The sequence below is a fragment of the Caloenas nicobarica genome, chromosome 22, assembly GCF_036013445.1.
Source record: "Caloenas nicobarica isolate bCalNic1 chromosome 22, bCalNic1.hap1, whole genome shotgun sequence".
Classification (NCBI taxonomy): Eukaryota; Metazoa; Chordata; class Aves; order Columbiformes; family Columbidae; genus Caloenas; species Caloenas nicobarica.
Window position 1 is genome coordinate 5481248 of NC_088266.1, and position 116757 is coordinate 5598004.

At 44.5% G+C, this 116757-nt stretch overlaps 5 protein-coding genes across 5 annotated transcripts; 2 read left to right on the plus strand and 3 right to left on the minus strand.

The window, feature by feature from the left end:
- The first annotated feature begins 18431 nt into the window (after positions 1–18431).
- Positions 18432–45055, plus strand: TTLL10 (tubulin tyrosine ligase like 10). Its single transcript, XM_065650296.1, has 14 exons — positions 18432–18499; positions 32272–32345; positions 32630–32695; positions 34489–34581; positions 34863–35028; positions 35495–35613; positions 35697–35817; positions 36450–36535; positions 36723–36894; positions 38008–38179; positions 39748–39888; positions 40396–40512; positions 43664–43757; positions 44715–45055. Exons 1-14 carry the CDS (start codon positions 18432–18434, stop codon positions 45053–45055), a joined length of 1830 nt encoding a protein of 609 aa, XP_065506368.1.
- Positions 45056–48535: 3480 nt separating this feature from the next.
- On the minus strand, positions 48536–52872 carry TNFRSF18 (TNF receptor superfamily member 18). Its single transcript, XM_065650187.1, has 6 exons — positions 52665–52872; positions 50683–50817; positions 50059–50146; positions 49526–49614; positions 48923–49063; positions 48536–48688 (listed from the first exon to the last, which is right to left on the minus strand). Exons 1-6 carry the CDS (start codon positions 52837–52839, stop codon positions 48537–48539), a joined length of 780 nt encoding a protein of 259 aa, XP_065506259.1. The 5' UTR covers positions 52840–52872; the 3' UTR covers position 48536.
- Positions 52873–61214: 8342 nt separating this feature from the next.
- TNFRSF4 (TNF receptor superfamily member 4) lies at positions 61215–66302 on the minus strand. Its single transcript, XM_065650238.1, is given in 8 exon segments — positions 61215–61282; positions 61904–62029; positions 62371–62600; positions 63053–63119; positions 63549–63650; positions 63929–64051; positions 65679–65884; positions 65968–66302. Coding segments are annotated over 8 exon segments (1257 nt in total).
- A 379-nt stretch (positions 66303–66681) lies between these two features.
- On the minus strand, positions 66682–77175 carry SDF4 (stromal cell derived factor 4). The gene is made up of 7 exons (XM_065649950.1): positions 77004–77175; positions 76298–76664; positions 72872–73008; positions 72284–72397; positions 70675–70833; positions 69487–69662; positions 66682–68930 (listed from the first exon to the last, which is right to left on the minus strand). Exons 2-7 carry the CDS (start codon positions 76603–76605, stop codon positions 68754–68756), a joined length of 1071 nt encoding a protein of 356 aa, XP_065506022.1. The 5' UTR covers positions 76606–76664; positions 77004–77175; the 3' UTR covers positions 66682–68753.
- A 587-nt stretch (positions 77176–77762) lies between these two features.
- Positions 77763–83460, plus strand: B3GALT6 (beta-1,3-galactosyltransferase 6). The gene has a single exon (XM_065649952.1). The coding sequence runs from the start codon at positions 78045–78047 to the stop codon at positions 79077–79079; it is 1035 nt and encodes a 344-aa protein (XP_065506024.1). The 5' UTR covers positions 77763–78044; the 3' UTR covers positions 79080–83460.
- Positions 83461–116757: the final 33297 nt, after the last annotated feature.

Consider the following 116757-nt stretch of genomic DNA (forward strand, 5'->3'; position numbering starts at 1 on the left):
GCTGTGGGTTCACTGTTAACCGCCCATCCCACCCTCCGGCCAGTTTAATATCGGGCTTGTGCCTTTTCCATCCTGTGTCTAAGGATTTAATGCTGCGGCAGAGGATGCGAGAATAAATCGGACTGTCGGTCCTCTCTGAGCAGAGGCAGATAGTTTATTAGGGCAAAAGCAATTTTCATTAGCCTGCTTCTGCATGGAGCTGGTGTAGAAAGGCGTATTCCCCATCCCTAGCACCATCCTGGTGCTGTGGCTGATCATCCTCAGGGACTTGGTTTCCTTCAGGATGAACCATTTGCGTCTCTGGATTTCTGAATTCAACTCTTTGGGCTTCTATCCCTCAAAGCTGGGAGGCCTGCAGGGCATTCCCCATCCCGTGGTGCATGTGACAACATCCCCAGCTGATATATCCTGAAAAAAAAGAAACACAAAAAAAAAGGAAAATGAAAAAAAAAATAATTTCCAGTAAATGCTTACTTGGACTGGTCTAAAGTCATGTTCTGCATGGAGAATTGGATAACGTACAAAACAAAAATCCAGCCCTCAAACACTGCCTAACTTTTTTACAGCGTTCTTCTTTCATCATTTGCATCCTTTGGCTTCCATCTGTCATTTGTTTTGCTGCTTCTGCTTCCCCAAAGGTGCCTCATCTCAAAGGAATGAAATGTTTTGAGCCGATGCCCGGAGGCCCCGTGTTCACTTGTTTTATGGCCCTTTTCTCCAAGCTTATCCCTCCTGTTTGCTGCAAATAGAAATCCCTTTTTCATCTAGAGTAGCCATTTGAATCAGCAACTTGAAAACATCACCATCAATCAAGTTCACGTTCAGTCTGATTTTCAAGCGTCCAAGTGATTTAGAAGCTCGAGTCCTATTTGTAAAAGCGATCAAAGCCCATATGCCGGGTTTTAAGGCATTTCAGAGTTTACGTCCATTGATTTGAAGGAGGATTCAGTTCCTAAACACACGCTGTAATGATTTCATGCCTTAGGGCCGACATTCTAAGGTATGAACCTTTCCAGCATCTCCTGACATCGTGGATGCTGTGAAAAAAAAAAAGAAGATAGGAGTCCCAAGATGCATTTTTCAACATTAGAGACTAAATTCAGGAACAGTTTTTAACCCTTTCAGCAGCATGAAAAGAAAATGGAGCATAAATTGGTAATTTATGTCATTTTTTTATTTCATAAATTGGTATTTTTCACTTTTCTTAAGGAATTAAAGTGCTGTAAGATACCATATCGTTGGGACAACAGGTTAAAAACTGGTTTTCTTTACAGGTAGCATACACAAGCTTTTTCACTGGATATGCAATTTTAAGTGCTGGATGAACAGGAAAATGAGAATACTTTTTTTAAGGAAATATACTGATAAACTGAGCTATTGGGCCGATTTCCCCACTTAGTGAAAATTATCAGCAATTGGTTAAAAAGAATCCGAGCCTACTGAGTTACGATTTATTGGTCCTACTTCCACACTTTGTTTCTTTGAAGAAAATGGGGAATCAGGTGAAGCGGTGAAAGAGAAATCTCCGTATTTCATGATGTTTTAATAATCCTGCAGCGTGACCCTTAAGGAAATGATTGCTGTACAAATAAAACATCATAATCCCAGGGCATTGCAAGGAGAAGAGCCAGAGAAAAATACAGTCCCCTTGGCGACCCCGTTTACAGCTCCCGTCGCAATGGGAATTCTTCTCTCGGCAAACTCATTCATCAGCAGCATTATTACTGATTTCTACATTGCCATCAGCTCACGTACAAAAGTACAGCAAGCAAAATGTGCCTAACAAGTGGTAGATTCTGTGCTTGAAAGGGTCAGGTCGGCTGGTGCCGTGAGAGATTGCAAACCAACAAAGCAGGAAAATGGTGAGAGAGCCAGGGAAGGAATGACAAAAAGGACGGGGTGACCTTGGGACGTCACCTGCTCCATTCCCCTGCCCCTCAACAGCAAATTTGCTGTGCAGCAAAGGGCAGGATCTCGGCACATCTTTTGTAAATTGGGTACATGGACCGGGAGGATGTTTGTAAGCACTAAAAATGCTTACAGTGCTGAAAATCGTGAAATTATTTGAGCAAAACTGCCAGAATCTGATTTTGTCCGGCTGGGTGGCAAATATTTCCTTTTCCTCCCACTCTTCGTTCTTTTTATTGCGGTTATTTTCATTATAACGATCCCCCGCTCTTTAAATGCAACTCGCTGGGTCTCGACTCCGAATTTTAAAACCTCTTGCATTCAATCAGCTTGATAGTTGCTGCCATTGGTTGCCGGTTTTCAAAAAGGAGTCAGCCGGGAGGAGCAGCAGCACGGAGCTTGTCTAACGAACCAGGCTCAGCAAGGCCAGGCCCAGGTTATCTGGGCACGGTTTTATTTGGGAATGACTCATCCCGGGACCTTCCCGCTTGGCCAACACCCTTTCCTACCAAGTGCTCTGGTGGGAGGGATGACTCAGGGTGTACTGGGTGAACTGGGTTCTGCTGGGAACGGTGCTGGGTGCCCTTTCTGCAGGGGCCACCTCGGAGGGTGCCAAGAGAGACGGCGACGTGTTCTAACTCGCTGGCTTCTTATAAGTGAGGTACCTTTTAGATGGAGACGATTGCTTTGTTCGGAGTTGGAATGGAAACCAGGAAATTCAGAGTCAATTCAGAATGTTTTCCTGATCTGGACCTCCCAAATATCTGTTGGGTCACACCAAATTGTTAGCACTCCCACCAGGCTCAGTGGAAAAAAAATTATGTATATCTATTTATATACACACACACATATAAGCTGCTGTGATGCATGTTCGTGTGGTCGAGGCTGTGAATTTAATGGTTTGTTTTAAAAGGGAAAGAAAACAGATAAAAGTTCATCTCACGGCTGATGTAAGGTGCAGCCCTTCTCCCCTCCTCCTCTCCCTGCCCAGTAATCACATTATTCACTGGGATGGAAAAAAGAGTTGGTGTTCATTTCCTCCATGCCCACACCTTGCAACCCGGCACAAGTTACTGCCGTTTCTGGTCCTTCTGAGACCAATTATTGCAGGTGAATCGGCCCCAGGAGGGGGACGTGGGGACTGGGGTGTTGGGCAGCTTTTGGAGACTGGCAAGATGCGACAATCTGGACTGAGGCTTTGCAAACTTTGCAAAAATAAACCATGCATGGTTTTAAAAAATGTCTAGAAAAGCAAAAGTGGCTGCCATGGGGAGAGAGAGATGTCAGTGTATCCTTCTCGCTGGTTTTGTCTGTCTTTTCTCTGAGCTTGGACAGTGCGGGCACCGCTTGCGCTGTCTGTGCTCTCCGTGTCTGTATCGCAACTTCTTTTTTGAGGAAACGGCCCCTTTTTTAGCTTTGTTCATGTAATTACAGTGCAGCACGGGACAGACTGGGAGAGAAGGGCCATAATTAGGATTTTTTTTTCAAAAAGACATTTCCCGTGCTGACTACTGATCTCCTACCAGTCCTGCCATTTGCTGGCGTGAGGTAATGCTAATATCTTCTCGTCCTTTGCATATATTTATACTGTACGAGGCAGTAATGTGACTGTGTATAAGCCTGGCACGTCCTTTGCAGTTGCACGCTTACCATCGCCCACATCCTCGCCACCTGCGATTTGAATGAGTAATCCCTGACATTTGTTTTCAAGCAGGTAGCTCTGACACACCCCGACTCCGGCATTCAAATACAGGAGGAACATATATACATACGGGAAGGGCCACGGACATCACCTCATCTCATGGAGCTGAACAGCAGCATCGCTCCGTCAGGCAAACGAGAAAACGACACGGCATGAACGTGTCTCATCTCCTGTAGACCGAAGGGATATGTGCCACTGGAAAAGTGGATTTCTCAGGAAAAAGGTCTTCCCCAATCTTTTTTTTTTTTTTAATATATTAAAGGCAGGTTCAGATTGAAACTCACATCAGACTCCTGACAAACTTTATGAAGTTTCATCACCTGCCACAAAACAGCATCTGGGCCTGATGTCCTTGAACATTCATAACTTAAAGCCCCTGCCTGTGCCACCTGAATAGTAAAGGTATTTGGTAACTTTGGGTGAAGCCGTGTGGGTTCTTTGGAACAGTTTGGACACACAAGCGACCGCGCTGGAAAGGAAAGCTGAGCTATTCCGTACCACAGGACGGTCTCACAGCTGTGAGATGCTCTCAGGTTTAACAGATGTGCGTTTCTTAGAGCAAAATGCCACCCTGGAATACAGTGACCCATGCCCGACCCTTACAGAAATTGCCTCTGCTGCATGCTCATAAAGTAATATCGTTTAGAGATTGGAAAAGCTCATTAAACAATCTATTTTTCACAGGTGCTCTTTGGTTCCTGTGTGTGTTACCCATAACTTGATTTTTTTTATACCTTTCTGCTACATGCCGTCCCATTGCTGTGTTGAAGACTATTTCAAAGGCCCTGTTCTGTGTTCCCTTTCTGCCTGCAAGACATGGCTGTTCCATGGGGTTTGTCCACTCATTGTCTACTCTAGTTGGTGTGTCCCTGCTCTTACTGCGATCTGCAGCTCGCGTGCTTTCAGGAGTGAAAATTATGCCCATTGTTCTAGTTTTTGTGGGTGTTTGTGCGGTAATTCACTGACTTGATCTGCAGCAAACCTGTTTTGAACTGCAGATCTAAGGTGGGAGATTGTTCAAAAGGTAAGGTGTGTCTCGCTGATTAGCCGAGTTGAAGTCACCTGACCGTGAACAAATAGTTCCTGACCTGAATTTTATGTTAGTTTTATTTACTTAATATAGAAACGTTGAAATTGGGCTGCAGTGAACTGTGTCTTTAACCATTTCCTTTCCTGTGTCGTTTTGTACTTTTGCAGAGGATCAAACTTAAGAGTCGGTGCTGGATCTAACTTGAGGGTCGCAGTTAAGCCCCGGATCACGCTGTGGATTTGGTGGTTTTGCTCTTGGGTCGTTTTCCCTCCGCGGAGTCATCAGCTTCCAAGGCGCAGGTTTTGGAGCAGCAGGTACATCTAAAGCTGTTACAACACGTAAAGGAAGTGCGATGGGAGGGGTGGAGGGAGGAAGAAACCTGCTCACGGAGGTGAACCGTGAACTGGTGATTCACAGACCTGCGTGCCATTAATTCTGCACGACGAGCTGCGCTTTGGAGGCGACACTTCCAGAACTAAAGTGCTGACTCTCCCGTTCGTCCTCCCTCCTGGCACGAGCCGGTGGTGAAGTCAGGGCTGTGTTTGCGCCGTCACGCGATGCGATTACGGAAGATCTGCTGCCTGAACCGGCGAGCGCGTATTAGATTTGAAACCACCCCGATATGGGCAGAGATGTCGTCAACGCCACTGGGTTGCCTGATAGGTTGCTGATTACATATTAAGCAGGTCTAAAGGGAAAGGAAATAGTGTATGTCCTAATAAAAAGATATCGTCTGTGGGTGGGGCGAAGAAAACTGGATTAATGTTTAGAGGTTCTTTGCTGGACCGTAACAGGTGGAAAAGCGGTGTTGCTGCTAATTCTTGGTAGGCAAATAGCATGTGAGCCATTCTTGTGATCTTAGCTAACTGGCTTTTCTCTCAGTCTCCCTTTCTTTACCTATATTATGTGCCAATGTGTTTGGAAAGGTCGGTCAGTCATTCCAGCAAAATACCATGGTATCCTCCGCTATTGCCTTTATTTAGACCGGTACTGTGGGTACGTCCACACAGCCTTTTGCAGGTTCACAAGTCCTGGCCCTGCTAACCCGGCAGCCCTGTTGCAGCACTAGCTTAGTGCAGAACTTGACCAGATGACGTGGCCGGGCTGTGGTCTGGTACCAGCCTAACTACACTTACCCAGCAGCTCTGCTGAACTCAGGTTCCGTTCCAGCAGCTCTGAGCACAAAGAACTGGCCGCCAAAGCATCTCAGAATCTAAAACCCAGCACGAATCAGGGCTGCACGGCTTTGAAAGACAATGCGTCTGTTCAACTGCAGGAAAGGGCTTTGTGATTAGATTAGATCTTTTTCTGGGGTCTGTCTGTAAAACTTAAAATCTAGGGGCTGGTGGCATTTGCAAATTTGTGCTGCTAAAATAAGCACAATCGTGTTTTGTGAAATTGCGCGTTAAATGAGCTCTGCTGGATTGATCATCTCTAGGGCTATGCAATAACGCAAGAAGACAGTATTATTGCCGCGGCCTTCGTTGGCATCGCATTCAGACCCTGCCATGTTCCACAAATGGATTGACTATCAGAGCTTCCCGGGGCAGCTCAAAACCTCCCTTCGTTTTAGAAACCCTCATTTTAAGAACAAAGGTCTGTGTAAGGATGAACTGTGAAGAGGGAAACAACACGAAATGAAACTGCAAAAGGAAAAACCTGTATCAGGGCTGCCGTTCAGAGCCATTGACATGGTACCATCCCCAGCAATGTGGTCCTGGCTCCATTTACCTGCCTGGGACACGGGAGCAGTTGCTGGGCCTGTCTGAATGTACCAGAGATTAGCAGGGAAGGAAAACACCTGCTTCCACTTAACTGATCTGAAAGGAAATAAAGGGCAAGAAAAGCGACGGCCTGAACAACACAGGATTGGATGAAAACTAATATGTAGCTCCAGATTGGCGTTTGGCAGCCACAACCCTCAATTTAAAGCAGCTGAGAGCCCCAACTCTTTAGATCTAAAATCTTCCTGCTATGAAGATGAAAGGCTTTGTTCCACACATCCCTCCTCCCTTTTTTTTTTTTGTTTTTTTTTCCCTTTTTCTTTTCACTCAACTGTGTCCGAATGGGGAGGAGGCAGATGGGAGGTTGGGCAAACCCAGATGCCAAACTGCTGCCCTTTAGCACAGGCAGCGAGGGGTGGCAGACAAGTCCAGAAGGAAAAGGGGGAAACTTTCTGATCATTGTTTAGGAGCTCGGTGACCCCCTTTAATTTTACCTCGGAGGAAGATGGGGCTGGCTGGGACTGGCTGGTGACCACAGAATGGGCTTCAGTTCTGACATGGGGTGGAAATTCTGGTGGTAGGAAGGGAATGTGGTGTTTGCACTGACTTCAGGGAGGGCTGTTGCTCAGCATCTCCGCAAGCAAGGTCTCAAGGAAGGCTCGTTGAACTGGATTCTCAAAACTCATGTGCTGAATCCAAGGCCATTTAAAAGACGAGCGGAAAAGCTAGACCATCGTCATCTGAGGCTCGGTTTCATTGCCTCGTTCTGAGCCGTGTTTCATTCAGAAACTGGACTTAGCATCATTTTCAATACGCCGTCATTAGGCTCTTTTTTATTTCCTGTGTTTGCTTTGATTGCAGCAGGAACAGTTCTTCTCGCAGTGACCAGAGATTCACAAGGCTGCAAACCAGGCCCCTTCCAGGGTGTTGTGCATGGATTAATGTGCCAGCTGGTGGCGTCTCCTGGGGCTCTCTTCAATGCCATGTTGCTGTGGGGTTTGTGTATCTAATATTTTACCTTTTGCTTGTTCGACAGCTTGTGCCCTGTGCAAACATAACTTAAGTCTGGCAGATTGGATGGCTGGCCTTAAGCTTGCAGATTTGCAAAGAGAGGGGCAAAGAGAAGGTAAGGCTTGTAAAATTCTAAAACTTTCTTTCGGTGCTCAAATAAACACAGATTAGTCCGACTTACCTGCTCACCGCTTGTGTCATGTGCGGTGAAGAAACAGTGAAACGCACCTGTGACCTTACACACACCGGCAAAACGTGTTTTAGCTGGGGACTGATAGCGTGCAAACCATCCCTGCAGGTTATTGTACCGCTCCGGACGCTGCAACGAGCAAGAGGCTTCTCCCCTCCTCCTCTGCTCGCTGAACTTGTTAAGACATGGGAGGTTAGTCCTGCTCTGACTCCCGTTCCTGACCTGACAGGTGCTGCCTTGAGCTGAACTTTGCTCTCGCAAACACAAGTTGGGTTTCACGTATCAGCCAACCCTTGGGTGGACTCGCCCATCTGCACAGAATTTAGTCATCCTGGCACCGGGTGCTGCTGCTGGGCTTGTCCCAGGACCATTGTTGAGCGCGGGGTCTCGCTACACAAATAAACGAGGGCGAAGGATTCCGCACGTTTAATCTCACGCCTTTGACTCGATAGGTTGTGCAACGAGTTGCTGAGTGCGGGTAAGAAGAGGAAAGAGGTCGAGGTGATGCAGGAAGCGATAGGAATGGCTATAGCCCTGGGATGAAAGAAATAAACACCTTTATGGGCCTGCACTGGTGTGACCCCCCTGCAGAGCCACCCCAGGAACAAAGAAATGTGATGTTGGGCCAGAAACACAACGCGGTTTGTAGCCCGTTCTGAAGAACTGCTCAATAGCAGCTTAGTGAAAAAAAAAGACAGATGAGCCACCACAAAGAATGGCTGTGAAATTATTTGTTGATAGGAGATGTTTGGTTTCGACGTGAAATGCTACATTCGAACGGTGTGGCCAGGAGCGTTTGCATCATTTCTTTCTTTTTCCATTCAAAAGCCACCAGCGTTCTCCTATTGCCATGTTCAGTGTTTTCTTTTGATCATTTGTTTCCTACCAGGACGTTGGTGTCATTGACATCCGGTGGTGCAGTTATGTTAACTGGGACTGGGTTGGTTTTTCTTTTTTTCCTTCTTCACGGTTTATCAGCCCAGTTTTTAATTCAATGCCAGCCTGTGCCCTGATTTTTGTATTGTAAAAATAGAATTAGCTGCGCTGCTGGGTACTAACTAGTCACTAACTGCCCCATGACACGGCGTTTAACAATACTAGTTCTTCTAACCCAAATCTCTTGTATATTTGTATTTCTTGGGTTAAATCCTGCAGTTTTTGCCCAACTGCCATTTGGAAAAGATTTTTGTTTGCTTTAGCTTATCTGCGTTTACCTGAGGAAGGGTTATTAATGTGGGGATTTGGCGTTGATGGCCCAGATATAGCTGAATTGTTTTGATAACCACAAAAATGAACATTTCAGTATCAAGTGTAGTAAGTCACACATTAATCTTTTCAAAGATGAAAAATACATAATAAGGTCTTCTCTGCTGTACTTCAGGGAGCTTTACAAAGTGCAGAGCCAATGCCTTCAGCATAAGTACATCATTGCACCAGTAGGTATTGTATGGCTTAGGCTTCTGCTGCATTGTATATAACACATTAAAAAAATAAGCAGCTGACGTCCAAACAGGTTAAAATCTCAAATAAACATCCTAAGTGTTCAGGTGGCCTGGCCTAATCTGAGTGCAGGCTGTTTCTATATTGCAACACTGGCTGGTGTTGCAGCATATGCCGACAGATTGATGCTGGTTTTATTCATTTGGGTGTTGAATCGCTGTCAAGACACAGCGGGAAAGATCAACGAGAGCTCATCTTTTAAGAAACGTAGGACACTGGCACCAGGATTTTACCACCGACGCTGTGGCCAGTGTCACTCCAGCATCACACCTGCCAGGGCGTTGGGCACAGAAATCCTGGATTTGGAAAGCTGCTTATCAACTTTGATTTCGAAATTCTTTTGAGGGTACACCAATGCAGATTCAGTTATTTCAGGCATAAGCTTCTCCAAAGTACTGTGGGCTAGACTCGTCCCAGGGAATAATTTGTGTCTTGAAGCAACAGCTCTAGCAAGTCGGAGATGAAAAGGAAAAAGCCAGCTTGCTCCGAAGCACAGCTGATGGGATAATTGAACTGCAAACTGTGTAACACCCCTGCAGGAGAAACCAGCCTGTTGCAGCTGAAGGTTTCCAAGGCTTCTCTTCAGTTAGTTATGGGGATAACTTGCGTCTGAGGGGAATTCTCCTGCCAGTTGGGCTAATGAACATGATAATTTGTTGTTTCATTAGCTGCATCTTTCATGGGAAATATGAGCGCGCTTCCTTCATAACAAGGAGAAAACATTTCGCTTGTTTTTCCTTTTTCATGACACTGATTAGAATTTTCTGAAAACTTCCTTGAAAGGGGATGAAAAGAGTATTTAGAAAGCCACAGTTCCAATTTTGCTGTCTTTTACTTTAAATGCACTGTTACTAAGCGTGCTCAGAGCTGAGCATCGCTCCTGGCTGAACCCCTTTTCCACACCCTTCAGTACTTTCAAAACTAGGGTATGTCATTGAAGAGACTCCCCTTATTAACACCCAAGAAGCATCTTGTACAGGGAAAGAAGAGCATGGGTCATGATAGTAAGTGATGTAGCTGAAATAAGGGACTTCTTTTTCAGTCTTCCCAATGTCCGCATCAGAAATGGAATTTCTGCCTGACTGATCTAGGGGTAAATACTGAAATATCTGGGCTGAAATGTCCTGTAATCATCGTAATCTCTATCACAGTGCCCGTGAATGGACGTTGGAATCCAGTCGTAGGCCTTTGCTCTTATTAGGTTGTGTATCAGGACACCTGAGGTCTGGCTGGGCTTTTTATTCGTTTATGAAACTATTTTTGTGTGTCAAGACTGGACGGTGATGGGATTCAAGCTTCTGCCAACTTTTTGAAAAAAAAACCCCAGCTTTTGTGGATTTACCAACAAATTGTACACGTGTCCTTTGGCAAGGCCTTGCCTCTGTTTGTGCTTTAGATTCTCGCCGTAGATGCTGCATCTTTTGTTTGGAAAAGCGATCACTGACCCATCAATGTCCCTCCAGGTTAGATGACCTAGGAGAGTTCCAGTTAAAATGATCTTGGCTTCAACGGGGTTCATATTCAGGTTGGCCGAACGACTGGTTGGCTTTTGAAATATCAGCTGGGCAGGGCGGTGGTCGTGGCAGTGGGCAGGTGGCAACTGGTTTGCAATAGAAAAAGGTCTGGAGGTTGATTTTTAAAGTGAGAGACGAACGTCCCTTCATCCAGAACTGGTTGCCCATGGACCTCCGCTCTTACGCAAACCTCAAGCAGGAGCGGGAGAGGAACAGCGGGATAAATCTGAGCCCGTGCTGGGTAAATAATTCATTCTTTGTTGGAGCCGGGGGCCCGGCAAGCCCCCGGAGAGGCCGCGTTCCCAGTGAGCAGCGATGGGTTTTGCCCCGGCCGCTCCCGAAAGCCGAGGACACACCTGTGAGGAGGTGAAGGGCAGGAGATTGGCTGGAGGTGAGGAATGCACCTGCGCGGGGAGGGCTGACGGGCTACATGTAAGACGAGCCTTAGACACCCGCCGTCTCTTCTCAATTCCAGCTTAAACAAGCAACATCGCTCTGGGCTGCGAAGAAAACCACGCGCGTTTTAATCCTTTGCTTTCTTTTTTTTTTTTTTTTAAATTTTAGTTTTATTTCAGTAACCTAACACCATTTAGAAGTGTGTTGTTTTTTCAGGTACAGTTATATTTTTGCCTTCATTTGTTTCACTGCGAAAGCCTCTCGCTCCAAGTTCGTCTTTTCCAGGACGCGGCAAGATGGGAAGATGAAAACCCTTGTGCGCGCTCTCCTGATGATCGTTCCGTCCTTTTTGTTGCCCACTCGGCCGATGATCTTGGTTTGGGAGAAGGTGGTTGTGCTTCCAGCACTGAAGTTGCTTGCGTGTGTGTGTTTTCATGGTCCTGGTAAGCTATAGCGTCCAGGTACTGTGGTAAAAAGTGATTTAATTAGCATGAAGAATGACCTCTTTAATGCCTTTTGTAACTTCTTCATCGATATCCTCCTCCTAACTTAACTTTCTATAGGACTCTGTCCTCTTTTCTCTTCCTCCTCCTTTCCCCAGGTAGATTAAAGAGGGTTTTGTTGTACGTATCAGGTTTTGTCTGCTCAGAGTTATGGGGGAAGGGAGAACAGCGCATGAATTCAAACGTTCATTTTACAACCAGCCAAACCAGTCAGGGCAGGTAAAAGCAGAACCAAGACGGTGAATAGGAGGGAGCCGGTGGGGGAAAGCGAGTTTCACCGAGATGTCATGGTGAGCTTGGAAAAAAAAAAAAAAAAAAAAAAAAAAAGGCGTTTTTGGAAAAGGTTTGTTGTGACTCAAAAAAAAATAAAGTATAAAATTTAAGAGAGCTCTCTCAAAAGAGAATCCTTGCATTTCCAAGAGGATCCAGCTTCGGTGCTAACAGCAGAGACTTTTTCTAAACGCAAGTATGTTATTGTCTCCTTCTCGGTTCCTGTGTAATGATCGCCATTTTTCAATTAGTTTTTAAATTAACTGGCATTTAAATGCATTTTATTGCAATTGCAAAATGCCTAATCCTCTAGTTCTAGTTTCTCTACTGCTTTGGAGCCAAGATCGATTCCTCAGATAGGGTCCTGGCGGTGAAGGGAACAGGTTTGGACTTTTTCAACCACCGCTTTTGTTTAAACTAAGTGTAAGTCAAGGAAAGATCTTCTTCTGCTTTACTCATCGGCTTCCGCTCACGGCGTGGAGAAGCCATTTTGGGTTCGTTTTGTTTATTCTTTTCTTACCTCAGGCTTTTTGCGTGTGTGCGTGCATGACAAAATGAGGATAATTAAGCCTCCTCTCCAGTCTCGTGCTCGTTGCGGTGCGGAGCTCCCCGTGCCAGCCCCGACCGGCCTCTACTTGCGCCGACTGGTCGGACACCAAAGAGACAGAAGACAAACCAAAGCGGTTTACTTCATTTTTATTTTCTTGAAGCGCGAAGTCTAGTTGCGGGCTGGAAGCAGCGGCTGAGCCGCTTTCTCAGGCTGGAAGATCGAGGTACCGAAAAAAGCCCCTTGTTGTGTTCTATAATTTGGTTGGCAGCCGGGAGGTGATGCCGTTGATGTGCTAATTGGGGAAGAGCCGTGAGAGGTGTTTTGTGAGCGAGGTTTTGCGCCCAGGTGGAGGAAGAGGCATCAGGCGGCTTTGTAGACACTGAGGAAGTCAGCAGAAAACGTTTGCTCGCTCCTTCCCTCCACCCCTTCAGGAAAACAACCTTCTAGAAAGTTCTGCCAGGCACAAAGCTCGAAATAATCGCAGCTTTCGGCCAAAATCTTTGCAGAGTGTCTTAACTTTTCGGAAATAAGGAGGCAAAGCTTGCCCTGATCTAAATGCTGCTGGATTTATTTAGTTTCAAGAAGGTCTTTAATAGCTCTTTTCTGAAAAAAATTGCCAGGGATGCATGAAATACTGGAAGTTTATTTACCCCCTCAGGTTAATTCTTGATTTTTTTTTTGCTGATATTTTCTTCTTGTAGTTGCAAGCATCTAAATTCAGCTTACAACTTTTTAATTGAAAAAAAATGTTTTAAAGATTATTTTGCTTTATTCTAGGCTGCTTTGTAACAGAAGATTAGTTTACACTTGTTTGAATCTCAAAGAGCAGCATTAATCACCAAAACCAGTGTTGTGCTGTCTGGGTGAAACACCAAAACGCTCAAGCCGGATAAAAGGTTTTATTGGCAGAACTAGACATTTCGTTTTGACTTTTTAAGTTCAGGAAGGGTCTCGGTCTTTTAAAATTTCCGCTGATACCTTTTAAAATTTGAACTTCTTTTGCAGCTTGGCAATGCGAGCGTGCGAGGCGCCTGCACAGAGCGGGAGGCGTTAGTGCCGAGCCTTCAGAAAGCACCTTTGCTTTGCAGGTGTCCAAACTGCTCTCCAAATCAATGAATTTAACTATTGAATTATTGTTCTAAATTATTACCCAATGAGAATTCAGGCTGTTAAAAGGACACTGGTACAAGGGCAACTAAATTCAGGCAACCAAAATGTTACAGAACTATAGGAAACCGTATAAATGCCAGATATAGTGATGCTGTTTGGTGTTTCAAAAGGAGCAGGGGCTAAATTCTTCTACTGGTTTTACTGGGCAGTACTGGTCTGGAGCCTGACCCTGTTTTAAACAAACTGAAATGCTGGTCCATGCAGTGAGTGAGTGTGAGTCCTGGGGACACTGTTTTCCTGATATATGTGGCTGTGTAAAAATTGAGTAGTATTTCTTTATTTCAGAAAAATAAGAAACGTCTTCCTGGAAACAATGCTTTTAATTTAATCAGGCTCTAAATGAATGAAAGGACACCTTAAAATATACACCAATTAATTACAGTGTTTGAAAAGTGTTTCAATACGATGTTCTTAAAACTTTAAAAATTCTCCTAGGCTTCCCTTTTTTTTGCGATGGTTTACGCATGTGGGTTTTCTTGGTGTCCTTAGTCTGAAAAACAGAGGAAGGCTGAAGGGATAATTTTCTGCATTTCTACTGAAAAGCTACATAACGAGATTTAAAATTACAAAAATTCACACTGGACATAGAATACAAGTGCAATCAGATGTTCATTGATAGACATTTTGTTTGCAAAACAAGTTAATTAGAATGTTCTCACTGTATTTTGGGCAGGGGAAAGTGGATCGAGGAAATGACATTTTACAGTTGGGATGCACATTTCACTTTAATTAGGTTTTTTGGTTTTTATTTTTTTTAATGGCTCTGTCATTAAAGTCGGATAAATCAGTTTTAGGGTCTTTGGTTTAATCTCAGGTTGTGGCAGAAGTAATCACGAATCAATAAGCACCCTGAACTCTCCAACAGAACTTAGTTTGCGTCGATGCTTTTAAGCTTTCAAATAAGCCCGGCCTTTCAAACCCCAGGTCCAGCTTTTATCTGATGAAGCTCCAAAGGCTTGAGTTTCACATCCTTTGTTCTTTTTCACCGTCGTTGACTATTGATTAAGGCTCAGCCCTACAGGTTAACTAAGGAGTTATTTTTTTCCCCCATTCTTTTCCAGACCTGCAGCTACCTGGGTAAAAAAATGGGCATTTCTGGAGTCCCACTTGCAGGAGAATTGATCCCAAATTGCTTTAAGGTTGCTGGGACTTTGTCCTTGCACTTGAGAGGGGACAGGAGGAGGCTAATAAGGAAGTAGAAGAGGGGAGGAGGAAGAAAGGTAATATAGGTATAAAGCTAATTACTAGTGCTGTTAAAAAAAAAAAAGGGGGGGGGCGGGGTTCATTTAAGTTCCTTGTTTTCCACTCCTCTTCAGTCATTCTTTCCTTTTTTCTCAAGGCCCGAACATCGGTAATAATGGTGATGATTAACTAAATGAAGTCGGTAACCTGGGCGACCATGAGGGTGGTTTTATATTTCATGGGTACCGACCAGCCGCAGAAAGCTCGACACCGAGGGCTGGGGAGACGAGATGGGGCGCGTGGGGGGCTTTGGCGGTGGGTTGGGGGGGTTTTTTTTGCATTGCGTTTTGTGGGTTTGGGTTGTTTTACTTTGCATTTCGTGCCTTGAGGTCTCACGACGGTAAGGTTATAACCACCTTCTTCCACGTTTCCCTTCTTCTCCTGCCTTTTTCACTCCTTTTCTTCTTGACTTGCCACTTTTGAAAGATTCTGCGGGTGATGAAGTGCAGTTCCCCTGGTTGCAGGCCTACCCATCACTCTTTGGGGAGAAGAAAGGAGGTGATAGGAAGGATTTATTTCTCAATGTATTAGCTCTATGCTGGATTAATTGGCTTGGAGGTTTTTTTGAATGTAACTTAGGCTTGTCCTGCTTCTGCCATAACAACTTAGTGTTATTCTCTCCAGACAAAGCATTTAATTGCTTTTAATTGTGTGCTATCACCAGGCTTGACTTGTGTGTATTAAAAGCAAGAGCGATCTTCTACGGAACCAGAAATTCTCCTAAATCTCAGGCCTCTGAATTGCAGATTTCACTGGCAATGGTAATGTAAGCAGCAAGCTGGTTGGATACTTTGCTTTGTTATTTTTCTTTTTTTCTCTCTTTTTCTTTTTGGTAAATATTAATTATTCGTGTGCTTGCTAGGTATTAAATAAGCCCTACTCAAACCAGACATAGTAATTGAGCTGAAATTGTTTATTAGCCCAATGGGCAATAAGCGTGCAATGGGTTTCTAACAAACTATTTTTATTTGCTGAATGAACACGTGGGATTTAGTATTAAAAAAGCAAAAGATCTAGAATGACTATTGGGGTGTGAAATGAGGATTCATCGGGGAAATGTGTGTGTTAAAAGTCAATGCTTCCATTTGACTCATCTTCATGCGGGCTGAGCTGGTTAATAGGGTCCATAATTTATTTTTCTGGCGTCCGGTGCATTTCGGGGGGGTTTTGTGCCTTTGGTTTGTCACTGCAATGGCAGGTGGCTACGGTGGGTTGATTATTGGGTCGTGGCTTTGTCTCTGAGTGACCTTCTCAGGGAACACCAAGCAAAACCTTCCTCCGTTTATTAAATTCTTGGCAGCTCCTGTAGTTAAGAAAAAGAATTGGGAAAGTTCTTTCCTGCGTACAATGTTGCACATGCTAAAGTGAAGAGCAAAGGGCATTTCTCAAAATAGTACATAAAATTACGCTTAAGCACTGAAGATAACTTTTATAAAATAATTTCCCTAACTCATGCTAGTTGCTGTTAGGCTTTTAAAGTACTAAACCCATGATTAAAAAAAAGTTAATTTTCTGGTGTCAGTTGTAGGATGATAAGAGCTATATAAACCCTTTATTTGGTATTGGAGATCTTAGCAGAGATCAAGGTTTGCTGTTGGTCTTTTACCTGCTAATATAAAGACAAAATTGCCACATTTTTGCGTGTAGCGTGAGTCTCCCCTGAATTCATTACCTGTAGTTGACTTTTGAAACTTCTTGGTTTCTATATAAAGTATCTCCTGTGGTCCTAAGGGGAAAAGGAGTTAAACAGCTGTGGGACTGTGCGGAAGATGACAAAAGGCTCTTTTTGTTCTCATTTACTGAGAGCAGTTAGGCAAACCAAGCAGATTATTATTATTTGAATGGAATAGCTTTAGAAGAGTTCCAGAAAGAGCCCCATGGAGGCCTTAGGTCTTCTTGGAAACTATTTTGCAGTTTTTTGACTGTTACGATGTTAGATTCTTTTGTGTGGTTTGGTTTAGTCTGGGTTTTTTTTGGGGTTTCGTGGGTTTTGTGGTTTGGTTTTTGGGGTGGGTTTTTTTTGTTGTTTTGGTTTATTTTTTTTTGGCAAAAGACATAATTTCATTGCCAAGTGCTGATGGATGGGCCCCAAGCGATGCAAAGTTTTGAAAAGAAAATTCAGCAGCCATTGTCGGGTTCAATAATGATTAACACAGCAGCAAGGTAGGGTTGTGTACTAGAACTGCATTATGCAGCTAAGAAATATGTGCTTTTGTAATCGCTGTGGCATGCTACCATTTCCCAGCTTAGAAATGAAACCTCTGCAGAGCTGGGGGGTTCTTTGTTTGGTTTTGGTGTGTTTTTTGTTTGTTTTGTTGATGTTTTCGTTGGTTTTTAGCTCCACATGCAGGTTCTCCCAGTTGACTAAATCTTCGGGTATTTAGCTTTTATAGAAGTCAATGCAGTATACACTAACCATACTCTCTCGACACACTGTAAACCAGTAAATAAATCCGTAATTTTCACTAGAGACAGATTTGAAGGACGTTTCCAAGGCCATGGTCAATGCAAGGGCTTTCAGGAGCCCTGACGCACCAGAATTTTGAGGGATGGTTCTGTCGAGGGTCAGATGCGGAGGAAGGACGGGGTGACTCAGGGCTGTGTCATATCAGAGTATTGTCTTCTCGTAGTCGTACCTGTGAGTCAAACCCTGCCCTTGGCAGATGCACCTGCCATGGTGACTTGGTTTTGTATCGTCACCAGCCGTGGGGATGGAATCTTCACCCACATTAAATATTCTGATTTCTGGTGTGGAGATTGCAGGTGGCCATCCAGCAACTGCAGAGGAAGTCCAGACGGGACAAGATGAATAAATTGTAAAAAATGTCAGTGGAGGAGATGGTATATTAAGAAAAGGATTTTAATTAAAACCACTTTTCCTGTTCCTATAAGGAGATGTAAGAAATCGAGTAATGCACTGAGGCCTTTCACCTTTCTGCAGTGAATTTAATGCAGTCTGGTACTCTTTTTTTTTTCCCCCCCCTTTCTCTCAGCGTGTGTGAAGGGAATTGGTCGATCCAATTTCATTTCTTTCAGAACAGGTGTGTTTGTAGCCACACACGCCTTCATAGATTCCTTAGCCTTTTGTTCGCGATCACAAAAGGCAAGGTAGAAATGAAGGAGCTTTAAATGAAGCCGGACAATGGTGTTCTGGTTGGGGAATTGCCTGAACGCGCAGCTGAGGGTTTGTGACCGCTGGGTAGTGCTGGTGAAAAATGACCATTGTCCCCTTCGTGTACCTTGTGGGCTTTTGGTGATGAACCCATCTAACGTACTCACCTTGCTTTACGGAAGAAACTTCGACCTTCCAAGACGGATTAGTAGAAGGAAGGGCATTTCTAGTGAGAGCTCAAGCTTAGAGCTAATTTGACCTCAACATCTTTTTTTCTCCGTCACAAAATGTGTCAAAGTCAGGAGGGTGAAAGCGTTCTCAAAAGTCCCTCAAAAATTCCTCCTTTCTTATCCCTTTTGACGTTCCTTTTTGCCTACACCTATTGTAGAAAGAACCAATGCTTTCCTTTCCTATTGTAATCTCTCTCTATTTTAGGTGTTCTCTGCTTCTGGTGAGCAGGAGGGATATAAGAGATGATATAATACTCTTCCTTTGGTACCGATGAACCAGTTTTGTGCATTCTGGACACAGAAAGAGGTCTCCTGTTGAATCTCTTGGCAAGATTTGGATTTTATACCTTTTAAGCATTAGTTTGTGGCGTTTATGTACATGGTTTTTGGCTCGAAAGTGCATCTAGGACAGTGCAACAGCTCCGAAATTGTTGAAAGGTTCCAATGGTAAGAAAGTGGTGCAGGGGAAGATGCGCTGAGAGCCAGTAGTGCTGCTGGATGCCTTAGGGAAATTATTGGCTAGCTTAGAGCATTTTTCTAGGACAGTTTTTCTCTCATGCTTGTAAAATCAGGAGGTGTCACCTTCTAGCTGGGCCACAGATGAAAATACTTTGCACCAGGCTGAAATGTTCCCGCACCATTGGAAAACAGCGGGATGATGCCAATGAAGTTGGGTCGGTTCCCTGCACATCAGAAATTAAATGGCGATCACCTTGAATTGCCCTTATGGCATCTGAGATGGCCTCAGAAATACTGGATCAAAGGAAATTTGGGTTGTAAACTAAAACTGTGCTTGTAAGTCTGGTGTTTCTGGCCTGGGATTCTGCACTGCCGGATGGACTTTTCTATCTATCAGCGCTCTAGTTTCACTTGTTTTATGTCTGACGAGGGTAATTTTTCAGAACGTTGTTGCTTCCACCTCTCCCATATGAATAGCATTTGATCACTATTGAAATCACCAAGGAGGGACAGCTACAGGTGATATTCTTCCCCTCCTCTCTGCCTTTTTAAATTTTTTTCCACTGTAGATAGTTGGTTTTTCTAGCTTGTGGTGTATCTGCCGTTTGTAGACCATGATCCTGAGATGCCATTACCATCTTACTGGGCAGCATTGGATGTTTTCTGTCTTTCTAATACTGCCTGGTAATGATGATTATGGTGTTTCGTGTACAACGTGGAAAAGTTCAACAGCAAATTTGGGAGCAGAGGGTAGTGACCAGTAGAGAAATCCATGCTTGATTATCCAATCTCCCCAAGCATAAGTAAATTTAAAATATAATGGCTTGGGTTCCAGAGTAAAGGATAAAAGCAAACACAAGAAAATCTTGTCCTTATTCTAGAATGATAAAATAATGTTAAAATAGAAAGTGGGACAGAGCACGTTTGATGCTGCAACAATAGAATATATTCAAATGAAACTGTTAAGCTTTGTAGCAGTAAGATGAATGTAGGTACTTTTCTTCAAACGCATTCTTTTTATTTGTTTTTAAACAATGGTAACATTCCTGAGAATGAAAGTAAACACTTTGTTGAAATGGAACATTCGAGTTTTCTTGTTCATAATTTTCTCTCAGAATCAAGATGTTCTTTTCATCTAAATACAATTTAAGAACTAGGCTGCCGAAATCAAAAGTGGGTTTACTCTCTCAGCTTTGCTATTGTTCTTACTCTTTCCTTTCCACAGCAGTTCTTCTGGACTTCTCCAGGAGAATGTTCTAATAGCAAAGCCGTTATTTTCCAACTTTGAACTTTTATATGATGTATAAATTTTTTTTCCCCAATCATTTTTTTACATCACTTTTTCTGGGAGGAGAGAGAGAACGAGACTTAACTCCCATTCCCTTTGATTGTTTTCTTTACTTTAGTGGACTAATATTATGATACATTTTTAGATATGATGGGCTTGATTCTTGTTCTATTCTATGAGGTTCCCTTCTCTAAATCAATTATACGAGTTAAAGTCAGTTTGAAAGAACCAGCTCAGTCTGAAGGGACTTAGTGGAAGTGAGAATGTTGTCTTAAATGGTTCGTGGAGGCTTTTTGTTCTTTACTGATAATTAAAACAATATGGGAAGTTACGCTCCAGTTATCACATGTTTAGGGAACTGTAAATGATTATTTCTGAAGGGCTGTCACTGAGAACGGGTGTTGTTACTGTTAAATGTCTTTATCTGACACACGGCAGGTGTTTCACCATACCTGGCAGGTGTTAAGCACCAAAATGCAACAATATCCTGCTCCATACCCCCGGGATCTCTCACCGATATTAATATACAGGGGGTTTAATTATTGCATGGAGAAGGTTGGTTGTTTCCTTGAACCCTGTTCTGAACTGTAAAGTGAATGATTCATTGAAGTGCAGCTTGGATGAAATATATTCCTTTACGGTTTAGTTTGATAGGAAGGTTGTATATATACCATGTGAAATACTGTGCTGGATCCACAAAGACTTAGGAGTATCTTATGGCCATAATAAATATTACATGCCGTATAACGTTACCCACACAGTATAGCTCAGATCAGAGCTCTCTTGAGCCCTTGCACAGTGAGAGGCCCTGAGACATAAGTCCAAAAATCAGGGGTGAGGGAAGGAAAATGGAAAAGTCAGAAATCTGGGATCCCCCTTAGGGTGGCACAGAGCTCTGGGATAAGGAAACGCTCAAGGTTGAGAAGCGGGTGCTGGATTTTTACCTTCTCTGTTGCATGATGTTCTACAGCAAACTTCCCCTTCTTCTGAAAAAAAAAAAAGGCAGAAAACAAAGGCAGTTACCTTATCATCGTGCTTCATTACATTACTGCCTAACAACTGTACACCAAAGTCTCCTGCCACTGTCACTTTTATTTAAGACTCCCATTTGTCTGCATCCCTTAAACTAAAGCCAATACAATAAAGTATTTGTTGTAAAAGCAACTAACTGTGTTACATGCTAGGCCATCTTTGTCACTTTTTTTGTGCCCTTCTTAGTGCTGTTTTCTTTATATACCAGTTTTTAGTATGTGTTTTTAATTGATTGGAAAGGCTTGAACCAGTTGGTATTTTTGTGAGGAAGCCGAGAAACTAAGCACAAGAAATCTTACTGCTTTTACATCATGTTTAAATAGAGCTTAACCTTATGTTTCTATTTTAGATATTTATTAAGTCAACTTTTTATACTATCTTTGTCTCCTGAAACCCACCATGATCTTCAAACTGTCATTTAATATCAAATGTCTTCCTTCTGCCCATCCCACATTTGGTAAATGATTTACACTTAGTGATGCGAGATGATCCTTCTCAAGCCATTTCTGTTAGTTTTTATGGAACACTGACATCCTGAAGAATGTGGAATCATTAATAAGATGCTTCACTTCTCCAACTGCTGGACAGACCATGGTCCTCTGTGGGCATCTTACTAGACAGTGCTGGATTTTTTGGATCTACTCTAACACTGTCTGGTAACGATGTTTAAAGGGTGAACCAAACACCACCAAGCATCAGGCGGAGCTCCCACAGAAAGACATTGTACCACAATTTAGGCCAAAGTGGAGCATTTGGACGAGAGGGTAAGGATGCTGGCTGTCATATTCACAAGTATTTTTAGATACAGTAAATGCCTATAATTATAAATATTTCCAAGTTGCTGGAAACGGCTCCGTTAGGTGCTACCCAACCTTGATCTTGCTGTGGAGGTGAGACAGGACCTGCCAACTCCGACATACGAAGTGCATTTTTTCTCGGAGCCACAGTAACGCTTTCTTCTCTCGGAACGCTGGTCAGAGCTGGGATGTATTTGCGTGACACGTTTCTTGTCCAGGAGGCTGAAATTTTTGCTTGTAGGTCACCGTGCTTGGCTGTGAAAGGTGGTTGGGGCAGGATACTGGTTGGAAAGGTCATTCTTCCCAATCACAGTTCAATTAAACCTCCATGGTTGAACGGCTTATGAACTTCCAACCTTATACCCTGCCCTGTTAGAGGCAGTGCTTTCAGCTTATAGAGCAGGTGGGTTAATCACTCTGATCATTCCATTAAGAAACAAAGGAATTTAACCCAGGCAAGAAACAGCTACTGAATGATCTACCCAACCCAGCAGAGGAACATGAAGAGCCACCACCGTGCAATAATTCATTTTAACTGTGTAGCAACTCACCTAGGAGGACATTGCTGCGTCGAGCGTGAGGTTCTGATTAGAAGCTGGGACTCCTATAGGAAATAAGTACTTCTCTCAAATGATACAGAAGTCAGATTTAAACAAGTTTCCTGGGGTGGCAGAGGAGCAAGTGCTGGAGATCTCGTCCTGCAAGAGGATTATCTCCTGGCCCATCATTTCAGCCAGATTGTCCAGCTCCATCTGCTTCAGTAAAAAAGCACAAGTTTCAAGACTGCTAGTGGTAATATTGCTTGCTGCATTAAAGATTTTATTCTATGAGCAGATTCTGAGATCTCTCACTCTCCTAAAATAAAGCATCTATTTGCAGGCCAAATTCACGGACTAAATTAGGTGTAATTCTTGCCCTCCTCTAGTGATATTTAATGCCTCCTGCCTGAACTGCATGTACAGGCTTTGCTTACCCTGCAGCTCCTTGACAGATACATCCAAGTCAGTATTTTGCAGACAACCTGGTCCATCTGTAGAGGATAATAATTCATGTCAGTGCCCATTAGCAGTCCAAGCTGAGTTTCATCCTTACACAAGGAGCGTTCGTACTGCCTGTACTTCTGAAAGACCATAGAATTTTAGCGCTCTTTGGGATCTAATGAGGTGGAATGGTGCATAGACCTCGTACTGACGCTTCGCTGTTGTACCCTTCGGTTTTCAGCTCCTTTCTGTGGGAAATACTAATAAAAGGCAACATTACACATGCATGCTCTGACCACACACCCCTCGCCCCAGATCTTCCGATCGATCCCAAGTATTGATTTGTGTTTGAAACACGGCGCCAAAACATTTTCCTCATCCTCAACTTAAAGCTAATCCCCTTGCTCACTCCAAACTAGACCTGGAACAGCAACACGAGCAAATTCTGCATTTAGCACTGGAAATCTCTGAATGTTTTTTTCAGCCCTTTGCAGTAAGCTGGGCATATGATTCCTTACCAAAACTAGTAGGTCATGCAGGAATGGTAGGAAAAATGAACCATTTAGTATATAACTTAAATTTGTTTCCACTGTAATGTGGACAGCTTGAAAGGAGCTGACTGTGCCTGCTTTAACTTGAACAACTCTCAGGAAAACAGAAGAGAGAAGGAAGAAGCAGGGAAGCGTTCTTTAGTGATTAGCATCTGCGTTAATCAGTAACTGATTCACCAGGGATTGAGGAAATGGTGTGAAATGTGACTGACTCTGCAAATTGCCTTTTAACGAGCATTTAAATAAGATGAATTGGAGCACACACCTACCTCCCATCTATCTTCTCTTAAAACAAACTGTGGGTCCTAATCTTGGATGGAGTAAATAAAAAAAAAAAAAGATAACTCTAATTGGACACCCAGAGCAGGCACGGGAGCGTCACCTTAAAAATATTAAAAGAAATGGAGAGCAGGGATGATGTGGCTTAGGAAAACGTCTGATCAGTCTTGTCTCACAGACAGTTAGTCACGAGAGCCAGGGGCAACCCAGAAAAATCCCCTTCTGCCTCAATATCTTTCTCTCCCTCCCCTTCTCCTCCTGATTTTCATCTCAAATGAGAGCGATTCCCCAGGCGGTTCTGATCCTGAGGGTGGTTTCAGAGCCGTCTGAGCTCTGGGCTGCATCAGACTTAACTCTAAACAAGTTGTCTCATGGAGAGGAGCTCAATATTGATAAGGGGACAATTTCTGGAGCGCAGCCTCGCTGTGCTGCTATTGCCGGGGCGATTCCGCAGCAAGAGGGGATCAGGGGACAGAGCTGGTGGTAAGTTATAGTTCTTTGCAATTTTTTTAAGCTCGCATACCAGCGAACTGGAAACAGTTGTGTTTTCATAATTGTACCGCCTCATAATCAGCATGTATTTCAAGTTAAATATTTACTGGTTATTGCTGTGGCGAAGGGAGAGGCCCCCAGCCTTTCCCTGCCCTGTCTTTTTAGTCCTGGCTCTGGAAAAAGTGCTTTAATGTTGGTGGTTTCCTCTAGCCCGAGTGCCTGCTGATTGCTGTCTTACCAGGCAAAGTTAGATCTAGCTATTTTTGTCTAATACTGTCTGGTAATGCCGTCAATCGCATCGGCAAAATTCTTCATCTTGACAGAAATATGGAGGAAAAAAACTTGCCGGTGTCAGAAGAATCCATGGAGTCTGGTGTCTGGGCCTTCTCACTGGAGTGTGGGCTTATCTGGAAGGCTTATTCACGTGCACCGGTTCCGTTTCTGTCTTGTTAACACCCAAACACGTACGGTAACGCCTGCAAAATATAAAGAGAGATGAGAAAAGCCAAGAGCTTGCACGTCCATAATATGTAGGTAGGTCCAGATATATTTTCTGAACTAAGAAACCAGGCTCCTGTACTCACCAGCTGTCCGTATGTTGGTCACTTTTGGACCTGTCGTCTGATTTTCCTGAAATTTGGTGGGTGCAGACACGACAACCCAGTAGCTTTGAGGAAGACATCATAGAACTAAATCAGCTAAATTCAGCAACAGGTCAATGCACCCTGTTCATAGAATCATTTTGCTTGGAAAAAAAACCTGTAAGATCACCAAGTCCAACTGTTAACCCAACGCTGTGGCTACATTGTACTTTTGAATAAGGTCTAATTTATTTTTACACTGACAGAAAAGTCCTTTTAAAGGCCTTTATCCTCCCCACCCTGAGCAGCAGCAATGGCCTGTGCCATTATTGACTTTCTCAATCCAGCATCCCGCCTTGTGCAATACAGCAGCACAACAAAACGTATTCCTGACCTCAGCTGATGAGCATCCTCTGCCCTGAGGCGGGAGAATGAAGATAACACGGTTCTCTACATCAACCATGTCCCACTAAACTGTCAGGAATTTCCCAGTTAGGAAATGGTCTTGCCCCGAATTGCTCCGATGGGGAAGACGGGATTTATGTCCTGGTTAGAATGACTCACGTTAGCAAGTCTTTTAGCAGGGTACAATTATTTTATGGAACCTTTTGGTATATTGCAATGTCTCATCAAGTTATTAGTCCACTACATTTGATATTTTAGCTGTGCTGTCCCTGAACATCAGCTCTTGGATTCCTTTCCTCTAAATGCCTCTTTGTCCAACACCCTTTGGATTTCACAGAACCTACAGTCTCTTATTGGAAGCTTCACTATTTCTATTACCAGCTTCACAAGATACTCAACATGCTCAAGGGGTTTTTTTGAGTTGTGGTGTTTCTTGAAACAAAACAAGTTTGACCTTTCAGCAGCACTACCCTTTACTAATTATTTTTAAAAGAAGCGAAAACAAGAACTACATGACTTTTATTAAGATGTGTTGTTGGGTAAATTGGTAATAAAAAAAATCCTGTGAGATGCAGTCAATTTTAAAGGGTAGGTATGCGTAAAACATGCTCAGAGAAGGCAAAAAAAATGAAGATATGACTCTAGTCCTTAATGCTGTGTTCATATATTCTGTTACCTGTAGCTTGCTCTAATTATTCTGATGAATATTCTACTGTCACTGTTTTTATCACTAAAATCCATGTGCGGAATAAACACATACAGAAAGACTGTTTTCTTTTTAGAAGCAGGAAGAGCAGTTTCACTAGCTGCTACTGTATAAATACATTTTTATACCTTCCATACCATTCAATGTGCTGCTTCACTGCCTTAGAGCTTATGTCATTAATTTTAGGCATATTAGCTGCATATTTAATAAAAGAGTTGAATCTCAATGCAGCTCCGAGTTGAATTTATTTGGAAGCAATAAACATTTCTGTGTGTTTAAACCAAGTAAACAATATTCTCCAGCGCTTGTATTCAGTCTAATAATTGCTGCCCAGGACCAATAACTGTGTCTGGGTACCAGCAGCTCCTCGGGGTGTTCCCCTGTAATTCGGGCACTGATACAGCTGCAGTTGCTTCCCATGGACCGTGTTGGGCTGAGGAAGTTTCTGACCAGTTATCCAAAGGGTTTGTGCCTCTGTGGAGCTGAACTGGAGCTCCAGCTGATGCTGATGGGACGTCACCTTCTCACCCCACTCATAAAGTTCTAGCCAGACTCACGAGACTGAGACCAACTCACATGAAAGCTATTCTGTGAAATAGCCTTGATTTCCACACCGAGGATCTGCCGTCGTGCGTGTTGGGGCTGGGAGGAATTTATCAGTATGCTCCTACCTAAAAAAAACCCCACTTTATCCAGAAAAAATGGTCCTTACACAAGGCAGGAGCTGCTGTCTCTCATCGCGTTAAACTCTCACTTATAGCTCCTCAACATATATACATACATACATATATATATATATATTTAATGTGACTTGTCCTGATCTGTAGCCTGGAACACACCAAGGAGACTTTGACTTGAATACCCTCCTATGATCCATCCTAAAACAGCCCCCGCTCTGAAGAACGCAGAGGGAAGGAAATAAGCCACATCTATTTCAGTAAATAATTATTATTTAATTCTATTGGGCCCAAAAGATATTGGGCAAACTATTAATCTTAGACTTAAAATGTTTTGGTACTGAAAACTTTAAAAAGCAGTGACAAATACTGGCTTTAAAGTTGTGAAAAGGAATTTTTTTTGTTTGTTTCTCCGAAACCTTTAAGTCCGTATTTCAACATGCTGAACATTCTGAGGTGATCGCAGGTTCTCCTAAAGTTAAATTCAAGAACTAAATGAAATATCCATTTCCCAGCCTGCAGGTTGTGCCCTCAAATACACGAATATTCTGGATGTACCAGCGGGGGTTCAGAATTGGCTTCGTTTGCTGTCATAATGTCACCACCCATTAACCTGTCCCTGTCTCCCCCAAACACTTCACGACTATCAGCTGAAGACAGCATTGCAATCAAACTGCCATATGTTACCTACCTATTTAAATTGGGAAAACGCAGGCACACACAGAAAATAACTTGTCCAGACAGTTGCAGAAGAAAATAATCAAAAGACTTTGTTGTAGACTCCCAGTAATCAGGCTTCTTATTTGGCTTTAACTTACTAATATTAAAGTTTAACTCACTGGCATAGCAATATATAGGTTTACAAAGAAGTTCAGCACCTCCTTCACTCTCCTGCAATTACCAGTTTTGAAAACAAGTGAAAATAAACCAGGGATTTCTAACAGGGAGCTGAGCAAATACAAAGAAAAAATGTTTAGCTTCCCTAGTATTTTGTGCAAATCATATCATTTAGGGGGAAAAACAGCTTGAACTCTTCTAAATACTGTATTAGTCATCACAAAGCAATAAAAACTCCACCATATTCAAGCACTTCATATCACCTTTAATTACGATGAAACCACAATCGATAGCAAGGATTGTTCTCACTATGGTGTGGATGCTCTTTATATCTTCGAAATACCAGCCTTAAATGTGGTGTAGACGGCTACAAAAATATAATCTCTGTCCCCCTTAAGAAACTTCTGCTCGGGAGAAGCTCATTTCATATTCCTTTGTGGGTTTATTTTCGGCAAGGAAAGGTGGAGTCGGCTCCCAGGGCAGTAAATGGAACGCGCACCTCCTGGCACAACCGATTCAGAACAAAGTTCAAGGCACTTCCACTATAGAAACTACCAACACATAATTAGATCCTTTTACTCAACAAAGGTGGATTTAAGTATTAAAGAAGCTGCTTAACGAATAAGGTAGGCTTCTATCAAACTATCCACGTTTTTCAAGGCAACAGATTTTCTTTTTTCCAGATGTTGTCTTAAGAGAGATGGGGGGAAGAACCGAGAAAATCGGCTCTTCGACAAATACTCCATTTTAATCCTGGGGTCCAAATGCAAATCACTTAATAGACAACATTAAACTTTCATCTCCGTCCCTTCAACTGGGAGGCAAAGCCAGGGAGAGGAGAAGCAAAAACCGAGGAGAACCAGGCTCATTTGGGTCGCTAATTTTATTTGCATGGCAAAGCCCACTTCAACCAAACCCGTTGGGATTCCTGGGCGCCCGACTCGTGATTCACTATCTGCTGTTTGTGGGCCCGTCCGTTCAATAAACACACGCAGAGCTGGGGAAAAATCCTGAGTGGCACCGAATAAAGGGAAACCCGAAAGCAAACCGGGATGGGTTAATAACATCCACCTCTTGCACATCAATTGTCTTTGGCCTTTAACTCCCTGAGAACAGGTCCTGAAACCAGGGGCATTTTACAGCTGCCTGGGAACAAAGGAACTGCCTATAAATACACTTTAAAAAGCAGCAAGGAAAGACTAGGAAAAGTCTGAGCTCGCTGTGGCTGTATGGTGAACAAAGTGAACTGGACACAGCCTGCCTTTGACTCTTTTTTTAAATTATTATTATTTTTTTTTTTTTTAAATTGGATTTCTCCCATAGCTGCAATTTAGAAGTTTTAGGCATGACTATGGTGGGACTGAGAGTTCTCCCATTCCCTGCTGTCATTTTCCTGCCCTTTGGCTGGATAAGGGGCCTGGAGGGTGCAGGGTGTGTTTTATTTTGGTTTTGGGGGCTTTTTTTTTTTGGTGTGTGTTTGTTTGGGTTTTTTTTTTTTTTCCTTTTTTCTTCCAATACTACACCAAGCTGGCAGCCAAATAAATAGTAAGTGGTTTACTCTCCCTCCTCCCAGCCTCAGTCCCTGCCCTTTGCCGCCTCCCAATTCACATCACTACGAGCGTTTGCGAGTCTGTGCTCTGGAACGGAGCAGGAAAATAAAACAGACTGGAAAATACCCCTCCTGCTCCCCAGCCTCAGGAGAAGGAACCATCTCGCTGTGTCGGAGGAAGATGCTGAGCACAAGGAGGAAGATGCTGAGCACAGGGAGGAAGATGCTGAGCACAGGGAGGCAGGAACCGGGTACCAAACCCCCCCAGGAGGGTTTGCACAACAAACCGATCCCCCAGCCCCATGTCACAACACCAGCAGATCAAACTGATTTAAAAAAAAAGACACGTTTCTTACCTGGGAGCTCCTCAGGAGTGGCTGCTGGTCGGGGTCTGAGCAGAACCCTCGTCCCCGGGCAGGTGGCTCCACTCCCCATCACTGATGAGCAAACTCCTTCAGCTGCTCCTCACCCCAAACTGCTGCTCTGCAGCTCCTGCCCAACTTGTGTCACATTTCCCAAGGCTCCAGAAATGTCCCCGTGCCCTGGACTGTGATTTTCTGGCCCTCGCTGCTGGAGTTGCCAGCGACCTGGAGGTTTTACACTTGCTCGTGGTTATAAAAACTAAAGCAGCGCTGCTGAAGCTCTTGAAATAGCAGGAATGTGGGGTTTGAACGCTTGGGAGGCGTTTTGTGGTTTCAGTCAGAACTAAACCCTGGGTGAAAGTTCCCCATCTGCAAAGGCTCAGCGTACACACGCTGTATGTGACATATACACTGTATGTGACATATACACGCTGTATATGACATTTTTGGGGGGGGTTCAGAGAAACGCGAGTGTGCACCTGCCGTGTCCCTCATTCCTGTTTTTTTCAGAGAATATCCGGCTCTTTTTCCTGTTTATACCTCCGGTGGCTCTCTCTGATATACTGTTACTAAATTGGGATACTTCTACTCACAGGTACTATTGTGAAACCTCTGCTGATGCCAGAAAAATTTACTTTTTTTGCCAGTAAATGCTGTAGGTTCAACTGGAGAGATCAGCAGTGATCCTAGCTGCATGTATGTGAATAATTTTACCCGTTTCTGTTTATACTGCGAGGTGCGATTCCCTGCAGAAACAGCGCATAAGCAGCAGTGAGATCCTATTCCTGTGGAAATGAAACGCGCAGTTAATAATTCTTTCCGTATTTGAGAGTCGATATTGCTGAGGCCATTTGAGGCCAGAGCTGCAACCGTCAGATGTTTCACGATACCTGCCCAGCCCTTCAGGGCGTTTTCATGAACTTGATAAATCGAAGACGAGTTCATCTGTCGCCAAGCTGTGTGGTTATTCATCGCAGACCGTTCCTTTCCAGTAAGGGACAAGGATTTGGTGCAGGAAACAGAAGCAAGATCTGTCTGTAAAAAGCCACCAGAATGACGAATGTTTTTAAAAATAGAATTTACAGGCTTGCCTCCGCATGCAGCTCAAAAATGTATAGCCATTTCTTGCATAAGCAGTCCACATCTATTGCAGGTTGATGTCAAAGTCACAATGAACTTTTATTGCTATGTAGTGAAACGAGGGTCTCAGCCGAGCCCACACTGTCCACTGACATTACAAAGAGCTGAACTGGTAGATACTAATCAAGTATCCAAGAGAGAAGCCAAGTTCTGGAGCACTGCAAGGGGCTCTTTCCTCACCTGAAGACAGCCAAACAAATGGTGAAGTTTGCAGGGTTACTCTCTGTAGGGAAAAATAATAAAAATAGCAACGCAGCTCCATGGGATCGTCTGTGCGGCTTATGCAAAACGTGATTGACAATATGCATGAAAATTTGGCCCCATCTGACACGGCGAAGCAACTGTTTTTTGGAACTGCGAGATGCTGCCAGCAACTCGGAGCAGCAGATGGGGCCCCGTCAGGGTTTGAAGAGCTCACAAGGTACAGGAAGAAATAACTGGAGCGCTGCGTATCCCACCGCAACCTGATTGCCACAAAACTCCGCTGAAGCAATCGCCGCGGTTTGCCCTGAGACTGTTGGAATATTAGTTTTCATCAGAAATTCATTTCTGAAGGCATTTGGGAATCCCTGTCACCTTCCCAAGGAGGGCAGATCGCATCATTTCGGAGTCCCGGAGGCACCTGAGAGGCAGGTCCAGGCTTGAGCAGCTGCGGATTCTGCAAGGAACCATTTTTGCAAGAGGACACGTGCCTCGGTACGGCCTGACGGCTTTACATGAAACGGGCATTTGTGCTGAACCTTCCCCAGCTGGTGGTTTTGAGCAGCCTCAGTGCAAAACCAGCAGCCAGCCAAAAAAAGAATTGGGCTCCATGTTTGAACCCAGAGGGTTTGTCTCCTCTTGCCTTTGTTTCAGAATTTGGGTTTAATCATTAATTTCCGCGGGTCTGGCCGGCTGATAAGCTGCTCTGGGAACGCTGATACACATCGTGCTGCCCATTCCTTCCCTTTATTACTAAAATAAAACTACACAAGCCATAACTGCAGCTTGATACTGGGTGGGGACCATACCTCAAATATGCATTGTTTAATAAACATATCAAAGCAATTAATAATTATCCATTATTGTTAAAGTCCACGACATGTAAATATTAGGGGTTTTTTCTACCATACGGGTGAGAAAACGGAAAGTCTAGAGGAGTATATGGGTTTTCCTGTCCCTCACAGCATCTTTCCTGCAGAATCAAGGGGAGATGATGCTTTCTGACCCCTGCAGCCCCTCTGCAAACCCCAGAAAATACCTGCACATGATGGTGCATAATCCTTCCCGCTGCCTCCCGGATGGTGTCGTAACCCCCTGTAAAAGCGCTTTTTGTCAAAAACACGGCTACTGGGCGAAAATAGCAATGCCAAGCGAGGAGGGAAAAAAGACTAAAAACTAAACTGGACCAACAAGACTTTCAGAAATACGCAACGCAAACAGCCTTTCACATCAAAACATCCCAACTTTATCCATATAACAACAGACCAAACGCAGCACCAGGTTGTCCCACCACCCGATTCCCAAACCAGACGACTCGAAGCTGTTTGTACAGCTAATCAAGTCACAGAAGCTTTTTGACAGAATTCGAATGAAATACGCGCTGGCTAAAACTGTACTTGTGCTGATAACACACGTTCTTTTCTATTGCATATTATTTTTTGAGCCTGGGTTTCCGAGATAATTAGGTTTACACAGTCACTTTGTCATTTCTTACTCTAATGACTTTTAAACCTATTGGCCAAATTCTGCAAAACTCGGTTTTTAGAGGCCTCCTACGTCCCTGCAGGCATCATGTAAAGAGGGAGAGGTGAGGAACGTCCCTTCCAGACCCTCCCGTCCAAAGGAAAACCTGCAGCATTCTTTGAATTACCAGAGATTCCAAGAGAAAAAAGGGGGGGAAATAGGTGTCCAAAGTGCATTTAAAATATCTCGTGTTAGTATCTCAGAACGCAGGGCAAATACACATTTAACTCTGGTAACCCTCCAAGGAACATCTCATTTCACAGCACGCAGAGGAAACCCGAAGTGCACGTATTAATGTGTGAATGAAACGCCTCCTTTAACTCCGTAACCATCAGCCTCTCCCCTTCCCCGGCAATTAGGCAATATTTCCTAGAGGGTGTAACGTTTGCCGAGAGTATTTGCGGCCCGGCGGTTGCGACACGGGGCCGGCGAGGTGAGGTTGGGTGGGTTGGCCATGGGAGGTCACCCGGGGAGGGTGAAGGTAACGCAAGGCCGCGATCCCGCCCGGCTTCCCGGGGGCACCGAAGCTCGTCCCAGGCGTTGTGAACCACCGGCAAAACCACCAGAGAACGTTCTGGAAGGTCACGGTGACCGCCGGGGAGCAGTGCCAGGGCATTCGCATCAACCTGGCCACGCTGGAGGACGCGGGGCCCACCCGGAGAGAGGTCGAATCGCAGCCAAGTTCCACCCGCCGTTGACTTTTCCCTTCCCTTTTAGGTGGGGGAGTCACCACACCAGAAAACACCGACGGGTTTTCGTTTTTCCTCCCTCGTAGTTTTAACTGTGAGGAGCTGCGTGTGTTCACTGCAAGGGGATCTCTCTCCTCAGCGTCTCGGCTGCTTTTTTTCTGGTTAGGTCAATAATCGACCTGTTGTGTCTGCAGCTGGAAGCGTGAGAGCCTGGGATTAAGCACAGACCTTCCCAAACTTTACCTTCTGAGGTTAACCCTGGAGATGACCTACTCTTTGTGCATACCCAGCCGAGGTCATTAAAAAAAAGCCTTATTTTCTGCTCCTGCATCTCAAGGACAGAAAAATCTATACTTAAGGCTGCATAAATATGCCTTTCTATCTTTGTGTTTTTGACTGAGGCTCCATGAGTGTCAAAATCCTTGATTATTTCTAGTTTGGGAGCACACAGTGGCTGCCTAAAACCAAAAATCAAGGTCCCATTGTTTTAGCCCCTTTTCATTATGCTCTGGTAACAAATGGTCTAATACAAACAAAAATGTGAGGGAGGAGAGGCTGCTATAGAAATAGTGATTTGTCAAAGTCTTGAAATGTTTCGAATAGTGATAGAACTGGCAATGGATCCACTTCATTTGGTAAGAACTTCGTTTTGCAGGAACACCCAAAAATATGGAGTTGTTTCTTTTCCGTGCCCATCCTAGAATTCTCAGCCTCCTGGATCAGCTCCAGCACTCGGCACTAACGAAGTCCTGAGCTTGGCAAACTCCGCCTCGGAAAGGAAAACCACATTATAGACGAAGCCTATATTTTCATCTCTTTAATCTGTTAGTGATCAAGAATCAAATTGGGCTTTCTGCTTTGCTATTTGGAGCAGAACAAGCAGCAGGGGCGGCTCCAGCAGAGGTGAACCTTTAGCAGACTCGAGGGAGCAGCAGTGTGCCAGCCGGCAGGCTCAGGAAACTGATTTTCCTGTTTTCCTGTTAGTCGATTCTGCTCTGAGACACACGCAGCGATTTGCTAACAGCCCTCCCGTATCGCTGCCGTGGGGTGGCTTTATCTGAGAGCATGCACGTCCGCAGAAATCCCTTTGCATTTTTAACAGCAGAACCCCTGGCGCGATCCCCGGCAGTAGCCAGGCAGCTGTTGCCAGGGGACCAGCCCGCGTCTATAGCGCCGAAGGATTTCTGACCCTCCCAAACGGAATCTCCATGTATAAAGCAGAAGCCGGTTTGGCTTCTGAGCCTGCACTTGCTGTTGTGAGCCCACCGATCTCCAGCAACCAACCTACAGCTCTCCCGGAGCAAAACCCGCTCCATCACGGGATGGTTTGTCCCTTTAGAAGCTGTTTATGGCCTGAATAGGCGTCAAGTGCAAGTTCTGCCAATGGGAGGCAGGGCAGAGAGCAGCTAAAGCTCTGCTGAAGTATTTGGAAACTTCCCAGCCAAGGTTAGAATTTCTATTACTTCTTTTTGTTAGCTTAAGATACGGGGTTAGCCCCTGAATAAAGGGGCTAAAAGGCAAGAAGCCGTGGCTGTACAGAATGCCTCTCTAATCCCCGTGAAGATGTGGTACGGGGAGATTTATCACTCAGATTCTGAAGCCATTTTTTATCATCTAACAATAGCAGTGCCAGCTTATAAGCTAAACAGCTATTTGCATCTGTATTATGATATTTGGAGTGAATAAGAGGCCGTGGATAGAAAGCAGAGCCTCTATATTCCCAGCTATGTCAAAATAAAGATTCTGAAGAAATGAAAAAACTTCAGCAGATGGTGAAAAATGGCACCTATGATCAACAGAGCAAATGATCACAAAGAGAAAAATACACCTTATGGATTTTCTCAGATCACTCATGACTCCGGCTGACCATGCCCTTCCCTTTTGCAGGCCGGGCGGAGATGGCTTTTGTGCTAACCAGGAGGAAAGAGGACACCCAATCCATGATGCAACAACGGGCTGGATCCTCCTCAGCTGCCAGAGGTGAGTCTGGTGAGTTACCAGCCAACAGAACTTTCTTGCCAAAAAAGACCAAGAGATGGTAAATCCAGCGATGGTTTTGAGGCTGATGACATCAGTGCATCAGATGCCACATCTGAAACCGTATGGTTTGCCCTTTTGAAGTCCTTTACCAGCAACTGTATTCAAAATAAAGCAGACCCTTACCTTACAGAATTTTCTTCTGTAACAGCCGTCTTCCTAGCTATGGATTTTATGGAGAAGATCCCAGGTCATCTGAAGTTTCTCAGTTTCCAATTTTGCAGCTACTTCTACCAGCTCTGAAGTGGAGCTTGACAGAGCCAAGCCTAGTGAGAATGGAACAGATGGTGAGGCACGTCCTCAAGAAAAACAGCCAGAAGAAGAGATACAAAAAGCACCAGTGGGACCAGGACCATATTTTTATATTGGTGGATCTAATGGAGCTGAGCTGTAAGTAGGTCCTCTCAGCAGACTCATACAAAAAATAGTATGGCCTTATATGAAGTCACACAATATTATCCGTTATCCGTTGGCCTCAAATAATTTTCCTTTGATTTGCTGTCTTTTTGGAGTGGGAACCATTTAAAGAAAATTCCAATGGAAAGTATCCACTGGAAGGCCAGCCGTGGTAAAGCAGCAAACCACTCTATCTTTGTAAAGAAACGAAATACTCGTATTTGTTTAATGACAGTTTCTCTGTTGGCACTGTCAGCACTAGAGCTGGGAACCACTGTTGTTGATCAACGCTTTGTGGTGCTAAATGTAAAACAAGCGAAAAATAAGAACGGATTTCTGTCCAAGAAAAACTGTCAGATCAGAAGTTCCATTTGTATATTAGGAGTTCAAGGGATAGGAGCTAATTAAGTATTTGTTAATAGGAGGGATAATACTTTGCTGTTTGGTTTTCCATACGCAGAGTGAGCATCTATTGCCAGAGCAGAGGCTGGCAGCGGATCTATGACAACAGAAGAGAGGATTATGCTCTGAAATGGTGCGAAACCAAGTGCCGAAAGACCTATTGCCATTTCAAAGAAGGTAGAGGTGCCCCTGGGCCCTGGGTGGGAGTGGGGAGTGGGAAAAACTTGGGAATTTGGGACTGGTTTTTTGGTTTCATCCAGGCGAACAGCTTCTCTACCAGATTCCCAACAATGGAGTCCTCACCAGTAAGATTGGGCTTTTGTGCTGCCTGAGAGAGCAAGAGCGGACAACGAAAAAGATCAGCAGGAGCTCTGACTCCAAGTAAGAGCCCTCAGCTCTTTGAACCTTGACCCGAAACGCCAACAGAAAGTGAGAGCACATAAACAACGGACCAGTTTCTTCTGGATGCGTAACAGTACAGGATATAAAGTATACAGGGTTTTATTTCTTTCTTATCTTCTAGAAAAATCACTTTTCTTCCGGAAGTACAAACATCAGAGACAGAATTTCTTCCTCCTCTATGTCTGGACTCACAAGAGTGCCAGGTTCCCCAAAGGCAACAGTCGCAGTCATTCCCCAGTTTTGGGTACATCATCCCACTGGAAAGGCCACAACTTCTTGTGCCCTAGACAATGTAAATATAAGATTATTGCTGTTTCTTCTCCTTTATTTTGGATCTACCAAAAAACAAATGGCAATCCCATACCATGGTTACCTGCAGCCATCTCAAGTATGTTTTCAAAATCATTGAGTGCACGAAGAGTGCCTTAGGGTTAACATATATACTTGAAAGATTATGGGATGAGGTAGCTCAGGAAAAACATACGAGAAACACACAAGCAGGGAAAAAAAAGCCATTTCTGAAGTTCCTACATGCAATTGTCCTTTCTGAACGTAACAGAGGAATGAGCATGTTGGATGGGGTTTTCAGCCTGGATTTGATTCTCCCGTAGGTTACTGAAGATGGAAGAATTCTTCCCAGAATCTTTTCGCCTGGACTTGAAAGATGAGAGAAATGCCTTTTTTGGACTTTGTAAAGGTGAGCTGTCCTAATCACGGTGGCAATCAATTTAAACAGCTATGTGATCCTCTGAAATGCTCATGAAAGTATACGCAGTGATAATAATTGGTATCTATAAGCGTGTGTATGTACATACACACACATATGTTCACGTGAGCAGCTTCATACCACACACGTTACCGTAACAGAGTCATCCTCTCTGCAGAAGAACAGATTTGGATCTGCAAACCGAGTTGCTCCAACCAAGGGCGAGGAATTTTCCTGCTCAGGAACCCAGCTGCTCCCGATATTCTCCAAGCCAAGCTCCACCGCGCTGAGGAACATCTGCTCAGCAAGAAGATGCCCTACAAGGTTCCCCAGGCAAGAATAGTGCAAAGGTAGGAATGAAAGCCTGAGAATTAACATGCGAGTAGCGTGCTTCATTAAGCAGACCGGCCTCAGGGAGCTGAATTGTTCCCTGGGTATTTAATGTGGTTACCCCACATCTCATCGACCTGTGAGACTTCATTTTGTGGGACAGAGGCTGCTTCTCTGGTTGGTCTGTCTTGCATCCGCGCTTCACTCATTTCAAGGTAGATCTTTGTCATCAGAAAGATCTGAGTTTACCTCTGTCTGGAAATTTAAGGATGGCTTCAAAAGGCCAGATGCTGCAGCTCTGTACATAAATACACACAGTCCTATACGTAAAGCCTGGTGCAAAGCAATTTGAATTAGACATTATCCCAGCTCCTTAGACAAAGGCAGCGTGTTACAAATTGTACAGCTGCAATATCTGCTCCATGCAATCTAAAAAAGCCTCTCAAATATATTCTCTGCCTCAATGGTGCAAAAGTCTTGAGCTCAATCAATAGGCGGTGGCCAGTGGGCACTAAAACTTTGGGTTGGGGTTGTTTTATCTTTTATGCCTTGCACGAATAAAGCAAACATGCAGGTTCTTCTTTGTAGAATATAGACCCTTTCAGTCATCGCCAGAATGTTTTGTAAAGGAGAACAAGAGCAGAAAAAAGAAGGAAAAAATGCTCTGAAGAGCAAGGCTCCATATTCCTTTGAAATCTGCTGTTAGCATTGATTGTTTTAACAGCATATCCTTGTTATTTCTAGGGACATCCAGCAACCTTTGATGATAAAGGGAAACAATTCCCAGGTTGCATCACTCTGGCAATAAAAGCACTGGTGCTGTATGAAGGGCTCTTTGTGTTCAGACATAAACTCTGTATATTCTCCAGTAAATATTAGTAAATCTTTAATTACCTCCCGCCCCCCAGACTGGCACAGCTTCTGTTCCTCCTGAAAGAAGCTGTTCTGGGCATTTCTAACCTCTCCTAGATGCGCCCTCTGCTGCCACTCCCTTAAAACCAATGTTAAAAAAGGGACAAACAGATCAATTCTGCGGTGATAAATGAACTGGCTGCAGGGTTTGGTGTGAGCTCTGAATTGTCCTGTATCACGGTGACGTGTAGGTGATGCCTGTTGTCATTCTGCCCTGGCAGGTACATTCACCAGCCACTGCTCCTGGAAGGGAAGAAGTTTGATGTCCGCTCCTACCTCCTCATCGCCTGCACGGCCCCATACGTGTTATTTTTCGCCCAGGGTTATGTCCGGCTGACCTGCGTCAATTATGATGCGGCTTCTGATGATCTGACTGTTCATCTGACCAACCAGGTAAAATAAGTGTGTTTCATTCAGAAGAAGGAGAGGATGTGGCTGACAGAGATGGGAAGAAAGAAAGAGACTTTTGAAAGGCTAAAAATAAATTCCTCATGCACAAAATCCCTGCACCCAGGCAATGGACGTGGGTTTAAGGTCAGACATAGCAACAAGGCTGAACAGGAGCAGAGTCAGATCAGGTTCTGCTCTCTGCCATGGACCAGTTCTCTGCTTATCCTGACCAGTTCTCCCCCTGGGCCTCTTTTTCCTGCCGTTATTCTCTCATGTATCCGTACATCATAAGCTTCTTAGGGCAAGAAGCCTTCCATTGCAGCTACCTAGCACAAAGGAGCCTTAATCTCAGCCCAGGATTTTGCTGATCCTGTCGTGCTTAAATACAATAATCACAATTATGTCAGATGCAGATGTGTTCTTCAAGAGCCAGCATTCTTAAATCTCTATCTTTGTCTCGCTTCTCAAGTGAGACCTCTAACAGAATGAGACCGTCCTGGCTTGTATCCTTACACATCTCTTCCCATACAAAAGAGAAACCATCCTTGCTCAGCTCTACCGGAGTTTTTACTTCCAATGAGGCCCTTCAGTCACTAGAACAGGCCCAAGTGAAAGAGAATTAAAAGAATCAGAAGGAAGAAAACAGTTTGCTTTTAAAGCCCTTCTCCCAGCATAATGCCGTGTTCCGAGAACTAACAAAATTTATATTGGAGAGGTGTTGGACAAGCCCACTTTGGTTGGACTGTTACGGCTCCTGCAGCAATGCAGCTCGGGACAGCAGGTCAGAGCTGCTCCCTGCAATATATGCTGTTACCAGTACACACTTGTTTTCCTGGAATGGTTTGTTTGCTCAGCTAGAGAGCTTTCCACCCGGGAATTCAGGTGCTGGGGTAGGATCCCATGGCACAAGCGATGTTAAACAAAGGACAGGTGTTTACGAGCAGAACAGAAATTATGTGGGTTCCTGCTGGGAGGAGGGAAACTAGATTTACGGGAGCAGCTGGTGACAGGCCAGGCTTTTTCAAATTACAGTTGATTCTGCTCTCATTCCCTTCCTATGTTTCATCCCAGCTGGAATCAGGCGTTTTCCTACTGTATTTCCAAAAGGCAGCAGGGACAGCATCACTGAAACTCTGCCGCCTCATGGTAACCATCCCACCGATGGAGCTGCAGCCATGCCCAGCTGCTCACAGGGAAGGGGGAATTTGGGTTTGATTGAACAATGTAAATACCCCATTATCGATAAACTCCCGCTGACATAAGGATTAATGAGACAGTGGAAGAGAGAAGCCCTCACCGTGGTTTCCTCTGCAGATCCATCCCTCCATCCATCCATCCATCCATCCAACCATCCATCCATCCCTCCATCCATCCATCTCTCCCAGGTGGACTCTCCTCTGGGACAGCACTAGGCAAACAGACACCGCAACCTGATTTAGTCCAAAGAATATCATGACTATGACTTGAAAAACATCTCCGGGCAGTTGGGTATCTGCCACACAAGCAGGTTCACAGTCACTCTTCCCCGCCAGAAATCTAATCCCCGCTTTGCTCTGTTCCCCACCTCTCAGTACATGCAGAAGAAGAATTCCCTGTACAGCCAGCTGAAAGACGAGACAGTTTGGCAGATGGAGCACTTCAACAGCTACGTTAACGAGAAGTTCGGAAAAGCCAGCGGCCTCCCCAAAGACTGGGTTTTCACCGTGTTTACCGTGAGTGCCAGCAAGCGTTCGGTGTGCTGGGCTGCCCAATTAGGGTGACAGAAATAGGGAGAAAACCCATCGCTTCACAGGAGCCCCCAAGGAAATCACATACACGAGTGAGAAGGTATTGATGGTCCCGTGGTAACCATTTATCTGCAGATTCTAAACACCGAAGTGAAGACAAGAAGAGTTCAGTTGTAACAAAATGGGTAAACTGCTGAGAAAGAGAGTGCGAATGTAAATGTTAGCTATAAAAATGCAATTATGGTCTTCACGTTCCTGGCCCGGTGCTGTGGTCCTGCATTAATAGATAAAGAGCTCTCCGCTTTCTGATTTTGCCACATGAAAATCACGTCAGAGCCTTAGATCTTCTCTGATAATGGAGGAGAGATAAGACCAGTGTAGAGAGGAGCTTCCTGGAGGCAGGGGAAGAAAAAATTTCTAAACCTCTGACTTCCAGCGACTCCTTAGAATTCACAGTTACCAGTAACCCCCTTTCTGTGTGTCCCGTTTCAGAAGAGGATGCAGCAGATCATGCTGCAGTGCTTCCTGGCAGCCAAACACAAACTGGACCGCAAACTGGGCTACTTCGATCTCATCGGCTGCGACTTTTTAATCGATGAGAACTTTAAGGTACGAATACGATATTGTCAAATACTAAGTACGATATTGGCCGGATTTCTAAAGCCAACAGTATAGCAGAGCGGGCAGAATTTTCACATGGAGTTTCTGGTGAAAGGTATGGCAATTTTAAAGCCCACTCAGTCTTGTCTTTCTCCTAAAACATGCCAGATGATCAGCCAGCGTAAATCAGTGTGTGATGCCTCAAATATCACATCACGTATGCCGATTTTCACTAGCTGAGTATCTGTCAAAGGCAACTCACCCTTCCCATTCTGAAGAATCAGTCATGATCGATTCAGAAATCAGCACCAGAGTCTCCATCTCCACTCGATGTTCGCCACTTAGTGATAGGTCAGCCCAGCAAGTCTATAAAATCTGCTAGAATTACAACTCATAAAGAGTGAATGGAACGCAGACAAGAAAATCCAGAAGAAAGGGAAATGTGAAATTCAGTGTTTGAGGTGCTCTCAGTGCAGCACAGCCCTTCAAAACCACCTGCCCTAAGCAGGACGGAAAACCATCTGGCAGACTCTGCTGTTAGTAAAGCAGAAAGGAGCTCAAACATACCCCAGCAAAGGGCAGTGGGAACAGCAAACCCTCTGAAAGAATGGAATTAACGCTCGGCAGCGGGCACGGCACCTGAACAATAACCTCCTTTGTGCGGGGAGGGAGAGTAAATGGCAGAGACGCAGAAACTGGTGCTTCTCGGATTTCAGCGGGGATTGTCTTTTGCAACGCTGGCATGCAAAGCCCTGGCTGTGTAAACTGGGAGTAGAACAGAGGATCCAGTATCGCTCTGTTGTGCTAATTCCTACTTGGCTAGTTAAAAACTGCAGCGTTTAAAGCCCACTGCGTCCCCGTGTGTTTTACGTATGGAGAGGTGAAGAAAATCTGTGTCTTGATGAGTATTGTCTATAAGAATGGTGGGGATTTCTGGACACGGGCTTGGCTGCCAGGTCCCTTGGAGCCTCTGGGAACATGGACCAGTGTCCCCGTCCTCCCTGAGACCCCAGCAGGATGTTTCGCTCCAGCAAAGAGCCACGAAGCTAAGCAAACTAAATATTCGTTGATCAGAAGCAGAAGAAAACTCTGGCTCGATCATGGATTTCCTGCACACTGAAAAACTCTTATATCTGCCCGTGCCAGCCGGGAAAACGCCCTTGTGACAGGTCTCTGTCTGTCACCCACCGAATCAGCACGTCTCATCACCCAATGCTCCTTCGAAAGACCCCGAAATGCTGCTGTGAGGATGGTTCTACAGCAACGAGATCCCTACGGTGACCAAACTAGAGGAAAATAAAAAGTATTCAGCAGATGCTGATGCCGCGTCTAGAATAATACAAATAAGAAATGGGACCGCAGCCCCCGGCGTGATGCAGGATCCGGCCGCGGTCGGCGTGTCGTTCAAAATCTATGGACAAATGTGATGATTTGAAGTTTTTAAGTGTACCTGTGATTTCTCAAGGAGCACGGCGAAAAGGTGACAGGACACGGGGCTGGGCTGGCAGGGAACAGGAACCGTGGAATCCCCGAGAACCAGCCCGAGCAGCATTTCTGACCCAACCACGGGGTGCTCAGAGTCGAAAATCTGAAGAAAAAGAACAGTCCGTGGTTAGGAAGTCAAGAACAGACATTCCAGCTTTTGGTTTCCTTTCCTTGTTGTGTTTTTGCGAGGAAACTTTGAGCAAGGCACCTGCATTCTACATGAAATTCCCATGAAAGTTACGGATATTCATCCAGACAAAGTGGATTTTGGCCTTATTCTCTCTGCTCTTCCTGAACTGAGGACGTTTGTTAATTTGCCTTGATTGTTGAGAGGTTCAGAGCATTTAAAAACGGAGACATTCAGGCAGCACAATAATCGGGAACATAGACAATGAAGAGCCTGATAGATGGCACAGGGAACGTGTCACTTGTATTTGTTTCGAAGGAGAAGAAACCAAAACCTCATCAAGATAATTATGAAGGTTCATTGAGTTTGTCCGTCAGCGCAAAATCTTATGAACTTTCAGTAGGAAAAAGAGCACTCACAAGAAATAGTTTGCCAAGAAAAACGTACATAACCGAGGTGCCCTCTGTTGGCGTCTGCAAACAGGGGTTTTGAGCAGCTATTCCAGTTCTCTAGGAAAAAGAAAAGAAGGAGAAAAAAAAAAAGACATTTCACTGCACACCCCAGCTTTTCATTTGTTTAATAAAGTATGTCAAAGAAGTGAAAATTATTGTTGTATTTTATTCTCAGCAAAATAAAGCGCCAAAGTGAAGGCTATCATGTTGCTAAAATCTACCAAACTTCGTTTCTTAGGTACCTATAATCAAGCTCATTGCTGCTTCAGAAAAGAAATAATTTTAAAATTATTTTTTAAAAACAAGTACAAGGGAGTAAAATTCTCCTGGGGCTCTTACATGATTAAACATCCATCCTTAGAGTAAACATCCTTTCCTTACAAAACACTGAATCGTTCCTACATGTGTTCTACACAAGATGCAGCACCATAAGGCGGAGGCAGAAAGTGAACAGGTGAATTTCTCTCACTACGGGGAAAATAAATAGTAAACAGAATTACACGCAAGTCATTTTTTCTTTTGGTTTCGCGCAGATTTGTAACTGGACCATCACATTTTGTGGCTTGTAGCTTCAGACCGTGGTATTTCAAAGGGAAACGGAGATGAGGCTGATGTAGATTTGTAGCATTAGTATTTTAGATCGCTTCTAAAAGGCTAAATCTAAAACTTCCCCAGGAAACCGAGGCCAAGGGTTCATTGAAAACTCAGCACCAAGTTTGCTTCATTTTGATCCCACGTCCACCTCAAATCAAAATGATTCCGAGATTCCTTATAACTTTATGCTATTCAAAACCTCAACTAAACACTGTTATGGAAACTGGTATGTTAAGAAACACGGTGCCTTTATAGAGCAGGAGTTAATCTAAAGAGCATCAGTTGGAGACAAAATAACGTGTAGCGTTGTTCTCAAATAAGTACATGTGTGCAAAAAGGGATTTTGTTTAACTCCTCCACTCCTTATGAAAATTCTGTCCCACCTGCATTCTGTGTTATGGGATTTATTAGCACTCCCACCCCTCGAGGTGCTCACCGCGTCAGTAAAAGGGCATCACTCTGACTCCAGCCTCGTTTCCCGATTTGTATCCATCTTTCCTAGGTCTGGCTTTTGGAGATGAACGCAAACCCCGCTCTGCACACCAGCTGCAGAGTCCTGAGCGACACCATCCCCGCCGTGGTCCACGAGAGCCTCGGTAAGGGCCAGCAGCAGAAAATCATATCATTGCCTTGCTTGTCAGAGGAGAGATGCTGGTTTCTATAAGCTGCAGGTCCAAAACAGCCTTTAAATAGAGATACCTCGCTGCTGAGTTCATAAGCAATTTAGAAAGCACTGAAAATTCTATCTATGCAGACCTAGACAAGCTGCAGTCTTTTTAGCCATGCACCACTAGAAAGAAATAAGTGCTTGATTTTTTTTGTTATAATTAAAGAATATTTTCTTATAAATTTAAGTACAAAAGGCTAAATCTTAATACATGACCCCATGAACTGCACCTGCAGGTTTTTCTCATGCCTGTTGTTCTGGATGTGCAGGAATTTGAGTTGGTTTTTGCAGTGTTCTACAGATGTGCTGCGGTGCCAGCGTGTCCCACCGCGCTGCACCAGCAGAGCTGCCAACCCTCATGTGAACTATGCAAAGACTTAAAAAATCCTTATGTGGTCTGATATACATGAACTAGAACTGGTCCTGCCTGGAGGACCAAAATCTCTTTCACCTCTTACAGTGATATCACAACAAATCAATGTACAAAGCACTAAAAAGTCTGCCTGTATGCAAAGTATTAGCAATACCCTACTAATGCTTACATACATGTGTAGTTACCTTCCTGTGCTTATGTATGTTCATTTTGGGGTGTATTCATATCCTATATTGCATTGCAAGCAGTTCAACAATATTTTTCCTACCAATCTCCTTAAATGTTTCAAGTGGAGCTGAAGCGAATGCAAGAAAAGTTTGATGTTTGGGGTGTCTTTTTTTTTTTTTAATTGTCTTAATAGTAATAGTCGACAGAGGCCACAGATCATGGGTTGGAAACCACTTCCCCCGCATCGTCCTCCGCCCCATGCACACAGCTGCTTTGTGAAAACTTGGATGGATTTTATCGTCAGGAGTGGCTTGGACCATCTCACAACTGCATCTTCTTTTCCAGATCTGGTTCTGGAGGTTTTCCACAAGTGTCTCAAAGGCCGGAGCATTTTACCCTTAGAGACGCTTTGCCGCTTTGTGCTGCTGTATCACGAGGATGCTGCAGAGATCGGCTGGAAGCTCCGGACCGGTCCGTGCATGGGCAGGTTTCTGCGGCCCCGCACGGTCAGTACCAGCCCCCCCAAAACCCCCAGGAATTCATCCAAGAAACTCCGTCAATCTAGAAAAAAAACGTTCCAGAAGGAACTGTCAACAAACTGTCTTAACTGTGTGGCTCTTCCATGGGAAAACCCTCTGAAGAGAGAGGGATTCCACGAGTTCGGAAGATGTAAAAATAAAAGATGAACTTGATTGCGCTGTGCATGTCCAGCTCATTTCCACCAGATCTAAACCCACAGGTACCAACCTTGACTGGAGGACCTGTAATTACTTCTAGAAGTATTTAGTTCTTCTGCAGAAAGTAAAATGATAGCCAGCCAGAAATTATAGGAAAGTCGCAGAAAATGAGAACAACTGTTGCCACGTTAAATGAACAGTACTGATACTGGAGGATGCTGTTCTAGGCTATGGCAAGTAAACTTACTGCACATAATTTGTGACTCTTACTCTGTGCTCATGACAGATATTAGAAAAATTAGTGTTCTTTCTGCTATATTAGTTAAAAATAGAAATCCTCTTAGTTACAGTCATAAAATCAAGACTTTATGATTCAAGCTGACTGTCACACAAGGGACACGCTGCAACATCCACCAAGGTCACCAGGTGGCAGGATTACACTGCCGGTGCAAACACAGAACTTGGCTGTTTCAACAATTTTAGAAGGAAAACAACCCAAACAAACAAAAAATCTCTAACAAGCACCAGAAATTCGGAGTCTCTTTTCCCGGCGCTTTTAAGAACTGAAGAGCTCTGCCAGGCTGGGCTGCAACTGGGCAAGAAGTTGGAAAGTTATTTGGAAAAACAGGTGTGTAATCACACAATGGCTTCATTTCCCTTTCCTTGGGAAATAACATTAAAAAAAAAAAAAAAAGATTCAAGCAAAAAAAAAAGTTATAGGCATTTCATTAGATGTAAATGATTTGAGGGAGAAGCCTTGTTTAAGCTACAGTCCCCACAGAGATCAACCCGCTGTTCAAATCAGAACTTGAAAACCCCAGAAACTCTGGGATTTGAGCTGAAAATTCAGCCGTGATCTGACTCAAATATTGCAGGAACTGCACCCTGATAAAGTGAAGCTATCGTTCTCTCTGAATGGAAACTTCAGTACAGTGTTTTCTTACCAGCTCGCTGTTCTGAGCCAATAGCTTTCGTTTTCTTTGATGCAAAGAACTGCTCTCTTACCGAAATTCTCCAGGGCTTAAATGATTCACACGTGGGGTTTTTCCCTCTGAACTGGAGCTTTGAGAAGTCAGGAAATCGGTTGCTTTTCCCATCAAGCAGCCGCCGTCAAGTCAGGTGGTTGGGTGAGCAGGAGGTGGAACTGCTCTCCAAGGCGGGCAGACAAACCCAAAAGGCCACTTGTGCAAGTTTCCAATGAATAATTCATCTCTGCTCATCATGTTCAAGTATTATCTGGCAACAGCGTCGAATATTCAACACCCACAGCCCAGAAAAGCCTTATAAACGTCCCCAAAATTCGCTGCACGTTGCCAGGGGCACAAACTTCCACCAGACACTCAAATCTTTCATTCCTCAAATAGTAGCTCTGCTGATTTTGTTGGTGGTGGTTTTTTTTTTTTTTTTTCCCAAAAAGAAATGTTGCTACTTTTCTGCTGTCATCAGGAACGGAAAAAAATGGTCAGCCGCAGTTTCCTGCTATTTTGGTAGCGGAAAAGCTGGTTTAGCTGGCAGCCAGGAAATGTTAAGCCACGTGCTAAAAAAGGGGGAAAAAAAGTGCAAGTGCACCGATCTAAAATTCAGTGACACAAGAACCATGTCAGGGGTCGATTGCTGAAACAAGTTCTGTGAGAGGGGAAGGGAACCGGGAAAGTGAAACTCGGTGTGCTCAAGAACACCGGGACAACCTAAAGAACAAAACCTCTCCTTCCCAATTTGCTTAATTATATCACACGGGCGCTTCGTTCAGTGTTCAAGTTTATTTTACCTTTATAAAAGGTCACAATGGGACATCTTGTTGAAAACATTAAAAAACAAGAAGGGTCAAGACAGAGCTGAGAATAAACACTCCAACATGGAAGGAGCAGTAAGAAGTGTCTTTACTAGCCAGTGTTTTGACTTCTGAGTATATTAAATCCCATAGCAGAACTGCTCAAAAGGCAGAGACAGTCTTATACTTCAACAAATTTATCCTATTTAATCTAGTCCAACGCTTTCACTCTTCCTTGGCTGAATCTCCAGGTCAACCCAATTAAGAATCTGCACAATTCCCAAAGCAACAGAGGAAAACTCACCCTTTTCAAGTGAATTTCACATGGGGATACCGACGGGAAAAGCTGTCAGTAGCACAAGAATTAACCGTAAGAGAATAAAAGAAGGCAAAAATACATTGAAAGTACTAATTATGTGCACAACATCCTTTCAGGGTTGAGAACTATCACTGCTCCTATTCTACATGAAGCTAAGGTGTAAGGATGGGATAGAGTTAAACTTCTTCCTAGCAGCTAGAAAGTGTGGCGCTAAGTTTGGGATTTGCGCTGGAAACACAAAATATTGTCTTTATCTCAACCCATGAGTTTTCTCACTTTGACTCTTCCAGTTCTCTCCCCCATCCCAGCGTGGGGAGTGAGTGAGTGGCTGCGTGGGGCTGAGCTGCAGGGGGTTAAACCACGAGACCTGTCCCACTTCTGCGGATTTTCTGTTCAAGCGCTTTTGCAAAACACATCTGGGGACGCAATAACTTCTGCTCCACAGCCATTGTAATTTCACAGAGCCCTACTTAAAACAGCACGGCATTCTGACTTGGAATAATCCCCTCTGAGTATTTAGTAAGGTGATTACCAGAAATGTCATTATTCTGTTAGGATTTAATTTAGGAGCCCCGTACTGGTTGCATTATCTGTAAGGAATTGCGAGGAGGCTGATGTAATGGCTGCACGATGAGATATTTATAACCTTCCATGCAAAGGCTGAGTCAAAACTCATTTTTACCCAGAGCTGATTCGGTCATTGAAGAGCCTGCTCCAAGCAGCTTTCACCAGAAGGAATCCAGAGCTTTGAATCTATTACTGCAGTCGCATAACACAAAAATAATCATATAAAAAAGGCAAGTTTCAACTAGTTGGAGCCACAGGCTAAATTCTTATTTGAAATCAGTGTCAAGTCACACAAAGCGACCGACTCCAGCTAAAATGCTGCCCCTTTAAATTCAGGCAAGACAGTTAATTCCAGCCATGTTAGAGCTCTGCGAAACTGGAAAAGCACTAATCTAACATTTTTTAAAAATCCTCCGTGATACAATTTTCAGTAAGGAGAACATCTTTCAGCTGATGATCAAGTCACTAGAGCTACACTAGAATACACCAGCAGATGCTCTGGTTCTTAACAAAAAAGCATCAAGAAGAAACATTGGGCTTTTCTCTGTTTTCCACTGGTTTTTCCTACTCCATAAACTGGGCGTGAAGAGACCATTAAACATCTTTCTCTAGAGAGCGTGATCCTCATTTGGCCCTTTCACAAGTCAACCCGTTGTAATTCAGTATTCAGTACCCAGGATTGCTGAGTTACAGAAGAGAAGGAAAATAAATGATATAATAATGTATATACTGATGCTTTACGCACCTAGCCCCTCCCTTTTTTTTTTTAAATTTTTTTGTTTAAAGCAGAGCTCATCTCCCCATTCTCCCAGCACATCCCAATTCATCTCTTTTCACTGCAGACTCTGAGTGTGGAAATAGCAAGACTTCTCTTCGGGTGTTTTGTCTCCGTGTTCTTCTTCTGGAAACTGGCAGCTGCAGGTCTCTTCCCTGTGGTGTGACGGTTGTCGAGCCAGCGGCGGCCTAGAGAAGTGATGTTCCAGATCTGCAGTGAGAACAAGCACAAGCACCGCACATACAAGAGGTCTGTGAGCTGCCCCTTATCTTTACCAACACGTCCCCTCTCTCGAGGAAACGACAAAGATGCAGGTGATGCACCTTAGTGAAGCTAACCCACCTGAAATCACAGAGTAAATCCGTATTGACTCTGTTTATTCGACTCAATTTATTCCGTTCTGGCTCTGAAAAGCCACCCAAAAGTGCGCAAAGGTGAACTTACCGTCAGCTGCGGGGTATTTCTCTTTCTTCAGGGACCATATGCAGAAATGCAAGAGGAAGGTGAGCAGGATGAGCACAAACACGGCCACTGCAGTAAGGATGGCCAGGATGGTGGTGTAGAGAGAGTCATTCGTCATCGGAGCTGCAATTAAGTGTATTTATTAAAGATTAAGAAACCACACGTGCAGACTATTGTTAAAGGAAAGGCAGTTCTTCCAAGGAAATTGAGATTAATTTCCTCCTTCCCTGGAAAATAATTTGCCAAGGAAAAAAAGCAGTGTGGGTATTAACAATAAAACTGAGATGCAGATCTAGCAAAACAGCAAGCGCAGTTCAATGGAAAACTGATAATTCGCCTGATAAGTGTGCTCTGTTTAAGGACAGTTGTTGGGCTTTTCTCTGCCTTTATTACTGACAGTGCTTTAAAGGTGGAATCTTTGCCCATTAAATCTACCTATATTAATATCGCAAGAAACGCAACAGTAATTTTCAAAGCAAATTTTCACGATAGCAAACTCTGGGTGATAACCATGCAGCAAGTCACCAACTGAAGAAGCAGAGAAAAGATATAGGCTCAAAGAAACAAATTATTGCGAGAAGGTACCTTTCTCCAAATCTTTACCAGGGAAACCACATACTGCATTATGTGTGCTGTTGCCTTGCTTGATTGTCAGAAACCCAGATTTTTCACAACTAAAAGAAGAACAAGAGTCACATTTAGAATGCTCCTGCCTTCCCCTTCATTCCCCTCCTTGGCTCCTTCCACAACTCGTCTCCTTTTTTTCTTTTTATAGCAGTGCAGTTAAAACAAGATAACACTACATTGCAATATGCACATTTTTTAGCCTCTTTGTTTCAATTGATATCCATATTTGGAATAGTTTTGAATTAGTTTGAGCTGGATGTGGAAGAAGGTTGAACACACAGCAGTTTGTCTTGAATTCTGCTTTGAGACCTACTATTTATAAAGCCAAATGGAGAGAGAAATATCATCTATTGCTGAATTTTAAAAATCATCATTTAATCTCACTGGTGATCTTGTCTTTGATTCAATTTTATTTCCTAATTTAACTACTAAACATGTGAGAATTTTATCATGCCTGTTTCCAAAGAAGGGAAGTATCAATAAATACATACTCGGTCCAGTTTCGGCACCAGCCATTCTTAACGTTGGAATAGGTTCCTATCTCACAGGGTTTACATTTGAACGTGAGATCTATAATGCCTAGAAGAGAACGGGAATTATTAGTGGTCAGTAGCTTTACTGAAAGATGGGGATGCAACAGATCGGAACACGATGCATTCCCTCTGCGCTCTTTCTGCATTATCAATCACCCCCCGGAGAAACCGTTCTACACAGTTCTTGCCACCTTTTTGCATTTTTTTTTTGCATTTTGGGACACATCTGGGTGTGCTCCTTGGGGAAGAGGTACAGAACAGTCCGATCTGACAGCAGCGGGTGTGAAGTTAAAAGGTAACACAGAATAAAAGGGCTTTCTACTGAGAGTTCTAGCAGCTTGGAAGAAAAGCGACACTGCAAGTCCAAGCAGGAGAGTGAAAGCCTCCAATTCAGGAAGGGAAGAATTACAGAATGGGGACGCAGGGGTTTTAGCCACAGAGGCCAGGGTATAAATGCCATTTCTCTCCGCATCGTGAGCCTTCCCAGAAGCAGGTTATAATAAGTGAAGACTTATTATGCTGCTCAGCCAAACACTTATACTGAACTCTGCCTTTTAGACTAGTGTGTGTTTCTTTAGTTACCGAGCGTAACCAGCTCCTCGCCCTCTGCGCATTCAGGCAGTTTTGTGCAGTAGTCACAGGAACGATCGGTGCAGCTGTAGCCCTGACGGCATCTGCAGTCCTGGTCCGTAATGTCTTGACACGGGTTGTCGTCTCCTGCCAAGAAGAAAGAAGTTACACTTGGCCTTGCCATGGAGGCCAGAAACGAACTTAACGTTAGTCTTAACTGGCTGAGACAGGTGAAATATTTCTTTACTGTGCTCTGCTGGGGAAAAAAAAAAAATGGATACCAGATGTCACCCCCACACATACTGGATAAAGCCTAGCGTACGGAAATTCAGCACCACTCGGATTTTTACACCAGCACCTGCTTCCTAAACTCTGTTGGCAGAAGTGGGTCTCAATCCAAGCCACAAAGCCAGCACCCTTCCTACCCCATCCTTCTGTTTCTAGAAGAGTTCTGTTGTGAACTTGCCTGCACTCCAAGAATATCACCTATAATTCCGAGAGGCTCCTGGGTTCATGAAAGCAAAGGACTGATCATATATACTGATCCCAGTGCCAGGGGGCAGTTGGAAGCAGGTTAGAGGAAAAGTGCTGTTCAACCAGGCAGCTGCATAACCTTAAAGAAAAAAAAATATAGAGGGAAATGCTGCCAAGGTCAACGGCGTGCTTAAAAACCCACAGTGAGCAGCAAAGATCAAGCAGAGATTATTTCCTGAGGCTGGTGACGGAATTTACAGGGCCACCAGGGAACTGCCCACATCTTCCTCCGCCCACTGGCTTCCAGAACTTCATGAAGTCTGGCAGCAAAAATGAAACAGCTCGGGGATGCTTTTTTTCCCATGTATCACTGGCAGGTGACCCTGGAGTTGATCCCCCCAAGCAATGACTCTCCTCCCTCGTCCTGAATGACTTTATCTCAGCGGGAAGGGAAATTCCTTGGGGTCTCCACACGACTGAGGACTCTGTTGCTCTCCACCTATGGATGTCTCTGCTCATGGCAGGGGTTGGACTGGATGAGCTGTGAAGGTCGCTTCCAACCCAAACTGTTCTATGATTCTGTGAGAGATTTAACTTCTCAGCTAGTCCTGTTGCTAACCCATCGGACAACAGCACTGCCACACTGGCTAGAAAAGGCTTCCAGCAACTCTGTTTCAGGACAAACAGAGAGAAAAAAGGTGCATTCCTCACGGTAGGTCATACCAACAAGCTGCGTGTTGCGTCCTGTTCAGCTCTGTCTCCCACTAAAGTAGGAAGAACAGTTTGATTGTACCTGGGACCATGGAAGGGCTGTTAGAATCACTTGTTCTGTCCTTCAGCCCAAAAGGCACAGGAACGTCACCGAGACAGTCCTGCAGCTCGCTTGTTCCACCTCCAGCGTTTTAATTTGACTTATGAGAATCCGTTATGACCTCGCCACCGCCCTCAGGTCAGGCAAGGACGCAGGTTAGAACAGGATGCTGAAAATACTGATCATCTTGTTGTTCATTGGCTTCTGGGCCAAGCAGGGCTCAGCTGAGCAGAGCACCTGAAGTGTGATGCTTCCTGCTCTCAGGAGAACAAACAGCAAAGGACAAACTGCAAAGGGCATCCTCACCGAGAGCATCACTCCCTGGATTCCCTCTGAGGTCCCAAGGGCACAGGCAACCTCTGAAACCACGTTTGAATTGAGCCAGGGCTCAGAATCAGCATTAAGTGAACATCTTGTTTCATAGTGAGCAAGACTAAGCCACAGAAACTCAGCTTTCCCTTTCCCACTACAGAATAACGAGTATAAGCACGTAACAAACCTCAAACGAGTCCACTCTGAAGTTTACAGCTAAGGCACACTGTGAATCTAAGGGGCAGGAGAGAAGCCCTTGCCGATTTGTTTTGCATATACAGTTGCTCAAGATACATTTACATACACACACACACACCCCTCTTCCACACTTGCTTACCCTGGTTGACATCAGGCAATACTGACAAACAGAAAGAAGACAGACACATCATTCCCTTACCCGTGGCTGATCTGCACTTGGGGCAGCATTTCTTTTCGTCTTTACCGATTATCCTCAGTTCCCCACCCTGGCACGCTGTCGCCAGGGTTTGTTGTGGCCACGGCCACAGACACACCAGCAGCAGCAAGCCAGCTCGAACCCTGACGTGACCGGCTCCATTCTTCTGTCCCGTCATGTCTTGAGCTGCACAACCCGAAAGCACACGAGGGTGGGCTTGTACCAGGACTTCCCTGCAGAAGTGCTCTTCCTCCTGACGCTGTGGGAAGGCACCCTGCTTTTTGTGGCTGCGCTCTTCCTGCTTCTGTAGGGGCGGGGAAAATATTTTATTTTACATCATCGGATTCTTCGAACAGCAGAGCTCAGCAACCACGGACCAGTGACTCTGATAAGAGGGCAGTAGGTTGAGGGCAAGACGTAGCATCACGTAATTTGACTTTTCAAAGGATTTTGCAAGTTGATATACAACTGAAAATTAATGCAAATTAAATTAGTGTGTGAGCTTCAGTGCTCTCAGACTATTTCATTCTGACCTAGAGTTCCTAAGAATTTGGAAACCTTCAAGGATTTAATTATCAGATTGCAATGTATAGTGTCCATCCATCCACTCAGATTTTCTGATTCTGTTGTTTTCAGCCTCTTTCACTCTAGATCAGGGGACTCTTGAATTATTTTCCAGAGCTGATGTAATTCCATATGGACACCATGAAATAAAGAGAAAGAATATTGTCTTCCCCACAGGCTGCAAGATCAGGCCTGGTACCAAAACTGAATGTGGCTGCAATGGGCTCTTTGGAGACACGTACAGCTCCTCTGACCCCCAGGCTCCTGGGATTTAGGCAACAAAATAAAATTGCACACAGGCACAGACCTGCTACCTGCTGCTGGGTTTCAACTCCCAAATGTCTTGCCTTACACAGACACATATGTGAACTTCCATCTCTGCTTTACACGTAGACAGCTTGCTTGCTTTCCTCAGTTAAATCCTTAGTTTAATACGCAGCCAATGAAGCCTGAATGAACTTCCCACATAGACACCATCACTCCTCTACACTTTCTTCCTGAAGATTCACCTATGGACTCACAGGGTAGGTCAGTCAACACACTTTTCACTTGGTCTTTGGTCTACCCAGGGATCTCCCTGTGCTCCTGTCACAGCTTGGAAACAGATACCTTTGGTACACAAGAGACTCTTCTAGTTTTAAAAACGTACACTGCACAGCTGCTTGGGCTCCGAGATGTGCTAGATGAAGCCTTTCTATCAAAAGCTGACATGCAAACTAGCCGCGAACAGGCAAAATACGCAGGTCTTTGCCATCAGTTTTTCCCACGTAATGCCCCTAGAAGGCCAACTGTTGAGTTTCAGAAACTAAAAGCCTCCTACTTTGTGCTCCTGCCACACAGGAGATCCCCTCCTCTTCCCACACAGCTCCTCACACCAGCACAGCCCGTACCATTCTCACGCCGGACAGAGAGTCTGCAGACCCATCACTTTTAACGATTTCTGAATTGCGCACAAGCTCTGAGCAACTCGAGGATACTTGTATTATCCCTGGCTCTTATAGGAACAGGCTAATAATGAGAATTTGTTTCACAATCCTTACGATGTGGTTACGTTAAGGCTGACCCCAGGGCGTGCTGGCTGCAATCCCGTTTGAAAACACTCCACATCACAGGGCAAGGAACAGCTGGAGCACACGAAGCTTCTCCACTTACTGTGCCTGCAGCCGGAATTCCTGCCTTGATAACAAGAACTGTTACTCCCGGCAATAGCTGGGATGGGTAATTCTATAATTAACAGGCTTCTGTGGTAGAAGACCAGGTCTTTAAGTTAGACATGACACTTAGTGTCCTGATGCTTTACTTTCTTCATCCTTAGAAGAAGTGTAGCAGTAGCAACAGGCAGGACTGTGCCTATCAGAAAGGACAAGGACAGTGTACTGGTTCCAGATGGAGGAACTGGCCATTCGCCTGAAGCTCGGAGATGGATGTTACTAACTAGCACTGTCTAAATACCAAATATGAACATCAGTCAGGCTTTTAAACAGCACCATAAACACAGCAATAGAGAAAGAACCTCCAAAGGTCCCACCGAGACAACTGGCGGGTGGTACACAAGGGATCCTACACCTGGCAAAGGCTGCAGGCAATTAGGGTATGTGATACCTGATACCCGCTGTTTATCAGAATAGCAACTAATAATTTATTTCTACCTTTTTTTGAAAGTTGTCTTTTTCTGAACTGATCTCTACATGTTTTCATTCTTGCTCAAGCAGTGCGGTTGCGCGCAGGTGCTGCCAGATGATGGAACATTCACAGTCAGATCACAGACAACAGTCGTACACGCCACGTCTAAATCTCTAGAGTCAGCAGTGACCTTTCAGAGACAACTTGTCTATCTGGCTTTAAGATCTTTGGGGTTTTTTAAGGCTGACCTTACCTGTCCCTGATGTCAGGTAGTGACATTTCATCCAGTAAAACCTTTCTTGCTCAGTCCTGCAAGTGATGTCCATCCATGTTGCCCGGTTCCATGCTGCTGCCTGATTCCATACGGTTTCCAGCTCTCTCTGCACTTATTGGTAAAAAAAAAAAAATGCCTATTTCAGTCATCAATAAGCAATAGTTCCCACTCCTCTCACTCCAAGAAGAAGGGACTCTTTTCCAGCCACATCTGCCCATACCCACCAAGAAGCTCAGGGCAAATTAAGGCTGAAACACAAGCGCACACGGTGACGGAACAGAAGAAAAGAGGTTACACATCTCCTAAACCCTTCTCGCTCCCCTGCGCTACCGTGGCCTGCACACAGAACACTGGAAGGATAATGTAAAATACTATTACTGTACAGATGGAGAAACAGACATTGTCGTCTTATTTAATGACTTTGTGCTCATTAGTTACATCTGAAGTGCTCAATTAGATTTGGAGTGCTCAAGAATTAGATCGGAAGGAAGAACCAGTGGATTCTTCCACCCACTGAAGAGCACCGACGTAGCAACTTGTACCTCTGTCTTCAGGGTACACATTCCTGAGAGTATTTACAAAATTGGCGGTGAATTCTACCTTTTCCCACCTTAAAGACACCCAGCCAGGAGCTGAGCATTATACGCATCACCGGGAGCCTCATCTTACAGTTTCCTTTTGCTTGGAGCCGCTGGAGCCACCAGTTTGCTGAAGTGTCCAAATCACGAACCTTTTGGAAAGAACAAAGAAAAAAAGAAAACAACAACAACAAAAAAAAGAGCATAACTACTCCTCAAACACGTAATTAGTTCTTGCAAGTCCAGTGGCTCTACTGACACCCCTTGGACTTCACGTCAGTGTTACCAGGGAGAGTATTCGGTTTCCTGACATTGAGATTTTGCTGATTACCCACAATGGGTGACCAAAGAAACCATACGGTTCCATTGCAAGTAAGAGGTTGTTCACATGAAATCTACGTAATTTCTGAATGACTAACGATAGTTTGATCAATGTATAAATTGCCATGTAAGCTCCACCTTGTAAATCATTTTCCATCCCACTGTATAAAAACTCCATTGCTAGCGACAGGATTCCCGTTCTGTCGTACGGATCCTGTCTGTGCTCTTGGGAAACAATTGTCAGTCAGTCTTTAAGAGCCCTGTAGTGTGTTGTGACAGCTATAAAAGATGCTATTCACACAAGGCGAAGTGATTCGCCGCGCTAGGGAACCTGTGGTAGAACAGCAGCTCTGATGGGCTGCGGAAAGCACAGAGGAACACTTTAAAAAATAATTAAAAAAAAAAAAAATTAAGGACAAACAATTTATCTGCAGCCTGAAACTAGAAGACAAAATTGTTGTGTTCCTTCGAGCTCTGCTGAGCTTTAGGCCAGGCTTGGGTTTCTGCAGCGAGCAGGACTGGCTGCCCCACGGTTTCCAGATCTCGGGGTGTTTGCAGAGCCCGTCTCGCCTGCCCTCTTTTGACACCCAGGCAGAATTACCGCCCTGCAAACCACGGCTGGTCCGGCTCGGGGCACGGGAGTCGAACGCGACTCATGTAGTGCCACCCGTAGGTTCCTGAAGCAAGTTAAATTCTCACCCCAAAACAATTCAGGTTTTGCAAAGACGCCTGGATCCTTCTTTTGACCAAGAACCCTGCAGCACGCACCCATCAGAGCCCCGGCTTAACCCACGGAACGAGTCTCACCGCCACCTCGGGGACGGTTGCACATCTCGGCCACCGCAAGTGGTGACTCCTTGCGGACAATCCCAATGGAGCAGAGACCGGGGAGCAACGAACTGACATTTCAGAGGGAAATCAAACCAGACAGAGACAAAAGCCCCGAGTCCCTGACGCTACCGAGCCGTGTGGTTCCTTTCCAGCGCTCAGAGCAGCAGGTGTGACCTTTCTTCAGGCCCTCACGGCAAACCTGAGTCACTGCGATGCTCTTCTAAGTCACAGGAGAATGCGAAGAGAAGACGCAAGGAGATAAAGGATCCGGGTAGCCACGCAGAAACTTGTCATGTACTGGTAGGGGAAAACCAAAAAAAAAGAAAAGACGACAAGGGAGGAAGTGAACATAAAAAGCATAAACTTACGGACCTGCGGTGTGGTTTTTTTTTTTTAGATTATAACAACTACTGGAACGTTATCTGCCAAATCTACAGTCTGAAAGGAGCATTCAAGAACTACAAAATCAGAAAGGAGCGTTCAAGAACTGCAAAACCCAACTCATTTATAGACGTTTTTTCCAACGTGGCTCTCAAATACCAGCTGTCCTTGTCCTAACGCCTCTCCACAACTGAATGCAGCAACGCAATTAGCAAAACAAACCGCCATTCAAAACCAATAGCCTTGTTAAAACCCCGGGCAGCCAAATGTGACAGCCTCACACGTGCGAGAAAAATATTGTGGAAAGGAAGCCCGAAGACAAAAAGGGTTGGGTTTTTGTTTGGGTTTCCACCTGGTTTTTTGTAGCTTAAGCGACTCCCTGAATCAGGGCTCCATGGCAACCAAGATATATTTAATGTACAAATCATATAGGTTTTCCAAGTACTCCAAATGCCAATACAGTTCACACTAAAACCGGAGTTAGCACCGGTTTGCAGAATAAAAAGCCTGACACCTCATCTTAACTGTATTACACTGGAAAAAATTTCCAGCGCAGCCCTATTTTTATCAGCTTAGATGAAGCTGCACAACGTCGACTGCTTCTCTCTCAAGTGCCTGAAAAAGGGGAAATTTGAATGGTTCAAAACCAGGAACTTCCTTTGTGACACTGGCCTGTACCTCTGAGAAGGGAAAGTTTCATTTCTGGCACGTAGGAAGACAAGCGTGGGTAGAAGGCAGCACCAATTTGTTCAAGATTCTCTGCCTATTTTTAACTACTTTTTGCCATTTTAGGGAAGACTGGAACAAAAAAATCCAAGCAGGTTTTTCACAGAAGAGTGACAAGACTCAACATGGCAACCAAAAAAATCCTGCTATTCTTTTATGTGGAGTGAAATAACTACATTAATATATTTAAACTGACAATCTACCAACACCCAAATCCTTTAAAAAAAAAAAAAAAAAAAAAAATCAAAGCATAAGTGCCTCCAAATCCTATCAAATGTTATTACGGTTTAACTCCTCTGATGGGATTATATGTCTCCGCACAGAGTGGATACAGGTCCACAGCAGCACAGGTATGTGTCAGCAAAGAAACAGCAATTACAGGGTAGCAAAAAACCAGCAATTACGGCCTGCGAGGGCTCGCTGGGAAAGACCTTTGGCCACACAGGACGCTGAATTATCTGCCTGTGGTCCTCCGGATGCAAAGGAGCAAACGCAACTCATCCTCGGCTACCCTACCGCTGCTTCCAGGGCCAGCATCGCTCCCTCCTGCAGGCACAGGGAACCACCCACGGCCCGGTTTGCGGGGAATCTCCTCGTCGGGAAGCTGGAAGGAGGCACAAAACCACAGAGCACTCGGGCATCTTCCTGTGCAGCTGCCAGAGGGCAGAAAATAAGTCAGATTCGTAGAAACAGGTGATGAGGCCACAGCCGCACGTCTGGCAAGCCAACAGCTTAGCTGCGTTTTCATCCTCCAACCCACAACCTCCGACAGCTCGTTAGTTATCCGCACGTCGCTCGGTTACGTGGAAAGACGGTGCTTTGCTTTATGGGCTCCGAGGTGCAGCCTACAAGCTCGATAAGCATCGTTTCCGAGAATGCGTTGGGTGCTCCCTGGAATGGATTTCCGAGACTGATCCACTGCGCTTTGCCATCCCGTTTGCTGCAAGACGACGGCCACGGCACACCTCTGCGCTCACGTTCACGACAGGGCTCTGTGTTTTCGAAGGGGCTGAGCCTCATCACCTTCAGCATCCCAGCAACTCAGGTCGGAACCGCTGCCAGGCCAGGTTTACGGAGACAAAACACCACGCGCCGTTTCCTCAGGTCGCACGGAAACCCAGGGCAAGGCAGCACATGAACTCGAAACCTGCCAAACCACAGCACTGACCATTTGGGAGAACTCTGTGCTCATTTGTACCCTTCAATCACACACATCATACAGGTGCCTCCAGCTGCCACCGCAGTTTATTTCAAAAAGTCACTATGACATTTCGTATGTAATACAAATGTTTATATACATTGTATATGCACTTCAAAATAGGAAATCATTGCTAAGTACACCATATGTATAACATATAAGAGAACATATGTCTAAAAACATGTTTCTAGACACCAGTTGTGCTCTTGAATACATTCCCTGTTGCATATTTTGGCTTTGGTACTGTGTACATAAAATACCCATTTCTAATGAGTTATCTACTGAGGAAAAACACTTCGGAATTATAGAACTTTCAAGTTTACCCCTTCTTGAACTTTTACACTGAGGTATTTAAATTACATCAAAAGCTATTCACAATTGCACTCCAGGTTGCTCTCGGATCCATTAGATTTTAAACTTGCTATCTAAAATGTGAATGCTTTCCAAAACTACGGACCCATTAACTTGTGGAAAAAACCTTACAGATGTAAAATTCATTTCATACAGCGCACAGGCAAACAGCTTGGGTATTTTAACTGCACAGAGTCCAAATGAAGAACACTTCTCCAGTCCTGAATGCAGGTTCCAGCATGCACAAGGTGAAGATGGAGATGAATTCTCAGAGCATATTTGAGGCATCTGTCCACTGGTACATGATCTTTGCTCAAACACAACCCCTGAAGGCCCAGACAGTCAGCACTGGGTTAAGAATTCAGCTCTTGCCTCTTAGCAACAGAGAACGTCTAAGGAGATACTCTTTTCTAAACGGTCACAAAATGACCATTTATCAGCAGAAAAAAACCCACTCTAAATGTCCATGTACATGCCCTTAAACCCAAGACATAAACGGTCTTCCCCCAAATCCAGACACTGTCTGGAACTGAACATGCCTGCGGGTTTCTCCCTACACCCACAGCAAGCAATCAAGTCCCACCGGAGTGGTTTAAGCTGGCCGGCTTTACCGCGGAGATGTCCCAGCTTGACTTGCCGACGACAGACACCCCGGGTAATTCGGCACAACGGGACGTCCAGCACGAGGAAGCGCACGGCGCAGCAGCTGCAGAGGGCTCACAGGTAAAACACATGGCAACTCGGGAAGTTTACAGCGCAGACAAGTGGTTCTCTACCCCTGTTTTGAACTACAGTTTCCACTAATAATGTTCTGATCAGAAATTACCGTTCCCTTCGCCTTCTGGCAATCCATGTATTTTGTTTTCCACACACATGAAGATCTCCATGGAGAACTCCAAACACTTGGAGATCTGGAGCGACCTGGTGATCACGACTAATCCATTTGTTGGCCTGACAATGGGGACACTGCTGAATATCTTAATACGACTTTTTCTCAGTGTTTGAAGAAATGCAGAAAAGAGAGAAGTGGCATTGAGTCACCATCTCTCAACAGTCACTTAATGGCCAGCACCAGAATTCAGGTGGAATTCTGGTGCACAGCCAGCACGAGAGTCAGTGGCAATGACAACTGTCTCTGGAGGCACAGCTGACACACACCACTCAACGTGGCCAAGAAGAAATAACCTGAAAAAATGGAAGCACAAAGGAAGCTGGCTGGGTTCATCAGGAGTGAGGAAAGTTCATTTGGGAACTAGACTGAAACACTGGAGATACCTGCACTGAGAAAAGAGACGCGCTCTGCTTGGCATCTCAGAATCGTAAGACAAGATTTAAAATCAGAGGTAAACCAGGTCTTTTGATTTCCCTGTTTTTCTGTCTGTTCAACGATCAGCTCTTACAGCTTCAGTCCCAAGGTAATTTCCTACGACTACATATAGAATTGGCTAGAAATGCACAGAGGACATCATCATCTCGGTCCTGGCAACACAGGATCTGCCTAAGAGAAATAATCACATGATTCCACCAAGAACAGCTACTCCCAAAGGTCCTCATGCCAAAGGCGCTGCTCAACGAGACCCACGGGAACTGAAGTGCAATTAAACAGTTACCCACACCCACGTATATATAGCCACGGAATGTCCTGTCACATTACTTGTTACAATCGACCGGCTCAGAAACGCAGGGAACAGTAACGTAATGTGGAGTCAGTTTTTGATGAGACTAGAATTGGAGTCAACTTGTTCTTCCTGGATAGGAATTCGAAAGCTTCTTTCTGAAAGACAGATAATAGTAAAAAAAAAAAATACTGTACAGAGTAGAAGGAACAGGAAAAGGGAACTTTTCTAGTTTCATGGATGACTAGGCACCTATGAGTGACATTTGGGTCAGTGCTTGTCTTTCCAGTCAGTGTCAGGAAGCAAGTACAGGGAACAGTGAAAATAGACTTTACCATTGCTCTGTGAATGGAACATGAGGCAGCTGTGGGCTGACTCAAGCCCTGTGTTTGCAGAAGACACTTCAAGACAGTTCACTTCTACGTAAGCAAAAAAGTTCACAATATACTCTTTAAAAGACTGTTGATTCTGGATCCTCTTTGCACCGAGTCAAAATCCCTGCACAAAATCATTACATCATTTTTGCAGGGACTAAGGTGGTAAAAAGCTAGGAGGAGTTAAAAATCAGAGAAAGAGAGAGAGAATCCTTCTGCGTGGCATGTTCTATAGGAATACAAACTTGGGACACCATCAGGACTAAATAGAGCATAAACCACTGGTATTAACTGCAGATGGCACTGTGCTACTTCACCAGGTAGACTGAATTATGATTGAAACAATTACCAAAGTTCAAATAGGGGGCCCTGATTATACATTCTCCCCCACAAACAGAAACTCACCCTGACGGTTGTTTTTACAAGGCTTCTTCTTGGTCCCTTTTTTGGCTGCTTGGATAATCAACAGGAGGATGGACATTCCACTCACCATGAGCAATATCAGACAAATAAGGATCAGTGATAAAGACCCTGGGGGGGAAAAAAAAAAAAAAAAGAAAAATAAGACTACACTAGAAAAGAAGAAAAGATTCATGGTGCTGGCTGGAGTTTCTATGGCTTTCCAGCTTCAAAAGCAGGAACCTAGAATTCACAAAGCCCCATGAACCACAAAGCCTAGAGGTCCCAGCTGCCAAGCAGACTAGTGAGAAATCTGGAATCCTGCGCATGTCTCACTGAAAGACTGTGTAAAATACAGATACGGCTTCTGAGAAAGAGTGTGATTGCATTCCAAATGATATCGGTTTTACGTGAAAATTCCTAACCAGCTCGAGTAAATAGAGAGACTAGAGTTGGCTGCTCCCTCTCCTTACCCCAGTTGGTTGCTGTGGGGCTGTTCGTATCCGAGCAAAGGAAAGGAATCACGCTGGGTCTGGAGGGTGAGAACTTCACAGTAGACGTGTTATTCCTGTGGGCAGTGGTGGAGAGATTGGAAGCAGGAGTTGCACTCGGGGAGGTAGCTGCCTGCGGGACGTGGTTGCTGCAAACAGCATCAGCTGTTTTTGTCCCCAGTCGAAGAGTAGTTTTCCCAAGAATGCTGCAGCTAGAGATGTAAAATAAATTAGCATGGTTGTTCAAACAGTCACAGTAATGACTTCATAAGTGATCTCCATGGAACAAGTGAGTGAACATTACAACCTTTGTTTTAGCAATACAAACTCGGGCTTCGCCTTTCCTGGGTTCTACAGGTATGTGAAAAACAACTAAGCTAATCAAAGTTATCACTGGAAAAAAAACGACCTACCGTTTTTCTTAGCATCTGTATATGTAACAGCCTTGAAGCACAGCTGCATTTGGCAAGACAACCTTTTGCTACAGAAACAAAACATCCCGACCTTAAAAAAAAAAGAGGCCAAGAATACTGTTGTCGCCAGAGGTGAAGAGAGAAAGGGCAGCAGGCAGACGGATGCTTCAAATCGGTCAGATTGCTCAAGGCAGATTGCTCAAGTAAAGCCAAAATGTTGCTCTGAACATGTCGGGGTCAGCAATACGTACTTGGTCCAAGGCTGGCAGTTTTCATTTCTCCCTATGGAATAAGACCCTTCCGGACATGGTGTGCATACTGAAAAAAAAAAAGGCAGAATTTGAGTTCAGTTAGCAACGTAACTGTATGACAGCTACACAGTAATTACACTAATTATCATACTACTGGTCTAGTCTATAGAATAGACCCAATAAAACCCCCATAGGCTCTGAAAACCATAGTCATTGGGTCAGAAGTAACACAACACGCTCAGTGGGTCATTTTAGTCTGCAACTAGCAAGGTTTCCCATTTTCTCTGCTGGCTGATAATGGGTATTATCAAGGAGAGCATTAAGATTTCTGACAGCTCAGGAACCACAGAGCAACAGTTTGCACACCTACCCTGCTATAACACTTGTGTGGAGATATCAAGGAGACAAATGACAACAGCTTTTACGCTAGAAGTAACAACCACCTCATCTGAAGCAGAGGGAAGAGTCTGGAGAGTCCGACACGTCACTAACTCACCGCTTCCCAGTTTACGGCCGACAACTGGCATGTAACCCGCACGACACATGCAAAGCCTGTCAGAAGTCTTCTCGCACTTCTTCACCTCCACGCTCCCCTTCCCTAGAGCAACAACAGAATAAAGGGCAAGCGAGAGACAAGAAATAAGAAAGTAAAAAGAATTGATGACTCGGTGCCTGTCTGTAGAAACAGAGTCTATTAACAATTCCAGCAGCAGCAGCCAGGAGGTATCAGCTACCGAAATGCTAACCCAGTCTTTGGCCACGATCACAGCCTTTACGACATCAGCCTTGGAGGAACACATAAGGGTAAGAAAGCTCACGCCGATTGATTGCCTCCCAAATTCATATCAAGAAATGACCACTCTGCAGCTGACTCACTGGTTTGGCAGATGGTGCAGCTGGTGCAGAAGTTGTGGTGGTGCTCGCTGCTGAAGAATTCGTCCTGGCAGGGGACGCAGACTGTGTCTGCTGTGGCGGTGCAGCGGTCTTTCATCCTTTCACCTGAAATAAAGACCGTGTGAGAAGGAGGAACTGATCGTTATCAGAAGGAAACCCGCTTCGTTTTCATGCATTAGAATGAAAGAGTGTCTGGAAAGTGATAGTTCCACTTACAACTCTGGCTGAAAACATTCAGCAGATTGAGACGTGCCAGAATCCCTACGAGTTCTGACCCACAGCATCACTGGAGATCAAGCAGTTAAAATGGGTTAGCAGGGCACGGTGACTTGCTGCGAGTTGAGGCGATGCCCCAAATGATTCTCGCAGCAGATCCCAAATATCACTTCTCCAGACCACCTTTTCATATGGTTTAGACATTGTTTGCAGCCAGTGTCAGGGGGAAAAAAAAAAAAAAATAAAAAGGCAAGTTTTTAGCATAGCAAGAGGTCTGATCTCCAGTGCAATATAATGGCTTTATGACAGATCCTGTCTTCCCTCATGAGATAAATCATGCAATTTAACCCAAAGTAACCCCAAACAGGTACAAAAGATGCCAGTGGGCTGCTCAGGTTTGCAGAAGATTCACTAGTGATGCAGTGAAGAATAAATGTTCGTAGTATCTTTCTGTTGGCATTCCGGAAGCCCACTAGGCATGAAATAACCCGGTTGTATTTTGATATATATCCATATGGGCACCCAACATCAAAGAGGTTTCCAGCTCCATTTCCTAAACTGTGAGACACCAGATTCTCTCCATACAGCACAGGAACCATCGACAGTTTCAATGACTACGGCTTTCACACGTTGAGCTTAAATACATCTTTACGCTCACAGACTGCTTCTTTCATTTTGGTTCTCCATTTTCCCATTCTGTAGGTGAACAATGAGTACTAAAAACACAATTAGTACTAAAAATAATCCCTTCTGCTAAGGGGATTGTCCCTTCAATAGCAATATTAGCTGTAAATTGTGGTTACTCTTCACCACTAAGTCATTTCTATGATGAAATCCCAAATATTAAAGTATTTGTGGTTTGATATTATTCTGCATTTGTGTTTCTCAATACTGCAAAGCTTCCAGAGATATTCAGATTGTGGAAAAAAACACCCCTGTGCATGCAAACCCCAGAATTCAGACTCATTCAGTTTCTGCAATAAGAAGGGAGGAAACAAAATACATTTTCTTCACATTGCGCTTTGCTAATCTCTGTCTGTGAATCGATCTTTTCCCTTAAAAAAACACCAAGTCTTAAGCAGTATAAACCTTGCCACAGAAGAAAGCTTAAAACCCATATTTAGTGACAGAACTAATTACCTAAAGTTTTGCATTATTATGCAAGGTTTCTGAGCTTCTTTGTGTGATCAGTAAAGGGCAGTAACAGAAATGCGACTCTCTTTTCTCAGCTAATACAATGAAATGCCCCAGCCACAGTAAGGAAGCTCAGCCACACAAAAGAAGTTGAAGAACATGTAACTCTTTCAAAGAGGATTCCTAAATTTAGTATGTTATAGAAATAATCTTCTTCAGTCTAGACTGATAGGAAAGTCTCCTAATCAATTGTTTTTTCTCTATGTTATGTTCCCTACATATGAATTATATTTCCACTGAGCTGTTTTTACCACCCGTAGATTATTAACTGACAGATATTACAGCAAACAAGTACAACCAACACCCAGTGAAAATCACTTACCAGGGGCACAGTCGTTGCAGCATTTTTCACCGAATGGATATTGATGTTCTTTGCATTTCAATCCCAAGCAGTAAGTAATAGCAACTGCCAGCAGCAAGAACAAAACTGTAGAAAAATGCAAGTAGAAACCTACAGCTACCATAATGCGGCCCTACTGTTCCAGCAAAATTCTGATGGTGGCGAACTCTTGGAGAAGCAATTCTGCGCTGCTGGTGAGCAGAACACATTCATATGTCAGTGCTGGGAAATTCCCAGCATGTGCTCCACGCCCCCATCCTTTTTCCCGCACCCCACAAACTTATTTTCTGCAGATCGCAACTCAAATCTTCATAGGCAGAAACACAGCATGCTGAAAAGAATCCTGAGAAGATCTCTATTCTTAAAGGTACATCCCTCTCTACACAGCATCAAAGCACCAGCCTTGAATGCCAGGAGAACGAGCTGAGCCTTGTTACTGTAAAGAGGATTAAAGCAACGCAGAGGTAACACCCAAAAGCCTTTACAATGAGAGTCACGCGTAGAATGAAAGGCAGCCCACGTAGATTTGCTCCTTAAAAGGTGAAGCACAGACAGATCGGGCATCTTGGCGTTGCCCTGAAGAGCCAGCAAAAGCTCGAGAAGCATTTGCAGTCTCCGTTTCAGCTCAGTATCAGGGCACTGCATTGCCACTGAAGAAAAGTGAGCTTCTCACCCTCAAACAGAGGCTTTGTGTCACCTCTGCCATTTGCTCTCACGGAAATAAAGGCTTCCAGCAGAGGTGCACTCTCTGAAAGCAAAAGCTGCAATATTCGCATACCAGATACCGTTACTGACTATTTTGTTCCACAGAAGTACGTTAGCTCTGGAATCCAAAGGCCCAGAGGAACCTCCACCCAGTTGTGCCAGCCAGCAACGACTGATCTGGGATCTGAATTTTAGATCTTCCAGGTCTAAGAGACCTGAGTGACTCTTACGTAAAGGCCCAAGTAAACGAGACAACCTATAGTAATCAAAGGTGGTTTATTTCTGTTAAGAAACACAGCCAGACCTCTCAGACAGAGCAGATCTACAGGCAACTTACATCTAAACGCAAAGGAGGGTTGGTTGGGACAGGAGAACATTCGGAATCTGAATTAACCTGCAGAAATAGTGACTCTGCTCCTTAGGAATCACAGGCAAGTGAGGGTTCCCCTACGGGACAGGACCTGCTAGAATCTGAGAAAGATTGAGTGCATAGAAAATGCTTTAAGAATCTTTTTTTAAATAAATAAGACTATGGACAAACTAGAATAGTTTGAACTTCTAAAATTCCGAGACAGGAATAATGTTGTGTACCTCCAAATCTCACCATGCAGTCCTGACAGCTGTTAGTTAAAACGTGATCCTGATTTCTGGCAAGGAAAAAGAAAACACATTAAGGTGCACAACTCCATGCATACATTAAAAATTAATTTGTCACAGTTGTTCTTCAAGCTTCGGATTTATCAGGTGTGTGGCAAACACCGCAACGACAGTACATACTTGAACATTTTTGCAGTTGCTGGATAAATACTGTGTATTTTTCAAGGGATTCCATGCTCATGTTATCAGAAAATTAAACTGTGTGTGCGTAATCTTTGCCTCTATTGACAGATAAATTTCCAAATGTCACCATCGTATTTCAGCTGCACTTGCCTTCTAATCGTCAGGTGTGACAAGATAGAACTTGCCCACTCAAATTCTAAACTCATTTTAACATGAGATTATCAACTGAACTTATCCCTCTCTTGCAGTTCTTTCAAAAATCATGTAACTCTGAAGAGTTTCTATTTTTTTTCCCCACTCACTGACAAACCTAAAACCAGCAGTATTTCCAAAGCATGGAGAGAAGTATTTAATGAAAAAAGATTTAAGGGCATAAAAAGACTCTGATACAAGCCATTTAACAACAACGAAAACAAAGGGGGAGAGAGGGAATACTGGAACAGAAACAGACAACAATACTTATATTTACATTATATTAAGAGAATAAATTTAATCAAATATAACATCTCACTTGCTTTTTCAGGCAACCCTTCAGAAAGAGGGTTTTTTTACAGTGAGGATGGAACCAAAGTAAAAATAAATTTTCTATTTTAGACAGTAGTGGATATGACCCTTGTGTTACAAGATGCTTTCAGAGATTACCCCAAACCAGACTTATTAAAGAGCTTTCCAAGTGCTGACTGTACATTGCTCTGGCAAAAGCAGTTCAAAAGCAAAGCCTTCATCATTCATGAGTTCATCAGCATCATTAATTTGCAGAGAGGCAAGTAATTATACTAGTTTTAACAATGAATTTTAGTTACGTAGTAATCATACACCTAGGTGAATCTCATTGCTCTGTGCAACATATTTAAGTCCACAAAGAAACCTTGTTTCGTTTTAGAATGAAATTTGATTTTTTAAGACAAGCAATCTCAGATCTCTCACATGCCCGCTGCAGTTGCAAACACAGAACCTGTCACACTATAACCAGTTTTCTTTGTCACATTTAAAATAAGTTCTTCCCCACAGCTCCTAAAAATAGTTCAGTGACGGAGGGAGAACTTGTATTAAATTCTCAACAACACACAATTAGAATAGTTTGAGATGCATTGAGAAAAAAATACGGGAAGATCAGCCCATCAGTCTACGTATGGATATTCTCAGGAGGTCAGAACACAAGTATTTAAGCCACAATCCCCTTTATTACAAAAACCAACATCTTCCAGTTTTAATTGTGATTTCCACGGGTCAGTAGCTATGAGGGCAACAAGAAGAGTTAAATATTTAAGAAGCCTCCATCAAACATAATTAGCCAAAAACAGCTGAAACTTCAGCTGGATTAACTGTACAAACCATGTAGTCCAGAACCCGTCCCATTATTTATGGGCCATTTTTTTCCCCTCATACCAAAGGCAACAGAGCTGTAGATCCTGCGTATGGACGGAAGGTTTTTTAAGTCTAGGACAACACACCGTAGGCATATGACACAGATAGCAGCAAAGTAACTTCCTGTCTGTTTGGGAGTTGGATTTTTTTGTTGTTTTTTCGAAAGCGAGAAAGTGCTTCAGAGCCCTGGGAAGGTAAGCAGGGTCAGAACTCCTCGTGGACGTTCCGTGCATAGTCCATAAGTTTGCTGCCTGTGAAGTACTCGCTGTATTTCAGGATCTCCTCCAGCTCCAAGTGATGGTTTTGATTTTCATCTGCTACCGCTATCATTTGCTTCGCTTCATTTAGGGCATTGTATTCATTCATAGGATCCATATATTCCTAAAACAAGAAAGAAAATGATTTTCAGTCACTAAGCACGCATTGTCACTCATCAGAATTATGAACCATAGCTATACGTAAGCTTCAGCAATTATGAGACCAACACTTGAAAATAATATTCATTAAAAAAAAAAAAACGAAACCAAACCTCTGAAAGACAAGAAATCTCAGCAATTTTCTAGGCTACCGGGGCCCCAGGTTTGTTGGCCGTTGGGATTTTTTAGTTTGCTTTATTTTGGGTTGGTATTTTTTTCTTGAATGAATATATAGGTCGGCAGTTACTCCTCGTGTAACTGAAAGTATGACTCATTGTCTCATTAACCGCGCATTTAATGAAGCCTGTGACTTGCTTTCATGCACTCCAAATCCCTACAAGCGTCTAAGCGACAAAAAAACCTAAAAGCATCCCTGCGAATAACAGTTACGCTATGAAAACTCCCCCTCCTTTTTAATAATAAGTGTAACAACTATCTGCAAATGCTACAGAACAATAGTACAACCCAAAGTTTTGTAAAGTTGGTTTTAAAAATACTACAACTATTTGAGGAAGACTCACCTCCAGCTCTTCCATTGTGACAATGCCATCGTGGTTGGCATCAATGACCTCCTCAAACTCCTTCCTTCTGTCTTTCACCCAGTCGTCATCAATATCTTGAGCTTGTTGGTTCTCTACAGTTCCAACAGGTAATGAAATGAACTCTGACAGGGTGAGTTTCTTATCTCCGTCTTGATCTACAACAGAAATACATAGTAACTGAAAAGTATTTGCTTAATGCCCATTAAAAATGAGAAATTCTTTCATGTCAGAGGTGTCATTGGTACAGCCTTTGGTTAGCAGAAAACTCTATGAGTTATAGCATACACAATGCGTGTTAGAAAACATACGCTCATATACCAATAAGCAAAAAGAATTGTACTGGTCCTGAAAGACACACCATATGGCAAGCTGGGCTTTTTTTTTCCTTTTTAATCGTTTCGTTACAGCTACACCCAGCCTTCCCTTGTATTAGCATTCGGGTAAATTACCCCTTATAAAAGACCTGTGTGCTGGAGTTGTTCTGTCTGTACATGTCACACACTAAAGTGTCACTGGAAACTCTTCATATTTATTAACTAACAACGAGCAAAATCATAGTTCTCTCTTTTTTTTTTAATCCAGGTGTTCCAGCAGTTTTAAATATGCATCAGTACTGACTCAACAGAAAAAACCCCATGTGTACCAATACCTATGAGTTTTTAAAAAACACGTTATTTGCTTAGAAACCACAACCATTTCTTTCCACTTTGTTAACTGTATGTCACAATTCTTACACAGTTGCTGTACTGGGGAAGTACAAAGCAATTAATGCCCTCCTCACATTCACATATTTTATAATATTTTACTATTAATCAAACCTTTTCTACCATTGCTACAGTGACCCTGCAACACAGCAGCACTTCAGCGTGAAGCAGTGTCAGGTGTTGGATTCAGAATATCTTTCTCACAGACAATTTTCTGCTGTTCATTTAACAATCAGACACTAAATTTAGTCTTGCGAGACGCACAGACAACTCCACAGAGATTCCAGCATTTGCGCTAAAAAATTGTTTTTTCTTACTGATCACATTAGAAGATGTGCAGAACAGAGCAAGCAAGATGTGCCAAAATTTCAGACGATAACAGTGCAATGACCTGACGACGTCTACCCAACAAAATGGTTCGGCAGTAAACCACAGCCAAGAAACACATTTTCAAATGGCATACCTAAATCACGGATGATTTCTTTCACCATGAACTTCAGCATCCCCCTACTATGCTCTGGATGAAGAAAGGACAAGAATTCTTCTTCATTCAACAAGGAATCAGGAGGTGGGTTGTCAGCTTGGTACCACCGATCCTTCAGGTTATCTAAAACTTCCTGTGCTAGAAATTTAAGAAAAACATTTAAGCTCTCATGTTCAATCTATTTGAAGTTCTTAAAATATACCTTCCCCTGTTACTCAACTGTTTAAACAAGGGTGATCTATGAACCTGTTATTTTACAGTCCAGCTCCCAGGGAAAGCAGGTGCTGAGGGGAACCGAACTGCAATTAGTTTCATCTAGTTTGTGCTGAACATTAGGAAATATCCTTTAACCAAACAACTGAACTGAGGAAATGAAAATAAATATATTTATTTAATAAACTGTCTTAAACAGCTCCTGTAAGCTTTTGATTGCTGAGTTACAAGGAGAAGAAACCAAACCCAAGGGTCACATCTACATTTCTGAACTGCCAGTTGCAATGATGATTTAAGTCTTCGGAGAATGTTTTTTTGTGAAGAGTAAAGAAATCCTCCACAGTCTTCATATGAACCTCAGGGCAAGTTTGCAAATGCCAATGTTTAGTTATACCAAGGACACAAATAAACGCTTACGTTTTTGCAGTGTAGCCAACCCCAAATGTTAGAAGTCACAGGTCAATCTCCCTTTGCCTTTCTTACTCAGTTTTACACGAAACTCAACTGTCACCAGTTGAAACCATCATTATCTGTGTAAGTTAAATAAAGTCATGTCCCTAGTTTTGGCCAGACTGCAACGTGCTTCTGTGCAAGACTCAGAACATGCCCGAAGATCCACACATTCAGTTGTATTTTATTATACAGACCGAAAAAGAGCATTTTGACACTGCACTGGAGTATGAAAAAAAGTTCTGCCTCTCATCCTCAGGAAGCGGTAGATAACTAATTTGATTTTCCCAAACAAGGCTTGGTACCTAGGTAGAAAAATGATTCTGTACACACTTTCCTTATTCAGCAAATCTTTTATCTGATGAGCATTCCTGTAAACTGCAATTAACCACACTGCCATCCAACACCCTGCACAGGTGTTTTCCCTGCCAGAAAATTCAAAGGCCCATTTGCATTTTAGTTGCTTTTTGATAAATGGAAAATATAACATAACCTACTTTTAAATGACTAATTCCTGCAAGGAAAGGCAAAGGCTTCACGTTTTACTTAACAGTAAATTTAAACACTTCTAGAAGGGGTAAGAGGGGAGATTACTCTGTCTAGAGTTGCTGTGTTTACACCAAGCCAGATTCAAATGAAAGTTTCAAAAGTAACATGCAAGAAATGATCAATCTCACTAACCTAAGAAATTAATCTCTCTATAGAGACAGAACTTAAATGAAACATGAAACAATTGTTAGGCAATCTTCTGCTATTAACTTTTAACGTACTTTGCAGTGCCTAAGCACGCACCTATTTAAACACAACAGTGGTAGCACACACACCCCTCCTCGATTTTTTTATTTCTTATATGAAGAACAGTTTTGACATTCAGGCTTTAGGAAAGTAAAAGAAAAGCCAACACACACCAACAGTCTGCACTTACTTTCTTCATCTATTTTCAGCTCTTCATTGTTTTTGATCTTCTCTGCAATCTCTTTTTCATTAAATCCCTTACTCGCCAAAAATTTAATTTTATATTCATCCCAGGACACATGGCCTGTAAGAAAAAGTGGTATCTCAGACACGACAGAGTATGCTTAATGACAAACTTTGGGTCACATTAATTAAAACGGTATGTGCTAAAATCTTTTGGATTAGCACTATAACCATCACGCTAAGCTTTACGAATGTCAATATGAGAACTGTCACCCAATTCACTTTTATGTTACTTTAGACCAGATAGGCCTTGTGAAAATAACTTATTAATGTCACTGTCCCCATCCCAGCCCTGGCAGAGCCACTTGTTACAATTTCCTCTGACTGCAAGGAAATAATAGATACAGAACCACAAAGCTGACTGGAGCACATCACTTCTTTCCTCTTTTGTCTTCTGTACAGATCAAACCTGTCATGATTACACGCAGCCCGAAGGAACGTGGATCTTGTCACGGCACATCCAAAAAGCAGCCAGTAGGTTTGGCAAATACCCAGTTTAGACACCATCGGGAGACAGAGGAAACGTTCATCTTACCATCACCATCGGGGTCCACAGCTCGGAAGTGCATTTTATTCTCTTCCACAGCTTCCTGGAAATGTTCATCTGTCTTTTCCATGATCCAGCGCTGCATCTCTTTAGCACCTATCTTTTTATCGTTATTGATATCCACCCTATGGATGAACAGCGAAAAAAGGTTTAGATTCGGGGACTGGGGTCAGGGGGAAGTGCGGTATATTTTTTAGCTTCTCAATTGATTATTCAAAAATAACAAACATGGGTTGCTACAGAAAAAAGTGTATTTATAACCCTCTGCGAGAAGTAGTACATTCATTGAACTAAAGAGTAAACAAGTAGCAAGTTAGCCATTTATTCCATAATTAAAGTAATTACAATATCTAGGTTACTACTTAGTGAAAAACATTCAGCTCTACTTCACGTTGCTGGAACTCATTTCAATATTATGTTTTTGAGTAACTTTTTAAAGCAGAGGAAACCATGAGTACATCACTCATGGCCCATCAGCTCATTTCCTCCGGGTTCGGGACTGCCAGCTGCTGCAGACTTTCACTACTTAGAAAAATGTCTTCTCCAACATCCTCTCAAACCATCAACTCCCTCTCAGTTTCTCCCTTCAAATCCTTTTTACCTTGGTTTTCCCAGATCTCTGCAGTTACTGACAAGCCGCCTCCCTGTGTCTGTCTAGATTGTATCACAACTGTAACGACCACTGAAAACACAATGTGAATATCCTTGGTGCAAAGACGACGCTCTAACTATTTAATAATCTCACTGTTGTACTTGTAAGCAGAAAAAAAAAAACACACCTTGATCTCTGGTAACACGTTACAGCTGATAGTTTTTAATTCTTAACACATTTAAAGGTTCTGCACATGCATTTGTTCCCCAGGAGGTTTCTGAGTTACCAGGCTCACTTTGCTTTGTCAAAGGATGTTTGTATTCAGTGCTACTGAGCTTCGGAATTAAACGATTTCTACCCAATTAAAATTAGGAGCAAACGTCCAATCTGACAATCCACTGTTCTCCCTAATGTACTACAAATACTGCTTTATTGTATTAAGATAAACCACCAAAGCATCAATTCCATTAATGCTTATTTCATCAAAAAAAAAAGTTAAGATAAAAATTACACTTGAAGAACAAACACAAAACCAAAACCATGACACTTTCAGGGGTTTTTTTTGAGCATATAATTAAGTATTTATTCAAAAAAGATATAACGATATTTAAAACTGAAAAGACATCACTAACGTTTGAGGAGGGAAAGTTCTATTTAAAGCATACCAAACCCCCTCTTGTTCAATTAAAAGAAAACACAACAAAGAAAATAACAACAAAAACCCCCAGCTCAGCTCTGGCTTTTTTATCTGTTAGCATCACTGTCTTAACAGCACTGAAGCGTTATCATTGAAACTCAAGTTATTAAATATGCGATTTGCCTTTAAATGTCAACTAAATGTTAAAAGCTTAAGCCAAATAACAACCTTAGCACCTGATCTTCTGCAACATTTCACTGTATTAAGAAATGCAGTATTAGTGGTTTTAAATATTGTATCACATCTTTCCACATATACACGCACAGTATCAGCAATTTTTCAGTATTGATGGCACGACCAGTAAAACGGTCACGTGGCACCAGGTGAAAAACCGTGGGGTTTGAGATGGAACAGGTGCTGCCAAAAATGAGAAGGGAAAACAAAGCATTTTCCCCTTCAACATTTAACATTCTGGTTTCCTTAGATCAAAGCTACCCAAGTTACTATTTCCAAGCAGTACTTTCCAGCTAAATCACATCGTAACTGGGGAGAAAGGTAAAAACATCCCATTTATTGCCCTTCTAGCTCAGGAAAGTACACGTTTGTTCTGTGCTTGACTTTATCAGCTCTGTTCAGTATGCGTAATTTAATTTACAAGATAACTGGCCCTTGGAGGCAAGGCTCACCAGCCTGAATTCCAGTATAAATGCCATTGATTTAGCAAAACCAGTGTTACCATAAATACACTCGATCATTTTCAACATCCTTCCTCCTCCTTTCCCAGCAACACCCACCTACACAAGCTGAACTACACCAGACAGCAGACGAATTTTCTTTAGATTCTAGGAAAATTTAAAGTATTTAAACGGAGACTACAGCAAGTGGGGTTTTTTTTTCAATTATAAGAAGAAAGGATGCCAAGTAAGCTCCTCTCTCTGATTTTCTTGATCTGAAGATACCTGAGCACTTCCCCTAGGCAGGAAATGAAGACTAAACAAACCATGACCAGGATTTTCTGCACCATGCTAAGTTTCACAGGGGAAAGTGGAAATACTTGTTAAAACAACTTCTGTAGGCCAGTGAAGAGTGACTTCAGAAACTGAAATATGGAATTATGACATGCCCCTTGTTCTTTCAGTCACATTCACCTTCTTGCCTAGAAAAGCAGTTTGGGGAGCTTTTCTTCCATGTTTCAACTTTATTCTCAGTAATAGTAGATGTTTTTAATTGACTTTTTTATATCACACTGGCAAGCTGTAAAACCTCAACTGCCATTGATGAAAAACACATCATGTGTTTTCTTTATTTCTTGAAATAAAATATTTCCAAAGAATCTGGAAGCCTGTGACTCACTCTGGTGTTCAGAGGTTCATGGTATTTATCTTTTCACTCAGCCTTTAAGAGCAGGTCTAGAAAACGACCAAATTCCTTGGAATGCTTTTCTCATCTGATCAGCCATCAGGATGTAATTTTAAGTAAGTATCTGAGTCAAGCTGATCTTGAATCCAATTGCCTTAAGCTTCCTAAGACAACCCACAAACAGGCAGAAATGGAGTTTGCAATTTGTGAAAGACAATTTACTAACCATGAGTTGAATGTTTCCACTAAACATACAGCAATAAAGAAAATGAAACCTTCTAAGCATAACCTTAATATTTGTATGTATCCCAGCAATGATGAAGTAAGTGGTCCGAATAGCAGACATAATAACAAAGGATTCTACTCTAAATGATAAACACACTCTGGCTTGCCTATTGCTTTAGCTGCCTCTACTCGGGACACCAGAAAAAAAAATCCCATGTCCTTATTGATATTTTTTCCTGTTAATGAAAAGTTTGCAGAATAAAAGCTTTGTTAAGCCTTCTCGTTTTACCTCAAGCATATGTGCATCCCCACACCATCACCAGCATTAAGAGCAGCAATGTAATTTAAGCTGTTCTAATAAAATTAATCCTCAGTTACAAAAACGAAACTAGAGGAAATTCTGCCACCTGGTGTCCAAAAAGTATGTCTGGATTTGGATTTCCGTTCTATTTACTGACCTCCAAACATCTGACAATTGATGAGCTGACACAAACCTTATCTAGCACCAGAGCTCCTCATCATTACAATTTTTAAATATTACAGAAAAACCCCCGCAAATTTTACTCTAAAATCAGAGAAAGAGGCTGCACTCTTAACTTACTTTGAAAAGATGACCATGAGCTTCTTTCTATTTTTTCTGGGTTCTGAATCTTCCTCAAACTCTTCCATCTCTTTGCCCAGAAAAACCTCCTGATGGAATTCTTTGTTAAGGTGTCCGTCCATCTCCATCTTGACCCCGTTCAAGTGATCCGGGGGCAAGATCTCATTCTCATCTTTACTGTCAGCTGCCTTTTCTTTGAGGGCCGAATTATTTGCGGGCCTCGCATAAACATCCATCAGGAGAAATACGAACAGAAGGGACAAGTACAGAGATCCCAAACCGCAGAGGAAGGCCTGTCTTGACATCATTTTTTCCCTTTTTATTCAAAGTATCGACTGATTAAGTTGCTACGAACAGATTAAACGACCTAAAAAGGAGAAAGCACACGCAAATTAAACTCTAGAACTTTATGCCACTAATAAAACATCTCCTAAAAGTCAGAACCTACACAGACACGGGAGTATTTGCGGTGAAAGAATAAAAAAGCCTGATAAATAATAAATACAAAAGAGTAAGTTTCCAACCTGCACAGCTGTAAGCTCTGTCAGAAGGCTTTAAAAGATAAGATGCTTTAAATGGCCTAGTTCTGCTCCGGGAACGCTCTTCAGGCGTTACGGCAGGAGCTGAGCTAAGAACTGAAACCCAAACGCCCAAACACTCACTGAGAGCCCGACCCGGCGCTCCAGGACAGGCCGCACTCACTCACCGAGAGCCCCGGGGCGCTCGCCGTGCCCCTTCCCTGCAGGAGGTGGGGACGGAGCCCCTGAGGACCGTGACAGGCCGCCGGGAGGCCCGTCCGGGCCTCGCTGCCCCTCACAGACCGGACCCCGAACCGCTCCCGCCGCGCAGCAACCGGCGGAGAAAGCACAGGAACCGGGCGAGCGCGGCGGCGGAAGTGCGTCACAACGCCGTGCGTGCGTGCGGGGCGCGGAGCGGCCATCCTGGATTAGGGCAGGGGCGCTTGCGACAGCCATTTTTCCTCCCAGCGGGTCCTGGCAGATCCGTCGCAGCTGCCAGGACCTCGCGGTTGGAGGAATCCGTTAAAAAAGCAAAACTCCGGGTGCTAAAAATATGAACGCGCTTGGGAGCCCCTAAATCCTGCCTTTTGTACGGAAGACGCCACTGGCAATGCCTATAAAAATCACAACAGCGATTATTTTCCCCATGAAATCATAGCGCACGACTACTTTCACAAGACGATGCCCTTTACTGTGCCACGAAGAGCCGGCACCAAAGCTACCATGAGAGTTGGAGGCACAGCCAGCCGCCCCCGAGGCTGAAACGCCACCTGTCGCGATTTCCCTTTGCCACGACCCGAAACCGCGACCAGAGCCACAGGCCGCGCCCGGAACAAAAATGGCGCCGCTTCGTCCTCGCTGCCCTGCTCTAAGATGGCCGCCGCGAGGCGCCGCCGTGCGCGGTCACGTGGCGCAGGGCGCGGCCCCGCCTCTCCCCGCTTCCCACACACGGCAGGCGGCGAGCGGAGCGGCGGGACCCGCCGGGCCCACGGCGGAGGCACAGCAGGTAGGCAGGGAGCCGCTCCTCCTCCCGCCCCGAGCCGGCCCTTCCTCGAGGAGAGGAGAGGAAAAAGTCCCGGAGGAGACATGAAACCACCTCTGAGGGACGGCGAAGCGCGGTGAGGGCTTCCCGCAGGAAGCTTGTCCCCTCTCGGCGGCCGTACGCCGTTCCCGCCTAAAGCTGCGGTGGGCGGGCCGAGGCCTCGTCGCCCCGCCGAGGCCCCGCGGCCATGAAGCTGCTGCGGCTGCTGTGCCGCCACAAGACGGCCCTGGGCCTGGGCGGCCTCTCGCTGTTCGCCGCCGTCCTGCTCTACCTGGCCAAGTGCACCTCGGAGGGGCTGCGGCCGCTGCCCGCGCCCCGCGGGCTCCCGCACCAGCAGCCCGCAGCCCCGCCGCCCCGCGGGCCGCACCTCCCGGCCGCCCCGCCGCCTTCCCCTGAGGAAAACGCCTTCCTGGCCGTGCTGGTCACCAGCGGGCCCAAGTACAGCGAGCGGCGCAGCATCATCCGCAGCACGTGGCTGTCGGCTGCCGGCCGCCCCCCTCACGACGGCGTCTGGAGCCGCTTCGTGGTGGGCACGGCCGGGCTGGGCGCGGAGGAGCTGCGGAGCCTGGAGCTGGAGCAGAGCCGGCACAGGGACCTCCTGCTCCTGCCCGAGCTGCGCGACTCCTACGAGAACCTGACTGCCAAGGTCCTAGCCGCCTACGTCTGGCTGGACCAACACCTGGACTTCCAGTTCGCCCTCAAGGCCGACGACGACACCTTCGTGCGCTTGGACGTGCTGGTGGAGGAGCTGAGGGCCAAAGAGCCGCGGCGCCTCTACTGGGGCTTCTTCTCCGGCCGCGGCCGAGTGAAATCTGGCGGCAAGTGGAAGGAGAGCGCCTGGGTGCTCTGTGACTACTACCTGCCGTACGCCCTGGGCGGCGGGTACGTGATTTCTGCGGATCTGGTGCGTTATTTGCGCCTCAGCAGGGACTACCTGAACATGTGGCAGAGCGAAGATGTGTCCCTGGGGGTTTGGCTGGCCCCCATCGATGTGAAGAGGGTGCACGACCCTCGTTTCGACACCGAGTACAAGTCCCGAGGGTGCAACAATAAGTACATAGTAACTCATAAGCAAAGCATTGAGGACATGCTGGAAAAGCACCAGACGCTGGCTAAAGAAGGAAAGCTCTGTAAGGAGGAGGTTAAGCTCAGGCTTTCCTACATGTACGACTGGGGAGTGCCTCCCTCGCAGTGCTGCCAGAGGAAGGATGGAATCCCCTGAGAGGCTGGGGAAAAGGCAGAATGTTGGTGGACGCTGTGAGCTCGGTTACTGTTACTTGGGAAGAATCCCAGTAACAAGGGCTTCGAAGTTACTCAAAAAGATTTTGCACGATTCGTTACGTCATGATCAATGAAACCCTGAAACTCCTAAGAGCTGCTGACACGGGATGATGTAGAGATGCTTAAAAAAAAAAAAAAGTGATAAAAAGCGTGGAAAGGCTCATATGGCAGGATCGAAGGCAAATAACAGGTTGCAAAATATGGATAGTAGAGTAAATTTGGGGAGATAACTTGGATGAAAAGTTGCTGGAAGATCTTTGACAGATTCCGAGATTTATTCTGCTAGAGATCGTAGCAGGCCTTTATGGTGGGGAAGATTGTGAAACCAGCATCTGCTGTTTATTTCTTGGCAAGGAAAAAGTGTCAGTTTGGCAAGGTCTGAAGGTTCTGATGGGGCTGCAAATGAGCCGCTGTTGTGGGTGGGAGCAGGTGCCTGGTTATTGACACCGGCAGTCGAGTGAAGGGAAGAATTTTACCTGGATATTCGCGTTGAGGGAGAGTCAGTCTGTTCTCTGGCGGGTACTCCGATTCATGAGAATGAAGTTATTGCCTTCTGTTTAACTTGTCTCTAGGCTTTTTGCTGTTTTGAAGACAAAATGTACATAAATTATCTGGCAGCTGTGGAATAAGTCTGGATTTAGAAAGGTGGATAAGTTACAGTATTTGGGAGATATAGAATATATTATCTTATTTTGGGAGCAGATTGTTACGCTACAAAGCGAGCCTGCAGCTGCTGTGCAGAGGTGTGTCCCCCCCCCCAAATTCCTGTCTGAAGAGAACTTTGTGTCTCTGTTCAGGAGCTACATTGTGATTTAAGGAGATTTAATCCCCCAGCAGTCACTGAGATCCCCAAAGCTGAACTGTGCGGGTTCCCTCCTCTCCAACCGCACCTCAGAGCGGAACTAAAACTCATTTTACAGGAGATGTAAGTTAATTGCTCAAGTAATGCGTCAATGAATGTCCCTTAATCCTGTCTACACTACAAATAATTCCAGCTCTGACAGAGCTTGTTGGCGTCAGATGAATATTGAACAGTAAACACAGGCAGCACGTTCTTGGCCATAGAACGGGTGACTTAGACAATTTCACCACGTTATTTATCTTCAAACCTTTAGGTAAGCCTGTGATTCAAATGCTTTTGAATGGCAGCTGCTCTAATACACAGAAATACTTTTTTCCCAGTATTAATACAGAGCTACTGACTTCCAGAAGCCTTCGTCAGCTACGGATCTTGCAGTAGAAGCTGAGGTTTTGCTTTTATGCCTGAAGGGCATTCTTAATTATCAGTTTTACTGTGTGTTGCACACTGCACTTTCATACCATGTCATTCCCCCCGCCTCCCACCTGCAGGAACAGACTCATTGCAAAGACAAAAATAAAAAAGAGGTGCCATTGTCTCTGTATTTTTGCTTCTTAAATTAGCAAGTTAGCAGTTCATACCAAAGGAATCGAGTGTTGTTTTTTGTTACTCTTCCCTTGTTTTAATTTATTGAGGATTAAGAAAAGTCTTCTGCAGATGATAATTCTCCCTTTCGAAGTCATGAACAAATCTTCTAAAACAAAGGAAGATACTGAAAAAATAAGTTATTTTAGCATGTGTCCATTCTAATGCACACTTATGTATCAACAGATAAGCAGATGCACTTTTCAGCAAGGTCTGCTATTCCAGAACAAGAATTTAACAAGATTACAGGAAATGTAAATTGATTTTAGCATTTAAAAAAAAAAAAAAACCTCTTTGCCATTTGGGGTTCACTAGTAGTGTGTGTATATATGTGATTAAATGCTTGTAATGTATTTATTTATAATTATTGAAAGTGTATTATGTATAGGAAAAATAAGGTAGTTCAATGTCATTTTAAATTTGTTTAAGGAGGTTCTGTTACATCCATGAGAGTTATGTATCAAGCAGTGCTTGGACTTCTGGGTGTACAAGCCATTATTTAAGGTACTACAGATCAAAACTCTGCTGCATGTCTCTCAAGCTGGTACAAATGTGCTTTTTATCCATTTTATCAATAACTGTGTTTGTGGAAATCGTTTACAACGTCGACTCGGACTCTCCGTACCCACAACTCCCATCCTCGCCCCAACAAAAGCGTTTTTCCTTGCTAGCAAAATTAACAGCAGCAAAATGCTGGATCCCCCTTTGATATTTGACCCCGTGGAAAGCATGTGTGTACAAATACTTGATAATTAAGCAATTATCGTGAAGAATTTCTCATGCAAGTGTTGGGAAGAGCGTGAAAACCCTGAAATTCGGAGCCGCAGGGCCCGACGTTGCGAGATGGAGTTCGGAAATGATGGTGATTGCTCAGAATTCCTCGTACCTGGATTCTGTTTCATGAAACCCTTTTTCTTTGAGGTTCCCCATGTTTTGCCCTTGTTGCAAAACAAATTAACATGGAAGATTTGGCAGATTCATGTCCTTTGGTAAATGATTTTTGGTTTTCTTAGCAGACACCCCCTTCCTGGAAACACAGCGCTTAGATTTCAATCCTCATTAACTGAGAAATTCCACAAAAATAGAAGATGAAGTTTTGAAGACTTTTTTTCATATTGTAAAAGCAAATGGAATCATTTAGGAGAGCAGACATCCCATGTTGTGTGGAAAATCCTAGAAAAACATTAACTAGCACAGGATTATTTTTATTTTATATTTTACTAGAAAGAACCTGTGCGTGAAAACCCTATTAATGTTATTCTGAATCATTGAGAAAGTGTATTTCAGGAGTGAGTCACTAAAGTTTTAGGACTTAAAAGTTTCCATCCAAATTTCATTTTCAAGTCCATTTTGTCTAAAGCAAAATATAAAACCCATTTTGAACAACGTACAAATTGAGCATTTTAAAAGCAGTAATTGAAGACTGGTTTTCGTGCCTTCTCCAGACCAAGTTATGTATTTCCTGACATCATCTCACTAGTTTATGATGGTTTTGTACTTGAAAACTATGGTGTCATCTTTGTCTCTTGAAAAGCAATTGTATCAGAACAAGAAGTTTTATTGTATCCATTCTTAGTGATATTTGGGCTTTTTTTTTTTTTAAATAGCGTTTCTGCTAATTTCCAATCTTTCTCCATTCAGGACTAGCATCGAGTTGATCTGTAACACTACTGCACTTTTGGGGATTATTTACAGATTTTATTACTTTTTAAATCAGGCATTTAGCATTCTGCAGAGCTCACAGGTACCGCAGAGAAATAAATTGTTCGTGACGCCCTCTCCGTGATCGGATCTAAGACTTGATAGTGAAGCATTTCAAGCTGACAATGGCATAAATCCAACTAGAAAGCGGATTTTATTTTCCAGTCACTTCTTTAAAGTTATGCGCAACATGACTTTGTTACTATAGTGTGTAAAGATAAGTAGCTAAAACATTAACTGGCAAACTAAATAAGTAATTCCACTTAAAAAAACCAAACCCTCAAGCTTCCAAGAATTCCTACAGTCAGTTCAAGAATTTCAAACCAAATCCAACTTAGAAATGACTATTCCTGTAGCCAAATACTCTCTTTTCTTAAGCCTTGCTCATGTGAAGTTTGCTCTAACACAGCTTCTGTGTGTCATACCTGGGACAAATATTACGTTTTCTGTAGTTAAAATGCCTCATTTTTGAGCATTTAACTTTATTTCCTACCTGTTAACATGAATGTTTTGGGGACCAACACGTGAGCTTTGCAGGTTTGATTCCAAGCCCAGCAGCACGGGACTGTGATCAAAAAAATGGCATTTTTATTCATTTCTCTTCAGCTCCAGCATCAGAGTTAAAATATGTTTTTGGTGTTGCTGTGACAAACCATCAGCGCCTCCCCTGCTCCAGATTTTATTGAGAACATGCTGAGACTCGGACCTGTCGCCACGGGTTCCTGCGTAACGTGCTTTTCCCTCAGGACTGGAACCACGTTAAACTGACATAACGCGCAGTTATCACCTTCGAAACCAGGAAATTTAGGTAACATCTGGTAAAACCTGGAGCCAGATCAGCCCGTTCTCGTCACCGCTGTGAAGCGGGAGGATCATCCAGACGCGTGTGCTTTGAACACGTTGCCAGCGTGGGGCACCATGCTGAGCGTCTGCTCCACAATTCCATGAAATTGCACATTTTTTGCAGCCGAATCACTCGCCGGTTCAGGGTGGGATGTGGCACACGCTTTATTTGCTCAGCATCAACATAGGAAATAAATCACTGGCAACCTGGAGCTACGTGTGATGACGACAACTCTTGGTGATTGCGTAAGGATGTTGTGCGTGTATTTATGTCCTTTCCTGTGCGCTGTTACTGGCTGAAGGGTCTGTGTGCTGTGATTTTTAATAAAAGACTTTTGCTGTATTATGTAATTGCTTGTTCTATGCAAGAATAATAAAACTCTGGTTATTTTCATGTTATCCTGGCACTGAGAGGCGCAGCCCCAGTCTTCAGCAATTATTTACCTGCACATCCCGATTTTACATCGGTAGCAATACAGGGACGTGACTTAAACTGGAACGCAGTTGGAAAAAAGGGTTTCTCTAAAAAGTGTAGTAATTCTCAGCTGTTTTGAGCAGTTACACACCCATAAACACCATTGACTAGTCTTACCTTAAGAAACCAAAATACTGGCAACATTCTGACAAAGAATTGCAATTATTTTTCAATACAACATCTGCTTAAATAATTTCAACGCTTCAAGCGGTTTAAACAGCTCTGACTTTCTGCTGGTGGGGCGGTGGCCCCTTCTCTTTAAAAGAAGCGTGTTCTTGCTGCTACCCAAACCTTGGAAGCACATTTTGGGCCCTGGTCCAGAGAAACACTCTGGTTTTAGCTAAATAAACCCATTATTTGAACCCAAAAGCACAAGAGGACTCTGATTAAGCCCACGCTGTTACTTCGGGGCAGCACTGTCCTGGTTCTCACTAACAGTTCTTCAATGACCTGCTCGGATTTTTCTTGGAAATGTTTGTAATAAAGTACCTTCTGTAATTTTCCGGTTTAATATCAAAGTGTCCTGGTCCCCTCTGACACAGGGAAAGCTTTGGCAAATTTAATATATTATTAGGCATATTGGTCAGTTCCTAAGCAGAGAGCAAAAGGTGCATGTCTTATGTAGCCCATAGTGAGAGCATTTAACTTACCTGCTCAGTATTAAGTATTTCTATCGATGTATTTGCTGAGGTGGAGCTACAGAGAAGTAATAAACATGCTTCTCCAGTGCATTAATAACTTAAAACCACTCTGGTCTGATGAAGATCTATTTAAACTTGAAATAAGAGTGGAACACAATGTTTTTGCTGCTGTTCCACTGAAATCAGAGACATCTCAGCGTCTACACACTGAGACATTCACAGCAAGGATGCACCAACTTCTGAAATTAGCACATTCTCATTTCAAGTAGCAGATATTCAGCTTTATGTACGTGATTCAGAATTACAGTGAGCCAAACAGGAACATTTGTGTCATGCAAGGTATTTATAGATCCGTTGCTAAGCAAACACGTGCCTGTTCGGTTTGAGAAGAGAAGCAGAAATCTGAAATTCCTCATCGACAGAGCCTGGAACAAGGAAATATTCCAATGCTCTGGCATTTTTAAGACCAGCCAAGTGACCACAGCGGGGTTGGATTCCACACTCGCAACCTGGCCAGAATTAAATTCAAAAATCTCCTCCTCACCTCATTCCAGCAGCAGTGGTATTGAGCTTTAATTGAAGTTCATAAAGCGCCGCAATTGCCAAATACTACACGCAATCGCCTCTATTAGTGAAATGGTAAGTCCAAGGTAAATCACGTTAAAGAACTCCCGTCTATCACAAATGCCGTAGTTAAATGTTAAAAACACACTTGAATTCTGACTCATTAATAACGTTGGGTACACCATGTAAACTGGGGGGGCAACAAATACAGGTCAGCAGGTCCCTCATTACCTTTATTAACGTAGAAACTCTGTACTGCAGTTGGCTCAGTCATTTTTTGCTGTTCTTACATGGCCGAAGAGAAGCAAACAGAGTGACACGGGTCACACCGCCCAAACCTTCTCAGCTGGTGCACAACACCAGATATTCCATGGAAGTTTTCAGAGAAGCACAAAAGCTCTTTTTCTATTTTTCCCCATAAGAGACAAAGAACATGTTCCCTCACCCCTAAATCCAACCCCGTCCTCTTCTGCCACGTCCCAACTCTTGGTAGAAGCACAAAACTCAAAAATCACCCACCCGAGAGCCAAGACAAGCCTCTCATCACATCTCCCTTACCTCTTTTTCCAGGAAGATATTGCAATTAAAGGCACTTTCCCAACAGAACTCCCACCAGCAGACATTCATTGTCACAGCCCAAACCCCACAAACCTTCTTGCTGCTTTTATAGAGACCACTCGCTCCTATCACTGATCAGGGATCAGCTGGAAGCCGCAAATCAGCTCTAAGTGGGACCAAACTCTTTTAAAGGGACATCCCCATGTGTATCCCTGATACAATTAAAAATTTTACTCCATTTTTTATTAAATGCATTTTCCTCCAAATTAATATCTCTCACATACATATAATAAACTCACTTCTTTTTACATCTTTGCTACAGAGATTTAAAATAAGACTTTTCTTCTTTTTTTTTTTTTCATAAATACTTCAAATTAACTTTCCAATTTGTTGCTGAAGCAAGTTGATCTGTTTGGAAAGTACCGTTTTCCTGTTTTCTTGCTCTGTGCAGTTCAGTCACTAGATGTCACTATGTGCCTTTAAGGGCAAATAACGGGATGTGTTCCTTGGGTTTAAAAAAAATAAAAAATCAAAGCAGGAATTTAAGCGGCGTCCAAAGACAGTTGTTTATGATAAAATCTATCTATGTTCTCTAATAAGTATCTGCTGTTTAATACAGACTTAAATGGATGATCGGGAAGAAAAGGAAAAACATTTTCCAATTCAGAAATGGAATTCTGAAGGAATTATTGAGGATGGAGCCAACATAATTTTCCTTGTAATTAGTAATTGATAATGCACAGCTAGATTTTAAAGACATAACTTTGTAGAAGCCCACAGATCCCCCTCAAAAAAATGCAGAAAGCAAAGTAACTAAAAATGATGAGCTTCATTTGGGTCAGTGAAGCTCAGACACCATCTGGGAGCTACAATAACTGGGGATTATGGAAAGATAATTAACCGTGCCTGTTAAGGAAAAAATGCAGCCATGATTTGCCAAAATCTTTGGATGGCTCTTCCTTGTCTATGTATGTTTGTGGTTAATCCGGCCAAAAATTTTACATCAAAGGACTCTGTTGTTGTTGGGGGGAGGGCTGGCAGGTGGAAGGAAAATAGCTTTTGAATGCAGTGGACATTTGTTATAGAACAAGCCAAACCAAGCCCAAACCCCAGCCACCATGTCCCCCCCTGCACCGAGTTTTTCCGTGGTTTCGTCAGCTGAAGGTGCAATTGATTTGAGTTGTCAAATCGAGTTTTCTTAAGGGAAACTTTCCCCCAAAATAGTCAAGGAAGAATTCAGTTCCAAAAAAATGCCTGTGTGTGACTCCTTCTTGAACTTTCGTGTTGATTAAATACGTAGAAAGGAAACCTATTAAAAATTATCGATGCGCTGATTGGATCTAGGAGTTAACGGTTGGCCTTGATGATCTTGAGGGTCTCTCCCAACCAAAATGATTCTACGATTCTACGCCATGTCCCGAGGTGGTTCCGGCCCTGCCCGGGGTCCCGTTCACACCAGTCTGTAACGCGGGAATATTAATATTTGCCTTGATGGATATGGACCGGTCCAGCTCTGGTCTCATTCCAGCGCTGTCGTCAAGCTGTCACACTTATGCTTTTATACCCAGGTCGCAAACATTGCATAAAATCCAAATTTCAGCCATACTTTCCACATCCTCTCCTCTTTATTATGGGTTTCAATGAAAACATGAGGGAGAAAAAAAAAAGTGGAAAAATTTAGGCACTGATCCATGTTTTGATGAAAAGTCGAAAAGCCACAAGCCTGCACGCCCACCTCCCTCTGCCCGCTGCGTGACCATCACCCTGGCCCCGATTTTTGGAGACGCCGAGGCCGTCGCCCCTGCCCGGCACAGCCAAAGCACATTTAGTCACCTAAGGCCACAAGCCCCATCTCCTGGTGGTCCATATCACCCCCTGCTTTGCTTGGCAGCCAAGATCCAGGGAACGTGAGTCCTGTTACAGCATCTGTTTATTTTCCAGATGTGCAGGATCGAAATCTGAAGTGTCGGACGAGTAGAGAAGCTCCACACAAAGAGCCTCTAGTGCAAAGTGCACCGCACAAAAGCAACAGAAGGGGCTGGAAAATTAGTGACACTGTCTCTTTTTTTAAATAAATGGAAAGGTGGTTGGTGTTGCCAGTGATCAATTGATGTGGGGTGGTGCCAAATGGCTCCAGTTGGCTTTGAAGCCTCGTAGCACAAGACACTGCAAAAACATTTATCCAGAACAGATCCCAGCCACAAGAGTTACAAATATTTACTTTATGTATTTACTTTAGGGAAGGACTCAAGCCAGAGATAGTAGATCTTGATTGCAAACATACCAGCAATTGAGGTGCTAAGAACTGGACTTTGGGGTCTAATCTTTCTGATCTCATCTTGTCTAATATATTTGCCTTTCTTTCCACGCCGTGACCTCAGTAAAACGAGCGTTCGATGCGCTGGAAACCTGCCCCTGTAAACGCGCCACGCTGAGCCCCGGGCCTGGATCCACGAGGGAGTCCGGGACCTGACACAGATTCAGGTGAATTTCTGTATCTGTTGCAGTTCTTTAGACATTTACACGCTGCACGCTGGCATGTGCGATATTTTCATGTGTCGCAGCCCTAATTTGCAGCCAGTCTCTTGCGGCTTCTCCGTGAATTCTGCCCGGTGTCCCTTCCTAAAAACAATTCTTGCGGAGTTTGACTGTAAGAACATTAGGGGAATCTCCAGCCATATGAGGATTTTCCCAAATATGAGGTGCTGTGCACAAGAAGTTTGAAAAGTTATAGCTATTCCCTCTTTTTTCCCATTCCTAATCCCCGATTTCACAGGGACCCCTGGCTGCCGAGATGTTCAGTGCGGTCTGCGATGCCCTGAGCTCCTGATGCGCTGTGTATCCGTTATTCCAACAGAACCCAGTGGAAATAGTTCTTTAAATGAAACCGAAAAGTACTCCGTGCCTCAGTTTCTCCCTCAGTAAATTGATAATAACATTACCTCTTCTCAAAGCAAAGCCGTCAAAGGCCTTTGGGATCCAGGCACGGCTGGACTTAGGGAAACGCCTGATTATCTTACACTTTATAAAACGCCAATCTGGCTCCCGAAAAGCTTCATCAAAGCAAAACTCATAGCTGGAAGGTTTATGAGGACAGGGCGAGGGGTAAGAAAACAACAGCCAAGATCTAATTTCTTAGGAGTAACAGATAGTCCCGGGAAGACATAATTGAAGTCTCTAATAGCTGCAGATAAGATCAGACTGAGTTACTATTTTCAGCCCGTCTCAGACATCAGGACTGGAGTCACCGAAATAAATTCTAAAACCTGAGACAAACGAAATGCAGCAATTAGGAAGCTGCAGGGTCCCAAAGAGAGAAAACCAGCAAGAAATACATAAATATCGCAACAGGGTGGGATCATCCACTAGACAGGGATGTCCTGTCCCAGCTGTCCTAAGGGCTGGGGTCACTCGTGAAAAGACAGATGCCTGTTTGGGCAAGGACTGAGATGAAAAGGAGGAACCTGAAGAGGTAAAATGACCTTGATTTTAATTCCAGCTGTGATAAGAGGAACTTCATCCTCATTACAGGGCACCAGCAACAGCTTTGTTCTCCATTTGCTTTTAGAAAACCTGCCGTGTGTCTATAAATCCCTGTCCAAGGACCCCAGAAGAAGAAGAGTTGCGGGGGGTTTAATACCAAGCTCACAAAACCTGTGAGAAGTTACCAAGAAGAGAGACCCAGGCTCTTCACAGTGGTGTATGGCAGGAGGACAAGAGGCAATGGGCACGTTGAAATCAGAGAGGCTCAAACTGGATTACACGAAACCTTTTCCATCATGCAAACCGCCAGTTATCGGAACATCTTGCCCAGAGAGGTTGTGCAGTCTTCAACTATGGAGGTTTTCAAAACCCAGCTGGGTAGAGCCTTAAGTAACTTGGTCTGTCCCCAAAGCTGACCCCACTTGGAGCAGGAGGTTGGACCAGAGACCTCCGGAGGTCCCTCCCGACATTAATGATCCCGGGACTGACCGCACGTCTGCCTCCACTCGTCCTTGGCATGTGCAGAGCTCAGCCCGAGCCAGGGCACGTGAAAAACCAGAGGTTGCATGGGCGGGCAGGGGAACGCTTGGGAAACGTCCCATCGCTCGCCTGCCGTCGGTTGGGCTCGTGCAGAGAACACCCGCCCCGGTCCACGCGGATCTGCTCCCTCCCTGCCTCTGACACCTTGTTTATTCTGAAGCACTTGGCTCTCGATGCCGTGCAGATGAAAGAAGACATCAAAGGCCCTAATTTTCCTTTCTTCGCACCGCATTCCCTTTCCGCGTTCAGGCCAGGGTCCAGATTGACCAGGGATTCCTTCGTGGCCCGGGAAGTGCGGTTTTGAAGAACCTCTAGCAAAGAACAGGCACGAACCAGGAGCAGGTTGGACGTGGCTGCAGGTTCCTTGGTTGGGGAATTGCAAGAGGCTGAGTTAAAAGCAACTGGGAGAGGGATTATTCAGAGTCACGAAAAAAAAAAAAACAGGCTCAGAGATACTACAGAACAGATAAAAAATGTATTAATAGTTGGAAGGACCTGTCCTTGCAGACAGGATTAGAAGCAGCAGACCAGTTATTCCAGGCACACGGGAGCTGAAGGGAGCTCCTTCCATTCGTTCAGATGTCCTTGCGCTGCACAACAGCCCCGACGTCTTGAATTGTCCCAGCGTCCCCGTTCCTCGGATTATCCAGAATGTGTTCTTTCTTCTCCCAACTGAAAACAACCTGTGATTCCCTGATTTCTTTCTAAGCAAACACACAAGTTCTGCCGTGCAATCAGTCTGTTTATTCCCTGCTTCCCCTTTCACGGGAGGCCTATGGCTTTCCATGGCTTTGCAGGCATCAAACGCTAATTTCACTTGGCTTTTGTCAGTGAAATGGGCTGGAACAGAGAGTCATAAACAACTGGATCAGTAACACTGATGTTTATTTAAAAGGCAGTTACGATTTTTTTTTTTTACTGTTGTTTTTTGACTCTTGAAATGCAGCGGCTTTTTGCAGCTGGGTTGTTTCACTCTCTGGCTTTAGAGAGGAAGAAACTGAAGGTGGAGAAGACAAACAAACACACAAAAAGACAGAAATCGGGATTAAAACGATCGTTTAGTAATCATTGATCCTTGAGAGTCAACCTTGCAGAAGCCAACCCTGCATCTCACTGGCAGTGTACCTCAATAATCTTTCAGAGCTTTCTTCTTATCGTTTCCACAAAGCAGGTGGAAGTGCAAAATAAATGCCTGCGTGCGGAGGCTTGTGCAGATGCTGAAGCGGTAGATCCGGATTTCTGCTGGGCAAATGTATTCCAACTCAGGCCAACCGTCTCCTCGTTTCTCAGCTCTGCTGTTTGCAAGCCAGAGCCCAAAAAATACCATTTTCCACAATACCTGTTGCTCCACGGATGCCCACGAGATGGTGGATCAGGGCTGCCGAGCCTATTTTATACCTAAGAAAACTCATGCGTTGCCTCTGCCCAGCCCCACGGCAGCTCTGGAGATCCATACGTTAAACCCTGGAGCATCCCGCTGATGAACACCTCCTCCTTCTGAAGCTTTCAGATTCACACAGGACATCTTCTTGTTCTCAGTCAATGTTGGGAAGAAAACAGCATTGTCGATAACTGTGAATTGCACTAATTGGGATATTTAATACTCGGTTGCAATTGCACTGGTGCTGAAACCATGATACCCCGTCTATAAAGGACCCCAGTGTCAGAAATACAGTAGAGTTTTTCATGCCAGCTGCTGTTCTGGGTTATGGCTCCAGTCTGGCTGCATTGCTCAGTGAAATATGTTATTAGAAAATTAAGCCAACAAAGACAACGTTACAGTAATGTTCAGTGTGAGCCCAACCCACAGAGAGCTGGGACCTTCATCACCGAGCAGGGAATTGCATCCTAGGTCAGCCTAGATAGTGTGTGCTGGGCCTAATCCTGCACCGGGCTGAGCTCTCCCCAGGTCTAAAGGCTTCAGTGGACGCAATGGTGACCCGGGATCTCGCTGTAATCAGGAGTAAAAGAAGAGAATTTTTGTCACTCCATATGCTGGACAAAAATTGATTTTGCGGGCATGTGTGTGCTGAGTCTGGGCGATTATCTTTGATAAGAAATAATCTGTTAACTGAAGGAGTTTGGGTGCTGAGGGAACACATCAGTATTTGATTCGCGGTTTCCTCTGCCGAGAAGCAGAAGCGATTGATCCTCTTTGCAGTCCGACTGATTTTTTGAGCAACTCCGCTACACGAAGTGAAACCAACTGATTTATTTTTTTCTCCCGCGTACTTATTTGCCAGAGCTGTAAAACAACGGAGAGCATGAAAACGCATCATCCTGCAGTCACTAAACCTCGGATGCTTTCTCCCCCTCGGATGCTTTTTCCCCCTCGGATTTTACGATGCCACTTGGCCAAACCTTCTGCAGAGGTGGGTTCGGAGGCCAAGCCGGAGAACCTTCCAGCAGTGACCTAAACCCTTTCCAGTGGGGTTTAGGGTGGGACGGCAACAGGCAGCGTCCCCTACGTCCCCGTGTCTGCCGTGGCACTGCTGGCAGGCGCCGCGCTAATGCGCCGCTTTATACATTCATTTCCTACACTCATCTGTGGTTTTGAATCCTCTGCGCAGGGCCGTGGGCTCGCAGACGAAGGAGGGAATAACAGCGATGTACGCAAACTGGTCTTTAAGAGCCCACAAAAAGAAAAAAAAAAAAAAAAAAAGCCACAACAGAACACACAACTTGAGGACAACCACTTTTTCTGTGTTGTTGCGAGAATTATAGTCAAAGAGGGGACAAGATAACATCTGCCTGACCACAGCAAAGCCCATGGATGTGATGAAGAGTTTCCCAAAGTCAAACTGTAAAGCACTCAGCTCCTTCTTGTCAGCATCCAACTCTGCAGTGAGCACGGAAAGAAACTCTTCTCATTCCAAAATAGAGGAGAAAGAGGAATGTAAGGGACGGGAATTTGAGCATGGAAAAGAAGCCTGAACCATCAGGCCATTCTGGGAAAGAAGATCCCATAACATCTTGCAGGAGGTTCCCCTGTGCAGCCAGTAATGCACATTTCTCACGTATGAGGGCACTGGTGTGTTTTTAATTGGCAACAGGTTTACTCCCAGTTCCATCTCATAAGCAGATGCGAGGGAATGAAAAATACAGAGGTGTCAACGTGGCCACAGTGCAAAAATTCAGTTTGCAAAGACACCCCTTGATGACCCCCCACTACGTACGGCATAAAGGCTTTTCGAAAAGGAGGGACTCTGATTAAACGCCAAGGAGGAGCAAAAGCAGATTGTGATTCCAGTCTCTGCTGTGTTCACCTGGCTTGCAAAGAACTCACAAGCAAAGTTGTTGAGAACTGGGTGGAGGTCACTGTTCTAAGCAGAAATTGGCCCAAACACATGAAATATATGCTCCTCTTGACTGAGAGCCAGATGGGCTGAGGTTTGTTTCGGGGTTCGAGGTCACGTTCAAATCTGGTTTAAAGTCCAACTTCATCAGTACTGAAATCTTACAGATCTAGTAGTGAAGAAAAATTTCAAATAGCGTTGAGCTAGTGAGACCTTGGCCATACTGAATGTCCTAAAACTCAGCAGTGCAGAATGTCCCAATATCCCCCAGTGTGATAGAATAAAACCTCCAGATGTTTTGCATTTCCCTGCACTCTCAGCAGTGCTGTAGCAGGATTGTTTCCCTGGGTTTCCAACACTAAGACGCAGGACTAGTCCCACGATGGCCATGAAGAGGTTAAGGAAGCACAGACGGAGGCCGATGCATGCATGTATGTATGTCTGCCTGCACACATCCTCGCCGAGGCGATCCGGATTACTGTTCCTGTGTAAATAAAGCGCAGTGAGGGTGGGTGGTCAGCTCCTATCCAATCCGCCTGAAAGCATCAATTTTCGGGGCCTGGAAAAGCTCCAGCCGCGTCGGGCTGATCCGGGAGCTGCTAACGCAGAGCTGCCACGAAGGATCCCTCTTCGTGTTTATTGTCACCTGCTTCCGAAAGGCCTGGTCCAATGGGATCAATAATTAATGAAACGGATCATTAAAGGAAGCCCATTAACGGAAGGTGGCACCTGATGAATGCATCTCAGGACTGGGTCTCAGACAGCTGATGCAGAAGAAAGGGCTATGTGGACTGTAAATAGCTACATTTCATCTCACAATTTTAGTAGAATTCCTCTAACTTGTTCACTCTTTATTCCTGTATTGTCTATTATTACTATGGCCACTGCTGTATTAGGTGTTGAGCAAATCCACAGAAAATAAAATAGTCTCTTCCCATCCAAAATCTGCAAACTACAGTAAGAGAAAAGTAACACAGAGATACAGAAAAGAAAAACTACTCAAATAATACAGCAATGTGAGAATCCACAAACAGGAAAGGCTGGATTTGGTTTTGAGATGCTCTGAAGAGCTACCAGGGCCCCGTGTGCTTACCTGTTGGTAATAGTTCTCTCAAAAACCACACGATTTCAGCACTACCAACATATCGCAATACAGTATAAAACTACCTGCACTCTAAAAAACTACCTGCTTTCTGCCTGAACCTTGACTTTCCCCAGCCACTCTGGTTTATTTTTTATCTGCTTAAGAAAGGCCACCAAATTTGTTAAGCAATGTTCTTTGCGCTTAACTCATCAGAGCTTTTCAAATGTCCTCTTGCTCCAGAGGTGAATGTATCCATCACTTTATAAAGCTCTAACCCAAAACTCAGCAAGCTGAAGAGGAAAAGATGCTTGTCTCCTGCACACTTCCTAAGGTTTCACTGCTATCGAAGTGAGTTAATTGTCCCGTGTTCTAAGTCTTCTCACCTTGGGCGATATCACAGTCATTCACAGGACCCTGCAGCACACACTACAGAGCCATAGACTTAAAGATATTGCTTTACCTACTAGAAGAACGGATCTTTCGGGCTGGGCTGGGTTTCCTGGACAGTGCACCACGTCGTTTTCTGCCGTCTGGTGTCCAGAGACTAAAGGCAGATGTTACCACTAATCAGAGTCTTCCAGATGGTCACCAGCCTCAGGATGTTTGTCTTACGCGATTCTGTAGCCAAGAACCAAAGACCTCCCTCCTCATAGCCAAAATTCAACAGCATTACCGAGGGAAATACCATCTGTGTGCTCTCACAGGGATTGAGTTAGACCTGCCTCATCTGGAAAGAGCACTTGTTTGGCATTCGGGAAGCTTCGTATCCTACCAAGGATCTCAAAGTGCTTTGATAACATTAATCAAGCCTCATTAAGCCTCACATGCACATCTGTAAGGCAAGTCAGGGTTTCTTCTGCCTCAGTTGCAGAAGAAGACACGGAGGCACTGGAAAGCAAAGCGGCTTGCCCTGGGCAGGGTTGTCGAGCCCTAGGAATTAGCTTGAATGTTGTGGTATATCTTTAATGCAATATCACTCTTCTGGGCTCTCAAGTCTTAATTTTTGAAGGGTTATGGGTGGCAATGAGGCAAGCGCACTGTGAGGCCAGGAAAACAAAAGAGGACCCCAGACTTTGATTCTTCTATTTAAAGTAAATTCATTCTAATCTCATTATAAAGACTCAAAATAAGCATTTTAATGTGTAGCAACCTGCACGCTCTCTAGCATCCTCAGATCTCCAATGCCTGCTCATTTTGTGGGTCTGGCCTATTTGCTAGCCGAGGAATATCTGCTTTCAAATAAAAAGAGATAGAAAGTAAAAGTTTGACCCGCATTCCTGAGGGACTGCCCCAAGGAAATCACCAGTGTAGAACCCATCACGGTTTCTTTCAAACATGGTGAAGTTGTACTTTGGTTGGCAAGCGCGTACTTGCCAGGAGATGCAGGCACCATGCTCATGGGAAGCACTTTGTTGCCTTTTTTTAATGTTTGAATCAACTTTATCCATCTTTGTTATTTTTGTTGTAACTCGGATGATCTAAAAATTGCCTGGGCCTCCAGTGTTTACTTTCGAAACAATAGAAAATGACTGGCTCTCAGTCACATGTATCCCAAGACTTTTTCCTTAAGCATAATTAGAGTTCCTTCCATGGCTAATTAAATTCTCCAGTGAATGAAAACAAATTTCCTGGAATGAATATCATCTTGATTCGCTTTGTGCAAAGCCAGGCTTACGTGCTTCACCCACTCGGTTCTCCGAGGGTGTTGGCTACATCTCCGAAATCTTCTTGTCAACAAATGACGGCTCAGGGAAACAGTCTAGTTCTGGGGTCTGCACACTCCTTTGCCACAGATCACAAGAAATTGCATCTACCTTATTCCTCCTCTGTGCTTTATTTGATTTTATAGACTTTCATTGTCGCCTTCATTAACATTTCTCCAAGCAGAATGGTTATAATCTATTTAACCTGTCTTTATACAACATGGTTCTAGACTTCTGACTATACCTCTTAGTCTTTGCTGGACCTTTTCTACTTCTACTGTTAATATGATGCTTTTAAGCATAGTATAGCATTAATATATGCTTTTAAGCATGAGATACTGGTAGATGACCACAGTTATGTGAGTACACTGGGATTTATACGATAGAAATATGAACCCTTTTTTTATTCACAGAACTCAGGATGATTTGCCCCCTTCCTCAGGCATTTCTACAAAGTTCTGTCTCTCCACTAGTAACAAGTCTATGGTAATAACCGCTGCATGAAATAGGTTGGAAATATTGTTCTGACAACACTGAATTCCCAATACCTTGCTATTTCGCCACATTTCCCTTCCAAGGGAATATACTGATGTAGCTATCAGAAGTGCTCACATGGTTTATGAGTGCACAGCTGTTGATTTTTACCGCTGATACAAACACATGTACGGGAGAAGTTCCTAGAACTTAGACAGTAGTTACAGCAAGTGAATGAATTATCTTTAGCGCCCAAATTCCCCCCATAACCGCTCAATGAAATGGCACCATTTTACCTTTAAAGGTGGTTTTAATGTCCCAGCGATGGAGGGATGCAGCCTTTTGCATGGCCACACTCCTTTGGATTTGAGAGCAATTTGCCCCCAGGTTGCTGAAGGCCACCAAGGGCCGGTTTACAAGCCACTTTGGATTGAAGTGGGGAAGATTCCTCCCAGGGCAGACAAAGATCCATACCTGGCAAAACCAGCTCCTTCCCTTTGCTTTTTCCCTGGTTGTTATCTCCCCCGCGAGTCTGTATGTTCTACCGTGTCTTCCCCGGGGCAAGGCGGACCTATAATCTGCATTTGGCAGTCAAGCGAGGTTCGAGTCAGCCCAAAGGAGACAATAAATCATTATCCTGGTTAGACTGTGAGTAGATGCCTTTGGAGGCCATCCATTTTGAAGGCAAATTCCTTCCCACTCTGACGTTTGCTTTCCTGTTTATTCCTCTCAAAGCCTCCATAAATGGTGCTCGGTTCTCCATCATCTTTTGACACCGAACTCTGTGGCCAACTGGCCTCCAGTCCTCTCTCGATGGTAAACACCACCACATTCCCTCATGTGATGGAAAACTTCCCTCCAGGCAAACTTGAAGTTTATTGTTTTATCGCCCAATTTCCTTTGTCCTGTCAGAAAGGAGATTTGCACCATGCACTGAATAACCAGACAGAAGCGAGGTGCCTGTTGACGGTTGAACAGAAGCAAGTTTTTCCAGGATGTGGCTTCATAGGTCGTACTCCATCTACTTTCTTTACATTTACATGACGTCTGCTGTGACAGTTTGTTAGCTTGGGTATGCGAACTCAAATAGCTGTATTAACACGTAACTATTTTACCTGGATGTCCAGGCTGTGGTCAATACTTATGTTTTAAATGAATATTGAATGTACCACATCATCACATTATTCCAGACTCCGGAGCTCTGAGGAAAAGCCAGCACCTCCAGATAAATGGGAATTGTTAGTACTACAGTTCCACATCCACTCTGCTTTGAAGATAAAACCATTTCCTAGGTCTTGTGCACAATTGTGGACAATTCCGAGCATGCCGCACAGGCTTTTGGTTTAAGTTTTAGGATTAAACCCGTTGTCTTTGCCTGTTCTTGGAAACATTTCACCTCCAAACTGAGCACTGGTTATTCCCAGCTCTTTGTGAAAATAGTGTAAAACAAGTAAACTGTTTTCACCTATGCGTCAGGTCAGTACCGAACAGAAATGCTGTGTTAGAAGTGGAATGGACATGACCTCATTTTGTAAAAACTGCAGTTCCTGAATTACTGTTGTTTGCTTAGTAACGTGTGGGTTGTTATGTGTGAAATTGCAGGTCTACTGAGTCAATTAACTTCATTATGCCATGAAATACTGGCGAATTTGACAGTAAAAGGCTGATTTCATACGTTGCTTTATGTTGCCAAGAAGTTAGCTTGTACGTCTGCTCAAATGCAGGATGCAGAAAGGCTGAGGATGAGAAGACATCAACCCTACTGGCAGCATCATTGGACCCACTGACTAGTTCAGCTTCAGGCTCTGCAAAACAGGGGGACCAGCCCCTCTGTAATGGGGTAACTATTAAGATGCAGGGTATTTTGGAAGGGGAAAGTGTCCCAGAAGGAGACGCTGCTTGGTTTTGCATCTGTGATTTTTCCTATTAGAGGTTTGTGTGCTGTGGAACCGCTTTGCGCACTTGCAGCTCTCAAATTTCATTGGGGAAGAAAGTGACTTGGATAATACCTATGCAGGGGGATAGGAACGGTGTTTTTACCTGTCCTGGATCCTGAGATGTCAAATATAGCACTTGGATGTGCTGACATGGGCTGGGAGGGATGCAGCAAAGACTGTGCCGGTCTCCTCTCCCACCATGTAAAAGCCAGACAGAAAACTGAGGGTGTGCTCCAGTGGATTTAATTTCTACGCTGACGTCGGTACCTCATCTCTGCAGTTTTCGAGGCAGTGCAGCATGAACTCCAGCACAAGCACATCATACTTGCCCTTATTTGAGTCTTAGAGGCCACAGCTTTTGATCGTTTGTATCTGTACAGGCAGCACTGCTATCAGAAGAGGAATCAAACAGCTCAGGCAGAAAATATACATAAGGGAAGCTGCCTTCAGCCCAGCCAGGCTGTTTCCCTCATATCTCCCATCAGAAAACAAGGATGAGGCGTCTGGTATGTGAGGCGTAAAGGTTCTGTGCAAGGTAAGGTAGGGATTGTGTCTGTACATCTCTGTATAACAGAGAGGGGAAATCCCTTTCCCTGCTGCCTGCCTTCCCTTCCACCAGCCTTGGCAGCCCGTCGTGTCGGCTCTGACTGAGGTCCTGACTGAAACAGGAAAAAAAAACCCAAATAAAACACAACTTAAGCAATTTTCCAAACTGCAACACACAAATAAACACATTAGCCATCCTCTCCTCAGCAACCACAGAGCATCCTCCCAAAAGCAACACAGCGAGTCACTTATTAGAGGCTTAATGAGCTGTGGAAAAATAACACTATTCATTCTCAGCTGCTTATTCTCTGTCCTTTCTGAAGTCATAACTCGGGCCACCACAGAACCACACAAGCTCATGGGCAAAGGCACAAGCTCACTTCTGCACACAAGCTCCCAAACAGTATTTGCTGGCTTGTAATTTTGGCTCTGACCTGGTTTGACTCCAACCCCAGCTGCGTTAGCCCTGAAATCCAAATTGGATTGAGATACTATCGGTCTGGGTTTGCACGCGTGTATCTGTGTGGATGCAGTTCGCTAATTTGCACACACCAGCGTGACAGAGGTCTTATGTGGTATATCTGAGCTTTGCACACAACAGATTTAATTTCACTTTTGTTTATGCCGACTTCAGCTTGATGAATCCAGAAGAGTTGTTCTCAGCACAGCTGGGTGTCAGAAGCCAACCAGACATGAAAGATTTAAAATGGAGCAAGAAGGAATAAGAGGAGCCTCACCGAGACACTTTCTTGGACTGACAATGAATTTGACAGATATTTTTTTTTTTCCTCTCTATTAATCTTTTATCTTTGGACATTTTTAGAACCTCTCCGAAGCGGGGTACATTCAGCCACATGGGGTTTTTTTTCTTAAGACCTTCACACTGAAGGTCTGAGCTCTGGAAATGTTCTTCCTAAGGTATCTTACAGATGGAATGAAAGGAGAAATACTGGATAAGTTGCAAGAAGCCCCATAGCTTTCATAAGCTTTCTGGCTTATTTTCGCAGACACATACAGCTCAGGTCAGAAAAGTCTCCAGATTTTGGGGAGCTTCTCCGAACTTCAAGCTCTAAACACATTACAGTCTTCCCATGTGGCTGCATTTGTTTGTCTGGAGATGGTCTGAGAAAAGAACTGCCCTTCTGTTGAGCTCAAATAATTCGTTTGGGGAAGTATCAAACAGCTGCAAGCAAATGCCAGGGAGTGAGACCCGAGAGCCTGCGGAGTGATAAATGCAGCTAGTCCTGGACCCCAGCGGGACCACTTCTCCTTTCGAGAAGTGCCAGCGCTGGCCTGAGCAGCTCATTTCACCAGCAAAGCGTTGGCTGGCACGGCACAGACCTTCCCAAATCATTTAACTCACTCTTCCGCAGCCAGACAGGCTTGGGACAGGTGCTTAATAGCTGAGCGTGGCTAATTAAAACCACCCTTGCGAAATATGACCAAGGCCAATTAAAAAAAAAATATTAACCGTTGTCCCTCTGACAATTGAAACCAATTGAAGTCCTTTATCAGTCCTACTCAAACGCGGACTGTTGCAGGCCCCGGTCACAAGGCAGTCCTTCTTTTGAAGGCTTACTCCAAGGATTTCTCTCAAAAGCTCAAACAGCAGAGAAATGTGAGCGAAGTGATAAAAATTCAAGAAGGTTGTGTTTGTTTCTCCAGTAAGTTAAGCAAAGGATAGGGAGGCACTGCCAGACCACACAGTTCTGTTATTCAGGTTTTTTGGTTTTTGGTTTTTTTTTTTTTTTTTAGAAAAGGCAGACAACTTGGGTTTTGTTTCTTTGCTTCATAAATAAAGCACATGTGTGGTCTCCGGAGAAACACACCAGCCTGGGCTTTCCTATCCCTAGTTTCTTCCCAATCGTTTCAAGGCGCTGCTACTACCTGGTGGTAATGTCATCAGCGTATTTGCGTGGGCAAGGAAAACGCTTCGCACGGAACGACACCAGGGCCTCTCTCCTGAAGGGACAGCTGCCCAGCCTCTCTTTTCTTTTTCTGTTATTGCCAGCTTATTTCTTTGTGGCCATGGTTAAATGTGCAGGTGGCGACGGCGGCTTTGGAAGGTCCAGCTCCCCGAGCGGTGAGACCTGTGGAGAAGTTGTCCGTGGTGACGCCAACACTTGTCCTGGCAACTAATCCTGCCTGGATGGTGGGAATGGTTAAAACGGAGCTTGTGCTTTGTTACAGGCCTGGCAGAAGGAAGAAAGCTGTTGGTTTGGTTGCCTTTGTGTGACAGAGCAAGGATAGACCTTTTGCAAGATCCATCACCCCGTGATGGCAAATGACAAAAGGTCCACGCTCAGGACAGGCTGAAGCGAAGAACCAAGGCCCAGATGCTAAAAAGATGCCAAACACCAAACGCCGAGTGATTGCATTGCGGTTTCCCATTCATTTCAGTTTCAAAAGAGACTCATAACCTCTCATCGAGTCTATATCTAGGTAGCTGTTACTTGTACAATACACGTTACTGCTGAGGTACAACAGAAATAGCGGCTCAGTGTAGAATTTCAGGCTTACCATTGGATTTCCTGCCTTTGCCTGGAACAAAGTTATATCAGCATCATTCAGCATATGGGAATTTCCTCTCTCATATTATATAAATGTTATTTAAAGAGGTACTGGGTAGATTTCGAAACATATTTTAACTTTGGGAAGGAATGCTTGCTATCAGTTTATTCAAAACGTGGCATTTGTTGGTGATGCTTGGGTTAAAGATGTTTGTATCTGAGTTACAAGCACTTACTATTCTAATATTTCTACAGCTCTTTTTTGTTGTGTTACTATAATATATTAAAATCATGTATCAATAGATAACATGCAGTATATTGTTATCAAACGTAAATGCTGAGATACTGTTAATTAACATAATTATTGGTATTCCCCTGTATGTCATCAGATATTCGTTTGGTATAAATCAGTGCTTTCCAGTTTTTGAATGTCAGCGAATATACAGGTGCATTTGATCCCCATGTCCACGGCCTGTCACCCAAACTGGTTTTTACTGGCGATATTTGGCACAAAATAAGTTATTGCAGGTGATTCCTGATCCATGGAGCAGCAGACGAGATCTGGGATCTCTGTGACTGTCTCGCGACACTGGACTAGGTCCCTGTACCAAATTGGTGAGTCTAAACTAACCAGAGGTTTCCCCTCCTCCCCTATTCACGATGTTTTTCCTGAGGAATCGGGTTAGCATGCATTTCCACTGCTTTCAGACAACTTTGTTTCTGGTCCCCATCACCCTCCTGCTCTAATTTTCATACTTAATGCAAAGCAGAACAGCCTCTGGTCCTTCAGTCAAGCCGTGGTCCCAGTCCCTCTTCCCTACCTCTTAAATAAAAAAAGCATGCAGCGTAATCTTCCCTTCAGTCATGAAAAATACAGCATAATCTTAAGTAAATATTAGTGCTCCACTTACGTAAATACAAACTGCCATTGAGGGCTAAAGCACTGAGCCTGTCAAAGCCCCAGGCTGAACGTGTTTCTTTGGAAAGGACAGTGAGGGTCGGGAGTGAAAGACGCTTTGGTGTTCATGAGTTAGAGGAAGAGTTCTGCTGGAAATGGGGCTAAATAAGAACTCCATCCTAGAGCTCTTGCAAAAAGGGAAAGGAGACACTGCATAGAGTAAGGTTTTCTTGATTTATTCCTGAATAAATAGCTCCTGCTTGCCATTCTACGCCATTTCTTGCTGCCTGCTGGGCAGGGTTGTATAAAAAATCTAGGTTTCCCTTTGTCAAGAACTGGAATGATCATTTTTATCTCCCGTAGCGCATCAGAGAGTGGAAAATAGACGGGCCCAGACTCCCCGCCTCGCAGTCAGACTAAACGAACCCGGCTTCTTCCCTCGGCTTTCCATCCTCCGCATGCACTGCAAGCACTGCAGACTAATCACCTACACCCAGTTCCTCCTCCTAAGCTTCCCCCCCCGCCCAAATCTGCTTTATGACACCGCGAGCACGCACAGCCCATTTTAACATTTTCCAGCCCGAGAGCTGCAGTCCAACCAGGGTGGGCAAACAAACGTCTCGGCACCGCCAAGTATGGCCCAACGTTGGCTCCGGCGAGAAATTTCCAGCCACTATGGAGCCAGACACATTTACATTCCTCTATTTGAAGTAAAACCCTAATCCTTTGGAAGATTTGCAGTCTGAGCAAGAGCTGTGCTCTCACCCATGCCTTTAAGGTTTCTTTCTGTCTTGCAGCTATTGGGACCACTGGAAAGTGTTTCCCTCCTAACAAGAAGGATCACGTCAATTAGCAAAAAAGATATAACTATCATGCTCTGACATCTGCTGGGGAAAAGCACTTTGATATTTACTCTCCATATTCGTCAGCTAGGAGGTTTTTGGAACAAGGAGCGAGAGGAGAGGGTAAAAACCCTGGAAGCTGTCAGTTCAAGAGAAAGTGAATTCTCTGGATGCACACTCCGGTCAAACCTCGAGCTGCGGGTTGGCCATGGCTGTAAGAAGGGAAAACTCTGTTTTATGCAACAGGTCAAAACACGTGGTCCGATCTCTGGCTTTAACCATTTTGAATGAAGCCTTATAACCCCTCTGCGGTTGAGAATGTTTCTAGATCAGGCTTCTGCAGACCCTCAAGCGCCGCTCAAAATCCTCACTCTCAGACTTTTCCCAGCATCGATGCTCCGAACTGCCCAGGCCACACACTCTCTCCTTTCCCCATGTCTGGTTTTTTTTCCCTCCTCTGTGGAAGCCATCTATGTCTCCGAAATAATTCTCCTATATTAGGTAAAATAGCCTCAAAAGTGGGTGCTGAGTGTTCAGCATCCTCAAAGCAGCATCTTGCAGCCGATCAGTTACTGCTGCCTACGGATTTAAACCAAAAGGGATATATGTTTTTTTGCTGGCAGACGGTGGAGACTTGCTGAACCCGAGCCAAGAACAGAGATGAGGCAAGGGGGTGTTAAAAGCTACCGTCTCGCCTCTTGTGCACATCACACGCACGAGTGCCTTCAGCACCCAGGGCCCGGAGCCCAGACAATTCGCCGAAAGTCTAATGCATTTCAGATAAGGCCTTTTGACTATTACCTGGATTGACAGCCAGAGAATGGGAGTGAAAAACCCCGGCTCCTGCCTACGCAGCCGAGCAGAAAGCATCCCGGTTCACAGGCTAACCTAGGTCAAGTGATCTGGCGCCTGCGGTGTATTAAAGCTATTTACAAGAGAAGAGAGGGAGGGATTTGCAGAACTCGAAGGGAACAAACTCTCCCAGTGAAAGTTGTTTTTATTATTTTAATTCATGATATGTCCTGGCTCTGTGCCCACAGTCAGGGTTGGAAAGGCACCGTCTTTAGTAGATACAATGGAAAAACGAACAATATTTCTAAAACCCCTATGATTCACGGCTACCCTGCTCACACGCTTTGCTTTCATTCTATAGATCATGAGCAGAAAGCTGTTCCTTCAGGATGAAGGTGGAAAGAATAGAATATTTAAGTTCCCAAGAGCTATGTGCGTTTTTATGCACAGTCTCGGATACATCTGAAAGCACCAGGACAAGGACGTGAAGGGACGACCATGTTCAGAGCCCACGTCAGAAAGAAAAACGTGTCTCTCATCCAGAAAGATGTTGGTGCGTGGTCTGGGTGCAGATGTCCCTGCTCATGGCAGGGGTTGGACTGGATGAGCTTTGAAGGTCCCTTCAACCCAAACTGTTCCATGATTCCTCACCAGACCGCTTCCCAGCTGAGATCTTGCCTCAGTTTCCACGAGGGACTCGTGTGTCATCTTCACTCTTTCCCCTCTGCTTCTGTTTTCGCTTTTCATTTTTCCTTTCTCTTTTTTTTTTTTTTTATTCTTCCTGGGTTGTTTGTTGGGAAATCTAATATTCTGTGATCAATTTGCCCGCTGCCCTTGCCTGTCCCCCCACTACACTCTACCCCCTTCTGCTCTTTGATCTGAAGATCAAAGTGAGAAAAGAGCACAAGCCGGTGACGGTGAGAAAACCAACACACACGTGGAGGAAAACACCGTGCTACAAAGAGGACAGTACCTATTCCTCCGCTTGTGACAGCCACCACATGCTGCTCTGTTCCTTTATTCTCCAAACTTGTCATAAAAATCTGACAAATGTCCCTGACGGACCAATGCAGAGTTTTTGGAGTAATTTGGGAACTCCTAATTGTGGACTACCATCCAAAAATGTATGTTCTTACAATCAGTTCAACCGATTGCTGCTGCAAGGCTCCGCTTCCACCGTTTCTCTCCCCTGCTGCGGTATCGAAGTGCGTCGCAGGGTTATCAACTCAGCTGCTCCTCATCGCAGAGGAAACCCAAGCCCCACAGCACCCATTCTGCACTGGCTCACTGGATCATAAGATTCCTTTTCAGTTCTGATAAATACAAGCAGGAGCTTACATAGTTGCTCCACAGAAGCTTTAAAATCGATGACTGAAGTGCATTTTTCTTCTGGTGGCTGTGATGCCTCACACATATTAGACCAGGAACCTAATTTTCCAATATCTCATAGACACTTACCCGTGTTGTTTGATTCAACAGCAGGGCCAGGACAACCCATATGAGCAACTATAGTCACCCGAGCCCCTGACACCCTTCTCCACAGTCCGTATGGTTTTAGAGCAAAGCAAATCATGTCGCTGCTCAGGCTCAGTTTCTATGATGAAAAAGATAGTTTTGGTCTGCCAGGAAAATAGCCCAGGCCCTTTTTCTGCGAGAATTACCTAGCAATTACGAAAAAAATAAGGGCAAAATAAACGACAGGGGCAGTGGCCGTTGCGTACTGCAGAACACAGGCTAAACCAAACATCCCCGCGGGCTGGCAACTGGCGGTGCCTGTCGGCACTGATCATAATCAACTGGTCACTCATCACAGGAAAGCAAACGGCCAGGCCACGGCACGGCCCACAGAATCAACAGGCTAATTATTACACTCAGCCTCGCTGGAATAAGCCTGCTATTAAACTCACAGAGCTGAAACTTTGTCCTCCGGCAATGCCGAAGAGAAGACAGACTGTCGAGCAGGGCCTGTTGCGATAGGACAAGGGGTGATGGTTTTAAGCTAAAGGAGGGAGATTCAGGCCGGACGTGAGGAAGGAATTGTTGGCCCTGAGGGTGGTGAGAGCCTGGCCCAGGTTGGCCAGAGAGGTGGTGGCTGAACCATCCCTGGAGACATCCCAGGCCAGGCTGGACGGGGCTCTGAGCAACCTGAGCTGGTGCAGATGTCCCTGCTCATGGCAGGGGGGGCTCTGCGGGAGCTTTAAGGGCCCTTCAACCCAAACTGTTCTGATAAGGTCAGGATGCCTGGAGCAGCGCCTCTGAGGCTTCTCCTTGACGCTTCCATCCTGCATTCGTGTTTTAGCAATGAGGAATAACAGTGCAGCGACGTGGACATCTCAGCACAGAGACGGCGTCACAGCGCTCCCCGAGACCCTTCATGTCAGAATCTCTTCCCCTGTCCGGGCTCAAGAGGATTTTCTGTCTTCCCAGCACGAGAACAGGAACACAGCGCTTCTACTGCTCCACGTTCCTTTAATTTACCAAGCACATCGTTTGCAAAGACATCCAAGATTATCTCTTCTGCAAAACGGCCAGAGAGGCCGTGGCGCCTCCCGCGGCGCGGCTGGCGGGCCCAGCGCTGCCGCTCAGCGCCAGGCAGGTCCCCGTCAGCATCGCTCTCCAGCCATCGCGGCCCTGCCAGCCCTGGCGCCCGGGCAACCGGGGGAGGACGCTTAATGAGCTCCAATTTGTCTGGCTGCGAGGGAGGAGAAGCCGGGGACCCGTCGCAGGAAAAAAAAAAAATAAATGAATGAACTAAATGCCGTGAGACCCCAGGAGAAAGGTAGAGAAGCGAAAGCAACAAATAGTCTCTTCTTCCCCCCCGCCCCGTTCTCTCCAAGCGCCCCCGGGAATCGCTGGGGTTAAACGCGGCCCCTCTGTCTCCATGTGCAGTCCTTTCTCCACTCTCTGAACTCCTTAATCTCCGTCTCCTCTCTAAACAGCCTCCTGCTTTGCATGGCGAAGTGCATTTTTATCTCGCACGGGGTAATTAAGACATTTAGAGCGAGGCGCTGCGGCTTCTTTCAGCACGACGTAGTTACCATGTGCATGTTGGGGATAACCGTGACACTCTTATTCCTTGGAAATTCCTCCAGCCAAACGTTATTACGGTGCAACAATTCACCTGTCCCCTTGTAAATCCTGCAGTTCTATCCACGCCGTCCTCACACCCTTCTGCAAAGCTACATCCTGCCTTTTTTTTTTTTTTTTTTAATATAAATGACTAATTCTCCACACTCCTTCGCGTCACATTAAAAGGTTTCACTCGGGGCTGTGTCTGCTTAAAACAAAACAAAGCACGGCAAAAAAAATTTGCTTCTAGCTAACAGAAACATTCTTTCGATGTTATATCACCATTCCTTTCCATCACATCTCACATTACGATTCCAAGGTGCTGAACGAGAGCACAATTTACCTGTAAGCAGACGGGTAATCCTGATTTTCCCTGAGTTCACAGACACCCATAGAGGGATGAGTCCAGGTGGAAATTCAGATCTCGCTTGCCACACCGGCCCATCGCTCCCAATCCCCAAACGAGGATGGTTCCTTCGCCCAGGTTGGCTTGACTTCAGCCAGGAAAGCACCACATTTCCCAGGTTAAATTCAATAGTTGGGCTGTTCTTGCAGGATTTAGGTAGGTAAGAGCACAAAACAGAGCTGCCTCTGGCTAGAAATGAAACCAAAGCCAGTTCTGTTGCTCAACGGGAGCTGTTAACTGGAGCAAGAACTGGCTGGAGCAGTTACAAAGGTGAGATGCTCCAGAATTTGGGGACGAAAAGCAGATGAACTGTGCGATGGCTTCACCTCGCAGAGCGCTGAGGATGGAAGAAGGCGCCTTGCACAAGATATCTTCTGCTCTCTTGTTTAAACTACCTTCTTACTACTTTATTTGCAAAGGTACGTTAGAGGGCAACCGCTGTATGGACACATCAGCCTTTCACATCAGAGGATGCCAGTGACCGTCACCTTGAATTAACTGGAGCAATCGCCTGTCAGGCCACATTAGCTCAGAGAGGCTGGAACCAGGTTAGTGATCTGCCTGGTAAGTTACCAGAAGGCTGTTGTTTAATCATATCTTCCAGCAAGGATTTTTATTTCTCTATTTATTTATTTTGTAATCTTCCCTTGAGAGTTTGCTATCAGACGTGACCCTGGAAATGGGTGAGAAAGGGAGGATCCTTGTCCCATCATGAAAACAATTTCATCTGCTCTCTCAAACAACAACAATTAAAGGTGGGGTAGGAACACACTCCCTTGGTTGGGAATCTGATAGAAACTCTTTGTTCACCTTGAAAGTTCTGGGGAGCTCTGAGGCGCTCAGTGATTTGATCCCAGCTTATCTTAAACCCTAGTGGATTCAAACACTTCCAGATCAGAAAAACACCCACAAAACCAAGTTGGCTTTAGCCGAACGGAGTCCCTTCCAGACCTTCCCAACTTAGTGCGTTAAATCTGCCATCGCAGCGGGATTAACACAACGATACGTTAAGTCTCATCCCAGTACAAATCCATGAAAGTATTTAGATCTCCCCAGCCTGCCTTTGACTGTGGTTGATGCTCCAGACCTCTCTTATTCCTTTTTCTGCATCCAGACAAATATGACAACGGACCCAAAGCCTGAAGAAATCTTACCGGGTTCACCTGATTTCTGCTTACTGCAGAATGAGCATCTGAACGCCCCTCGTGATGGAGAACCAGCAGAGACCGAGGTACAAACCCGCACAGTGAATATTCAATCGGCACGACAGCCGAGGTTCAGGCAGGAACTTTTCCCCCTCCAAATGCCCACGATCGCCGACAAAATCGCTGATCTCGCAGCTACAGGAGACCCCGATCACACACCCTGGGACACAAACGCCTCATTTAATCCCCTGCCGGGCCCCCCACAAGGTTCCGTTGTGCACCACCATGGCGCGTCCCCAGTGATTTTGGTCAGGTACCCCAAAGAGAGGTGCGACCTTCTCCCAAAAAGGGGCAGATCTATACCTCAGCCTCCTCCAAGCACTTTTTTACTGCAGCAGATCAATCAGCGAGACTCAGAATGCAGAGTTTGCAAGAGTGACTCACAGTGAGCAATAAAGATTTGTCCCTCGGGTGCATTGACTGCGATGCAGCCCCTTGGTTTGGGAAGGGGTAGAGGAGGCAGGAGCAGCCAGCCTTCCTGCAAAATCCATTTGTGGCGGGGGCAGAGTGGCGGGGGACGGTCCCCAGGACTAAGACAAGGCAGCAACGTGTCCCGTTGTGCAAGAACTCCCGAGCTGAGCTCAGCCCGGTGTTTGTGCTGTTCCTACGCGCCTCAGGTCATCCCGGGAAGCACCTGCTGTGGAGGTGCCAGACAGAGATGATATCAAACGAAAAAAAACGAAAAACAAAAACCCTTTGGCATCAAAATCGACATACTTCTGCAAAGCCAATTTACATTCCTGGCTCTGGGCTTCTGGAGCCAAAAAAAAAAAAAAAAAAGTACTTTGGATCCAAACTTGACTCCGTGGCTCCAGTTTGCCTAGCATAGTTTCCCTGGTATAATGCTAAAATGAGGTTCTGGCTCACACCGCGGTGTCCTAGGAGAGTCCCCAGTGGGTATTGCAAAGTCTGTCACAAGAGCAGGCTGGGAACAAGACAGCAATTATGAGATCGTGATGAAAAACGGTCTATTTGTTGCATTGCCCAACCCTGTTCCCATCTTTGTCCTCAAGGGCTTCTTTGCAGACGCTGCGATTTGCTCTTTTTTTTTTTTTCCTTAACGATGTTGGTTTGGAAAAGAGACTTTTTTTTTTTCCTCCTCCTGACACACGGTCCATGTGACCCCTCCTGCATCAAACGCTTTATCCTGGAGCGGCCGGGACCTGAGCAAGGGAGATGGGCAGATTCACAGCCCCAGGGATGGAGCAGCATCAAAAAAATACTTGCAGGTTTATTATTACCAAACTGACCCTGTTGGCTGCTCACGGAGCTGGGTAATCTGCACTTTCTGGTCTCGAATCTCCTTCGCATGATACTCTGAGTTATTGCTCGTACCTTTACAAAGCCCATTCTGCTGCCCCGTCCAAGAGGACCTGGCAAAGCGCGGTGGTTGCAGCCTGGGGTTTGTCTTCAACGTTTGGCTTCACAGTCTTAGATAAGTATGGGCCTCAAGCATCCAAAAATCCATTATTTTCCTATACTAATAGCTAACAGCTTGGTGCCGCACCAGCTCCATTCCCAATATAAAGCGTAAATTAATAACCCAGCATTAGGTTGTTTTCATATAACGTAATACTGACACAATAATATAAAATAACATGCAATATTACTGGTGTATATTATAGCGCAAGTCGTTCATTTGCCCACTTGTTTTGTCTTTTGCCCACTTGTTTCATGAAGGCACCATCTTACTGGAACTCTCTGTTAAAACAGGAGTTATTTTAACAATAAATGTTTGTAGCTTCTTACATTTCCCCTCAATGAAGAGCAAGTTTTACTTTACAGCTTTGGAGACGTTTCAGACACAACCCATAGCATCGACATATCCACCTGGTACGCTCTTTGAGAGCAGTACAAGCTTTTTAAAAAGGTGCTTAAGAAATCAGACTTCTGTTTTTATTGGAGCCTCCGAAAGCCAAAAGCAGCCAGAATTATACAAACTTATTTTTTTCAAAAACTCCCCCTCGGCCTCTGCAGTTTCTACCCAAAGCAAATACTCTCAGGCCATAAGACTCGGCCGAAATGAAGGTAACACTCGTTAGAGTATAAAGGCTTCGGCTTTACAAGCAAGGCAACAGAAAATACCCCCGCAATGATTATTTAAAGGACCGTGTTTTATATACCCTTTATTGATTCTCTTCCATGAGGTGCTGATTTGGCAAATACTTGTACAGGTGCGTAATTGAAGCCCCGAGGAGCGCCAGGCAGCTCATTATTTGCAGGAAAAGGGGCTTTTTGTGCCAGCTAAATAATGGAATATAAATTTGCAACCCTGTCAGTGAGTAAGCAGGTCTCCTTTCACCAACTATTATTCCAGCTCTGTTATGGGTTTGTGTTAAGCAGCTTCCACTGGCAACGAAAATATAGCGGGAAGTAGATTCAGAAGATTTCCTAATCTCTTCCCAATTGGGTATAAATGTCACTTGGGTTTGTTTTACTTTCACGGTTTCTCTTGTAATTTGCTTTCCTGGGCAGGAATGTTTCACTTTTTGGTTGCTAATGAGGGTGTTTTCTCTCTTCTCGCTATTTTTGTAAACCAAGAGGTGGGACCAGCCTCCTGCAGGGTTATTTCTCCAAGATAAGATTTCCCTGCGTTTCACTATCATCTGCCCCTACACTCCTCTCTCCACACATTTCTTTATATTCATATCTAATCGTAACAGACTGTTTGCCCTATGAGATAATCCAAGATAAACAGCCCACGGGAGAGATTGAGGCTGTTTCTTTCTAGGAGGGATGTGTTTGCAGGAAAGCAGCAGACAGCCCCTAGGGGAAAAAAAAAAAAAAAAAAAAGATACATAAATACAGCTGAGAGTAAAATGAGGCTTGGAAGTATAGGATCAGATCTGGAACTTTGTTTTGACTCCTCTGCCAAAGCCTCATCAGGAGGGATCACTAATCACTTTACGTCTGTTTCCTCTGAGCATCCTGGTCACCAATAATCGGGACAGGAGCAGCGAGAGGTACGTTCCCTGTCGCCTCCATCACTCGCGTGTCCTTCTCCTCAGCTTTGTGAGCCCAGCAGCCTCCTCCAGCATCCCTCCAAAGGAGATTTACAGGGGCTATTTGGCCTTTAATTCCCTTGTGTCCTGCTCCAGTAGAATAAGTTGATCTCAAACTCTTTATTGCAACCCCAGACATCAGTATCCATCGCGTGACCTTCCAGGGGAGGGACAATATCTCGTTTCAAGCCTTTTTGTCTTTATCGATGTGGGAGAAGAACCGTTGATCCGCACAGACTTCACCAAAATTCACGCCAGCGAGTTCAAAGATCAAGGAAGGTGCAGTAATTCCCTCGGGCTGAGAGCTGGTTGAATAATGGCATTTAATTTCCTCGCTTGATTCCCCCCCAAGCCCCGGCTGCCACTTTGCCAGCGTCGCTCTCCCATTGCATCGCGCGCTGTCCAGATTCCCAGTGGGAAATAACACCTTTCGGAAGGTCCCACAGAGCCAGGCTGACACTGTCCTTCCCCTTCCCCGCCAGAAAGGATCACAAAACAAAACAGAAAAACCAATAAGCAGCCGTCTAGAAAGTTTAATGGCCCGCCCGAAATCACCAAACAAACAGAGCTGACCTCAGGCGTCCCACCTCCCACAATTATCAATGGGATGAGACTGAATTTTTGTGCAGGGAAGCAGGGGGTGCAGCGACCAACCCCTGGTCTAAAGCGGAGCCCACACGGCATGGAACAAAGCCAAGCACCCCCAAAAAAGCCATTTTAACATAGCCCTACCAAGGTCAGAGCCCTTCTGAGGCCATAGGAAAGCCCCAAAGTGAAAATAGAGCCGACCCGCCGTGCCCCCACGAGTGACCAAAAGCAGATGCTGAGGTCAAGGCCAAGGTCAGTGACTTCCACTGAGGGACAAACCACAACGGGGGGGACAGGACACAATGGCTCCTTTTTGCCACTTAAGCCAAAGGAGAACCAGTGTCTTTATCAGCATATAGAGCCCATTATAGCTCCTGTTGGAGACACAACGCAAGGGAGACTCGACATAAGCAGCGCGGGCTCCGTGCCACGCATGGCTGCTTCGTTAGGGTCATTAATTGCGGCCGCAGCCCCCTGCAAGGCTGCCAGCAGCACAAGGACACGAGAAGCAGGAACCTGGCTGCAGTTGGAAACAGTAATTTTTTCCATTCCCCCCACACCTCCTTCTTTTTTTTTTTCGGTCCTGATACAACTGCGCTGTGTCTTTAGCAAATCCTCCCGCTGAGTTTTCAGAGTCAAAACAGCACATTCCTGATGACCCCAAATGCCTGTGTGATTCCACTGGGCACGAGAGCCAGAGCAATGCCTGGGGTTAACTGGGCCAGCTGGAAGGAAGACACTGGTCTCAGCGGTCCAGTGGAGACAGAGCTCGTTTGGAACTGACCCTCCTGGAGATGAACGCGGCAGGAGTTCCAAGCCCTCAGGGCTGGAAATGCAACCCGCAGCCCAGCTCCTGCTGCCGGGGCTGCGTGTCCTGGTACAGCAAGAGCAGATCCAGGGGCAGCGCTGGGGACGGAGGCGCCTCGTCCGGGAGCATCCAGGGTCCTGTTTGACAACGTGCAGCAGGGGGGGATTGGCTTTGGATGGCACCTTGTTTTCACATCAGACCTTAGACCAGTAACACTTAACCCTTCTTATTGTTTTACACGAAGCAATGAAAGCTGACGTTAAAATACGGACAGTTAGACAACTTTAACATCAGCGATGGTGAGGAAGATGAGGCAGGGCGGAGCGCGGGTGGAGGACCAGCATCTATACATCCCAATACCTGGATCTGACTGCTCCGTTCTCTCGCACACCGCAGCACCATAGCACAGACAGTTTTCCATTCCCTTCCCTCTCGTTCAGCCGGTCCCGCGGCTGGAAGGGCAGCATTACCTGGCACAGCCGCGAACACTCTTCCTCTCCCCCCACCCACCTTCCACTTCCCCCGTTATCAGATCATGTTCCTTGCGAGTTTTAAGCTAATGGCTTCCTCAGGTACAGCCCCAAACGGCATTACAGCACAGATCCCTATCGCTCTCTAATATACCCCGAGGCTCCAGCTCCTATTTGTTCAGAACAGGGGGGAAAGCAAGAAGAATGTAACCCATTGAGCGAGGCAAGGGGCAACGGCTGGAGATCCAGCGCTGAGATGTCTAGCGCCGCTGTCTGACATTCTCTCCCTCTTTCCCTGGCATTTTTCTTTAAAGCGAAGCGTAAATCTGTAAGTCCAGACCAATTCCGCAAATACCAGCCCTGCAGGAGTCGGGCTGGCTGCAGTTTGCTCCCCTGCCCGTCTCTCTGTGTCCTCCAGCTGCTGCCAAGGGCTTCGCGGCAGGGATCTTTTATCAAAAAAGGGACATTTCTCCTGGTACAGGGATCCAGGGAGACACAGCGGTGCCTTCTGAGCACTCTGCACGGCCCCTGGTCACTCGTGGTGCAAAGAACCCATTAAAACACGTGTGACAGCCCCACAAGATCATCACTGCAAGTGACAAGATGCTCGGGGACGCGGAGGCACTCGCTGACTGATACGTGTGTGTCATTGCAAGAGGATATACCCTCCAGATAGTAACCCGATACATTTTAGTATTACAAAACGGAATTTTTATGTGCAGAATTTGGATGTCGCACACACTTCAGTTTCTTTTTCTGACCGTGAAAGATAAGTAGTTAATTGATTAAAAAAAAAAAAGTACTTTTAACGCAGCAAAGAATATTAACCCCCTTCTTGCCTCAGGCACTCAAAAGCTCTGACAGACTGAAGTGGAAAATAAACTCTTCTCCAGTCGCTTGGCAGGGCAGCGATGGGAGGAAATCAGGAGCTCCGCACACCCCTCAGACACCGCGGCGTTTTTAAAATAGCCTGTCATTAATCGGGACAACACAAGAGAGTGAGGATGAGATCGGGTCAGCAGAGGTCTGAAATTCCAGTGTCAGATTCCCTGCAGTGAACAGTAACGACAAGGTGAGGAACCAAGACCCTCAAGTGAATGAAACAGAAAGAATTCCCTGCAGAAAACACACCTGAAAGACAATTCTGGAGTTAAGCCCTGAACCAGAGCAAGTGCCTGTGCTCTGGGGTGAATTGCTGGCATTTTCAGCAGAAAATTAGCAGTCGACGCTCATCCTAGGGTGGTTTGGTGTGTTTCCATCGCAGCCTGTGCAAGAGGGAGGTGCAGCAACCACAGCAACGCAGCACCCAATATTGAGAATATTCAGCCCAAAGAGTCATATGGGAACGAAGCATCAAATTCAGGGTCAGTATCTTAGGAGCAAGAAGCTCTCAGGTAGGAAAAATTAACGTGAGAGATCTTGAAACCCTGGATAGTGAGCTCTCGTTTGAGAGAGATCAGCGCAGAGCATTAACCCCAACAAAATCGCACTGATTTGCATCAGTTTTGTCTGAATCTGGACTGCATCCACAGCCAAAAGCTCAATGTAGATTGTTCCAAAGATTGAGCGAGGCCTGGGAGGGAGATGAGTGAGTAAGGGCAGGGTAAGGACAGCAAAGTTTTAGTAAATATTAACTGATCCGTGTGGGGTGTCACAATAACTTGTTCTTGAGCTACTGCATAGTACCAGGACAAAGTTACAACTGCAAGCACATTTTAAACTTTCTGAAGGTGATTCTGTGGCGAAAGTTTCCGTGAAGAACTCACAGATAAGGGTAAGAAAGCAACTTGTTCCAGTAAGAAGTGGTTTCCTCACCTCCATTTTCCCTGAAACCCTAAAGCTTCTTAAAAATTTTAAAGAACAACAACAAAAAAAAGCAGCAACTGTTTGTGTTTCCCCATCATATTATAAATATCCTGCTGCCCCAGCTCACAGGGATGGTGAAGGACCCAGAAAATAACCACAGCCATTCAATCTGTGCCTTTTTAGGCTTCTCCCCATGCACACCGCAAACAGCCATCACCGCCGAGCGGGATTAACGCACTTGGCCACTAAACCTCCAGCTCAAGCCCATGGGGTTTATTTTGTTATAAACAACGTCTTCATACTGAACTTCAGTCCTCCCGAGTTCCTAAATTTTCTCGGGGCTATAAATTGTGTGACTACAGAGGAGCATTGAAGCCGTGCTTCACACACCATTAATCTCCCCGCTCTCCAAACAGCACAGAAGCTTTAGAGTTTTTGTCTCAGCCCCAGCCCAGCCAGGAGGTTCGTGTCCTTATTAGTCAGGAGTTTTGAACACTTGCACCAGAGCTCCAGTCCCAGCTTGTTTTTTGGCTATTTCAGCCTATTTTGCCCCATTTTACTGCCGGACGGCCAATCTTGCACTGGCTGAAGCATTGAGACACTGGGGAAACACCTGGCAGGACAGAACGTCTTATATAAATAAGGGAGAACAGGTATAAAGGCAGAACATCCCCTAAGAAAGTCATGAGAATAAAACACAGCACAGAAGGAATAAAGAAACCAGTCACAAATCCCGAAACAAAAGTCTGACAGATGTTTTTTAGTTCTACAACAAAAATAAATATTTTAACTCTGATTTACCAAGAACAGCGAGACTTGGTTCAAAAAAAACCTACGGATACAACAACATATGCTGAATGTCACAACACTGATTATGTTGCCCTAAGTCATGCATGAAACAGCCCGATTTATTACAAATATTCACACGGTACAAAGTTCAGGATAGTAATACATGCTGGGATTTAGAACACTTGCCCTGACTACACTTTTTCCACCAAAACCCGGTGTGAACAGCCAACCTTCATTGAGAGGGTTCAGCGATATTCATGTGTGTTACACATTTTCTGAAGCTCCAGCAATTATCACTGTTGCTCCTGGCTCTGCTTTCCAACAGCTGTGGATTCCTCTCTGCCAGTGTAACACTCAATTTATGCTTTAAAGCACATTCTACAAAAAAATCCATAGGAATTCTAGCATGTATTGCAGAGCGAGAATTAATATATAAGCATTGATAGCTGCTATATTTTAGACAGTCACACAAGTCCAGTTAGAAGAACCGCACTCCATCGACTAAAAAGTGGAATTTACCTGTGTTTATTTGCATAACAGCACTACTTGATTATTCCCCGTGCTCTCTCCTTCCTCCTCCAACAGGTATCATTTTAATGTTCTTCACAAACAAAAAAAAATACTATTTAGTTGTCCCTTAAGAGTCTTTCTCAAGGTATTTACAATGGAGATGAAAGAGTTTCAGCCGTGCCTGTTTTACAGCACATTTTTCCACAGCTCTTGAAATAAGACATCTTTGCGTACCAACCCCACCAGCAGCGTTACTGGAGCTTGTAGAAACATCACGGATTGATCGACTCGAACAACGGACCCAGCAATAGGTGGCATTGATTTCATGCCTTCTGCTGCCCTCAGCGGTCTTTATTTTCGTTGCACCAAGATATTGTAGTTGATCAAAAGTTGCAACACTATACAAGGGATAACTTCTATTCGCTGCAAACATTCAAGAACAAGGATCTGGGCTCCACTTTGGGCCTTGCTATTATTTCTGACACTGTTATAAAGCATTTCTTTAGCTAAGGTGAATTACTAAAGGACTGGGTGGCTGTTGAAAGGGAAAACTACAGAGGTACATTTAAATGAATGTGGGGCTTTTATAATCACGAGGATGTTACTGCATCTTGGGTAACAATCCCATGAAACGC

What these genes read in the sequence shown, in the direction of transcription:
- TNFRSF18 (XM_065650187.1), bottom strand. Translation starts at nt 52,839, where the DNA reads ATGACGGGACAGAAGAATGGAGCCGGTCACGTCAGGGTTCGAGCTGGC. An exon ending in CAAGTGCAGATCAGCCACGG is followed by an intron (nt 50,818 to 52,664) that starts GTAAGGGAATGA and finishes TCTTCTTGGCAG; the next exon opens with GAGACGACAACCCGTGTCAA. An exon ending in TGGTAAAGATTTGGAGAAAG is followed by an intron (nt 49,064 to 49,525) that starts GTACCTTCTCGC and finishes ACTTAATTGCAG; the next exon opens with CTCCGATGACGAATGACTCT.
- TTLL10 (XM_065650296.1), top strand. Translation starts at nt 18,432, where the DNA reads ATGGTTTTTGGCTCGAAAGTGCATCTAGGACAGTGCAACAGCTCCGAA. An exon ending in CCTCCCTCGTAGTTTTAACT is followed by an intron (nt 32,696 to 34,488) that starts GTGAGGAGCTGC and finishes TCCCTTTTGCAG; the next exon opens with GCCGGGCGGAGATGGCTTTT. An exon ending in CGTGGTCCACGAGAGCCTCG is followed by an intron (nt 43,758 to 44,714) that starts GTAAGGGCCAGC and finishes CTTCTTTTCCAG; the next exon opens with ATCTGGTTCTGGAGGTTTTC.
- SDF4 (XM_065649950.1), bottom strand. Translation starts at nt 76,605, where the DNA reads ATGATGTCAAGACAGGCCTTCCTCTGCGGTTTGGGATCTCTGTACTTG. An exon ending in TGTGGACCCCGATGGTGATG is followed by an intron (nt 72,398 to 72,871) that starts GTAAGATGAACG and finishes TTTTTCTTACAG; the next exon opens with GCCATGTGTCCTGGGATGAA. An exon ending in GCTGAAAATAGATGAAGAAA is followed by an intron (nt 70,834 to 72,283) that starts GTAAGTGCAGAC and finishes TTAAATTTCTAG; the next exon opens with CACAGGAAGTTTTAGATAAC.
- B3GALT6 (XM_065649952.1), top strand. Translation starts at nt 78,045, where the DNA reads ATGAAGCTGCTGCGGCTGCTGTGCCGCCACAAGACGGCCCTGGGCCTG.